Genomic DNA, 124,587 nt, shown 5'->3' with positions numbered 1-124,587 from the left:
TTTATCCACGGTGTGGCGATTTACCCCCCAATGTACCAAAATTGCTACATGACCCCCCCGAACTTGCCAACGTGTGGCAAAATCAACCTTCCGTCCAATCGACCGTTCGTTTGGCATAATTTCCAGGAAATTATTCCGATACAATTGGCATTTGTCCTTTTACTGAAATGGTTGGCTTCTTATAGAAGACAACATTTCATTCTATTCTTATTTTACCCTAACATTTCAGTCTATTTCATTTTTTTTTTCTTCATATTTAAATGTTAGGGGTAAGATGGGAATAGATTGAAATGTTGGCTTCTTTGGGGCATACTTTATCCCCAACCTTTTAGTCTATTCCCATTTTTTTTTTTCGTATTAAAAGGTTGCAGACTTTTATACTTTTCCGTACTGACACCGTAAAATGGGAAAGGTTAAAATGTTGAAGTCTTTTCAGACTTTTATACTTTTCCTTACTGACACCAACAGGAAAGAAAAAAAAAAAAAAAAAAAAAAAAAAAAAAAAAAAAAAAAGAGAGAGAGGAGGGTAGGGGAGGGAATTACTAAACAGGGATTTGACTTCTATGCGGTAGTTTAAGGGATAATTACACTTAACCCCCATGATTTATCCACGGTGTGGCGATTTACCCCCCAATGTACCAAAATTGCTACATGACCCCCTCGAACTTGCAAACTGGTGGCAAAATCAACCTTCTGTCCAATCGACCGTTCGTTTGGACGGAAAGTCGGTCACGTGCAAGTCACGTGACTTGGGGAGGGTCTCTGTCTTAAACGGTCACGTGACTTGCACGTGACTGATTTTTCGTCCAAACGAACGGTCGATTGGACGGAAGGTTGATTTTGCCACACGTTGGCAAGTTCGGAGGGGTCATGTACTGTACATTGGGGGGTAAATCGCCACACCGTGGATAAATCATGGGGGTTAAGTGTAATTATCCCTTAAACTACCGTATAGAAGTCAAATCCCTGTTTAGTAAGGCCCCCCCCAACCCGCCTCTGTCGCTCTTTTTTTTTTTGTTTTTTTTTTTTCTTTTTTTTTTTTTTTTTTTCTGTTGGTGTCAGTAAGGAAAAGTATAAAAGTCTAAAAAGACTTCAACATTTTAACCTTTCCCATTTTACGGTGTCAGTACGGAAAAGTATAAAAGTCTGCAACCTTTTAATACGAAAAAAAAAAAAAAATGGGAATAGACTAAAAGGTTGGGGATAAAGTATGCCCCAAAGAAGCCAACATTTCAGTCTATTCCCATCTTACCCCTAACATTTCAATATGAAGAAAAAATAAATGAAATAGACTGAAATGTTAGGGTAAAATAAGAATAGAATGAAATGTTGTCAATGAAATTTCAGCACACCTCTCGTCCAACCAGAAAACCTTCCCCCATCTTGCAGAAAGCTTCCCCCTTCGAAGTCAGTGTTGCCGGGGGGAGAGAACCTCTCTCTCCCCCCCGACATAGTTTTTTGGTACCCTTGGTCTTCCTGGACTAAGGGATCTTTTGGTCCTCCTTGGGTTTTCTCAATGGAGGTTTGAGGTTCCCAGTCTCTATGACTAGGGAGTTTTTGTTCCACCCGGATTAGTTCCGGCGATGGGTTTTCGTTCCCCCGGTCTCAGATCTGGTGGTGGCTGTTTTGGTCCTCCAAGTCCTAGCGGACTTGGGAGGTTTGTGCAGTGGTTTTTCCGTTTCTTATTTGTTGGATGACAAGAAATCATTTGAAAGAAGGCCCCAGGGGATGCTTCCGCCGCTCGTGTCTTCGGCGGCAAGGTTTTGGTTCCAGATCTACAAAGTTCTGCCGTTCTCAGGTCGACACGCGCCTTCCAGCCTCGCTCGCCGCCGCCTTCTGGTCTTGCCGCCGCGTCGTAACGGTCGAAATGATCGCCGGAACCCGGCGCGTGGTTCTCACGTGCCCGGGTGCTTTCTCTCCTCAGCTTCGCATGAGAGCTACGCTCCGTCTCGTTTGGCGTGTTTGGTGGTTCCGGTGTGCTGGGGTGTTACGGGTCTTAGGAGGGTGAGGCTCGACGGTGGCGCGTGTGCCACACGCGCCGACGCCGACGGCAGCTCCTCCGACGGGTGCTTCTGTTTGGGTGGTTTTGTTGTTTTTTCAGATTGTACTTAACTTTTGCTCTGTGTCAATCTTTCCTAGTCATTGCTTTGTGCACAGATTGTTTTGACCGACTCCATAGCGCAAGTAGCAGTTTCTATGTTATCGCAGAGGCACCTTTCTGTTGGCTAGGCTTTTTCGTAGCAATTGTTGGTATAATCTGTATTTTTAGGGTAACTGTAACTGTAACGGGGTACTTATAATGTGAGTCCCTGTGTTGTTCTGAGCTTTGTCTCAATTTGATTGTAATCTGTTACCCTCTGGAGTGATTAATGAGATTTCCTCTTTTCCCTCAAAAAAAAAAAAAAAAATAAAAAAAAAAAAATGAAATGTCGTCTTCTATAAGAAGCCAACCATTTCAGTAAAAGGACAAATGCCAATTGTATCGGAATAATTTCCTGGAAATTATGGTTAGACCAATTGTGTTATTTGGGTCATTGTTGAGGCCTGAACTTGGAGCTCAAGTACTCTCGCGTGGTCTCTCGCCTGGGCGGACGTCACCGCAAACGTAAGCGAGTTTTTTCCTGCTCTATCTCTCTGTCTCTGTGTATCCACTGTATGCGCCTTTAAACCAATCAGATTCATGAGACGCGGAAAGAGTCTACGAAAAGCAAATTCTGGGATCTGAGCGACCGAGTCAGAGTTGTGGCACATCAATGAAGTCCGTTCGATCAAACAGAAGCCCTGGGCCCTGGCTCGGCGTCTTGGGGGCGTACTTTCCACGTTCTTATGCCGCGTACACAGAGTATCATTTCTCACCTTACACCACCTTCTGTTTCTTTTTTCTTTCCGAAAAGTCCAAGCCCTTCTGGCGCGTTCCGCCACCAGAGAGTCAGAGACGGAACCCAACAAGCACAACCTTTTGCGTCGCGCGCGCTAGCTAGCCGACGTTATATATATATATATATATATATATATATATAGAAAGTTGTAGCAAAAGCAGAAAATCCAATATCCATATGAGTTTGGCTCGCATTCGGTGGTCAAAACGAATGACGGAGGAGATCAGGAACGCCGAGATGGGATCGTCTGCTGCGGCCACCGTGACATCAGCAAAATCAAGGTCGTTGTGGCCCACTGTCCTCCGATGGATTCCCACCTCCACCGATCGCATCATCGCCTCCGAGAAGCGTCTTCTCTCTCTTGTCAAGTAATTCTCTCTCTCGAAACCCTAACGCCCCGGTTGATTGCGAATTCTTGAAACTATAAAACAACCCTAATTGCCCTTTCTGTGTACTATTCTCTAATCCGTTGACTCAGGCTCATAATATCTGTGAAATGAGTTGTTCAGAGAAATAACTCACTTCATTCGATGAAAAACTCTAATTTATTTTGCTCAAAGAGAATCTCGGTTGGTTGTTGAAATAACCGGTATTTTAATTTTGAGAAATGCTACTCCCGACGTGGCAGTTAAAATCACCATTAGATGTTAGATTTTGGATGGATCCGGTGATTTTTAGAGTCACGAGTAAGCATTTGAGAGCGTAAACTTAGAGTTTGCGTAGCATTAACTTTCAGTGAGGTTGAGTTTTGAATTATACGTTGATAACAATAATTTTTATGTTTGTCTCATTTGGGATGGTGGGTATAAATTTGGCTGAATTTCAGGACTCCCTATGTTCAAGAGAGCGTCAATATTGGTTCTGGTCCACCTGGGTCGAAAGTCAGGTGGTTTGGTTCTAAAAGCAATGATCAAAGGTTTATCAACACGGTTACCTTTGATTCCAAGGAGGGTTCTCCCACTCTTGTGATGGTTCATGGTTATGGTGCTTCTCAAGGTTTCTTCTTCAGGAATTTTGATGCTCTTGCCAATCGTTTTAGGGTCATCGCTATTGATCAGCTTGGGTGAGCCCTTTTGGTCTTGAATCTACATTGTTGTTGAATATCTAGAATTTTCGTAAATTGCTCTTTCCTACCCTAAATTTTGATAGTTGGTGCACCCCATAACTCCACCTTTCCACTAATGCGTGAATTTTGTCACTGATTTGGCGCCTGAAAGTTGAAATGGGTATTACGAATTAATCTTGAATTAATGATGTGTTGATTGTAAAAATGTTTAGTTCAGGTGAGACATTGCGAATGACTCCATAATTTTAGACTGGAATTTGCAATTAACCTTAATTCTAAACGCATGCTTATCACGTGATCATAAAAAATAAAATAAAAAATAAAGAACGTAATCATATGACAATGTAATAAGTATGTGACTTTAAGAACAAGAAGGTGGCAGAAAATTTGTGCTTTTTCAGTGTATTATTTGGAAGCTTTGTTTAAAATAATAATAATAATAGTAATAAATAAACTACATTATCCTGCTTGAGTTTTGTATTTTTTTTTTCTCCCTTTTTCTTCTAATTTTGATTTTTTAATCCTTCCTTACATCTGATTCTGAAAGCTGCACGTATTTTTCTCATTTATCCCAATCGGGGGGAAGTTCTGATTTCAACGAGACACATATGTTTGTACCTGGTGTCTTAGCTTAATCTTATTTGTACCTGAGCCCCTTGATAAATTCTATTTGCAGCTGGGGTGGATCAAGCAGGCCCGACTTTAAATGCAAAAACACTGAAGGTAGTTTTATCTCATGACTTTCTATCAATTTTTACACAACCCTCAGGTTTATTTTACATTGAAAGTAGAATCCACTATGTACTGCTTATTTGTAAAGATGAGATAAGATAGTACAGAAAAAAAAAACAATGCAATATATATATTGATTTTGTTGTAAACTTGCAATTGGTAATGCAGAAACTGAGGCATGGTTCATTGATTCCTTTGAGGAATGGCGAAAAGCCAAAAACCTCAGCAACTTTATATTACTTGGACATTCATTTGGAGGGTATGTTGCAGCTAAATATGCTCTTAAGGTGATAATTTCTTCACTAAGCATTTGAATTCCAGGATTAGTATAATGGTACCATTTCTGATGTTAGTTTTGTTCATATGTATAGCATCCAGAGCACATTCAACACTTGATTTTAGTTGGACCTGCTGGATTTCAATCAGAGTCAACCATGCCCGAGTCGCTTGTCCAGTTCAGAGCAACATGGAAAGGAGCAATTCTGAACCATTTGTGGGAGTCTAATTTTACTCCTCAGAAAATCATTAGGTGAAATATGGTTTATCTTTTTTCATGAATACGTTCTTTGGAACTATACTATAAACAATAGCCATGTCCATTAATTTTTCTTCTTACCCAATGCATTGTACATGAGGTGCTTAAAATCCTGTCCCACGGCCTTGCCTTTCTGAGGCATTAGTAGTGGGTTGTAGCATTAATCTAGTCTATCTGCTGGAAAACTTGCAATGGAATGAGTTTAATTTATGCTACTGCCAGTTTATACATATGGTTGTGTAATTTTATCCATTCCCCCGCCGCCCCCCAGTTTTTGTTGAGCCATTCTTATCCATCCCTTGATGGTAGCATAATTTGACTTATTACCTCTAATATTTCTCTACAAGGTGTAATGAACAGATTCCAAGTGTGATTTTTGGTTATTGAGGTCATGTCATTTTCCCATTAAGATTTTAATTGAGCATATTATCTACATAAAATGTTCAACCTGCATTGATTTTGAGAGCCAATATCATCACCTCGAACTATTTTTACTCTTATCCGTAGAATAATGATCTACTGTTTGGGCTCAAAGCAGTTGTTCTTGGGTTTCAAAAGCCCATTCTTTATCTACTTGAGCAATCCTTTTTACTGAATCCCAAAAATCTACGTACTTAAGTTTTCCTTTTCAATTTATGTCTATTCCAAACAAATGAATTCCACTGCATAGTAATTCAATGAATTTTATTGATGATTTGAATTGTGAATTTCAATTTCAATTGATTTTATCTGGGTTGAATACAATCATGAATTGGTTCCAAAAAGAGAGTTAATCTTTTTACTCGTCATTCAGAAGCTTCTCTCTGATAACTCACTGAAGATTTAATTATACAATTTTTTTTTGCAGAGGATTAGGCCCTTGGGGTCCAAATGCTGTTCGCAGGTATACGAGTGCTAGGTTTGGTACATATTCAACTGGGAATGTACTGATGGAAGAGGAGTCCAGTTTGCTGACAGGTAGTTTATGATGAACATGTTGGTGAATTATATATACTACACAGAATCATTAGATTGCTAATGGTTTCCTTTTCAATTGAAGATTATGTGTACCATACTTTAGCGGCCAAAGCTAGTGGAGAACTGTGCTTAAAATATATTTTTTCCTTTGGAGCATTTGCTCGGATGCCCCTCCTACACAGGTCTGGTGATCCTAGTCATTTCAAAGTTGCTTTTTAAATTTGTAGAAGAATTCATTTGTGTCACTATCAAACTCCTTGCTTTGATTTTGGTTCTTTCGATTAGTATGTTTAATTTTAACTGCATCCATCTTTAATATTTGGTAGACAATGATAAAGCTTATGATTCTTACTTAAGTCTTTGATGCCTAAATGTGTGAAACATGGCTTTCCATATAATGATTTAGTGCATAAGTTGCATCTGACTAGTGCTTATTTCTACAAGGCCTGTTCTACACCAACAGAGGGTTGTTTCTTCCCGCCTCTGTTGTTGGCTGTATCCCGGGGTCAATGCAATGTGTCTACTACTTTGGCCTGAATGAGGTTTTTGTCCTGCTCTTCCGCCAAGCATTGGTGAAAGTTTGTCACACTTGCTTGGCTTGAAGCGTCAAATGTCTAGGTTTTTTCCTTCTTTCACACAGAGGTCTGTTTTGCTCCCCCAACCCCCCACCAAAAAAAAAAAAAAAAACTCAGGTCTTATGTTTCTCTCTGTGTCTCCCTTCCTGTCAGTGGGGCTGTGGTTTCCACTCATTCCAGGAGACTGCCAAAATTTGGCACAATATCTGGACTTACTGTTATGTCAGATGTGTATGATTCTATTTTAGTCATTTGAAGTTGAACTTGTCAAGAACTCCTGGAGATTCAAAATTCTGTATAAACTGTGAAACCGTGGATCTCTCTTCTTGTATTAAAGGGATACATGAAATGCATGCACACTTATATACCCGAAGAGTGGTTCTGCTAATGGTAATACTTTTTGCCAACACACTTCCCTCTTCATATGCTTGATAATGGACGCCCACCTGAATCATTGTCAAATTTTGGATCTATCTAAACTGTACTGTATGTGCTATTACATACAGTGTTCATCAAGTTATGGTTTTTGGTCACTTCTTAAATTAGATACATACTGCCTACTTTTGGGAAGATGGAGATTGGAGTAATTCTTTGAGGGGGGAGGGCAGAGGGGGATCTTGGATGAAACAAGAGTAGGATTTATTGAAACCTCTGTGGATCCTAGCCTACTTGCAACTTGATGGGGTTCCACTTTAAAATTTCTTTCAAACACCAGTGGGACAGGAGTAGATTAACCGGTTATTTAATTGTTCCAGCCTTCCATGGGTCTTTATGTTTTGTTACTCTCTACACAGAAGAGTTGCAGGGTATTGAAACGTTTACACTTTACATAATCCTCTCATTTATTGCGTGCAGTGCCGCGGAGTGGAAAGTGCCAACCACTTTTATATATGGCCATCAAGATTGGATGAATTATGAAGGAGCTATAGAAGCTCGCAAGCAAATGAAGGTCCCTTGTGAAATCATTAGGGTTCCTCAGGTCCGGCACTCTCCAGTTCTATTTACATTTGTGTGCATTTGGGTGTGCGTGAGCGAGCGAGTGCATTCCATCCTTCTCGCGCTCCCTCATGTGAGTGTTGGTTTAAAACCATTGATCAGAAGATTGATAGAAATTTCATTGATAATATAAATGCAGGGCGGGCACTTTGTGTTCATAGACAACCCAAATGGTTTCCATTCAGCTGTTCTTTATGCTTGCCGCAGATTTCTCTCACTTGACCCAGATGCTGAATCGTTGCCTGAAGGTTTGTCATCTGCCTAGAGAAAGAGAATGTCGTAATTATTGTTCCGTGTACAAATATAAACTGTCTTATTGTAATTACACATAGAACATTCATATTTCATTGATTAAATCTTTTCAAGTGTATCTTTATGATTATCTTGTTCTTGTGTACGTATCTGCTTACAGGTAGTGTATGGGTTTACATGAAAAATAATGAAAAGATATAGCAGATTTACTTTACCATGGTTAATTCACTTGTCATTAACACTTTGCTACCTATAAGCTTCTGCGCCATTAAAGGAGAGGCAGAGTTTTAATTAATTGGATTGAGATCCGAGTATTGCACAGGAAGCCATACCTTTTATTTGTACCGTTCATTTAAAATAAATGGATCAGATCGTGACAGCAAATAAAATATGAAAGAAGGGGTGGTTTAGTTGTATGTGATCATAAATGATGAGATACACCAAAGCTACCATATTTGGTCATAATGATGAGAATAAGCAGTGATTAGTCACTAACAACAATAAATATAAAGACATGTTATATATGGGACAAGTATCTGCATTTTATTTATCAAAGCTAACGTGGCGAGGTTCTTTCATGCTTTAACTAAAGAAATTATTTCCATCCACTGAATGTAATGGGGAGGCTAGGTCACATTAACTTTGGTACATGGAATGCAAATATTTGTTCATTATGTAGCATCTCTAAATAAAATGAATTTTGTAGACAAATATCTCATTCACTCAATTTTTACCATAGTATCTACTATCTAGTAGAGAGATAGTAGAGCAAATTTGGACCAAGTTTTTTTTCAGTTTGGGTCGAGAAGATTCTTTTAATTCAATCTGTTAAATTAATATATATTTCTAGAGTAAGTCAGTAAGGTGTGTTTGGCAACAGGGTTGAATCGCGATTCTTCTCTATTTTTCTTTACTTTTTTAAAAAACAAATCATATTTTATTCAACTTTTTTTTTTAAAAAAAAATTTATCTCACGCAGTCAAACTTCAAAATTCGCGCAATGAAATATAATTAAATTCGGATTTCAGAAAATTCAATTTCCAAACGTTTTAAAGAATCGCATGTTTTATTAATATGTTTGAAAAAAAAAATGTATGCAAGAATCATATCCCAAATTAATATAAATACATAATAGAATCAATATTAAACTAAAAGAAATTCATCCAAACTCTATGTTTCAACTTTATTTGTTGGAAAACTTTGTCAAGCAAATTTTGGGTAGATAATCATGTTGTCTTTCCTCAACGGATTCATGAAAAGGAGAAATGGGTTTCAATTTTTATTTTTTATTTTTATTCTTTTTCTTTTTGAACAAAGCTCCAGAACTCCATTGATGAATAAAACCCCAGAAGGGGATTCAATAAGGCAAAAGCCTCGTAATAAAACATGAACAAAACAGCAAAGGAGCTTCCACCCGAGGTTACAACAGAGCCCGTAGGCGATGGCAGTGAATGAAATTGAAGAAATTCCATCCACAAAGACAGGAAAAACCTGTCTTGAAGCAGCTACCAAAGTGGTAGACTGTGAGCAAAGAACAAGAATTTACAAATACAAACAGAAAAAACCAAACAACCAACACCATGAGAATCGCGACCGAATCACAGGGCATGTCGAAACACACACCGAAACCGGGAACCCTTCCCGCCATCAAACGACCTCTAGAAGACCAGATCGGCACGAAAACGAAGCCGGAGAAGTAAGCTGTGACCCTCACGCGCTAACCCAGGGAGGACACTCCCAGGCGCGTGCTGGCCACGCGCCGCACAGGAGAGAACCACACGGATCCGTCGAGTGACGACCGAAACTAGAAGAGGCCGGCGACCACGAAAGAGAAGTTCCTGTCGACAAACACCCAGCCAAGGCTTACAGATCTGGCAAAAAGCACAACTTCACCGAGTACCTGCCGACATCCGCCATACCCACAGGCAAGAGTTTGGGACTCTTTCTGTTTGCTCCAACAACAACAAAACAACAAAGAAAAGAAAAAACACCAGCCTCACCGGATCTAAATCTGGGAGGGAGCACAGCTCCACAGCCCAAGGGCTAGGAGAAACAAAACATCCACCACTGGAAACCAGTGGGATGACAAAAACCGCCCTAGCCCGAGAAGGCTAGGGGAAGACCAGCGCCAGGGGGGGGAGACGTGAAGCCTCCCCCCACCGGCGAAAACAAGCTGCTAAGTCTCTCTCTCTGAGAAAAGTTCTAGAGACAGGGGGAGAGAGAATAATGATTCTATTAAGCTCAATCATTTTTTTTTTTTTATTCTTTTTCTAAGCAATAAAAGAGGTAAGGATTAGGGATTGGGAAGGGAGGATAGGATTCAATTTGGAGCTAGGTAAAAATCAGATGGGTAGCAAAGAAGAATATTGAACTATAATAATGTCTCTAAAAACTTTAAAAATGACATGTCTTGTAGTAGAATACTGTAGTTTTGACAATTGCCATGACAGTATTAAATGTGGTAACTCACTCACAATAACAGGTAAAACAATTACAATGATAAAAAAATTAATGAAAATTGACTTTTTTTTTTTTTTTTTCGAAAAAAAGAGAGATGATCGACCACCGCTAATTGGTGAGGCGAGTTGCCCCTCACCAAATGACGACCACTCTTCTATGAGCGACAACATCTCCTCACATAGGGGTGTTTGTTACACTCTATGAGGGTGAGTTGGAGCCGATGTACTATAGACAACCTAGTGGTGTGTCACGACTGTGATTGGGAGGTCGGCCATCCTTTTTATTTTAAATATATTTTTAAGGGTATATTTGAAATTTAAAATTTAAAGTAAACATGCCACGTCGTACATATAATTAGCACATGACATATCAAACGAGAGTCACACATTATTAATTGATTGGTCTATCGTGACATATCATTAACAAGTTGGACGGTAAGTTGACGAAAGAACTTATTTGAAAGTGGAGAAAAATTTAAGAATCTAATTATTGAAATTGAAAATCTAGGACTAAACTATATATATATATATATTTATTTATTTTGCCTACTTTGGGTTATTGAATTTAAGGATATAGCATTAGATATTTGACTACAAATTTGAAGGCTCACCCAACGTCCTTATGACTTATTTGATAAAAATTAAGTATATATAGCATTTAGTACTCATTCTCTTCTCTGAACGAACTCAGTTACTGTATAGAAAAGAGTCAAGAGATCCAAGGGAAAGAAAACAAACGAAAGAGAGAAGTACAAAAATTCCGTTGCCGGGACTCGAACCCGGGTCTTTCGGGTGAGAGCCGAATATCCTGACCAACTAGACTACAACGGATTTGTTGCGTAACCATCAACCTTTTGATAAAACTCTATTACGTACAACTCGAACATTTAAAGCATTTTCGAAAATTAGAACTCTGCGTCGTGCAGAGACAGAAAAGAAAGAAAGAGGGTTTAAGCTTAAGCACAGCAGAGTCTCTGACTGTCTGGTGGTTCAATGGAAGCCTTGAGACCCCTAGGCGTTGGCCTCTGTACTGCTCCAAGACTCCTACTCTCACTGCCCCATCCTCGAAAATCCCACAAGCTCAGCCCCTCCTCCGGCGCTGGCGGTGGTTGTAGTGGTCGTAGTAGTAGACTCTCCACCACCTGCTCCGCCAGCAAATGGGCCGACCGCCTCATCGCCGACTTCCAATTCCTAGCTGAACCCTCCTCCGATCACTCTCTCTCCTCATCCACCACCACTCTCCCTCCTCATCCACCACCGCTCGCTCCTCCTGAAGACCGCCACGTGTCCATCCCCCTCGACTTCTACCGCGTCCTCGGCGCTGAGTCGCATTTCCTCGCCGATGGCATTAGGAGAGCCTACGAAGCTAGGGTTTCGAAGCCCCCGCCGTACAGGTTCAACGACGACGCTCTGATCAGCAGGAGGCAAATCCTCCAAGCCGCTTGCGAAACTTTAACTGTTAGGAAAAATATTAGTTTATCAAAAGCCCATCAAAATTATTTGGGCCCAACCGGTTCAATCGACCCGACCACCCGACTCGGGCAATCGACCCGGATACCTTGTAACACCCGAGTACGGGAGATACCTTCCCAAGCCAAGGGTGCATTCCGATCCGATGATCCATCCGGGTCGAGGATCTCATTCGAGCCATAGATCATCGCGAGCTGAGGGTCCATCCGAGCCGAGGATCCCACCCGACTCGGGTAGTTGACCCGGATACCTTGTAACACCCGAGTCCTCGAGATTTAAGGGACACGACGCACGATACATAATTAGATCGTGCGCTCAAAGTTTCTCCAACAACATGTCACCCATAAAGGATCGTGCACCCGAAATAAGCGGTCATGAAACCCGAAATGTCCGTGCGCCCGAGGCCACGTCTTTCTCAACTACCGATCCCCTCACAAACCGGGAACAATCCTAACTGCTCTTCACTCTCTATAAATACCATAATCACTTCAGATATTGAGGTACATACTATTCTATGCTTCTAAAAATTACTCTGCTCATATGCAAACTATCATCTTACTTAAGCATCGGAGGGGGATCGTCGGCACCCCCCAACGCAGTGTTTATTATTTTGCAGATCATAAAGAACAAGGCGAATCATCATCCGACACGTCACCATGCTGAAAACTGTATCAACGAACCCTAGCTCACGACGAGATTACAATCAAGGCCTCGTGGATGACGAGCTCGGAACCATTTTCACACAAGTCCCATGGGACAAGGTACTCGCGTTTCCAATTTCTCTTGTGCTCTGTTTGGTTGTTTAGAATATGTGCAAGATTAATCGAAATTGATAAATTATCAGTTACCAAAAAGCCTAAGCCGGTGGAAAATGGTGAATCATTGCTTTGACAGAAATTGAGCCTATTATGAGTGTGGAATTGATGGATTTGTAGGTTCCTCTGAGCGTGTTGCTAGAGGCCGGAGAGACCGAGCTAGTTATTCAAATTGGGGAGGGTTTGCTCAGAGAGAGGCTGCCCAAATGGTTCAAGCAAGATGTCGTCTTGGTGTTGGCACTGGCTTATGTCGACATGTCGAGGGATGCAATGGCATTGGCTCCGCCGGATTTCATTCGGGGTTGCGAGGTGCTAGGGAGGGCTTTGAAGCTCTTGCAGGTATATCTCTGAATCACTTGTTTTATTGGCTTGCGATTTAGTTTTTTTTGCTGTTTCATTTTTCTTTAAACTTTGATTATGTGCCTTTTTATTCGTCTATTTGAAAATTTCTTACCCTCTAGAGGTTTATTAATTGCTTGAATATTCACTATTGGTTTGGCAATGCATTACATGCTGATAATTGATAAGGAGTTTTCCTTTTAAAATTATTTCAATATAAAACCATGTAAGAGCGCACTAGACAGATTTTCGATCATAATGGGTTGCCTTTAGGGGATGCAATTAATAAATGCTGCAATTTTTGTACCTGAAATGCATATAAGGGATCAAAAGCAGTAGGGGAAAAAAAAAAGAGTTAGAAAAACAATAAAAAAGAAGAGAAATCTTGCAAATATCAGGTCTCAGTATGATGACATAAAGGAACAGAAATTCAGAATTCAATCTTCTGAATTCAGAAATTCAGAAATACATAATGATTTTCTTCCTCTTCTTAGCGGCAGTTCTTGTATACTCCCTGTGTATTTGATCACATTTTGCGTTTTTAATAATATTTTACTTATCAAAAAAAAAAAAAAAAAAAAAAAGAATTCAATCTTCACTAACTGCTTAGAATTGTATTTTTGATAGAAAAGTGATGTATTTATCTTGACTGCTGTATAGGAGGAAGGGGCCAGTAGTCTTGCACCAGATTTACAAGCACAGATTGATGAGACATTGGAAGAGATCACCCCACGTTGTGTTCTGGAACTGCTAGCTTTATCTCTTGGTGATGAGTACCGGTCGAGAAGGGAAGAGGGACTCCGTGGTGTACGTAACATTTTGTGGGCTGTTGGAGGAGGGGGAGCTGCTGTTATTGCTGGGGGATTCACGCGTGAAGATTTCCTGACTGAGGCATTCTTGCGAATGACAACATCTGAGCAGGTAGAGCCATAGATTATTTTTTCAATTCCTGCTGGTTAAATTTATTGCTTGCCATTCAATTGTCTTAATCTCAATTTGATTTTTTTTTTTTTTTTTTTAAATCTTTTTTCCTTGAAAGGTCGATTTATATGCAGCCACACCACCTACTGTGCCAGCAGAATGTTTTGAAGTTTATGGAGTGGCACTTGCACTTGTTGCACAAGCCTTTGTTGGTAAAAAACCTCATCTCATAAAAGATGCTGATAACCTGTTCCAGAAACTTCAGCAGGCTCAGGTAACAGCTCTTGATAATGCTGTCCTTGCCTATTCTCCCAGAGGAAACCCTGAGGTAGACTTTGCGTTGGAGAGGGGCCTTTGTTCACTACTTGTAGATGAACGCTTGAGGGAGAGAGACTCTCAGACGACTCTGTGTTTGAGGAAGAAGGAAGCGTAGGCTTTAGAAGGAGTTGACTAATTAAGTAGGAAAAATTACAATTTAACCTCTCAAACTTTCAGTCGTTTTGTAAATAGTTCCACGAACTACCAACGCTTAGACTCTGACTCCCCAAACTATAAAAATATTTCAAAAAAGTTCATTTTGTTGAAATATGCCTATTATACCCTGTCACGTGTCATTTTTAATTACAAAGTAATAAAATTTAAATTTAAAAATAAATAAAAAAACTAAAAAACCAAACTAAAAAAAACTAAACCTAGGGAGTGGCTGCGAGCCATCCCCAAACACCTATATTTTTTTTTTCTTCTTCTTTTTTAAAATAAATAAATAAATTATAGTTTTTTTCTGTTAATTTTTTTAATATAAAAAATAAACGTGACAAAAATATTATAGACATATTTTGACAAAAAAGACATTTTTAAAATGTTTTAATAATTTAAAAAGTCAGAATTCAAACATTAATAATTAATAAGACTAGTTATAACAATATGAGAGGCTAAACTAATTTTCCCAATTAAAGTACGAATATTAGAAAAGCACGTTTCAGTAAAAGGCCAAATGCCAATTTATTAAATTGTACCGGGATAATTTCCTGGAAATTCTTGTCCCTAGTTTGAGTTCATACTGGTTGACCAATTGGGTTACTGTTGAGGCCTGAACTTGGAGCTCAAGTACTCTCACGTGGTCTCTCGCCTGGGCGGACGTCACCGCAAACGTAAGCGAGTTTTTTCCTGCTCTATCTCTCTATCTCTGGGTATCAACTGTAAGCGCCTTTAAAGCAATCAGATTTCATGAGACGTGGAAAGAATCTACAAAAAGCAAATGCCTGGGATCTGAGTGACGGAGTCAGAGTTGCGGCACATCAATGAAGTCCATTCGATCAAACAGAAGCCCTGGGCCCTGGCTCGGCGTCTCGAGGGCGTACTTTCCACGTTCTTATGCCGCGTACACAGAGTATCATTTCTCACCTTACACCACCTTCTTTTTCTTTTTGCTTTCTAAAAGTCCAAGCCCTTCTGGCGCGTTCCGCCGCCGGAGAGTCAGAGACGGACCCAAAAAGCACACAACCTTTTATGTCGCGCGCCCTAGCTAGCCAACTATATATATATAGATAGAAAGTTGTAAGAAAAGCTGAAAATCCAATATCCATATGAGTTTGGCTCGCATTCGGTGGTCAAAAAGAATGACGGAGGAGATCAGGAACGCCGAGATGGGATCGTCTGCTGCGGCCACCGTGACATCAGCAAAATCAAGGTCGTTGTGGCCCACTGTCCTCCGCTGGATTCTCACCTCCACCGATCGCATCATCGCCTCCGAGAAGCGTCTTCTCTCTCTTGTCAAGTAATTCTCTCTCTCGAAAACCTAACGCCCCGGTTGACTGCGAATTCTTGAAACTATAAAACAACCCTAATTGCCCTTTCCGTGTACTATTCTCTAATCCGTTGGCTCAGGCTCACAATATCTGTGAAATGAATTCAGAAAATAACTCACTTTCATTCGATGAAAAACTCTAATTTATTTTGCTCAAAGAGAATCTCGGTTGGTTGTTGAAATAACTGGTATTTTAATTTTGAGAAATGCTACTCCCGACGTGGCATTTGAGAGCGTAAACTTAGAGTTTGCGTAGCATTAACTTTCAGTGAAGTTGAGTTTTGAATTATACGTTGATAACAATAATTTTTATGTTTGTCTCATTTGGGATGGTGGGTGTAATTTTGCTTGAATTTCAGGACTCCCTATGTTCAAGAGAACGTCAATATTGGTTCTGGTCCACCTGGGTCGAAAGTCAGGTGGTTTGGTTCTAAAAGCAATGATCAAAGGTTTATCAACACGTTTACCTTTGATTCCAAGGAGGGTTCTCCCACTCTTGTGATGGTTCATGGTTATGGTGCTTCTCAAGGTTTCTTCTTCAGGAATTTTGATGCTCTTGCCAATCGTTTTAGGGTCATCGCTATTGATCAGCTTGGGTGAGCCCTTTTGGTCTTGAATCTACATTGTTGTTGAATATCTGGAATTTTCGTAAATTGCTCTTTCCTACCCTAAATTTTGATAGTTGGTGCACCCCATAAGGCCACCTTTCCACTAATGTGTGAATTTTGACACTGATTTTGCGCCTGAAATGGGTGTTACGAATTAATCTTGAATTTATGTGTGGATTGTAAAAATGTGTAGTTCAGGTGAGACATTGCGAGTGACTCCATAATTTTAGACTGGAATTTGCAATTAACCTTAATTCTAAACGCATGCCTATCACGTGATCATAAAAAATAAAAAATAAAAAATAAAGAACGTAATCATATGACAATGTAATAAGTTTGTGGACTTTAAGAACAAGAAGGTGGCAGAAATTTTTTGCTTTTTTAGTGTATTATTTGGAAGCTTTGTTAATAATAATAATAATAATAATAAAAAAAAATAAACTACATTATCCTGCTTGAGTTCTGTATTTTTTTTTTCTCCCTTTTTCTTCTAATTTTGATTTTTTTAATCATTCCTTGCATCTGATTCTGAAAGCTGCACGTATTTTTCTCATTTATCTCAATTGGGGGGAAGAGGAAGTTCTGATTTCAACGAGACACTTATGTTTGTACTTGGTGTCTTAGCTTAATCTTATTTGTACCTAACCCCCTTGATAAATTCTATTTGCAGCTGGGGTGGATCAAGCAGGCCTGACTTTAAATGCAAAAACACTGAAGGTAGTTTTATGTCATGACTTTGTATCAATTTTTATACAACCCTCAGGTTTATTTTAGATTGAAAGTAGAATCCACTATGTACTGCTTATTTGTAAAGATGAGATAAGATAGTACAGAAAAAAAAAATGCAATATATATTGATTTTGTTGTAAACTTGCAATTGGTATTGCAGAAACTGAGGCATGGTTCATTGATTCCTTTGAGGAATGGCGAAAAGCCAAAAACCTCAGCAACTTTATATTACTTGGACATTCATTTGGAGGGTATGTTGCAGCTAAATATGCTCTTAAGGTGATAATTTCTTCACTAAGCGTTTGAATTCCAGGATTAGTGTAATAGTACCATTTCTGATGTCAGTTTTGTTCATATGTATAGCATCCAGAGCACGTTCAACACTTGATTTTAGTTGGACCTGCTGGAGTTCAATCAGAGTCAACCATGCCCGAGTCGCTTGTCCAGTTCAGAGCAACATGGAAAGGAGCAATTCTGAACCATTTGTGGGAGTCTAATTTTACTCCTCAGAAAATCATTAGGTGAAATATGGTTTATCTTTTTTCATGAATACGTTCTTTGGAACTATACCAAAAACAATAGCCGTGTCCATTAATTTTTCTTCTTACCCAATGCATTGTGCATGAGGAGCTTAAAATCCTGTCCCACGGCTTTGCCTTTCTGAGGCATTAGTAGTGGCTTGTGGCATTAATCTAGTCTATCTGCTGGAAAACTTGCAATGGAATGAGTTTAATTTATGCTGATGCCAGTTTATACATATGGTTGTGGATATTTATCCATCCCCCCCCCCCCAGTTTTTGTTGAGCCATTCTTATCCATCCCTTGATGGTAGCATAATTTGACTTATTACCTCTAATAATTCTCTTCAAGGTGTAATGAACAGATTCCAAGTGTGATTTTTGATTAATGAGGTCGTGTCATTTTCCCATTAAGATTTTAATTGAGCATATTATCTACATAAAATGTTCAACCTGCATTGATTTTGAGAGCCAATATCATCACCTCGAACTATTTTTACTCTTATCCGTCGAATAATGATCTACTGTTTGGGCTCAAAGCAGTTGTTCTTGGATTTCAAGAGCCCATACCTTATCTACTTGAGCAATCCTTTTTACTGAATCCCAAAAATCTACGTACTTTATTTTTCCTTTTCAATTTATGTCTATTCCAAACAAATGAATTCCACTGCATAGTAATTCTATGAATTTTATTGATGATTTGAATTTGAATTTGAATTTGAATTGATTTTATCTGGTGGGTTGAATTCAATCATGAATTGGTTCCAAAAAGAGAGTTAATCTTTTTACTCGTCATTCAGAAGCTTCTCTCTGATAACGCACTGAAGATTTAATTATACAATTTTCTTTTTTGCAGGGGTTTAGGCCCTTGCGGTCCAAATGCTGTTCGCAGGTATACGAGTACTAGGTTTGGTACATATTCAGTTGGGAATGTACTGACGGAAGAGGAGTCCAGTTTGCTGACAGGTAGTTTGTGATGAACATGTTGGTGAATTATATATACTACACAGAATCATTAGATTGCTAATGGTTTCCTTTTCAATTGAAGATTATGTGTACCATACTTTTGTGGCCAAAGCTAGTGGAGAACTGTGCTTAAAATATATATTTTCCTTAGGAGCATTTGCTCGGATGCCCCTCCTACACAGGTCTGGTGATCCTAATCATTTCAAAGTTGCTTCTTAAATTTGTTGAAGAATTAATTTGTGTCACTATCAAACTCCTTGCTTTGTTTTTGGTTCTTTCAATTAGTATGTTTAGTTTTAACTGCATCCATCTTTAATATTTGGTAGACAATGATAAAGCTTATGAATCTTACTCAAGTCTTTTATGCTTAAATGTGTGAAACAACTCATTGCTACTCTTTCTATTGTTTTGGTTGATAAGTTTTTTACGCCTATGACCTAAAATTATGAAGATCAGAAACTCCCAGAAAGATGGTGAAACAGAACATCCTATGGCCCATCCAATTGAAAGCGAACTGAGAAATAGACTTCAATTTCATCACTTCACTTTGAGCTCATTTCCCTCATTGGCGAGTGTTCCACTCTCTCCAAATATACCACTTGAGACATAGTAGAATGGCTTTCCATATAATGATTTAGTGCATAAGTTGCATCTGACTAGTGCTTATTTCTACAAGGCCTGTTCTACACCAAGAGAGGGTTGTTTCTTTCCGTCTCTGTTGTTGGCTGTATCCCGGGGTCAATGCAATGTGTCTATTACTTTGGCCTGAATGAGGTTTTTGTCCTGCTCTTCCGCCAAGCACTGGTGAAAGTTTGTCACACTTGCTTGGCTTGAAGCGTCAAATGTCTAGGTTTTATCCTTCTTTCATACAGAGGTCTGTTTTGCCCCCCCCCCCCCCCCCAAAAAAAAAAATCTCAGGTCTTATGTATCTCTCTGTGTGTCTCCCTTCCTGTCAGTGGGGCTGTGGTTTCCACTCATTCCAGGAGACTGCCAAAATTTGGCACAATATCTGGCCGTACTGTTATGTCAGATGTATGATTCTATTTTAGTCATTTGAAGTCGAACTTGTCAAGAACTCCTGGAGATTTTCAAAATTCTGTATAAACTGTGAAACCATGGATCTCTCTTCTTGTATTAAAGGGATACATGAAACGCATGCACACTTATATACCTGAAGAGTGGTTCTGCTAATGGTAATGCTTTTTGCCAACACACTTCCCTCTTCGTACGCTTGATAGTGGACGCCCACCTGAATCATTGTCAAATTTTGTATCTATCTAAACTGTACTGTATGTGCTATTACTTACAGTGTTCATCAAGTTATGGTTTTTGGTCACTTCTTAAATTAGATAAATGCTGCCTACTTTTGGGAAGATGGAGATGGGAGTAATTCTTTGAGGGGGGAAGAGCAGAGGGGGGGTCTTGGATGAAACAAGAGTGGATTTATAGAAACCTTTGTGGATCCTAGCCTACTTGCAATCCACTATAAAGTTTCTTTCAAACACCGGTGGGACAAGATTAGATTAAGTGGTTGTTTAATTGTGCCAGCCTTCCATGGATCTTTATGTTTTGTTACTCTCTACACAGAAGAGTTGCAGGGTATTGAAACGTTTACATGATCCTCTCATTTATTGCGTGCAGTGCCGCGGAGTGGAAAGTGCCAACCACTTTTATATATGGCTATCAAGATTGGATGAATTATGAAGGAGCTATAGAAGCTCGCAAGCAAATGAAGGTTCCTTGTGAAATCATTAGGGTTCCTCAGGTCCTGCTCTCTCCACTTCTATCTACATTTGTGTGCGTGTGAGCGAGCGCATTCCATCCTCCTTACTCGCTCATGTGTTGTTTTAAAACCATCAGAAGATTGATAGAATTTCATTGATAATATAAATGCAGGGCGGGCACTATGTGTTCATAGACAACCCAAATGGTTTCCATTCAGCTGTTCTTTATGCTTGCCGCAGATTTCTCTCACTTGACCCTGATGCTGAATCGTTGCCCGAAGGTTTGTCATCTGCCTAGAGAAAGAGAATGTTGTAATTATTGTTCTATGTACAAATATAAACTATCTTATTGTAATTACACATAGAACATTCATATTTCATTGATTAAATCTTTTCAAGTGTATCTTTATGATTATCTTGTTCTTTTGTACGTATCTGCTTACAGGTAGTGTATGGGTTTACATGAAAAATAATGAAAAGATATAGCAGATTTACTTTACCATTGTTAATTCACTTGTCATTAACACTTTGCTACCTATAAGCTTCTGCGCCATTAAAGGAGAGGGAGAGTTTTAATTAATTGGATTGAGATCCGAGTATTGCACAGGAAGCCATACCTTTTATCTGTACCGTTCATTTAAAATAAATGGATCAGATCGTGACAGCAAATAAAATATGAAAGAAGGGGTGGCTTAGTTGTATGTGATCATAAATGATGAGATACACCAAAGCTACCATATTTGGTCATAATGATGAGAATAAGCAGTGATTAGTCACTAACAACAATAAATATAAAGACATGTTATATACGGGACAAGTATCTGTGTTTTATTTACCAAAGCTAATGTGGCGTGGTTCTTTCATGCTTTAACTAAAAAATTAATTTCCATCCGTTAAAGGTCCGTCTGGGTTTGCGATTTCAAAAAGTGCGATTTAAAAAAGTGATTTTTAAAAACGCAGTTAAGTATTTGGCAACATTGTAGTTTGATCTTTAAAATTGCAGTTTAGCCTTTTAAAATACTGCGTTTTTAAAAAAGTACCCTATTGCCTACGATTTGAATAAGTATTTTTCTGCGTTTTTAAATCGCAGTTTTTAAACGGTTCATTTTTTGCGATTTGGTTTAAAATCGCACTTTTTCTCTACGAAATCGCAATTCTAAACGCACCCTAAATGTAATGGAGAGGCTACGTCACATTAGCTTTGGTAGATGGAATGCAAATATTTGTTCAGTATGTAACATTTTTAAATAAAATGAATTTTGTAGACATATATCTCATTCACTCAATTTTTACCGAAGTATCTACTATCTAGTAGAAAGATAGTAGAGCAAATATGGACAAAGTTTTTCTTCAATTGGGGTTGAGAAGATTCTTTTAATTCAATTTATTAAATTAATATATATTTTTAGAGTAAGCCAATAAGTGATTCTCACGTACATTTTAAAGAATCACTTGCTCTATTTAATGTTTGAAAAAAAAAATATTAAAAATGTATGTGAGGATTAGGGATTGGGAAGGGAGGATAGGATTCAATTTGGAGCTAGGTAAAAATCAAATGGGTAGCAGAGAGGAGAATTGAACTATAATAATGTTTATGAAAACTTTGAAAATGACATGTCTTGTAGTAAAATATGAATTAAGATCCCCTCAAATTCTTTACCCGAATTTGATAGAATTCGGGCAGGTTGTGTGAGTAAGCATTTATGAGACCCACCTGACCAAATAAAAGTTGGGCTGCCCAACTGCTTATCCGGTTAGGTGAATCTCATAAATGCTTACTCACAACAACCTGTCCGAATTGTATCAAATTCGGGTAAAGAATTTGAGGGGATCCTGATCCGTAGAATATTGTAGCTTTGACGATTGCGAGGACAGTATTAAATGTGGTAACTCACTCACAATAACAGGTAAAACAGTTACCATGACAAAAAAAAATTATTGAAAATTAAAAAATCTTTTTTTTTTTTAGAAGAAAGAGAGATGATTGATCACCGCTAATTGGTGAGGGGAGTCGCCCTCACCGAATGACGACCACTTTTCTATGAGCGACAACATCTCCTCACATAGGAGTATTTGTCACTCTCTATGAGGGACTCAGCAAAGTTGTGCATGTTGGTCACAAAACATGCACTTGGCCAACCTGTTATCCTAGAAGCATGTGTGTTGTTGATTTGTGATGACGGTAAGTTGGAGCCGATGTACCATGGACAACCTAATGGTGTATCATGATTGTGATTGGGAAGTTAGCCATCCTTTTTATTTTAAATATTTTTTTTAAGGGTAAATGTAAAATTTAAAGTAAATATGTCACGTGATAGATACAATTGGCACGTGACATATCAAATTTAAGAATTTAATTATTGAAATTGAAAATCTAGGACTAAATTTTATATATATATATATTTTGCCTACTTTCGGTTATTGAATTTAAGGCTATAGCATTAGATATTTGACTACAAATTTGAAGGCTCACCCAACGTCCTTAACGACTTATTTGATAAAAATTAAGGGTGCGTTTGGGACTGCGATTTCGTAGACAATAAGTGCGATTTTAAACCAAATCGCAGAACATAGATCGTTTGGGAACTGCGTTTTTAAAAATTGCGATTTGAAAACGCAGAAAATCTGCTTTTTCAAATCGCAGATAAGATAGTGCTTTTTTAAAAACGCAGAATTTTAAAGGTAAATTCGCGATTTTAAAAGCCAAACTGCGATTTTGCCAAACGCTTAACTGCGTTTTTAAAAATCACTTTTTTCAAATCGCACATTTTTAAATCGTTATTTTAAATTGCACTTTTTGAAATCGCAAACCCAAACGGACCCTAAGTATTTATAGCATTTACTCATTCTCTTCTCTGAACGAACCAAGTTACTAGTCAAGAAATCCAAGGGAAAGAAAAGAAACGAAAGAGCGAAGTGCAAAAATTCCGTTGCCGGGACTTGAACCCGGGTCTTTCGGGTGAGAGCCGAATATCCTGACCAACTAGACTACAACGGATTTGTTGCGTAACAATCAGCCTTTTGATTAAAATCTAGTACGTACAACTCGAACATTTAAAGCATTTTCGAAAATTAGAACTCTGCGTCGTGCAGAGACAGAAAAGAAAGAAAGAAAGAGAGAAAGAGGGTGTAAGTTTAAGCACAGCAGAGTCTGTGAGACTGTGACTGTCTGGTGGTTCAATGGAAGCCTTGAGACCCCTAGGCGTTGGCCTCTGTACTGCTCCAAGACTCCTACTCTCACTGCCCCATCCTCGAAAATCCCACAAGCTCAGCCCCTCCTCCGGCGCCGGCGGTGGTTGTAGTAGTCGTAGTAGTAGACTCTCCACCACCTGCTCCGCCAGCAAATGGGCCGACCGCCTCATCGCCGACTTCCAATTCCTAGCTGAACCCTCCTCCGATCACTCTCTCTCCTCATCCACTGCCACTCTCCCTCCTGCTCCACCACCGCTCGCTCCTCCTGAAGACCGCCACGTGTCCATCCCCCTCGACTTCTACCGCGTCCTCGGCGCTGAGTCGCATTTCCTCGCCGATGGCATTAGGAGAGCCTACGAAGCTAGGGTTTCGAAGCCCCCGCCGTACGGGTTCAGCGACGACGCTCTGATCAGCAGGAGGCAAATCCTCCAAGCCGCTTGCGAAACTTTAACGAACCCTAGCTCACGACGAGATTACAATCGAGGCCTCGTGGATGACGAGCTCGGAACCATTTTCACACAAGTCCCATGGGACAAGGTACTCGCGTTTTCAATTTCTCTTGTGCTCTGTTTGGTTGTTTAGAATATGTGCAAGATTAATGGAAATTGATAAATTATCAGTTACCAAAAAGCCTTAGCCGGTGGAAAATGGTGAATTGAATCACTTAACCATTGCTTTGACAGAAATTGAGCCTATTATGAGTGTGGAATTGATGGATTTGTAGGTTCCTGGAGCTCTGAGCGTGTTGCTAGAGGCCGGAGAGACCGAGCTAGTTATTCAAATTGGGGAGGGTTTGCTCAGAGAGAGGCTGCCCAAATGGTTCAAGCAAGATGTCGTCTTGGTGTTGGCACTGGCTTATGTCGACATGTCGAGGGATGCAATGGCATTGGCTCCGCCGGATTTCATTCGGGGTTGCGAGGTGCTAGGGAGGGCTTTGAAGCTCTTGCAGGTATATCTCTAAATCACTTGTTTTATTGGCTTGCGATTTAGTATTTTTTGCCGTTTCATTTTTCTTTAAACTTTGATTATGTGCCTTTTTATTCTTCTATTTGAAAATTTCTTACCCTCTAGAGGTTTATTAATTGCTTGAATATTCACTATTGGTTTGGCAATGCATTGCATGCTGATAATTGATAAGGAGTTTTCCTTTTAAAATTATTTCAATATAAAACTATGTAAGAGCGCACTAGACAGATTTTCGATCATAATGGGCCGCCTTTAGAGGATGCAATTAATAAATGCTGCAATTTTTGTACCTGAAATGCATATAAGGGATCAAAAGCAGTAGGGGAAAAAAAAAAGAGTTAGAAAAACAACAAAAAAGAAGAGAAATCTTGCAAATATCAGGTCTCAGTATGATGACATAAAGGAACAGAAATTCAGAATTCAATCTTCACTAACTGCTAAGAATTGTTTTTTTGATAGAAAAGTGATGTATTTATCTTGACTGCTGTATAGGAGGAAGGGGCCAGTAGTCTTGCACCAGATTTACAAGCACAGATTGATGAGACATTGGAAGAGATCACCCCACGTTGTGTTCTGGAACTGCTAGCTTTACCTCTTGGTGATGAGTACCGGTCGAGAAGGGAAGAGGGACTCCGTGGTGTACGTAACATTTTGTGGGCTGTTGGAGGAGGGGGAGCTGCTGTTATTGCTGGGGGATTCACGCGTGAAGATTTCCTGACTGAGGCATTCTTGCGAATGACAACATCTGAGCAAGTAGAGCCATATATTATTTTTTCAATTCGTGCCGGTTAAATTTATTGCTTGCCATTCAATTGTCTTAATCTCAATTTGATTTTTTTTTTTTAAAAAAATCTTTTTTCCTTGAAAGGTCGATTTATATGCAGCCACACCACCTACTGTGCCAGCAGAATGTTTTGAAGTTTATGGAGTGGCACTTGCACTTGTTGCACAAGCCTTTGTTGGTAAAAAACCTCATCTCATAAAAGATGCTGATAACCTGTTCCAGAAACTTCAGCAGGCTCAGGTTACAGCTCTTGACAATGCTGTCCTTGCCTATTCTCCCAGAGGAAACCCTGAGGTAGACTTTGCGTTGGAGAGGGGCCTTTGTTCACTACTTGTAGGGGAGCTTGATGAGTGTCGCTCATGGTTGGGCTTGGACAGTGATAATTCACCTTACAGGAATCCATCTGTTGTAGACTTTATCTTGGAGAATTCAAAAGATGATTATGACCAGGATCTTCCTGGGCTTTGTAAACTGTTGGAGACATGGTTGATGGAGGTGGTTTTTCCCAGATTTAGAGACACTAAAGCTATACAGTTCAAGCTTGGTGATTACTATGATGATCCTAAAGTCCTTAGATATTTAGAAAGGCTGGAGGGAGTTGGTGGTTCCCCCTTAGCTGCAGCAGCAGCCATAGTGAGGATTGGTGCTGAGGCTACTGCAGTTCTTGATCATGTTAAGGTTAGTGCGATTCAGGCATTGCAGAAGGTGTTTCCTCTAGGTCACAGGGAACATGATACTGGATATCAAGAAGATGGTGACTTTAATTACTCTGTTCCTGCTATAGAAAGTGAAGAGCCTCATGGAGATCCTGATCGAGGCGATCCTGCCAATATAGCTGAGATTTCTGGAAGTAATAGCTCTGGTGAAATACTCGAAGAAGAATTGATGACTGACAAAATTAAAGATGCAAGTGTGAAGATTATGTGTGCTGGTGTGGTCATTGGGCTAATGACTTTGGTTGGCTTGAGGTATATACCGGCTAGGAACAGCTCATCCATTCTACGTAAAGAAGTTGGTTCAACAATGGCATTGGACGTCAGTGCAGGTATGATATAATGATACATTGACAGTGTATCTCAATCTAACAAAGCCTTTAACAGTCAACTACATGAAACTTTTAGGCAATTTCACTCTATCTAGAGAATATCTCTAACAATATATGCCACTTTCACTTGCAGATTATGGGAGTTAACCATTGCGTGTTGCACATATAAAAGAATTTTGTGCTTGAATTTTTTGTGCTACTTTTTCATTTAACCATTTTTTGGAGATAGTCTTTCTGATGGAACCTTTTTAGTTTTCAAATAAATCCCAAATTTGTTTGTGGGGATACTCAGAAAGTCATTTTTGGTTCCCCAAATAGAACTAATTTTAATTACTCCAGAGGATTGATGGCAGCAAAATAGATGGCATCTTTGTTTATGTTTCTTAGATGTGTGGTATATTATCCCTGGAATTTTTAATTTTCTTGTCTTCTTTCTCTCTCTCTCTCCCTCCCCCCTATGAAACTATGGCTTACATTTTGTTTCTTACCTATCTGTGTGGTTTAACCCAATTAATTGTTAGAATTTTGCTATTTATCAAAAAAAAAATGTTAGAATTTTGCTGTTATTTATGAACAACACTCTCTGATCCACTTGTTAACTGTTAGGATTAGCTATTGACAAATTTTGCATTCAATTTTTATGCATGTAGGGGACTTCTGGTTAATCAAATATTGTTATTCTTAATTAGCTCTAGTTCAAGTGATACTTCCTCCTCCCATAAAAGTAGGATGGAGGGTAGGTTGTGGGTTGAAAAACCAATGGATGCATGTGTAACTTACCCAACAAAAGTAGAAAATCACATATTCTTGTCTTTAAGAAGCAATTTCCTTCTTGTAGTGTCCTTAATTTGCCCATCACGGAACCATGGTGGTATATCTTACAGCTATCCAGTCTCCTCTTTCTTGTCGTATAATGATGTACTAGGAAAATTTGAAATTCCAGGATCTGATTGTGCCCTCTTATTCTGAACCAAAATCTCACTTAAAATGGCTTCACTTCTTGACTACCATTTGCCTCAACTTATGAGACTTACCCAAATTGGACAACTTCCTTAGAAATTGTTTTTCTTATTGAAATGTGTATCAAATTGACCCCCAAAGTCCAAGACACCTATTGGTTTTGCATCTTTAGATTCGATGTGTAACCTCTAATATAACGAAATATTTGATATCACAAGATGCACAGAGATGTACTCAGGCATTCACATTGCATCATACTCTAAACTTCACATTCAATTATGCAGGGTTCTCAGGAGATGAAAAGGCTAGGGAGGAATTACCCAAAATGGATGCAAGGATTGCAGAAGGTCTGGTTCGCAATTGGCAGAACATTAAATCTCAGGCCTTTGGACCTGATCATTGCCTAGAAATATTGCCAGAGGTAACACAATGTCCTTGGTTTCTGTGTTAATTAGCAGGAATCATTTCCATGAGATAGCCACCAGATGTTGACACTGTATATAAATTAAAAATTATTTTCCACGTAGAGAAGGCCTACAAGAAGGGGTTTAAAAAAAAAAAAAAAAAAAAAAACCCACCCATCCAGTGCCTTAGAAATTGGCAACCATGGTTTCATTGCCCGCCCCCTTGCGCCGTGGGGTGGGGGTGTCCTGGGCATGGCAGAAATCCTTTCTTCTTTTCTTGTCCTTTTTATAATGCTACAGAACAAAAAATTAATGCTGGGAATAATTCTGCACCAACGGTTTTAAATGTACCAAAGCATCATGTGTTAAAATGCATACGTGTGCACACACACAGACTGCTGTTTTTATTAGTTTCAGCTTCTTTGTCTGGGCTAGTGTTAACCCAGTTTTTAGTAGGGTATATTCTCGACATGTTCTGTTGTTATGGGTGTTTTTTGTTGTTTGAATGCCATGCGTATATTGCATCAAGGTGCCTACTAGATTGTTTATGCTATGCTTAAAGTAGAGTTCATCAGAAGATTTTTGTCAGCCTGGCAGGATTGCAGATTATGCATTTTTCTTTGAGGAATTCTAATTAGTCACCAATGTAATGGTTAATACCTTTCTTAACCATCCAATGATATTGCGGACTGCCAGGTTTTGGATGGTGAGATGTTGAAGATATGGACAGATCGTGCCGCTGAAATTGCCCAACTGGGTTGGTTCTATGACTATGGTCTGTTGAACCTCACTATTGACAGTGTCACTGTGTCACTAGACGGGCGGCGTGCTGTCGTTGAAGCAACTCTCAAAGAGTCAGCCTACCTAACTGTTGTGGACCGTCCGGAGCAGAATGCCGCCAACACCAGAACTTACACAACGAGGTACGGAATGTCTTGTTCCAATTCGGGATGGAAAATTACTGAAGGAGCCGTGCTCGAATCATAATGAGGTTCAGTGTATATACCATCACTGTTTTTGTTGATCTGATTCTTAAAATTGTTATTTGTCGTATTGTTTAGGGTTTTTTCTTTACCAATTACATATTTAGTAAGAATTAATCCCCCCACCCAAAAAAAAAAAAAGGAAAAAAAAGGAAAAATCTTTGTTCATAATGCAGATATCCTGTCTACTGTTCTGACTGAAGGGGGTAAAACAACACCGCGTGCACCGAGCCAAGGCCGCGATTATGAATGGTTAGTCTGTGTGTCCTGCAGTTAAAAAGGAATTTATCCAGTTAATTTAGTGTTCTCTTTAAGAAAGCAAAACATGGGCTCTTCTGTTCAGTGAGACAAAATATCTATTTCAACTTAAGTCAAATTCCGTTAATACACTAGGGCTCGTTTGGTACACGAAACAGACTCTTAGAATAAAATGATTGTTCTTATTGCTTTGTTTGGTAGAGGTCTATTCCTTGAAATAACTATTCTCTTATGAAGAGGAATAAGTATTCCTCTGAAAAATGAGATGAACAGTTATTTCTTTAGGAAGAGATTACAATTTCTAGAAAAAAAAATACTCATTTAATATTTGCTCTTTTTTTTTTAAAAAAAAAAAAAAGAGGAGGAGAATAATGTAGGGTCTTTTTTAGTAATTTTGATTTGATTCCAATTAAAATATATGAGTTGTTACTAAACTAAAGAGTAGGAATAGTCATTTTATTCTACCCTATTTTATTCATAGTAATAGCTATTCAATTTTCAATGAAATATTCATTTCACAAACCAAACGAGGCCTAGATGTTGCTTTTTGAACTACTTTCTTGGCTCCGCTGACATCAACTCCAAACAAGAAAAGAGAACAAAGAAAAAACGTTAAGGGGAGAGAAAAAGATTAAAGAATAGGGCCAAGGGGGATAGACAAATATCACACATTGGAAACTAGAATAATAGACGGAAGAGAAGAGGAGAGACGAAATGGAAAATGCTTCCATTTTAATAAGTTGAGGTGGGCTATCTGGTAAGAAGCAGGAGATATTTGAACATAGCTGGTACCTTCCTAGTTCCAAAAAGCTTACGAGGGAGGAGACAAACTTTGTTTCCATCTAACGTTCTCCGGTTTAGCGGCCCGGTTAAGAAGCTGAGTCCAAATATCTCCTTGGGGGCTTGACATGTTTCTACAAATCCCACCAACTTCGCAACAAGGGCAGCACTCTCCTGCACATGGTTCATGTCCTTTGGCACCTTCCATAAGTGGTGTGCCAATTGAAGGCTCCTTCGCTTGGTTTTCAACCCAATACCCCACTTCTGATAAAGGCGTTTTCGTTCCTTTTTTGACAACTTCCCCACTCTCTTGCTCAACATTTTCCTCTCGCGATTGAGAGCCTTCGCACTGTTCCCCAACCAAAAACAATGATGTTAGATGATTAGACATTTCTTGTCGGCACATAAAAAAACAAATCGCATAAACCTTTGCTTATACTTTCTAACAAACAAGGAAGCTATTATTACAACAACAATTTATAAAGCTACCCATAAAGAGTTTCCCCTGCCCAAAGAGTGGGCAGCTCCTACTCGGGAAGGGGAGCCCCCTCTCACAGACCTCTGCCTAAAGAGGGGGCAAGGGTAATAACAATATGGATCCCTAGTTGTAGGAGATCCCGGTCCATTCATATATATGACTACTTCATCTCGAAGCTATATCTTGGGCCTACCAGGAAATAGTTCCGAAACAGTATAAGCATTACTTTTATTTATTATTTTTTTTTTTTAAAAAAAAAAAAATAGTCCCAAAATATAACAAAGTTTTGTTAATTTCATCATTGTTGATGTTGAGCTCATGATATCAAAATCAACAACTTTATGATAGTATACTTGTAATAAGCTATACTTGGAGTCCTTGGGTCTGTAACAAGGGAGATTTGGTACTTCGAGTGCATGTGTATGTTTGTGCTTGTGTCTAAGATGAGTCCCCTCACATGGAAGAGAAAGACTATACCTTGAAGCTGGTGTAAGAGTTCGCCTCTCTTTCATTATGCTACTTCCACGTGAAAATGTGACCTTAAGAAAGGACAACCGTCTGAGCTCTACTTCCATGTATACAGCGTCCGATGGTTCGCCTTTGAAGAGAAGAAAGAAATAGGTTCTGTGAACCAATGGTACATTGCAAGCATCCCAGAGTTCAATTATTTCTCTCCGCTTCCTCTCAAAATCGAAGGGCCAATTAGAACCAGGCTGCAGAGCACCCAGAACTTTATCCACGCCAGCATCTTTTATGCTGCTCCTGTGCTCATAGGTCCTTATTGCGGCATCTCGTTCCTATCACACATAACAATCCCATGATAAAACTTGGAGCACTATATATGAAATGCTGAAACTGGATATCGCGATATCGCGGCCCATGATTTCTTTGTTATATGTTCTCGAATTATTAATACCAATGATGATGTTTAAGTGAGATGTGGAAAGGATAATGCCAAGAGATGACATGCATGAAAACCAAGAGAATCACAAGAGACCTAAACGTAATGTGTTTGTGTGTGTGTGTGTGAGAGAGAGAGAGAGAGAGAGAGGGGGGGGGGGGGGGGGGGGTGGGGGTCTGGCTTCGCACCAAATCATCAAATAGTCTCTTGGACTGAGGTTTGGCTGCTTCACTCTGTCCTGCAGTAAAATTGAGGGTGCTTTTCAGCGTTTTCGCATTCTCTGAATCAGATTTGCTCCTCTTCTGTGCTTCTGTGAAAGTCCTCTTCACAGAATTTTGAGAAGCTTTTCTCAAAAAATTTCCAGTGCTGGCACTAAACTTCAATGCAGGAAGACTTCGCTGAGGGCCTTCTTGAATGCTGGGGAAGTCCTTCTCAGACCCTGCAGGTGGCGAGTTTTCATTCCGGTCTGCCTTCTCAAACCAATGAGAAGATTGAGTAGTCATGAGAATTGCCCTGCAACTTTTGCTTCTAGCAAATTTCAAGCTTCTAGTGCTAGACAAAAAATATGCTTCAGAGGATGGAGATTGCTCTGAAGGACAGAAACTGATAAGACGGTTGATGGCCTTTTGCATGCTCTGAATTCTTTGCTTCAGATCACTGTAAGTGTTGTCATCATCGACATCATTCATATCCTTAGCTACCTTCTCTGGGGATGATACTGCATCTTCATTCATAACCTCCTCAGGTCGCTTCTGTGGAGATGACACTACATTTTCATCCATAGCCTCCTTAGATCCCTTCTGCGAGGTTGTTGCATCTTTATTTGTCGCCTCCTTAGGTCCCTTCTGTGGAGATGTTACAGCATCTTCATTTGTTGCCTCCTTAGGTCCCTTCTGTGGGGATGTTACAGCATCTTCATTCATGGCCTGTCTCAAGGGGAATTGTCCAACTTGTTCTTCAGGACCAGGTAAGGGAAGAGAGGCTTCTATATTTTGATCTCCTGGAGATTCCTCCAGTACTTCAATACATTGAACTTCCTTGCAACTATCTTCAGATTCTGCATCAGCTCTTTCAGCAATCTCCTCCCAGGTCAGATATGGATCAGGGTCAAAAAATTCAGGAGTACTGACATCCAGCAGGGAGTTGCCTTCAGAATTCTCAGAACAATGTAGGTAGTCCTTGTTGGAATTATGCACACTGGCTCTGTGTCCAAGATCGAGATCTGATGACTCTAATGTAGAATATTCATCAATTCTTAAAAACTGATCTCCAAATGACTGCCGCCTATTCTTAATGCGATACCGAGTAAGCTGACATTGCTGAGTCAATTCTTTAATCTCTTGACCCATCTGCATGGAAAAGCAGCGTACGCCTCAGTTGAACATGTGAGCAAACACTATATAACGGACATCACCTGAGATATTTGAAGAGACTGGGTTCTAGATATTGATTACATCATACCTTTTCAATTAGAAGATCTTTCTCCTTCAGTAAGGCAGCAAAATCGTACGTGATGGAATTCGACACCAAGCTCTTCAACTCATTCTCCAGTCTAGTCAACTCTCTTTGCAGTTGCTTTACCATTGCTTTATCGGACATCAACACATTGACCTGTGCATTAGTAGTCACCTCCTTAGCACAACTTGCAAACAAGAGTGTGTTTCTTGATTGCTCAACGTGACAGTGTGCAGGGCTCATGGTGCAAATAATCGCTGTTCTGGCATTGCCTCCCAGAGAGTTTTGCAGAATGCGTGTTAGCTTGGAGTTCCTATAAGGAACATGCCCATTTCTTCCCTTGCTGCATCCACTCGTGACAGTAGATTGACAAGGAACTATTAAGCTAAGTTTACAATAAATAAAGTAATAAGGTCAATTAAAAAGGGAAAAAAAAAAAAAAAAAAAAAAAAAAAAAAAAAAAAAAAAAAAAACAGGAGTTTTCAAGAAGAAAATATACAAATTTTTAAAATTTCCAGCCCCAGGCCCCGAATGAGAGACAAGGTATAAGTCAGCAATTGACATAAAAGGCAGCATATCCTACGGAATAAATACTGCTGTGGAAACCCTCCAATTAGTTGAACATAATTACATCAATCTCAAGATGCTACTATAGAACATGATCTAGATTGTTGCTCAAGGCTTAAGCAGGATTAAACAAAGATATTTACTGGAGCGATCAATAAAAAGCTGCAGTCTGCACAACGTAACAAGGGAATGAAAGCGAAGACAGCCAAGCTAGCCATTAAGACAACTTTATGTTGCATATAAAATGACTTTTAGATACTCGAGTCCTAGGACTTGCTACTTTTGAAGCCAATAAGGTTAAAAAAGAAGAAAAAAAAAAGAAAAAAGATATCTGCATACACTAACCAACGACCTAATGTAATTTACCTTTAAGTGCAGTTCCATGTGTTAGTTTATAAGGACAGAATTTTAGGAATCCTGATTGATAGAAGGATTTCAATAACAAAAGTAGTAGTGAGAATGAAAATTATATAGTAGAGTTTAGAATCTGTAGACATGCTTTTATGAGGGTTCTGTGAAGAAAACTCAGTCTGGCAAGCCGTTAATGAACATGGTTCTTCTATGAATACAGGGGAGGTAAGATTAGTTGAATTCTAGGTTTTTTCAGGACTTTGGCCTCTTAGGTTGCTTGTATTACAGGTTGCAAAATAATACACCTTATTTCCTCCACATACGAGCTCTAGCTGTCATCAAGGATGGAATTTGTAAGCAAAAGTTATATACTGTACTGGCCTGAAGGCATCATTTCGATCTCTTTTCATACTTTTTAAGGCAAGAAGAGAATAAAGCCGACTTAAATTTGAAGGTCATATTTAAAATAAATAAATAAATCAAAGCATTATAGCCATATTTGAGATCACGCAGTCATCCTCATTTTGCATATTCTAGCTGATGGTTGACAAATGAATTGAAAAGAATTGTTAAAAGACAGATTATAAGACCTTAATTTTCGGATTACAGTTCCAAGTGTCAGTAAACTGCGATTTATATGGGAACCTTCTTTCAATCTTGCACCAGCTGATGATGTCTGAGAAGCACGCTCACTACCGGCAAGATCAACAAAATCCTGCCCAGATAAACAAACTTAAGTTCTCATTATCCTTTGAAATGAAATTATTCCAACAGAACCTTATGAAGAAATTTATTGTTAATCACTCAAGGACAATAGCTATTTCATACCACTGTAGCCACAAGAGTGCTTGGAGCGCCTATATATTCATGAGCAGAACTTTCAATTGTCTGTGGAATACACGCGGGATCCAACAATTTAGAAGAAGAGTAACAATATAATAAAATAATTACTTTGTAATTTGATGTTTCATACCAGTCGCAAAATTTGATGAGATCTGGAGCTAGTTTCATTCAGAGAGGTCTCTCCTATCTTCCTTTCAGCTGCAAGCATGCAACACCCAGATAACAACATAAACATCAATACAGTGAAAACAAATATGAGATAGATATAATGTCATTTTGTGAAGCAAAAGCTAACACAAGGTTCTTTACCTTGGCAGATGGAAAGGAGCTTTTGCAGATGGTCCCAGTCCCTCAGAGTCACCTCCGTAAGTCTCTCAACAACAGTACCTTTCTGTAGAAGTGAAATAGCACTATTGAAGATGTTCATGATCATTCAATCACAACTATCTTTAAAGAACACAGACAAAAAGAACAAAAAAAAGAAAAAAGAAAAAAAAAAAAAGCACACTATTAACCTCTGGGTCATCTAGAAGTCTAAGTGGAACATTGTCTGAGCTGAGGAGGTCTCTGACAGCTTCGTTATAAATCTCCATGGCAGAGAACTTCAAGATAAATTCCCTTTCTTTATGCTAAAAGATGAAATAAAACATGTCAAACTTATGTTTTTGTTCAAGGAACAACATAGAATAAGTTGTAAATATGAGATGTTTAAGTTTGTACATACCATATCTATGTATTCACATATATCTGCTACTGCATATTCTGTAATTCCACTCATGGTGTATGTCTTTCCACTGCTGGTTTGCCCATATGCAAAAATGCTTGCTGTGAACATATTTTTCACCTTCAGTCGTCTACCATCGTACTCGAATATCAGGAAACAGAAAATGAGGTCAAGAAAATTACTCACCGTTAATACCGCTGACTGCTGAAAGGGCAACGTCCCTTGCTCCTTCTTCATATACCCGCTTTGTGGGGCAGTTGCTCCCAAATACTCTATCTATACCCAGTTCATTGAAAACTTGATGTTAATATAGAAGCGTAAAGTTTTAGGAAAAATGCGAGAAAAGAAAAAAGAACAAGAAAGCAAGTAATAACAACAGGTTCTATAAACTCAAATAAAAAGTTGATTTTATTATAAAAGTGTAAGTTTTGTTGGGATCGGTACCATAGACATGGATTCAAGTTCATACATGAAAAAGAAAAACAGAAGTGATGGAAATGAAGTTTTATTTAAATTTATATTCCAACATCGTCATCGTATATGGAAATGATATCATGATTCATTTAGAGGAACCTTGGGAGTTTGACATTTTAAGACATTGGACACGACAAACTTGAAGACACTACAACCATTAATCAAAAGAAATGGTAATCAAATGAACAGACAAAGCAAGAACGTGCTTGGTTACCATATGTATAGGAGGAGGGAAGCATGGCACGGTCCGGCAGGTTGTGCTTGAACGTGATGGTGTTTCCATTGATGCATTCCCAATAGGACACATCGTTCCTCAAAATCTCTTTCTCATTCAAAGGTCTCACCCTAACTGAGACGAAAATCCTCTCTTCTTGGCCATTCGATCCCGGTGTGTCCCCTTGCATCATCAGCTCCTCTCCCCTCATTGTTTCTTTATTCAAAAATCCCAAATTTCTTCACAAACACACTTAAAAGCCCTCGAATTCATATGCCGCTTTTTGGAAAGAAAATCCGCATTGTGAAAGCATTCACCGCCAAATTTCCTCTTCAAGATCAGAATTAAATAATTTGAAAACATACAAAACAAAAAAAAAATAATAATAAAACAGAGAAAAATTACTCAGCCAAACAATTTAGCTCACCTTCTGTACCCTCCAAACCAAGAAGAAAAATCAAATGGCATTGGAACTACATACTTCAATGAGCAAATACAAACCAATTTACGCAAGGTAAAGAAAGAAAATAGAAATTGGTGAAACCTGTAAAGAAAGAGAAATTTGGGCAAAAGGCCCTAAAACCACAAAGACAGAGAGGGAAGTAGAACCGACCGTTGAAATGAAACCGCCAATTGATGTATTTATCGTTTTAACCTCCACTTGCTGTGTATTAACGCGGTAACCACCCATTGTTTTTCTCTCTCTTTTTTTAAGTAGTCTTCACAGCCTCTGTGTTAACGGCAAACCAACTTTTGGACACCTCGATTTTTTATTTATTTTTAATTAGTTAAGTGAAAAATCAAATTCAGCCCCTTTGTTTCAGGCTATTTTAATTTAGTTTTTATGTCTTCAATCTCGATTTATTAGGTTTTAAATTTTTCTCTGGTTTTAAGTACGAGTACTTTATTTCTCTGTATTCTCTCAAATGTCACGTGACTTTTAAAATTACCATTGAATTTTAAAAAGATCATTATTGAATTTTGATCCAATGATGATTTTAAAAGCCACGTGACATTTGAGAAAACACAAAAAAAAACTCTAGTTCTCTTTATAACATTACTCTTTAATACATCTATTAGACCAGATATATCTTTATCTTCTGATAAAGATAAATCTGTCAAGAATTAGTTCTCTTATGCTACAAGTTATATAGCTTTAGGTCTCTACATTATCTTATGTTTCTACTACTATAAGTTGTATAGTTTTAGGTCTCTTATCTATTGGTTGTACAATCCTTATCTACTGGTTGTACAGTCCTACTAAAGGACTTCTCTATGGTTTCACGATAACTTTGTACAGTCCTATCCAAAGACTAACTCTCTTCTTATAAATACAATCTCTGCCCTACGGTTAAAGTAGGCATAATTATCCAATAAATCTCTAAATTCTACAACATCTATCTTTAATTTATTATATAATTAATTAATGATATGTTATATCGGACTACTTAATTAATGTTTCGTGACTCTCATTTAATTAGTCATGTGCTAACTATAAGTGGTACATGGCATATAAGTGGTACATGGCACATTTACTTTTATTTAGTTAATTCAATTTATTAAGTTTTAATCAGTCCAACAGCAAATCGTGGCATCCTTCTTTTTTTTCTTTTTTTCTTTTTTTTTTCTTTTTTTTTTTTTTTTTTTTTTGAGTCTTCTTAAAACAGAATTGAATTTCTAACAAGTAGTTGGGTACCATTACCATTTGCTCCAATATTAACTAAAAGAAAGTATTGAAGGATTTCATCCCTCCTTTTGAAAATGATTGGATCCATCTCAGCCTCTTCCTCTTAGAAAGCTACAAAAATTTCAAGAAATACAAATTTCTGTACCCATTATGTGGCACATTGAGCCGCAACCAGATCCTTTTCTAGTAGCATTCCCACTTATCCTTCTCCTTTACCTTCAATTCCTATTGTAAATGGCAAAGACCTCCCTCTCTTTCTTGAGAGGGGTGGTAGGCTTTTTTCCACCCAGTTCTAGTTTTTTTTTCCTGTTGCTTGTTTCTTTCAAAGTATTTATAAAAAATAAAAAAAAAATAAATAAATAAAAGAAAGTATTTGACTTCTTTTTTTAGACTTAAAACTAAAGCCGCGGATCCCCTCCAATTGAGAATTCTCTTTTCTTAACCCTTCCAATATGTTTGGTATACATAATAATTATTCTCCTTGTAATTCTAAAATAAAATGATCATTCATATTCTTTAGTTTGGTAGCAACACATAGTTTTCTTATCGTAATTGAATTAAAATTCTTAAAATACCAAAAATTTATAAATAATTATAATTTTTTTTTTTAAAAAATAAATTATATAGGTAACTGACAACCCATTTAGAGTTTCGAAATTTTTTAGTTTATTTTTTATTTTATTTTTTAAAAAAAGTAGGTTTGCAAAAAAAAAAAAATTACTCGGTTTTATTTTTATTTTTTTGGGAAAACTCATTTTGTTTTTCAACGACGAGAGGAATAGCTATTTCTTAATTTAAGGAATAACCATTCCAAGAGCATAGTGTGCAACCAAACAAATGGAATGAGTATTCCATAAGAATGAGTCTATTCGCGAGTAATTCTAAATGTCATACCCATGTCCCTCTTGTGTCCCTCTAAAAATGAGGTGGCTTTCAAAATCACCATGTGATCAAAATTCAATTTTAATCAATCACAAGTCCAATGGTGATTTTAAAAGCCACCTCATTTCTAGAGGGACACAAGAGGGACATGGGTGTGACATGTAGCATTACTCGTCTATTCGCATACCAAATTTCCTCCTCATCTTTGCCCACTCCTCTTTGGGTAGATACGTGAGAGAGGCTCTCCTGCCCGAGCAAAGAGCCCACCTGCCTCTTTGTGCGGATATAAGAGTCCTCTCACAATTCCCCCGAGCATGTCCATTGGCTTAGTCATCTTGCCTTTCTAGCTAAAATGGCTAACCATTTCTCAAAAAACTATCTTCATCCAATTATGCAAAAAAACAAATTAAAAAATGAGTCTAACCACGGCAATATCAACAAATTTCATATTTCGAAGTAGTGGCTTAACCGGCAGTCATACACATTTGGATCTAACCCCCAAAAAATAGTATATCAACCTTTTTGGCAAATATCACTATTTTACAGCTTGTTGACCGGTGTTAACACTACAAAAATAAATAAATAAAAAGTAAAAAATTAGTGGCTAACGTGGCTCCAATTGCATGCCAACATGTGTCAACAAGTCATAAAAAAGTTGTAAGTGTAACATTACTCATCCGCAATATTAGAGATTATAAAGAATATTCTTTGTTGAGCTTCAATACCTTCTGTAGAAAAAATCCAGAGAAAAGTGAAAAACTCATGCATGCACCTTTGGCAAGACTTTCGGAAGTCGCTTGAGAATAACTGTTTGTTTCGGTAGTTGAATCCATAATTAGCGGGGCTCTGCAGTTTACAAATTCCCACACTTGTGGGCAACAAATAGGAAAATGAGATGGGGTTTTCTACCTTTGACTTTAACCTTCTCCAATAGATAATCGGCTGACAAATATTCTGCCTACCAATAATTGCCACAAGAGCATTCACCATTCCTAAAATGATGAAACCTCTTCCCATCTCTCACAACTATCTCTCTCCCCACCACTTTTGACATGAACTTGAATGCATTATGGCAATCCCCACAGATCCTAAGGTTCTTGAAAACCCTAATTGTGGCTCCTAGAGGAAGCTTCATAAGCCCAAAAACAACTGCAAGCTTCTCGCTATGAGTAGACAAGACAGACTCCTTATGCTCAGACTCCATATCATGCAACACATATTTTGTGTCAGGGACATACCCAAGTTTTCTCAATTCAAGTATCAATTGCTCTAGATAATTGTACACCGCTTGCACCTCGGGGTGCCGTGTGTCATCAACCAAGAACACATGAACCTTGTTTTCAACCTCAACCCAACTACATGCAGGCTCTTTCTTAATCCCCCGGTCCCTCATTAATTTCCGCACCTTAGCCACATCATTCCACCTGCCTGCAGCGGCATACATGTTTGACAAAAGCACATAGGTCCCATCATGTTGTGGCCTTAGTTCAAAGAGTCGATCAGCAGCTTGAATCCCTAAATCCATGTTCTCATGGAGCCGGCAACCAGCAAGAAGAGCCTCCCAAATTGCTGTACCTGGCTCAGAAGGCATTGATTCGATTACATCCTTTGCCTCTGAGAACTTCCCAGCTCGACACAACAAATCAATCAATCGAGCATAATGATCTTCACCAGGGTTTATTCCGTAAAAGCCAGACATTGAGTCAAAATATTGACGCCCTTCTTTGACTAAACCAGCATGGCTACAAGCAGAGAGAACTGTGAGAAAAGTTATCCTATCAGGTACTATATCTTCCTTCAACATCTGCTCAAAAAGTTCTATTGTTTGAAGACCTTGTCCATGTTGCCCTAAAGCTGCAATCATAGCATTCCAAGATACTGAATCCAAATAAGGCATTGTAAGGAACACACGATTTGCGGCCTCAACAATGCCACATCTTGCATACATTGTAATAAGTGCATTTCCAGCTGAGAGGCTTGAATCATGTCCCAACTTAAGTAGCTGAGCATGGAGCTGGCGTCCATGCTCCAATGCTCCTAGCACTGCACTAGATGTAATTGCTCCTGCAAATGCATAATCGCACGGCTCAAAACCCTCCGTTCTCATTTGGTTGAACAGCTTCAAACCTTCTTCTCCAAGCCCATTCTGTGCAAAACCAGATATCATCATCGTCCATGTTAGAAGGCTCCTCTCAGGCATCTTATTAAAGAATAACTTAGCTTCCTCAATGCGCCCTGCATTCACGTATGCAGACAAGATTGCATTCCATGAAACAAGATCTCTTACAGGCATCTTATTAAAAATCCCCCGAGCCTCATCAACTCTACCACATTTCCAGTACAGTGTAACCAATGCATTATTCACAGAGAGTGAAAACTCAGGTTCAGGTTTCCCTTCTGTTCTCAAAATATTAGCATGCACTTGCTTTCCATGTTTGAACAATCCAACATTAGCACAAGCACTGATTACACTAGTATATGTAAACTCATCTCGCTGAATCCCCATTAAATGCATCTTCCTAAACATTTCCAATGCCTCATGAATAAAACCATGGCGTACATAACCTGAAATCATTGCATTCCATGCAAACGCCAACTTTCCAGTCATCCCATCAAGCATTTCACGGGCTGCATCAAGATCATCATTCCTCACATACCCTGTAATCATCGTTGTCCACGTTAACTCATCCTTCTCAGGCATCTCGTCAAACAACTTTTTAGCTGCACCCATCAGCGACGACGATGATGCTAATGGGGAGGATGCACACTTTATATAAGCAGATATAAGCGCATTCAACACTGACGTAACAGAACCTGTTCCTGATTTTAGCATAGCACAATGCATTTGCTGGCACTGTTTTTCCTCATCAGCTATGAGCGCCAAAGCTCCAAGTACACTGGTGAGCGTAAAATTATCTGGCCTAAACTCGTGTCGCCTCATGTTGCGAAAGAGTTCAATTGCAGCGTGGCCATCATTATTATGGGAATAGCACGTGATCATCGCGTTGTAGAAAATGGTGTCTCTGATACTCAAGGGGGTACCACAAAATACTTCCTGAGCCAGCTTCAGATTTCCTGCGGCAGAGTATGCAGCAATCAGCGTCGTTCTTGCAACTATATCTTGATCGGGAATACTGTCGAACAGGTGGCGGGCATAGCCAATATTGGATGATTTGCAGTAAACATCGATGAGACGGTTGAGGATGTGACCACGTGGCATGAACCCAAAAGTCATCATATGGGCATGGATAGTTCGAGCTAGGGAATACGAACGGGGGCTTCGAGAGCAGCATAGTTGCAGTAGGGCAGCATAACGGTTGGCAACTGCACGGAAGTCCAATGTCTTCCTCATATTGGAAATGCTGGGAAGTCATTGTTTTGTCTAATAGTAGCTTTTTCTGTCACTACATTAACATATGCATTAGCATAAAAATACACATTAACATAAACATACGGCCCTAGTCAAAATAAATCCTACTAGCTTTTTCTGTCACTACATTAGCATACGCATAGAACTAATAGTAACTAATATTGTCTTCTTTAGATACCATAGGAAAATCCACGCAAGCATACATTTCTTAATGGCTCATTTGAATAAAATTGTAAGTTAATAATGAGATAAAGGAAGAAAACATACCTGCAATGCTGACTTGCTGACCCAAAGATCACACAAATATTCAACATAACCACGTGGAAGCCTCAAGCAGATGACAACTATTGATCAGTATTGAAACACTTGAAGATAGGACTCCACTTGATCCTGATAAGGATCAGCGTCGTATCTGTAACAAGAGAAACAAGAATGAAACTGAAGATAAATCATCCGCAGCCCAAGATTCAAATGACAGTAGTTTGAATTCAAGTATTGTAGATAAGATGACAATTCATAAAACTTACTAAGCATTTCAAGAATTTATGGGAAATTTTGATTGTTAATTGAATATATAAACTACAAAGATGAACTGGATGGGTAAAAAATCTATATTAGACCGACAGTAAAATTTTTTACCAAGTGACAACAAATCATTTTCATTATTGTTGATATTGCTTTGCTGTTATAATATTCATACCACATTTGTTTTTCGTATATACAAATTTCTTTTGATATCTTTTTTTTTCTCCCGTCAATTTTTCTTTTTCCACTGCATTGGACAAGTGATCCAATATATCACTCTAAAAAAAACAAACCCACAAACTTAAAACGTCCCTTTCCTCAAGCAGCAATCTAGACAACACTACAGCAAGAACTAAAAACCAAACTACAAACAAAAGCCACCGATGGATTCCTCCTCTGGGAAAGCCCAAAAATACAAAACGGCAAAAAACCCATAAAATACAAACGCAAAAGCCAATCAACCAGCCATGGCCCATCATCAAATCTCCAACAATTAAGCACCACGATTCTTGACTCAAAACAGAGAAGAGAGAAACCAGATTTAAGCGGGAAAAAAAAAAAAAAAAAACGAGAGTGAGAAGGTTACCTTGAGCTACTGAGAGAAACAGAGAGGCAGACTTCGTTGGAGGCGGAGAGACAGACTTCCTCGTTTGAGAGAGAGAGAGAGAGAGAGAGAGAGAATCGGAGAGGCAGGAATGGGCGGATTAGCTACTGAGGGAGAGAGAGGCGAGAGAAGCGGGAGAGGCAGATTTCGTTGGAGGGAAGTGTAAGAGAAAACATGCGAAGAAAGGTGTTGAAGAAACAAGGTGGGAGATAAATAATAGGGTTAAATGCCTTGGTCCATTAGTTTTAACAATTTTATTTTTTCTTACTCAGGGTTCATTTTCTTTAACAGGATTATAATTCTCTCCATTTTTATTTTTATTTTTATTTTTATTTTTATTTTTTTTTCGAGTTTAAGATAATTTAAGTAGGTAATTATGAGATACTACTTATAAAATCCTGATCCCGTAAGTAAATGATACTTCATTTATGGCTTAAATACTCCGTTCATAAAACTAACGAAATATCACGTCAAACCAATTAAAACATGTCACGTGTCATATGCCTAGTCAAAAAAATTTAAAAAAAATAAAATGAGAAAAATAAAAAATAATTTCTATTTTTTCTGATTTTTAAAATTTGTATTTTTTTAAAAAAAATTGGCAATACATATGACGCATGGCAAGTTTTGATTGGTTTGACGTATAATTCTGTTAGTTTAATAGACGGATATTCCCATCTCTATATTTAACCTAAATCGAGGTACCATTTACGATATTAAATAAAACTTAGGTGAAAAAAAAAAGTCTTTAAAACTCAATGAGTGATAAAGCATTTAACCCTAAATAATAAACAAACGATGAGTCACAAATGTATAAAAATGCAAAATACATTTTGTTTACATAAAAGTTTTTAATTATTAAAAATAATATGACAACACATTAACCGTAGAGTAGTGAGCGCTCTCAATGTGGCTTATATATATTTTTGACTAACTAAAGTTCAATTTATATATAATAGTAAATAAGTTTTAAAAGACATTATACATTCGATTATCTATTATTTTTCTATATCATTTAAATAATTTATTTTTTTATTCTTTGTCCAAGGATGCTTTTTTCACCTGTCATTTTTTTTTAAATGATCAATTTTTTAAAGGTTATTTTTCAATGATATTTTTTATTTTCTTCCAAATGGTCATTTTTCTAAGAGTAATGATTCACTACCACCTAAATATACAACTTTTTACCACCTTGCCTATGTGGCAAGGTGGTCCCCTATCTTAATTTATTTTTAAAAAATAAAAAAATTTAAAAAGTAGTGGGGGACCACCTTACCTCATAGGCAAAGTGGTAAAAAATTGTATATTTAAATGACAATGAATCATTACTTTTTTTCTAATATGCCTCCAGGAAGGTACGGCAAATTAAGTCTCCACCTCGAACTTCTATTTAAAATTTTGACGAAACTGTCAAATTGTCACATTAATACACATTATAACATGATACATGTCCCAATATGATACATGCTTGGTTGTGACACGTGGGGCCTGAACTTTAAATGGCTAAAATTAAGGGCTTGCTTGGTTTTTCTTAAGCAGAGAACCCCTTTGAGAATGATGGTTGAGTCCTTGAACAACATAAAGAGTGGCTCTAGTCCGCTTTCACTCTCTCTCCATTTATTATGAGTTTTTTTTTTTTTTTTTTAAAAAAAGATTTTGAATTCTTATCTATTACAATTATTTTTGAAGTAAATAACTGAGATTGCATTATATCAATATTTAGTAATTTTTAAACATACTAAATAATCAAATAATAAATATTAGACTAACTCTTTGCCTTATTTGTGAGAGCTTTTTCTTGTTCTAAATTTCTAATGAGATTTTTTCATGCCTCCTTTGTGAGTGTTCGGAAAGGAGGGAAGAGCTCTGCCTCTTCTCTCCTCCCCAACCCTCTCTTGTTGTTGCTTCGCTCATAACTTTTGATCACACGCCCTTCCTCCACCCAAGTCAATTTGTTCTTCGTCTAGTCACACACGCCACACGTCTCATGCTCACCAATTGCAGACCACCTCCTACCAGACATAGAAGTGGACAAGTGGTTACTGACTTTCAACCACTCTAGCTCAGTTGATCTCAATGCGTTCTTCTTATAATGGCAACCAAAACCCCTTGTTGTCCCTGAACGTCTGTCTACCAACAACCGAATTTTTTTCTTAGACAAAGCCAGATTTTTTGGTGGTCCTTTAGGTCAGGGGCCACAATAAGCAATTAGACCAGTTTTTTTTTTTAAAAAAAAAAAAAAAAAAAAAAAAAAATTGGGATGGTATCAATCTAGTCAATGAAACTTAATAATATATTTTTATTTTTAAAAAAGTAAAATCATGTAGGTGGACGGAACCCATTGCTGTGGCGTTGAAATAGGCTAAAAAATACTTAGATTACAAGTAAACTAACGGTCCAGCTATTATATATCCGGCAGTTGAAATGGAATCGTAATAATAATTTCTTTAAAGCAAGTCGACGTTTGGTACGGTAATTAGCACGACCCAAGTTCGAAAGCCCCACCCTATGTAGCCTAAAAGCCAGCTGGCCAAAAGTCTCTACTATTTTCCTTTTTCAAATACAAGCCAAGCCATTGCCAATTTGCCAACCAGTAACCAAAGCCTCGCACAGCCAACTCATCAGTAGAAATAAAAAATAATAAAATGGAAAACGACATAGCTTTATCGTGGGGCTGCCACCACACCCATCATCACAGCCAACGAAGTGAGAGAGAGAGAGAGAAAAAGAGAGAGGACTCTCTTTCTCTCTCTCTCTCTCTCTAATATTTCTTTCTTTCTTTCTTTCTTTCGTTCTTTCCCTCTCTCTCTCTCTCTCTCCCTCCTCTTTTCTTCTTTACCTTTCCTTCTAGATCCAATGAGAGGAAGAGAACACTCCCCCCACGAACCCATAATTTCACTTAGCCCTTAGCCCTTAGCCCTTATCTATTATTATATCATCTTTGTGGGTTGTCTTTGAGAGACCCTCTCAGTGTCAGAGCCAGAGAAATGGCGACGAGAGGTAGCAGATCGGAGAAGGTGAAGAGGATTTTCCAGCAATTCGATGGGAACCGCGACGGAGGGCTCAACAGAGACGAAATGTCGGCGCTTGTGGTGGCGGTGAACCCGAGGGTCAAGTTCAGCGACGAGCAAATCAACGCCATTCTCGACGAGGTTTTCCGGACCTATGGCGAGTTCATCGACGGGGAGAAGGGCCTGACCTACGAGGGGCTGTTGCGGACCTATGACGACGGCGCCGGCGACGTGGACCGTGACTTCGACGCGCTGGAGCTCGAGCTCGGTCTGGACGAGAACATCAAGGGAATCTCCGAAGCGTCGTCGTCTTCGATTGTCGACGAGCGCGCAATCGACGCCCAGAAGAAGCAGAGGACCGCTGCGTGGGCGGTGTCACCCAACCACGGGATCGTCTTCGACGACACGTGGAAGATCGTCGACGACTTGGAGATTCTCATCAAGAGGCTCAAGGCAAAGCAAGCGAAGGATGGGAAATTGAAAGGGGACAATTTCGACGCGTACTCGGACGCTGGGTGGTCTAGGGAATTGGGACCGTCAACGGAGATTTCTGACAAAAGGGTGTTCTGGGAAGAGTCCGGACACGACTACGCGGCGTTCGTGAAGGAATTGGGGGTTCTGAGGAGCCGAGCCGACGGGGCGAGGTCGAGAGAGGAGGCCTTTGATGGGCACATGGCGATCGGTAGGGTCTTGTACGAGCACCAGTTGTTTAAGGAGGCTTTGGTGAGCTTCAAGAGGGCTTGTGAGTTGCAACCCGTGGATGTGAGGCCGCATTTCAGAGCTGGAAATTGCCACTATGTGCTTGGGAAGTACAAGGAGGCCAAGGAGGAGTTTTTGTTGGCTCTGGAGGCGGCCGAGGCTGGTGGGAACCAGTGGGGCTACTTGCTGCCACAGATATATGTCAATCTTGGGATTGCGCTGGAAGGTGAAGGTATGGTTCTTAGTGCTTGTGAGTACTATAGAGAGGCTGCAATTCTTTGTCCTACACATTTTAGAGCTTTGAAGCTTTTGGGTAGTGCTCTGTTTGGGGTGGGGGAATATAGGGCGGCCGTGAAGGCCTTAGAAGAGGCTATATTCATGAAACCGGATTATGCTGACGCACATTGCGATTTGGCGTCGGCTTTGCATGCCATGAGTGAGGATGAGAGGGCGATTGAGGTGTTTCAGAAGGCTATTGATTTGAAACCCGGTCATGTTGACGCTTTGTACAATTTGGGTGGGCTGTATATGGACTTGGGTAGGTTTCAGAGAGCCTCAGAGATGTATACTAGGGTTTTAGCTGTGTGGCCGAATCATTGGCGGGCACAGCTCAACAAGGCTGTGTCCTTGTTGGGGGCTGGGGAAACTGAGGAGGCTAAGAAAGCTTTGAAGGAAGCGTTGAAGATGACAAACAGGGTTGAATTGCATGATGCGATATCACATTTGAAGCAGTTACAGAAGAAGAAGGTGAAATCTAATGGGGGTGCCAATGGGGAAGGGGCATTTGTCACTGTGGAATTCTCGAGATTTAAGACTGTGGGGGACAAGACTACCTTGAGACCGGACTTGGCCAATGCTCTTCAAATTAGAGCTTTCCAGAGGATTACCAGGTTGAGTCGTTGCGATGTAGATCTTCTGAAGAGGGAAATGATTGATCGTGATGTGCCTGTGTCCTATTCCGGTGCTGGCGCTCCCCAGAAAACCATACGTAAGCCTAACTTGGAAGAAATTCTCCGCCGTCTACTCAACTTCCTAAAGCCTGAAACATTCCAAGGAGCTGTCAAAGCCATAAACGAGAGGATACTCTCTGTCCTGGACGAAACAGGCTCAGGCAGGGTGGATTTGGGCATGTTCTATGCTGTCCTTGCCCCCATTTGCAGCGGCCCTCTAGATAAGCGTAAGCGTGTGGCTTTTGATGCGCTTCTGTGGCGTCCTGTGAATGAAGGCATTTCGCAGATTAGAAAGGTCGATGCTGTTACATACATCAAACTGTTGAGGGCTATCTATGTCCCTTCTGATGGGGTTAGTGAGATGCTGGAACTCCATGGAGACGTGGATGCTTCACTGGTGTCTTACTCTGAGTTTCTTGTCATGTTTGACGATCGCGATTGGGGTTTTGGTATCATGTCCACTCTGTTGAAGCTTGAAACTGGGGATAGGAACCGCCATGGCCGCTATGTTTGTGCAGTTTGCCGCTATCCGGTTATTGGATCCCGCTTCAAGGAGATAAAATCTCATTTTAGTCTGTGTAATCAATGTTACAGTGAGGGAAAGGTGCCTTCTACCTACAAGCAGGAAGAGTACAGATTCAGAGAGTATGGAAGTGAAGCTGAAGCGATGAAAGACAAGTGCATGTGCTTTAATGTGCAATCCCATAATGATCCGTAGCTAGAAGACTTAGAAGTTTTTCCTTTTTTCTTCCATCATGTTATTCTAGTTGTTAAGTGTGAGATATATAGTTCATCGATGTGTTTAGCGAGCTTCATGCCCTTGTATAATAAAATTTGTCAAGTTGTTGCTCTGAAACTGTTGTTTTTCTAGCTGTAGAATTGCCATGCTGTATATTTCCTTTATAATTTCTGATTCTTTATGTAGAGTTTTTTATTTAATTGATGAGTCCAGATATGCAGAAAGGGTCAGTGGCTTTCTTTTTGGAGTACTGTTTTATGAGTTTAAGCTCTACTTAAGGTGCTAAACGTCAAAATAAATGTCTGTTTTTCAGTGATAACCTTTTGCAATTGAAAATAACTTGACATGATAGGAGTGCCAATTTTTATCTGTAGATATAATAGGAATCAAATTTGAGTTTTGAACTCTGAAGTATTGATGAGAGCTCAAGAATTGGCAGTTCGTGGATTGATGATCGTGCCCTGTAGTAGGGAACTTGGGAATGTGAGCTGAAGGTTGTAAATCCTGACCCATTGCCTTCTTGCTGCAGCAGTTTTCCTGGGAAATTCTGCCATAGTTGACCCGTTCCAGAAACCAGCCAGAAAAAACAAAAGAAAAAAGTTACAGAGATTGGTTTGTTGGAAACTATTTCCTGCTAACTATCGGGCCATCGGCATGTGAGAGAGCAACAATGTCATGATTCAAAAGTTGGAAAAACACCGACGATAATGATGCTTGAGTTGAAAAGCTAGAAGTCTTTCTGTTATAAGGCAATCGAATGCTGTCTTAAAGCCGTAATTTACAATTTTATGTCTCTAGCGACTGGGGCTGTCAATAGGGACCAACTAGAGTATGGTGCCAAATAACCCCCAATAAGTGCTTTTAACTTTTATTTGGCTCATTTGCTGGTTTGCTGGTTGGTAAAAGACTTTGGGTATAGGGAGGACAGGCATAATCATAGCATAAACACAACCAATTTGCCTGTCAGTCTCTAAATAGAGAAATGATACGTGTATTTTTAAGTGTATACTTTTTGACATGACAGTAAAAATTATCATTAAAATTTGAATCTGATAGTGATTCATTCAAGATTCAATTATAATTTTCATCGCTGATATATGCACTTGAAAGTGCATGTACTAGCATTTCTCTATAAAATACCAGTGCTCTCGTTTACTAGGTTTTCTTGTAATTTGAATATGAGAAAGATTCTTTAACTCAGTCTATTAAATTGCCATATGTCTTTAGATCTTATAATTTTCTTATGCATTTTTAATAATATTAAAAAAGCATGTGATTTTCACATGCAAATGTACGTGTTACAAGGACAAGTTTTGACTAAATAGACTACTTGGAATCTTTAGAAAAACTTTGTCCATGTAATAATGACGTCCATAAGCTATGATTGTGGCAAGACTTATCACTCCCGGATAAATAGCAAATGATTTTGGCAATCCAAATCTTCCACCAGTTGGAGGACAGGAAGGTCTGCTCTTCCACACCTGCCTCCTTCCACACCTGCCTCCTATAAACTCTAATGTCATTGCTTCTTCACTGATAAATGATAATCTCGTTGAATATATACTGCCAAATTGATATTGTTGTATTTATTTTTTATTTTTGGGTGACTAGTATAATTATTTTATTATTGAGTCCATAATGAGTCGGGCTAAAAGTAAACATTCGAGGAAGCATATACTCATCTTAAATATAAATAGAGTTGACCCATTAGACTCTATTAAGTCATGAGTGAAATTTTAAGGTTGAGGTACTAGTCTTTTCCACAGATGAAATAATATTGTCTTTCTGCACTTAAGGCGTCTACTGGAGAGACATTAGAGCAGAAATGAAAAACTTATCAATCGAACAATCTAACAATGGAAGTACATTAATTTCTTATAGTTGATCTCCATGTGCTATATATGGAGAAAGAGCAAAAATAAATCAACAAAGTCAAGTTTATCATAGCTTTTGCAACAAATATTCTTAATCTACCATTTTTTTTAGAGGCTTTTGTTTGGATATCTTAATCTACCATTTTTACGTCCCCAATATGTTAGATTTATGGAAAAAAAATATTCTCAATTTGTTCACAACATGTGTAGAACAGTGTTAAGAAAAGCATATATTTTCGCAAACACAAAATCACCCACTAATTATTATTATTATTATTTTTTTTAAGAAAAATCACCCACTAAATTTAGTCATTGCTTATCGACTTTACCCACCAGCAATTATATGATAATACAAAGAGTTAAATCCATTAAAGCACTAATTTTTTCTAGCTTATTTTTGAAGGACAAATTATAAGAAAATATATACGTTACTTTCAAATCTCACGTAATTCTGTATCAATTTCAAATTACGTCTTTCCTACTTTGGGCCTCCACTGTCAATGTCTTGATTTCTTTGAACAAATAGTTATAGGAAAACGAGGTAATCAACATCTCCGTTGTAGTCTAGTTGGTCAGGATACTCGGCTCTCACCCGAGAGACCCGGGTTCAAGTCCCGGCAACGGAAATTCCTTTTTATGTTGAGCTTTTGCTTGGTCGGTGCACAAATCAGATTTCCATTTGAAAATTGAAACCAACTTCATGATTCATATGACTAATTTTGATTGGTTGGAATAAAATGAATTTTCATAATTCAATTTATACATGAAAAAAATCGAGTTGACTTTGAAATCTAATTTATTTGTGTGAAATAATTATCAATTGAAATAGAATTCAATTACACTTGATATTTGAAAGAAAAAAAGATGAATTGCGTTTTCCATGCTACCCCCACTACATGTTGATCTAATATTCAAAATTATAAAAATCAAATCAAAGTCAAAGAAAAGTTGAATCAATCATATATATATATATATATATATATATATATATATATATATAATTTTTTTGGTAAAAATCCAATTGAGAAAAGAAGGGAATACTTGTTGTTAAGTGGTGCTGTGTTTTATATATTGGGATGAAAAAAAAGGAAGAGAAAATAAGGGTTAAAAATTAAACCTATTCACATGAATTCTAGTTCAATTCAATTCATGTATGCAAGTTGAGATTCCAAACATATGTTGGATTCAAAATCAAATCATTTTGGTTCCTAACATTTGGATTGTACTAAACGAATTCAGATTCAATTTATTGACCAATTCATGGATGTCCAAACAAAGGGCTAGTTTCTCCGTGAATAACATTCATTGACCAATAATATTGTTAAAGTAAAATGGTTGCGATATTACAATTTTTATTATAATTTCATTACAAATTTAAGTGGCAGTCCACGTGAATGCCACATTGCACAAGATGAGTGAAAAAATTAATCAATAATAGTTTACAAGTAAATTTAATTGTTTAGAAGCTAATGTATTAAGTGTCGCATGAACTGTCACGACAATTTATAAAGCACTTGTAAAAGTCGACTCGATGACAGATACATTCATACACTCATTTTAAGATGTTCAAACGAGGGCTTAGGTCATCGACCTAGGTGCTAATTTATCATCATTTGAATTAAGATGGTCCATAAGACTAATAACTAATAAGTGAAAAATGATAATTGCAAATTATTTTCGCTCAAACCAGCCTCTTCACAACGGCGAACTCTTTAATTCAATAATGCAATTAAGTCAACTATTTTCGAAGAGAAAACAAAAAACACGACTAAAACACTACAATTTCTTCCAGGACAGTTTGGTGTTCAAAGTTTTGTAATTCTTCCCTTCCAAATCTTTTGGTTAAAATAAATGGATATGCTGAAGAGAGAGAAAGTCTGAGACTTTTCTAGAGAGCGAGGGGTAAGAGTGATCTTGTCTTCCGGGGGGGAGGCCTCTCGCCTCCTCCTCCCGGCCTTGTTTTTTGGTTTTGGTTCCCTTGGCCGTTAGGGCCAGGGTTTAGTTCACCCTGGGTTGTCTTCCCCAGTGGTGGATGTTTGTCTCTGAGCCTTTAGGGCTGTCGGAGTGTTTTCCTCTCAGTGTAGCATTGGTGCAGGTTGTTTGGTTTGCTTGTTATTTCTTTTGTTTTGTTTTGTCTTTGTTAGTGCAAGCAGAGGCTTTTGGCTGCTGGTTCATGGAGATAGACGGGTGTTAGAGAATGGCCGGTGGAGATGTCGTTCAAAGCTAGATTTATTAACCTCGATTGGCTCTTTTTCGACAAGAATCTTCCTGTGGCGGTCTTCAGCTTTCTCCGGTCTCGATGGTCACTTGGCGGGACCGCGTTGCGCTCTCCTGGTCGGCGCGTGATCAGCACACACTGAGGGTCTTCTTTCCGGCCCTCGCGCGTGCGGGTTACGACCTCTTTTTCCAGCTTCGCTAGGTGCAGATCTGGACCTCTGAAGGTCGTCCGTTGATGGGGGGGCTCCCGGAGAAGTCGTGTGCTCTGTACGAGCGGGTTTTTCCGACTGTCTGTTTCCTGGCTTGTCTTCCTGAGCTTCTTCTTGTTGTGGTTGTAAATTCTTTTCCTGTTTCACAGTCTACCGGTTTTCGGTAGCTGCTTTAAGCTAGAGTTTCCCCTGGCTTTGTGGTTAGAGGTTCTTTACCTATAGCCGCATCTCTTGGCCTTCGGCCTTGGTTTATCTTCGCCTTTGGGCGGCTGTAATTGTCTTCTTTCTGTGTATTTGTTCTGTTATTATAACCATTTGGATGTTTTCCGGGCGCTTGTTCCGGCAATGAAGAAGGCTTTTACGTTCAAAAAAATAAATAAATAAATAAATGTATATGATCACAAGGAACTATTAATAGCTTTCCATTTTATTATTATTTTTTTAAAAAAATAATTTATATTTTTTTACTTTAAAAAAATGGTTAAAGACATTTTTAATATACGTGGTTTGAAAACTTAATTTTTTAGTACTTTAGTTTCAATTCGCATCGCAAATGGTACCTGTGTTTTTTAAAAAGACGGATATGGTACATCCGTTCATTTTTTCGTCCAAAATTTAACGGATTGCCGCGTGTCTACTCTTAGGTGTTAACACGTGGGCCATGTGACACAATGTAAAAAAAGAAAAAAATAGAAGAAAAAAAAAAGAAACTAAAAGTCTTTAAAAATTAATAAAACTTATATATATTAAAAACTTGCAAAAAAAAAAATTGAAAAAAAAAAAGAGGTGGAGCTGAACCACCCCCCTTGGTCAGTTTGGGGGTGGCCGAACTACCCCCGTGGCCAAACCCTCTATTTTTATTTATTATTATTATTAGAGGGTTTGGCTATGGGAGTGGCCAATTTTTTTTTTTTTTCCCCTTCTTTTTTCTCTTTCGCCATGGGGGTGGTTCAGCAACCCCTATGATCCCACCCCCAAGGGCCAAAACCCTCACAATTTTTATTTTTCATTTTTTTCAAGTTTTTAATATATATATATATAAGATTTATTATTTTTAAATTTTTTTAAATTTTTAAAGATTTTTATTTTCTGTTTTTGACTTTTTTACATTGTGCCACATGTCAACACCGGAGAGTAGACACGTGACAATCTGTTAAATTTTGAACGGAAAAATGGACGGAGGTATCATATCTTTTTTTTTTTTTTTCAAAACCTAGGTACTATCTACGATGCGAATTGAAACTGAGGTACTAAAAAATAAAATTTCCAAACTATAGGTATCAAAAAGATCTTTATCCCTTTTTTTAAAGTAAAAAAATATAGAAAAATTAATTATGAGATCAAAGTTTTCTTTTAAATTGGGCTGGAAGTTCTCTAACCGAGCCTATTAAACTAACATGTGTCTAAAATATATATGAGAACACACGTCAACTTAGAGGGTTGCATATGCCATATGGTAAGCTACCGCCTCTTAAATACATGCAAGGCACATGCTGTATCATTCACTAAGTGTGAAAAGAAAGATAATTTAATTAAAACACTGCTTTTAGTTTATACACCACCAGTGGAACTCAAATTATCATAAATAAGCTATAAATCAGGATAAGTAGTCGAATTAGTTGCTAAATGCCTTTCAAGTGGTTAAAGAAAGCTGAACGAAGTCATGCCAACCGGAACTCTAAGGTTGGTATGTGCATGTTATGCATGATAATGGTTGTTATGATGCCCATGGTAGTAGTAACAGCATCATCGTCATTGTTGCCATTATCACCAGCACCATCAGCAACATCTACTCTGTTTGACCCCCTAGAGGATCAGGTGCAAAGAGGCGAGGAACAGTACCAGGTTCAACCAGAAATTCTGCATGAAGACTATGGCATTTGGTATCCGGCACCCGACTTTGGTGGTGGCGGCACCGCTCCCATTCCACACTGAGATGAGAAGAAGAATTTTGCTGTGATTCTAGCATCCAGATTTCATTTTCTAACCCAAGAAGATCCCGAGTATCACGATCTGCTCTCTAGAATAAGGATGTTGTACTTGTATACTTTATGTTCATGTATTCCTAGTCAGTTGCATATTCCTGGTATGAGTTTCTGTTAGTCTTAACACTACGTAACATATTGTTCTTAAGCTGACCATATATCATCTTACAAAGACACAAATGAATGGTTTTATCTTAGGAAAATCCCAATAAGTTTCTCCATGCTGTTATTAACCTTGTCTCGACGCCAATCTAGGACTGATACAGATAAAAACGAGTTTGGCTTGGGTTCAATTTCAGGGACACGATCCAATACAAACAGGCCCAGTTCTAATTGGAAATGGACCCAAGCCAAACCCCAGATAGAGCACGGCATGAAGAAGTCTGTCTCATTCGGTTCCTAGTTCGAATCTTTTCTTGATGTCAATTACTTCTTCTTTTTTTTTATTCTTTGAGAAAAAAAAAAAAAAAAACATAATATTCGTTAGCCTAAACATAAGGGGGGAAAGTCTACCATAATTGCATCCCAGTCTATAGCAGAGATTCTCATGTTTCTTTGTTTTGCATGCAAAGACAACAACTAATGAAATATAAATTTGACTTTACTGCGTCAGAACCAAAAACAGGCGTCAGAACCAAAAACCCTACCCCATCCCTAGAAGAACAAGAAACAGACCACAATAAATAGTGAACTCTGATAACCTAACCAAATCACGGCAATCAAGAACTAGCTGAGCATACGCCCCTTCTCTGTTGAAGATTGACAGTAGATAACAGAAATTACTTAGTAGTTCCTTGTACTTCAGAACTGCAGAATTACCCCAATGGAAGGCCTCAGAGTCTTAGGCAACAATCTGGTATTATCTTACCTATTTGACAAAAGAAAAATCAGAGTTATTAGACCACAAGGTTAAGGAAAACTTGGAAGGGTACCTGCATGCACCATGGCATTTGAAGGACTACATTAAAATTTTAACAAGATCTGAGATGAGAACATAAGCTATTTATGGTTTGGCGTATAAGTTTGAAGATAAAACAAAAGCAAATTTGGGGAAAATATGGGAGAGTTTACCATTTGGACCAACAAAATTTCTCTCCACAACAACTAAGATTTAGAAAACTGGGTTTGAGGAAGAAGAAAGGTATCAAAACTTACTTTTAATATCTTTCAACTCTTTCTACATACCAATAATGATATAGCTTCATCTTCTATTCTTTTCTCATATTTCCACTAACTTTATCCTCTCTTCTATGAAGGGACTAAATACTCAACAAGTATGAGCATGTTGCTTCAACTTCAGAAATAATACCTATGCCATGTACCTTGGTTGGAGTTAGTATGCCAGTCTAATGTGTTTTCTTGAAGGGGAGAATTACATATTGAGTTGAAAACAGAGGATTGTCATTGCCTATACTAAATGGTCGAATGAAGATTTCTAGGGCCATCTAGTTGTTCATTATCTATTTTCTATCTTCTAGAGATTCTTCCTTAACTTCTGCATCTCTTCTCTTTGTATGAAGATAATGTATAAAAGTTCAAAGAATCCAAAATTGCATACATCTAAATTCCTAAAAATTACACAGCAATTCCAACTAACTGAAACATAATTCAATGCTTACCACACTTACATAAGATGTATAGAAGATGGGCCACAAATGGAAGCAACTTTCTGAGCACGCTGTGCTTCACCCCTGTAAAGCTCCTTCATTTCTTTTTTTGCACGCCGTGCTTCACGCCTTTCCTCCTTTAAAGCAGCCTGCAAGCAGAAACCTTCAACATCAATATCGAAGACAAAAGTAGAGCAGACCAACAAAGCAATAACTGCTCAAATCAGTTACTTATCAGATAACTAACTGCAACTTATTTCCTTTGGCATCACGCTTAGTAATGGCAGTTAGAAAACAGGCAAAGGACTGTATTCTGATCTTCTACGAGTAAAAGATGACAGATAATTCTATGGTTGAAGACAATGTTCAAGAAATGTAAAAAGCTGAAACAGGCAGCAAGGAGATACCTTCCGTTCTTTCTTCTCCTCTTTTGACTCCTGACCATGCTGTTTCCTCTTCTGCTGCTCAGCCTTTTTACTATCCACATCCTTGACCTTTTCTGCACCAGGTTTTATACTATGAGGTAGAAAGTCCACAGGTAGCTTCTCTTTTCCTCGTAGGGATATTACATGACTCATGGCACTCGAGGCTCCATATAAAGTTTCAGTCAACTTCTTTTTCCTAGTTTCTGGAGCCCCAATCTTACCAGGGTGGTTATCAAGATTTGAATACGTAGAAACAATGGTCTCACAATCCCAAACTTCTGATTCATCGCTGCTTTCTTCTACAAGAACCACGTGTTTGTCTTCATTTTCATTTTCCTTTTCATACTTCTCAGCATATTCCACACAGCGACGAATCACTTCAGCCGCAGATTCCAATAGCTCCTTACTTTTTGGCATCTCATTATCATGCAATAAATCTGCAGGAACCTTATATTTGTCACCGAGTTCCAAAATCGCACGGTCACCTAGGGCATGCTTTAGCTTTTCTGCCAGAGGTTCAGCTTCTTCAGCTACATTACCATAATCATCATCATCAGTGCCATATTCTTGACGCTCAAGCTGCAAAAGATAAACAACTGTTGGACAGAGGAAACTTAATGTGACAAGAAAAGGGCCATCGAACAAAGCAAGATAGTGGTCCAACTGTATGATATAAGTTACAAGGGTAGAAAGTTATCCTTTACTTTTGGAATCAAAAGATATAGCAAGCAATTCAATCAAACAATACACCGGCTGCTCAGCAAGCACAACAAAAAACTGCGGTAGACTGGTCTCAATTGAAACAAAAATTCTATGATACTTGTGGTAAAAGATCAAGTAGAAATTGGATTCCATTGACCCAATGACAGCAAATGTTTTTGCAGCCAATGTAGAACAATAAGGGAAATCAAAAGAATTCATGAAAATGAAATACATAGGTAGTTGAAACTCAAGCTTGTGATATATTAAAGGCTTAAAGCTTAAAACCTAAAGTAAGCAAATTGACAGCATGTATGTCATCTTGAATAATAATCTAGGTGTCATTACACTTAATGTAACGCATATCCTCTACAATCAAGGATAAAACAGCAACAAAGGAAGTGCATGATTTCTATTAACCAAGAAGTATTGATAAGTCAATTTTCAAAATAATGCACTAGATTAGCACACACCAAAAAGGCTTTAAAATATACAATAAGAAACGTGGTGGTCCTATTAATATAAGCATAGTCACATATTATATGCCCACCACCTCAGTCAATCAGAATCAGGCATCAAGCCAAAAAGAAGTCCTATACATAGATTTATAACAATATGCATGTGCTTAGAGGCAATTTTTTAAAAAATGAACAATTAAGGGAGGAAAGAACAGGAGTTAAAAGAGCATAGCACGTAGGAATTAATTCCAAAAAAAATTCACCCAATTGGCATCGAAAAATCAAATCTAAAAACTACCTTAGGGTTGGGAAACTTAGGTTAGTAGACTCTTTTGTACCAGGGCTACACAAAAGAGGTTCTTAATTGTAGTCTAGGCTCTATACCATATATTGATCCAGTTCTTGAAGCATATTCTGGAAAAAGAAAGAATAGTGAAAAAGGAATTGAAATTACAATGAGAAAACAGGAAAAGAAACTCACTAAATCAAATTGCTCATCCAGAAAACGCCGAACCCGCGGCTTCTCACCAACACATTCATCTCCTCCTACTACAAGATGATTTCCAATTCCATTCTGAAAGACAAGGCCATCCACATTTTGTTGTTGGTCAGATTTATCCACCTCTGTTTTGGTTACCCCAAACTCCTCAACCCTGTTCAACCTCTTATCCACCTCCACCTCCACATCCTCCTCTTCTTCGGGAATGTTTGCCTGAAGAACGAAATCCTCTTCCAAGTCCTCAACATCGGAACCAAACCGCGAAAGATCGCTATCATCAAGCAGTGCAGCCACATCAGGATCAACCGCTTTCTGAACCCTCACACCAAAACTCTTAGATGCAACACTAAAAATCGAATTCCCATTGGGATCACCATCCCCTATCTGTACTCTCGAAGCATCATATGCCTAAAGAAAACCATCAATACAACAATTTCAGTCCCATATAGATAACCAAAAGCCGAATTCTATCACATTGGCTCATCGTAATTGAATAGAAATCATTATTTTTTTTTAAAAAAATTACATTTTCATTATCCTCGTCTATATTCCAAGATATTTTCTCAGCAACCAAACAAAGAACAGAAATCAAGAGCTAACCAACGAACCTTGACGTCACGCGGAAGCTGATCAAGCCTCGCCTTCGGATTATCATAAAATGCGGAGCCACCTCCAGCGTTCTTGATCTTCCTCAAGTGAAGCAAATAGTTGTAACCGTCGTCCGGAAACCCTAGCTCCAAAATCTCCTTCCTCACATGCTCCGGCAAAGCCTTCGTCCCCGGCTCCAAGTTCCCGAAAACCCGATCATCGTCTCCCTCGTCGTTGTCCTCGGGAGCATCGGCGAATATCGAATCGGGTTCTTCGTCTTCTTCGTAGCGGCCGGAGCCGGAGACTCCGGCGGGTACTCCATCTGCGAAGACGGATACGGAGTTGTTGTCGACGCGGACGAAGACTCGGTCGCCACCCGGTGAGTCGTCGTAGTTGGGATCGGACGAGTCGCGGGCAAGTAATTGGAACGTCGCCGATTTCTTCTTGTCGATGAACTGCTTCTTCTTTCCCATTCTGTAGAAATTCTAGGGAGCTGCAATAAGTTGATTGATAGCTACGGGTTAGGATTTCCACATAAACCCTAAACTAAGCAGAAATGTTTCTCTGTAGAGCGAGTATAAACCCTAGCAGAGCTGGTCCAGCTAAAGAAAAAAACCCTAGGCTGGTCAACACGTGGCATTTTAGATCGCAAAAGTATAAAAATTAAAATTCTTTTCCGTTGCCGGGACTTGAACCCGGGTCTCTCGGGTGAGAGCCGAGTATCCTAACCAACTAGACTACAACGGATTTGGGATGAGTAGTGAAAATATATTAATTTGGTGTCTATGTTTTTTGACAAAATCTTTTTTTTTTTTTTTTTCGGAAAACGCAGAAAAATGTTTTCTGCTTAAAACAATTTTTGGTGTTTAACTTATACAAAATATAGCCACCTCAATGGTGGCAATGGTCCGTGACGACAAGAAACAACTAGCGACTTTGGGCAGTGGGTCCAGTGAACTTCGGTGACAGTGGCGGTGACTTCCAGCGACTTTGGTGACGGTTTTCGGCAACCTTCGGTAGCAGCTGCTAGTGACTTCTAGCAAAGGCAGTGAATGAATTGCGATAAGAAGAAGCTTAAATTTAAAAAAGAGTTTACTCTTTTAATAAAAAAAAATCATTTTATGGGGATTAAAGAATGTTTTTTAGTTAATTGAAAAATATTTTCTTAGTCACCTGAAAAATGTTTTCAGTTTAAAAATGATTTTTCATTGTCGCAAACATCGAAAAATAGGAAAAAAAATTCATAAAATATTTTATGTCGAAACAAACTGAACCTTTGTCAAACTTTAAGAAAAATTGCTAAAGCCTAAAGTAATTTAAGGTTGTGGCAAATAGCTCATTGAGGTTTAAAAAGTGACTAAATACTTTTTGGGGTAAGTTAAAAAAAGAAAAGAAAAGGGTCACTATAGCTAAAAAAGTTGACATAATTCGTTAATGTGCTACATCAACACCAATTATATTGTAACATGTACCGCATAATAAAAAAAATATTTAAAAACCAAATATATATATATAAAGAAAAAATGAAGGTAGTGGTTGGTAGTCAATGGATGTAGCTTGACTACTTCCTTTAATGTTTTAATATTTGATTTTTAAATTTTATGTTTTTATTATATATAACACATGTCACAATATAATTAATGCCGAGTACATGTCATTATCGAATTTTATTAACTTTTATAGCTACATGAACTTTTTTATTTTCTTACTTTTAGTTACATTTTGAATAGCTTTTTGTCACAACTTTAAACGAGACGGACCAATTTAACAATTTTCACAAAAATTTATTGCCGTGAAAATCAGAGATCACGTGTCTATTGTACGTTAAAGAGTTAAAGCCACGCTTTGCGTTTCCCGCGTAATCGCGGAGAAATAGCCGTTTCGTGCTTGCAATCATTCGGCGAAGTCGGTGCGATTTTGAAAAGGTAAACCAATGCTTCTCATTTCACCATCAAGAAACTGAACCGGAAATGAATAATTCGATAGATAGGGTTCCGATATTTTTTAGCCCTAGAAATTATTGATTCATGGAATTGGAGACCTCGATATTGACGCCCACGCAGCGGTACGCGGCGGCCGCATTGTTTGCGCTCGCTCTTCACCAGTCTCAGGTCCACCAAACAAAGCCTTTGAATAGTTCAGTCCCTCTAGAAGAGGAGCCGATTGGCGAAGGTGTCAGCGATGGAAAGAGAGCTTCGGTCTCCGAAGATCCTCTGCTTTGGGTCCACGAAAAATCTGGCTTGCTTCGGCATGTTTTCGGGTACTTCTTTTGTGTGAAAAGAGATTACGCTTTCTTCGCACAATTGAAGCCGATTTTCCAAATCTTGCTAATTTTTGTGATTTTGTTTTAGAAAGTGGTCCTGGAATGGAAGTTCATTTTTGAAGATTGTTATGTCAATGTGATTTTTGTGGTTTATTGATCGAATATTAATTTGATTGTAGTTGTTGGCAATTAATTGGGTTAATTTTAATTTTTATATAAATTCGATGATAAGGACAGGTTTCTTGGGGTGGATAGCCAAGCATGGGATGGTTTGAAGGAAACTGCCGGAAATTCCTCACAAATCCGGCATCACGTTGGAGCGGTTAGTATCTTGTGTTAGAATATTTGATTAAATGCGGTTAGTATCTTTTCTTAGAATATTTGATTAAATGATTATAATTCAACCTTTCTCGTATAAGCTAGATTGTGGGGACAAGTGGTAATTCACAAGGTATAAAAGCATATGATTGTAAATTGAGGAGTATTATAATATTTAATTAAATGGTTAAGATTCATATTTTTCTATAACTTAAGTTCTTGGAGTAAGTGGTAATGATTGATTTTATCCTAAGATACCCTCTAAAATAAATCTATGAGTAAATGCGCCATTTATGATTATACCCTAAGTTTTTAAAATTTGAATTTGACTGCTTAGCTTTTTCACATATTCCAAATGGGTCATTTTGTCTGTTTTCCGTCCAATAAAAGTGACGCCCATTAAGCCATGTCAGCATTTTTGTCACGTCAGATTAAAATAATAATTGTTTATTTTATTAAAAATAAATACTAAAGAGCTAAAATTTTTAAAAACTGAAAAAAGGGGAGGGTTTGGTGGCTGAGGGTGGCTCAGCCACCATCCCTGCATCCCTACGGGGGGAAGGGGGGGGGAGCCACCGTACCCTACTTGATGTCCAGAAGGCCTTTCTTCATGGCTACCTACTGAGGCTGTTTATTGACAATTTACGCTCTCACCTTAAGTCAGAATTTGCCTTCAATGACCTGGGTCCTCTTCACTATTTCCTTTGTGTTGAAGCTATACCTACGCATGATGGTCTATTTCTCTCACAAGAGTAGTCTGTTCTCAAGCTACTTCAATGGAACAGTATGCACCATGCCAAATGAGTTTCTTTCCCAATGAGCTCCTCGTACAAACTCACCTGCTTTGCTAGTGATTTGGTTGCTGACCCTACTCTCTATCAAAGCACTATTGGCTCGCTTCAGTACCTCTCTCCATTACTCGTCTGGATATGGCTTTCGTAGTTAATAGAGTCTACCAATGCATGGCTCGTCCCGCGAGCTTCATTGGATTGTCGTGAAGTGCATTCCGCGCTATCTCTTCACCGAAGCAAATCCATACATTGCATGCCTATTCAGATAACCTTTTTTTTTGGTAATGGTGTCTAACGTTTTTTCCTGAAGCTCTCGAAAGCAACCAATGGTATCCCCTTTCCAGCACGAAGGCTGAATACCATGCCCTCGCCAATGCTGCTGCTGAATTACTTGGCTTCAATCCCTCCTGAAGGATCTTAGCATCTTCCTCTCTACTCCACCTGTGCTTCAGTGTGTCAACATTGGTATCACCTATCTTACTATCAATCTTGCATTTCATGCACGCACAAAGCATATTGAAATAGACTATCACTTTGTGCGAGATAAGGTGGCCTCTAAAGCCTTGGAAGTCCGTTTTCTCTCCAGTAAAGATCATATGGCCGACATCCTTACCAAGCCTCTTATGTCCACCCGATTTCGGACTCTAAGCTTCAACTTAAACATTTGTTCCCTCCTGTTGAGTTTGAGGAGGCGTATCTGTTAGAGAATATATTCTCCATATAATTGTAATTGAATTTGGTAGGAAAATATATGAGATTGATTTGATTGTAATCAGATTTGATGGTGATTTGATTACCATACTTATCTAACACAATTCTTATATGAAAAGGAGTTTCATGCATTGTAAATATATTAAGAGAAATAAGATCATAATGTAGCCCTTTGAGCTTTATAATACTGTGGATGTAGGTCATAGACCGAATCACGTAAAATCTCTTGTCTCCATTTTATTATTCTGCTTTAATTTTCTTTATATTATCTTATCTTTGGGAAATGATTGTTGGGGGACGGTTACCGTCCCCCAACCGGCTTTTTTATAAAAAAAAATCCCCTTTTAATGAAAAGGGGCGGGCAGGGGACGGTCCAATCACTGCTCCTTATCTTTTCTTTCAGTATCAGGACACCATCACCTAATATTACACACACCAGCAATTCGCCAAAATCTCTTAACTTTGTTAATCAGAAGAGAGCAAGACGGGCTTGGTATACTTTCTTAGATCCTCTTTTAAAGAAAATTTATGTTTTATAACATACAAATAAAACTTTTTGCTAATTTATTGTTTCCATCGCATTTTTTTCTTCACTTTTGCTGATGGTTCATCTCTTTTTTGTTGAATATTATATTCATTTTATTTCAGTTCTTGACTTTGCTCTCAGAGGATGGGCCTTCTTCAGAAAAAATTGACAAGGAACTTGCTTTGACAAAGGCTGTTGATGCGATGGTGCTTAGTATGGAAAGCCTTCCTCTTTCCTCTGAAGACAACAATGAGAGTTGTGAATATGGAATCAGATGCCGTGAGAAATATTCAAATTCTGAGACAGAATCAATCTCTGATGTGGCTGAAGAGCCTTATGGAAGCACACAGAAGACAAGTTTGAAGATATCCTTAGAAGAAGAAGCTTCTAATGGGTCCAGAGGCAAAACTTGCGAGAAACCTGTGGAAGGAGCACTGCTCAGTTATCAGAGGAAAGTGACAGTTCTTTACTTGCTTCTTTCAGCTTGTGTTGCAAAAAATACTGAAGATGACAAGAGGTGTTCTCAATTAGCAAAGGGCTATGATGCTCGACATCGTGTGGCTTTACGGTTGCTAGCAACATGGCTTGGTGTCAAATGGACAAAAATGGTTAGTCCACTCGAACTATTTATTCACTGTAAGCTCCCTTGACATGTTAGGCTTAGCTGGTTTTTTCTCTTTCCTGAAGAGCCCCCTCATACTTCAAAATAATGTGTATGCTTGCATGTCTGCATGTGCGTGTGCATGAATCATGTTTTATAGTGCTTGTGAGCTGATACCTAGCAATTGTCATCTGATTTTGTAAGGTTTATGAAAAATGTTGTCTTTAACAGGAAGCCATGGAGATTATGGTTGCTTTCTCTCTAATGGCTTCAGAAAAAGAGAAAGTTGCAGAGGAAGAAAAATCTGAAACTCCAGAAAGTTCTTGGGATACATGGAAGCGGGGAGGTATCATTGGTGCAGCTGCTTTAACTGGAGGCGCTGTGATGGCCATCACTGGTGGTATGGGAATTGTTGATCTTAGTAGATAAGAATAAGATTTCTCTTCTTCAACACAAATTTATCATAGCATAAGGAATTGTAATTTTTCATTGAAATAATTTTATTTTTTAACAGGCCTAGCTGCCCCAGCAATTGCACAGGGTATGGGTGCTCTGGCTCCTACATTTGGCAGTATTGTCCCTGCAATTGGAGCTAGTGGATTTGCTGCAGCAGCAAGCGCCACAGGATCTGTTGCTGGTTCTGCTGCTGTTGCTGCATCATTTGGTGGTATGGAAAAGTGGCTTGTTTCCAAGATTCTGTGATTAACTATCAAGTGTTAGTAGAATAAGAGGGAACAATCTATATTTTAGCTCATGTTTGCTATTGGCCTTTTCATCTAAACAGAAAATGCATTTTGACCAGAAATTTAATGACTCATCTATATACGGCGCCATTGTTATTAATTTGCTTGTAAAATGTATAACTACTGTTGTAAACACACTAAAATATGAAGTGCCAAATTAACCTTTCCAAGTGCTTTTTAAGACTGTTAGTTTATGGGAAAATTGCCACTGAATGCATGTGTGTGCATGTAAGAGAGCGACAGAGACAGAGGACTTAATTTGATTCGGGAGAAGTTTGTGTCCAGCCTGGTCAGGGTCATAGTCCTTAACAAAAGTAATAAACAGAGTGGTAGTGGTAATCTATGCAATGACTTAATTTGGACTTTTGAAGTTTGCATACAGTCTCGCAGATTCGTAATCCTATACAAAACCAGTCTGTGAGCAGGGGTACTTAAGGACAGAAACTTCAGAGGACCACTGCTGTGTCTAGAGTATAAGGTGTAAACCACTTTTGAAAAGCAATTTTAGGAACACCATCCTTGCTTTGCTTGTATATCTTAAATTAAAATAGGAAAAACAGTATAAAAGGGCTTACAGTTATTCTTTTTGCGTCGCAGCTGCGGGAGCTGGCCTTTCAGGGTTTAAAATGGCTAGAAGAATTGGAAAGCTTGAAGAATTTGAGTTCAAAGCAGTTGGAGGAAATTGTAACCAAGGCGTGAGTCCATTTACAATTTTATTGGTCTTAAGACATATTTCGAGTAGGTTGCTCATCAGAATGATGATACAGCCAAGAACTTTTTTGAGTATGGTCTCTCTTATAGCATTGTATAAATATATGCTTACCAATATTAACAAACCTCTTTTTTTATTTTCCAGCGGCTAGCAGTTGGGATTTCGGTTTCTGGACTGGTATTTGAGGAAGAAGATTTTATAAAGCCTTGGGAGGGTCACAATGATAACTTGGAAAGGTATGAAAGAAATTATTATCACGTTATCTGGAAAATAGAACCAACATCCTTTACTAAGGTTGAAACTTATAATTCCAGAATATTCTTCACATGAAAGTGGCTTTTTCCCTAGAAGCTACACCTTCATGTCTTTCTACCAAATAATTCATAGTAATGAAGTGCAATATATAGGTATGCACTCTGGTGGGAGTCCAAGAATTTGATTGCATTGAGCACTGCAATTCAGGACTGGCTAACCTCAAGTACTTTATTGAACCCTATAACTCTCACTACTTGTTACTGACTACAGTCGGCATTTCAATGACTCACAATATTGTCTCCTGTCACAGGAATTGCCTTGCAATTAATGAAAGAAGGTGCCATGATGACTGTACTAAGCACACTTGTAGCATCATTTGCTTTGCCAGCTACATTAGTCACAGCATCCGATCTTATAGACAGCAAATGGGCAATTGCTGTGGACAGGTTAGTTTTCATTTTGTTGGAGGGAAGACCCACTTATCCAGACAGAAGAGAAGAAAGTTATGCACATGCAGAAGTTGTAAAATGCTCCTGGTAGTTCTGGGATGATTAGATGTGCTTGCCTTTAGCGGTGCACATTATATGACAGTTTTTTTCCAATTAGTTTCCAAATGTAGAAATGTTATTCATATTCTTTTGTACCTTTTTTTTTTATTGAAATATTCTATTGAAGTTTAAGCGTTCTTGACATAAATTTGATATATTAGTATTTAGGTGATGAGTGATTCATCAGAATCGTAGTTTTCCTCTCAGTTTAAGTCTAGCCCCTCCTTCTATTTGTTCAGGTCAGATAAAGCTGGGAAGCTGCTTGCTGAAGTGTTGTTGGCGGGATTGCAAGGAAACAGGTAAGACAATCTCATGTGATATGAAAATATATTGGTGACATCATCGATATCCTTCCGATCTTCTCCATGCATGGTTCAGGCCTGTAACACTCATTGGTTTCTCATTGGGGGCTCGAGTAATTTTTAAATGTCTCCAGTGTTTGGCTGGTACAGAAGGAGAAAATGGTAATGATCACTGTTTCATTCGTATTTCTTGATGGATAGGATTGTTGTTTGAGTGAACTTCTTTGCTTGTTATGTGTCCGCAGCAGGACTTGTAGAAAGGGTTGTAATTCTTGGAGCACCAATTTCAATTCAAGATGAAAGTTGGGAGGTTGCTAGAAAGGTAGTTGGATGGCTTTTATAGTCTCTTGATTGGTTTCTTGTGCAAGCTGTCTGTACTGATTCTGTTTTTCAAGAGGTATGACTAGGACTTGGTCGTGGTTTGCAGATAGTTGCTGGCAGATTTGTGAATGCTTATTCCACAAATGATTGGATGCTCGGCATTATTTTCCGTGGAAGGTATATAGGTCATTTACTTGTAAATTTGGATCATGTTTTGCCAAGGTGACATAAAATATTGTGCTCATTTAGGATGCTTATATATGCAGCCTATTATTTAGGCTTTAGGTTAAAATCAGTTTTAAAGTGTGGTTCAAGATTTGGTTGAAATTGAAGAACACAAGTTGTTGATTGCAATCTCGATCGAAGCTCAATTGAGTCGAGATAGTGTTTCAAGTTTCAATAAGAAAACTAGAATGTCTTGATCGAATGGGGTTCAAACGAGGTCAAAATGACATAGTTCAAGTTCTAGAAAGGCTTGATCGCAAGGACGATCAAACTTCAGTTGAACGCAGCTGAATCTTAGTGTTTTACAAATTTCATAGAAGGGCTCGATCGCAATCACAATCGAAGCTTGTTCGATCGATGCTGAGCCATTTTGTTTCACGGAATGCCTCGATTGCAGTCTTGATTGAACCTCTTTCAATCGAGATGATTGTAAAGTTAGAATCGAGACCCTCGATCGAACCTTGTTCGATCATCGTTATCCGATCTTTGTGAAATTGTAATTCTCAATTGATCGAGACTAATTCCCGTTTGATCGAGACAACCTTAGTCAGTTTTAATTCTTAACCAACTTACTCTTTAAACATCTGTTTTTTCCCCATCTATATAAGATCATTGATCCACGAACTTCATAAGGTGTGGAGGCATTTCTTGTTTATGGAGAGATACCACACCTTCCCATTCCTATATTGAAACTCAAATCTCTCCTTGATCTTCATTAAACCACACAAAAACCTTTAGTCGCTAGAGTTTCAAGTTGCAGAAGAAATTCTATAATAGAAGAAAGGCTAGAGTTCTAGAAATACTGTGATAGAAGACAAACAAGTCGTCTATTGGTTACAAGTCAGGTTCTTTACCGCAAAGGTTTTGTAAGTATAAGACTGATTGTAATTGTTTCTTCTATAGTTGATAAGTTTTATGGGGTTGGCTGTCCCCAAAGTGGTTTTATTTTTAAAGAGTTCTTGAAACTTTTTTGTCACCAAAATTCTTGTATCCAATAACACCTATTCACCCTTCATAGGTGTTATTTGGTGTCATATTACGTTTTTCATTAGAAAAGGAATTCCCACCATCTATAATGGCAATTTATTACTGATATTATCATCTTTATCAGATGTCTGGAGTAAATGCTGCATCCGATCAACTGCTAATTAATTGTCTCCTCTACCTTTTTAAATAGCACAAGCTTTGAATTCAGTACTTCTATAGAACTAAAGGTTTCACGTGTACAGCTTACTTTGTCAAGGATTAGCTGGTATTCAGCCCGTTGACGTACCCGGGATTGAAAATGTAAGCTCTCTGTTTCCCATCTTTTTTGTACTGTATTGTGTTTCATGCTTGCATTACTTTATCCATTACTAATGAGTCGTCCATTGTCTTTGCAGGTTGATGTAACACAAACCATAGAAGGCCACTCTTCTTATCTCTGGAAGACAAAACAAATCTTGGAGCAGCTTGAACTAGATTATTTCTACCCTGTTTTCAGCAGCACACATTCCAAATCCCAGGAAGAAAAAGCTCGTTAGTCTATAGCTTTCACTTCTGTGGTTTGATCTTACACTTCTACCCCTTTTCCCTTTCTCTGTTTTCTTCCTTCGATGAACTTAACCCTTCTGACTTCTCTCTTTTCCTTCCTTGATATATAATTTATTCTCTCTGTAATTAGCTTCTAAGTTGTCTGCACCAATTATCACCGATATATCAAATTATGCCTCTCAATTTGCAATTATTTGAGGATGCTGAGAGAAGTGCAGTAGTAAAGCAAATATTGGTGAAATATATATATATATATATATATATATATATATATATATATATATGGTGGTAAGCAATGAGGTGATTAGAAGGATGGGGAAGGATATTTTGATTATAATCCTTGGTAGATAATTCTCCTCTTAATGCATATTTTTGGCCAAAGAGCCAAAGAAGGTTCTGGTTTCAACACATCATTCATGATCCTTTTTGTCTCTCCACATAGCTAGCTCGAATTAATTAATAACATGAGTGGATAACCATACCTAAATGTGTGGTAAATAACTACTTATTCTAAAAATTTAAGCTAATAAAAAGTTTAATGTAACATCTCAGTCCCATATTGGGAAGAGATGAATAACTCATATAGAGTGAGTGGTTTATAAAGATACTCATGACTGTTAAGTCCCACATTGTCTAATTACTAGGTAAAACTGAAATTTATAAGAAATTTTAGGAAAACTTCAAATTAACTAGTCTTTTTGAGGTGATAGCGCAAATGTGGCTAGCGTTTTTTCCTGAATCCTTACATTTAAGGTGGCCATTATATATCCTGTCCTTTATTTATATATTTTCACAAGATTCGATCGATACTCACACTATACAATTCAAGTGCAGCACTTGAAACAACCCAAGCAGCCCTATACGGGTAAAAGCACTGATGGCAAGTATATTATTGCTTGCAGCATAATCTCCGTCCGTATGTAGAAATGTTCATTATTGAATCCACATGGAGTCCTAGTCGGGACCATGATGGGCTGGTTGTTATGTATTGTAACGAAAAGTAATTCATGTGCCATCTGGAATGAATGCATATCGCACCACACTGCCCCCACCATCTTTATCCAGTACTGCCGCCTGCTTGCTGTAAGCCTGTGACATACCTTCCCAAATTCCCAGACTTCAAGGCTAAGCAAAAGACATTCATTCAATCGTAGTAGTACTCAACTGATCATATACATTAATTATACATATAGAGTGGGGCATCCCTAGGTATTTAGGTTATACTGGTACTTTTTGTCCCTTTCTAATAATTTTTTTTTTTTTTTAATTATTTTGTAGATGAGTAAAAACAAACAACACAGTTACAAAAACAGAAAAATACAAAATCCAAAATACAAAGACCAAAAAGAAAATTCAATCTTTACAACGATTCAGTCACACCTCCAGAGGGGATCCTTGAAGTGCGGAGAAAGCAATAGAGAATATTACTGCAAGTGAAGCTGGTTGTAACGGCTTATGATAAACGTTGTGGGTATCAACAAATGAAACTCATTTTAACTTAGCTCTTATGAGATTAAGATGTAGTTGTACAGTAGTGGATGAGACATCATTTGGGGCGGTGAGACAAAGAACCACCCACCTCTGGCTCTCATTTGTAGAGCTAGCCTTTTTGGTCCATCAGAAATTTCAAATCGATAAAGGAGATACGCTGTAGGAGAACAAAAGGAGCAGCGACATGTATAACCCATGTGAGCCACAATGGCGCATGGGGTACATGCGCAAGGGAGGGAGGCGGTGGAAGGTTGAGTGGCGCTCGACAATGGAGGAGGAGAAGCGCGTGGGAGGTGGAACTTGTGGGTTTTCAGTAGATCTAACCTCTAGTAACTCAAACAAAAGACTAGAAAAACTATAGAAGAAGAAGAAAAAGAAAAGAATAAAAAAAGGGTGCAACAAAGAGAGGATAGTGAAGAAGAAAACACTAGGGTTGTGGTGGGGGGAGGAGGGAAGAGCTTCCTACTGAGATGTGGAGGTTTTTTGTTTCATAGAGCTTTTACCGAAGGGAGAGAGAGAGAGAGTCAAGATCTGAGATAGTTTATTTCTAAACTTAACATCGTATCAGAATAGATGTCATGAATTTGAATTCTAATTTTACAGTTTATCCAATTTCAGTTAAGTATTTTAGGTTTATTGAGAAATAATTTGAGCTTATAAGTGAGTGAAAATGTTAAAATATTTATTAAATGATTAAATTTATAATTGTGAGAACTTTACTTATAATACTTAAATTTTCACCCATTTTGAAAGAAGGTATCTAAATTTTAAAACGTTTCAAATCAGGGAATCCATTTTTTAGAAAGTTCTAATCTCAGTCCTTCGTTAGAATTTTTCGTTAAATCCTATTAAATTTTTCAAAATACCACTGTGTTTATCTTTTTTTTAAAAAAATTATAAATTTTTTCAAAGATTTATGTATGAGTATTTTTGCAAATTCTATTAAATTATAACCAACACCTAAATCCTTACAATTTTTTTCTTTTTTATTAAAAAAAGGAAGAGGCATTTTAAGAATTTTGATAGGATTTAATGAAAAATTCTAATGAAGGACTGAGATTAAAACTTTCTGAAAAATGGATACCCTAAATTGAGATGTTTTAAAGTTTAGGTACTTTCTTTCAAAAGGGGGTGAAAGTCAGGGGTTATAAATGAAGTTCTTCCTTTATAATTTTTTTTTTTCAGCTTAAACTTTTGAAATAAATGATAATTTAACTTATAATAAATACGGGTATGATTTGTTACATTGTTGTTTAAAGTTGATATGTACGTATAGAGCATGGGATTTTTTAAAGGGTCAAGGCTAATGGTCACCATGTTATTGGGAAGCATTATTCTATTGCCAGTTAATTGGTGATAAACTGTTGGTTCTCTGCGAGATACGAGGGCTTTTCTCACTACTGGGCACATGGTGCCTTCAATTTTTAGGACATTAACTACCACAGTGAGTTTCACATGAGAGACAACTTAAGTCTTGAGACACTTAATTAACAATAGAACTTTTATTCTCGCTTCCATGCACAACACTTTATTCAAAGATGAATTTACTCTTTATATTTATTTTATATTGGCTAATGTAAACTGAATGTAATAATTGGGTGTGGAGGAGAGTAATCTTCTAATTAATGATTTACTTCTTTAACAAATATTCTAAGCCAAGCCCAAGATAGAACAACACTAGGTGGTCCCTTAAGAGGCTTAAACCATGGGAATTAGAAGGTGTAGAGTAGCTGAGACAAAGCGAAGAGGATGCGTGCGCATGTGATGTTAGTGGGCGAGGATGGGTGCGCCCAAGGAGTTTCAGAATGGACAAAATAAGCGTGCGTTAATCACTGCAATTGCAGGTGGGGACAAAGTGCGACGTAAGGCTTCTCATTCTCTTGGAGATCTGGATCGAGTGGGCGGACGTTAGCTGGCAATGCCACTAAACCTTCACATGTATATATATATAAGCAGTAACGTCCCAAAAGCTGCATCTTTGGACGTCCAAATTAAAGTATCTATAATATGGAGACAGTAAGATTTTCTTGGGTTGTCTTGTTTATTGCCATTGGCATTGTTGGGCTGAAAGGTGATGAATTAGGAAACGCCACAGACTATTCTCAAAGCAATGCTACTAATTCTTCTTTAGCTCCTCCTTCTAAGCCTCTTCAGAGAAATAATATTGAAGATACAGAAGGGAGCAATAAAACGTACAGTAGTACTACTGAAGTTGTGATCAACAACAGCAAGAGTAGATATAATGGTCCATATGATAGAGGAGGAGGGGGTGGTGGTGGTGGTGGAGGTGGGAGAGGTGGAGGAGGCGGCGGAGGTGGTGGTGGAGGCGGGTATGGATGGGGTTGGGGTGGAGGAGGAGGTGGAGGCGGCGGAGGAGGCAGCGGAGGTGGCCGTGGTGGAGGAGGAGGATGGGGATGGGGAGGTGGAGGGGGTGGATGGTACAAATGGGGATGTGGGGGACATTCAAAACATGGGAAAGGAAAGGGAAGAGAAGGAGGGCCAGGGGAGGGAGGCATGAACAAGAAGCATGCATACAGGAAGAGGGTTTTCAACAAGGAAGATTATAAGGTGGGAGAGTTTGCACAATGCATGCGTAGAGGCAGCCGGTGTAGAGGCATGAGATTGGATTGCCCTCTTCACTGCGGTGGACCTTGCTTTTATGACTGCCAGCATATGTGCAAGGCTCACTGTCGGCGTTCCTGATCATTTCCAACTTGTCCATCTCGATCCCAACTATTTCTCGCACTTGCGTTCTTCAAGATTGCAAAGAATCATGAATGTGTTTTTCTATTTATTCATAAGAAAAAAAAAAAAAAAATTTAAGAATGTGTTTTCTATTCCAAGATTGCTGGGTCGGGATGATTTGGATTGTAGATTTCAGTAGCATGTTAAAACTTGGTTGGAATGTGTGTTTGTACCCTTTATTTTTATTTATTTTATCATTTTTATTTTATATAAAAAAAATGATAGCATTACCACACCTAAGAGCATGTTTAGCGGGCTAGTCAAATGTGTCAAATTAAAATAGTTAAATTTGACTATTATTAAACTAATTTTCGTCTTCAACATAATAGAGAGAATATATTTTTTCCTTTATAGAAACTCTTATTAATATTGCTTGTTGTTCCCTTGCTAGAATAGAGCAGAGGCTGTTTGTATATATGGAGAAGTAATTACATTTGAGTAAAACACTACGTCTGCATGTAATGCTAACAGATTGTAGTTGTTTAGATGCTAACAAACCTGCGACGATAAGTATAAGCTAAAACAGATTACAATGAGATTTGAACTCTTATCTAAAGTGTTTGAGTTCTGTTAAGATAAAAGTTGTATATTGAATCACACGTAATGCTATACATGATAGGCCTATATATATAAGCTAGCAATCATAGAAATACACGTCAATAACTCACGTGGGACAATACATACGTACACATAATATAACATAATATAATCTAACAAGTTCAAATATGTTTCTTATCATTCAATTGATAAGTCTTGGGGACGATTATCCTTTACATCATTTTACTGTGAATAGTGAATATTTTCTTTATCCCTTTCCTTTTTTCACTCTCTCTCTCTCTCTCAAACACACTTTTTCTCTCACAAAATAATATTTAAAGAAAATATAGAGTAAAATAGAAAATTCGTTAGAGCATCTCTAGCAATGATAGTCAAATTACCTCTTCATCCAACCCTAATCCCTCATCAACGCTGGTTAAGGCTTTCATAACCCTAATATAATCACTTTAATTAATTCACTACTTCTTTATCTTTGAGTACCCAATATAATCATATGTTTATTCTCGTACTTGTGAAATTTCATTTCACTTTGTACATAAATATTTCAATAACTCTTACCGAAATACCTTAGCCAAGGATTGAGCATAATTGATCTATTAAATCTATCTCAACAGCAATTTTCTTATCCTTTAAACAAATTAAGGACTTTGATTCGATCTTAAGAAATGTGTTTTGACAATGCTACATATGATCATCCAACGCACCAAGAATTTTAACTGTAGTAAAGATCTCACTCATAAATGCATCAAAGTGATCTCTACTTTAGATGTGAGTTCACAAATCTTTTTAGGATTTAGAATTAATATCATAAGAAGTCTTGAGAGTTACAATTATTCCTTTCGATAATGTTCTAAAGGAATGGCAACTCCCATGGTCCATTTAGTGCATTACCTCCATGTACTTCTGAACTAACACGTCAATTCGAAGTCACTACTTCGCATGATTAAGATAGATCATCATGATTGATATGTTACAATCTTCTCAAATGAATTGTCCAATTATATTACCGACTGCAAACAATATATTATGAATTAGCAAGGTTTATGGTTTAATAAATTAGTGAATAATAACTTTATTCAATAAAAACTAAAATGTTTTAAAAAAAGAGAAAAAAAAAAAAGAAAAAAAAAGAAAAGAAGAAAAAAACATTGAAATTTAGGGCATTTTTCCCAACATGGTAATGGCATGAATCATTAGCAACTACAAAAAGCTTTTTGTCCTTTCTTCGTTTCTAATCGTTAGTAGCTACAAAATTATGTAATGAATGATAGCACTTTCTTCATTTCTTTAAAGTTGGCTCTTTTTTATGTGATTAATTTTGTAAATAATCTTGTGAAACCTTTTGTATGTAGCCAAAACATGTCACTTGAACCAACTGTTGGTTAACTATATATATATATATATATATATATATATATTGCAAAAGCCATAATCTTTAAACAACTCTTTTTTAAGAAGATTTGTTGAAATAAATAAGTTTTTCTTAAATAAAATGTCAACATCCAAACTAAATTACTTTTTTTCAAATGGTGTCAATTAGCTGCACTCAATTATGATAACGGTACAGGGTCCAATCCTTATATATATATATATATATATTGGTTCTCTATTTAACTTCCAAATAAAAAAAATAAAAATTAAAGTGGTATTAGAAAACAATGGCAAAAAAATCAATGCAAAAAACTATAATTTTGGTGATGGAGTTGATTATCTTTACAATATTTGAAGCTGATCAGGTTAATGCCCTTACCCCTCCCGGCGGCCTCTCTTTCTCTCCCACTAATTCAGTACTCCTCCCTATCCGTCTTCTTCAATCCTCTGAAAAGGGCAATGCTCAAAGACGTCATTGTGTTGCAAGCACAGTAAAAAAATGTAAACATATATCAAGAGCAATTCAAATGGTTCCCTGCGTTGGTTATAATTTTATCATTTGCATTGATCCGATTGAAAGACGTAAAGGTCTTCTTTCAAGAATAAGATACGATGCCAAAGCTCTACGTGCCACGGTGAAATGCGGAACGTTTTGCTTCAACAGTCAGATAGTTTCCAGTACCCCAGATCATGCATTTCGTTTGGTAGATTGTCTTCAAAAGCTCATTTGATATGTACGTCGTCGATCTCTACGTGGAACCTCGTCGATCCTTCATGAGCGACATCTTCCATGTAATACATGATTATTCAATTTTCTTTTCTTTTAATAAGCACGTACGTGGGTAAGTTATCTTCAAAAGTTTCTTTTAATATGCATGTTTCTTTTAATAAGCACGTGTGCAAGATTTTTATTTATTTTTTCTTTTCTTTTGATAGGCACGTGTGGTGTATAGCGTTATGTGACAGGTAATTAACCTTGTCTACAATAGTTGTAAGCGAATAATTAAATAATTGAGAGAAAGTTTTGCAAATTTGACTTCGATCTCTTGTATGGTGGGTGTAAAAGAATCACTCCTCGATTAATATGGATCTTTATGTGTTAAATAAGACACATGTTTATGTTGGAAAAAACTCCTTAATTAAGCTTCGTGATATAGCCAAGAGATTTATCAGATTTAAAGTTGGCAGGCAATGGCATTAGGGTGTTTTTATGGTTTGATCACTGACACCCTGCAGGTCAGGTATCTTTTGAAAAAGTTTGAACACCGTATTGTACATGATTCTGGGTTCCCTTTACAGTCTAAACTTGAAGTTGCTATCAAGAATGGAGAGTGGATTTGGCCTCCTGCTCGATCTGAAGCTTTGGTAGAAGTTTAAAGTAAACTCTTTGAGGTTGAGCTTGGTGATACTAATTTAGTTGTTTGAAATGCTAAGAATGGGTAGTACAAATGTGATGATGCTTGGGACAAATTAAGAGAGGTGTGCCCTGTAACGACCCACTGATCGGGTCCTCCATCTCCGCGTCTCACTGTCTCTCTTTCCCTCTCAGTATCTCAATCTCTCTCTCATTCACTCACTGTGGGTTGCGGGTTCTAAGGGTTTCGGGTTCTCTCTCGATCTCATCTCTCTATTTCTCTCCTCCCTCAGTCTCTCCGACTCTCTCTCTCTGTTGCTGTCTCTGTGGGTCTGGCGAGAAGGACAACAGAAGAGAAAGAAGAAAGAAGAAAAAGAAAGAAGAAGAAAGGAAGAAGAATTAGAGAGGGGGGGGAGGTGCTGATGCGTGATTGAGGGGAGAAATATCTCCCCATTAATCCATAGCCTCACACGTGGCTATGGATAAGGCCAAACTTTGGTCTTATTTAATACTAACCCCTATCATTTCTAAATTGCACTATTACCCTATCTTATTTTATTATTTTATCCTAAACTCATTTTATTTTAGATAACACAAATATTATCACTTAAAACCTAATTATTAATCTCATCTTATTTAAAAATATAAATCATTAAATGCTAAATACCTTATTATTTTTCTTGGTCTTTACATTGTAACGACCCACCCTCAAAGACACAATATTGTCCGCTTTTGGCTCCCCAAACCAGACTTCCCAGGAGGTCACCCATCCTGGTACTGCTCTCGCAAAAGCACGCTTAACTGCGGAGTTCTGATAGGTTCATGGCCATCACGGCTTTAAAACGCGTTGTTGTGGTATTAGAGCACGCCGTAGCCATGGTGACCCCACCCACAATATTGTCCTCTTTGGTATCTTGGGACTACTCGAACCCTCAACCTCAAGGCTTTGTTCCTTACACCCAACCATTTGGGCTCTAGACGCGTTGTGTCATAAAGGGTGCATTTATACATATAAGCACATCCTCATTCCCAGGCGATGTGGGACGTCACAATCACCCCCTCTTTGGACCCAGCGTCCCCGCTGGCGTCCCTCATTGGGCTTGTGCACGCTCCCACCATCTCAGGCTGGGCAATGGCTCTGATACCATTTCAACGCGTTTTAAAGCCGTGATGGCCATGAACCTATCAGAACTCCGCAGTTAAGCGTGCTTTTGCGAGAGCAGTACCAGGATGGGTGACCTCCTGGGAAGTCTGGTTTGGGGAGCCAAAAGCAGACAATATTGTGTCATTGGGGGTGGGTCGTTACAAATGGTATCACTTTTGGCTCCCCAAACCAGACTTCCCAGGAAGTCACCCATCCTGGTACTGCTCTCGCAAGAGCACGCTTAACTGCGGAGTTCTGATAGGTTCATGGCCATCACGGCTTTAAAACGCGTTGTTGTGGTATCAGAGCACGCAGTTAAGCGTGCTTTTGCGAGAGCAGTACCAGGATGGGTGACCTCCTGGGAAGTCTGGTTTGGGGAGCCAAAAGCAAACAATATTGTGTCATTGGGGGTGGGTCGTTACAAATTGTATCACTTTTGGCTCCCCAAACCAGACTTCCCAGGAAGTCACCCATCCTGGTACTGCTCTCGCAAGAGCACGCTTAACTGCGGAGTTCTGTTAGGTTCATGGCCATCACGGCTTTAAAACGCGTTGTTGTGGTATCAGAGCACGCCGTAGCCATGGTGACCCCACCCACAATATTGTCCTCTTTGGTATTTTGGGACTACTCGAACCCTCAACCTCAAGGCTTTGTTCCTTACACCCAACCATTTGGGCTCTAGACGCGTTGTGTCATAAAGGGTGCATTTATACATATAAGCACATCCTCATTCTCAGGCGATGTGGGATGTCACATGCCCGGCTGTAGGATGGTTGAAATTGGTATGGTTTCCAATTTTATCCCTAAGCATTCTTTTTTTTATATGGCTTGTCTTCCATAATGCATTGGTCACTAAGGAAAAAATGTGTGGGTTGGGTTACATTGGATGCACATTGTGCTTATTCTGCTGTGGTGCCCAAGAGAACTGAGACCATCTCTTCCTTAGGTGTAGCTTCAGTAGTCGAATTTGGTCTAATATCATGGCTGAGTGTTCCATTTCTAATGCTCCTTTGGATTGGGATGCTATTGAAGATTGGGGCTTGAAGGAATTAAATGGCAAAGGTATTAGAGCACGATTGGGGAGGTTGTGTTTGGGGTATACTGTTTATAATTTTTGAAAACAGAGGAATGCCATAATTCCTCTCCTAAAACAAAAGAATCTATTATGGATTGTATTAGATGGGAAGCTCGATCAAGGCTAGTGGCTAATGGGGAATTCAAGCATCTCAATCATAGCTTAGTGTTTCGGTGGAACCTACACACCTCTGTTGGTTTGGTTTGAGGATGCAGGAACTGGCTTTTTTGGCGGTTGTTTTTTGCTATATGTTGTCTCTGTGCCAATTTGATGTTGCTCTGTTTTGTGCTTTTTCAGGCTGCTTTTGCTGTTGATCTTGTGGCTTTGGTCTTGTTGACCTCTGCTACTTGTCTCTTGAGGTTACAGCTTGTGTTTTTTGTTTTTCATGCTTGTATTTTTGGCTTCTGAGATGGCTTTTTTTGTTTTGAGATTGTGTTCTAGTTTGTTTTCTTTGTAGAGTGTATGTTGAGTGTTGTTTGTTGTTGAATGAAAAATTTTATTCATTTGGAAAAAAAAAAAAAATACGACACATGTGATGATGTGACACATGATATACATTAACTTTAACTGTTGAGTAACAGAATATCAGACAAATATTTCTCGTTTAAAATCTGGCAAAAAAATTAAAGATCTTATTATTAAAATTGGGAATTTAAAGACAAAATTCAAATAAAATGAAAACCTAATGGTTAAATGTGATTTTTTTTCCCTTTATATTATGTACATATCATCGACGACTTATTGGTCATCGCTGATATAAATAAGTCGTCGATGATATGTTTATATCAACAATGACCATAGTAATTGCTAATACATTTATAATTGATAATATTTGTATTATATATAATACTAACAGACTAGTATTTGTGACAATAATATTCAACGTGAATAGGGTAAATGTCTTCACTCATATATTCCCACGACATGCTGCGGGGGAAGAACATTTTGCCTAGATATAAATTAGTGATTGTCGTCACTATCAAATTCTTTTGTGGCATCGACGACGACCACAAAATGTCATCTGTGATATATTGTTATTAGTGATGACATTTTGGTTGTTGATAATTTGGTTAATTTGTAAAAACCAAATTTCTTGTAATGAAAAAAACAAAAAAAAAAAAATCCAAAGAAATGTCTTGTTTCGCCTAAGAAACCATAAAATTTTGAAAGGTTATAACATTGAACTCGATTGTCTGAACAGGTGAAAAATTGTCAAATTTTAATTTGCCAAGAATTTATATTTTTAGATCAATAAATTATACCTATTCAGTCGCTTAAACAAAAACCAATTGAAATATTCGGAGAATACACGAGTTTACTATCAAGAATTACTTCTTAATTACCTATATATAGCTTTTATGGAAGCCTCTGAGATAGCTTGAGAGACACACACACACACAAAAAGAAAAGAAAAAAAACTGTCAAATTGAATTTTATAAAAGGTCTACACTAACTTATATTTGCTTATAAATTGTTTAAACAAATACCAATTGAAATCTTAGGAGAATTTTCAAGTTTGCTTTAAACAATTATGTTGGTACAGTTTCCGGTATGGTGACGTGTCGCCTAGTGATTCGCTGCTGGGTTCTGATCTACAACCTCGATCCTGCAAAAGAACAAACAACTCCTCGGGGGTGCCGACTACGCCCACTCCGATGCCTAAGTCAATTCAAATCAATTTTTTTGAAGAGTGTTTTTAATCTCAAGAGCTCAGAGAATTCGTGTCTTCATACTTCAGCTAACCTCCGAGGTGATAATATCCGAGATGTATTCGCTCCGACTTGGAGATCTTGGGATATTGCCGCACCATAACAGGGTTGTTGAAGGTCCGAGATGTTGTTACACCGAGACGTTTATTACTCCGAGGTGTTGTCACACCGGCTTGATATCACCCCAAGGCGCCATCACACCGGCTTGATATCACCTCGAGGCGTTATCACTCCGAGGCACAAATATCCGAGATATGTTCGCTCCGATCAGACTAGGAGATCTTAGGATATTTCATACCGTCACCAGGTTTGATAAGACCGAGACGTCATTATACCTAAACGATCTTCATTTGCTGGGTCGTAACGAATGTCCAAGACGTAACTCCGAGATGTTTCAGAATCCACGTGTGTTTGGGGTTAATTTTACCCCCAACAAATTAATTGCTTCTTAATTGCTTATAGCTTCTATCGAGGATGTAACCCTAGTTCAAGAGACATTATTTTTTCTAAATAAAAATGTAAAAGAAAAAGGAAAATGTTTACCAATAAATTATGAGTAATTAATGCTTGGAATCAATTTTTTTATACTTTCAAATTAGTTGATGTGGCTTTTAAAATTACCATTGGTTTATAATTAAATAGTGGTTCATCCAATAGTCAATGATGATTTTAAAAGTTACGTCAACTTTAATAGGATAAAAAGATGACAAAAAAAAAAAAAAAAAAAAAAAGGTTCCTAATATTACTCGTAAATTAATAAATTATACCTCTTCACTTGTTTAAGAGATACCAAATGAAATTTTTGAAGAATACACAAGTTCTCTACTAAAATTTACTTTTTCAATTACTTAAAAAGTTAAAAATTTTTATGGAAGCCTGGGTTTTGCTTTTTTAAAAGGGTTAAATACATTTTTGTCCCCAATGGTTTGAAATTTTTATTTTTTACCCCTTGGGTTTCAATTTTTATTACAGATGGTACCTAATTTATATGAAAAGACGGAGATGGTACATCCGTCCAAAAACTAATTGTAGTCTATTTTTCTACTCTCATGTGTTGACACGTGCCATATGCATTAAAAAAAATAAAAAATAAAAAACTGAAAATAAAAAGCTTTAAAAAATAAAAAAATAAAAACAAAAATAAGAAAATTAACCTTTTTTTTTTTTGAAAATAATAAAAATTGAAAAAAAAAAAGTATTAAAAACGAAAAATAAAAATAAAAATTAACTACCTAAATAATCTTGTGAAACCTTTTGTTTATCACCCAAACATATTACTTGAACCAACAGTTAACCAATTGGAATATTATATATTTCAAAAGCCATAATCCTTAAACAACTAGTTAGCTCTTTTCGAATAAGAAAAGAGACATTTTCATAAAACAATCTCTCAAGTGAAAAAGAAAAGAAAAGAAAAATACTTTCAAATTGAATTTTATAAAAGGCCTACACTAAATTATAATTGTTTCTTAATTGCTTATAGCTTGTTTAAACAAATACTAATTGAAATCTTTGGACAATATTCAAGTTTACTGCAAATAATATATATAGCGTCTATGGAAGGATAGGATCTAGTTCAAGAGACATAACTTTGTTTTTTTTTTTTTTTTTTTTTTTTTTTTTTAAAAAAAAAAAAAATCTAATGAAATAAAAACAAAAATAAATGTACCAATAAATTATACATCTTCACTTGTTTAGGAGATACTAACTGAAATTTTCGAAGAATACACAAGTTTAGTACTAAAATGTATTTTTCAATTACTTAAAAAGCTTTTATGGAGGCCTGTGACCTAAATCAAGAGATATTGCTTCTTCTGTTTTTTTGAAAAAAAAAAAAAAAAAGTCCCATCAGTAAAAAATTGTCAAATTTTAATTTGCCAAAAATTAGTATTCTTAGATTAATGAATTGTAGCTCTCCACTTGTTTAAATAAATACCAATTGAGATATTTAAAGAATACACAAGTTAGCTCCCCATAATTACTTCGTAATTGCTTACAGCTTTTATGGAATCATGTTACCTCTAGTCAAGAGACATCACTTCTTTTTTTGTCTTTAAAGTACAAAACTGTTAAATATTTTTGATTTGTCAAAAATTAGTATTCTTAGATCAATGAAATTATACCTCTTCACATGTTTAAATAAATACTCTAGTATTATATGCTTTTTACTCTTTTCAGACCAATAGTTTCTTTCAAATTAGGATTTAAATAAAGGCTTTGATATGATATATATGTAATGGGTGTTCCTTCTTCACCTCTATGAAATTGCTCTTTTCTATGAGTGTACTTGACTTTTATGGAGAATCACAAATTAACTACATAAATAATCTTGTTAAACCTTTTGTTTATCACCCAAACATATATATAATATATCAGTTGAACCAACAGTTGGTTAACTGTAAAATTATATATTTTAAAAGCCATAATCCTTAAACAACTATTTAGTTCTTTTTGAATAAGCAAATTTGTAGGAATAAAGAAGTTTTTCTTAGAGAAAATGTCGATACCCAATCTAAAATACATTTTTTTTTTCAAATAGTGTCAAGCCATTCAATTGTGATAATGCTATATATATGGTCTAATCCTTATATATTGTTTCTCCATTTAACTTTCAAACAAGAAATTTTTTTTACATAGTCGTACTATATATGAAACTGATGGCAAAGAAATTTATGCGAAAAGCTATGATTTTGGTGATGGAGTTGATTATTCTTGCAATATTTCAAGCTCGGGTCAATGTCCTTAGCCCTCCCACTCTTTGTCCCACTTCTCTCCCCATTCGTCTTCTTCAATCCTCTCAAAATGGCAATGCTCGTAGACATCAATGCGTTGAAAGCACAATTGAAAAATGTAAAGATATACCAAGAGCTGGACAAATGGATCGCTGTGTTTGTTTTATTTTTATCATTTGCATTGATCCGATTGAAATACATAAAGGTCGAGAGCATTTATACAATGCCAAAGTTGAAGTTGTCTCGATGATATGCATGATGCTTTGCTTCAATGGTGATCGTACGAGTGTTGCCCACCCCCATCATGCAACTTGTTTGGTACATTGTTTTGAAAAGTTTATTAATTGAGATCTCATCTCTCCATGTGTAATCTCGGCCTTCATGGATACGAACGTGCACACCCATAAGAAAGAAAGATATCTTTTGTAAGGAAAATGATTTGTGGGGAATGGCAGCCCAAAATAGACTGCTGTTTCCGTCTCCTGTATATCAGGCCTCCTTTTGTAATACATACTCCAATTTTCTCCCATGCAGAGTTATATGCATGCTTCTTTTAATTAGCACGTGTGTACGTGCAACTTGTGTCTTTTTTTTTTTTTTTTTTTTTCTTTTAATAGGCATGTGTGGTGCAAAAATAGGTGATGTCATGTGAGGGCTAGTTAACCTAGTCAATAGAAGTTGACAGTTCAGAATAAAGAATAGAGAGAAGGTTTTACAAATTTGAATTTTCTTGTGTGGTTAGACTCCATGACAACCTTCTTTCTTTTTGGCGGTTGTTGTTGTTGTGCGACTCAGCCTTTTTCTTCTTCTTCTTCCTCCCACAGATCGATGCTTGTCTCTATTATGTTTTTATATGTTTGTTTCGTGAAACTTGCAGGTTGCCGTGTGCTACGTTATAATAATAATAATAATAAAAAAAATGCTTCTAAGAAAGTTTTCTGGTCGGCTGCACCAATAATATATTCTCATTTTTATATGTTTCCAAAGTATCAATAGAAGGTTCTCTATTAGTTATTTAATTTTACTCTCCACAACACCACCAACTTTTTCCTTTTGATCTAATTTATATACATACGTTATGGTTTTCTTTTAATTACACTCTTGTTTAAGTAATCAATCTACTCTATTTTCTTGATTGAGCATTGAAAGCTATAAATATTTACTTTAAAATAAAAAATAATTGGCTTTTTTTGATTCAGCAAGTGTGAGAGATTGAGTCTTGACAACAAGATTAAATTTATTAGATTCTTATTGTTATGGTGATTTTTTAATGGCTCTGCATAGTGCATAATGATCACATTAAGTATGAAACATTTTTTTTTGTTCTTTTTTCTCAGCTTCTTTTAATTTTAAGAATTGGTAAGATCAATGAGAATTGTGTATTTTTTTTTAACCAAACATTTGACTATATTTGCTCATTATGCAAACTAAGATCAGAATACTCTTGTAGTGGAATAAGAGCTATATATTGTTTCATTGTTATTTATTTGATATATAATAAATAAAATCTCTCGTTCTTTGTGGATAATTAAACGGGAGAAATTCACCTAAGGACTGAGAGTCAAGTTTCATTGAAAGTGTATTGGTAAAATCCAGAACAATATATATATATATATATATATATATATATATATATTCCCTTTCGCATGACCCCAGCTGGTTCAGTTTTCGTCTTGCTTGTCTCTCTTCCGGTCTTCCACCTTTTTTTTTTTTTTTTTTTTTAATTTTTTTGACATGTTCACACAAAAGAGGGGATTCGAACTAGTGACCTCTGCTTCATGAAGCGTAGTCCACAGCTGATTGAGCTACCTTTTTGAAACTCTGGTCTTTCTCCTTGTGCTTGCAAATGTGTGCATCATTATAGATATCAATGCAATCTACGGAGCCTGCATGAGGCAACCACATTGAATTTCACCTTGAATTTGGCTTTGAAATATGATTGAATTAATCCTGCTACTGATTATGTCCTTACAATTTCAAAAAGAAGAGATCAATTACTAAAATAATAAAATGTAAGCAAACACTTTGGCACATAATTAATAAAAACATATTTTTTACGTGGCATTAATATTAGGTGCCAATAAATAGTGATGTTGATGACACATTATAAACCATTAACTTTAACGGTAAAATAACCAAGCGTACGTAACAAACAAACAATATTTCTCATTTAAAATCTGACCAAAACTTAAAGACTTTATTATAAAAATTAGAAATTCAAAAATTCAACTCAAATGAAAAACTTAAGAATTAAATATGATTTTTTTCCTTTATATTATGTACATATTAGCGACAACTTACTGATCATCACTGGTACCTTTATATTAGAAATGACCATAGTCATCACTAATACATAATTGATAATATTTGTATGGGAAAAATACAATTTAGTCTCCAAAATTATCACTCTTTCTTCGGATGGCTTTTCAAACTACTAAAACTTGCACTCTGACTCCTCAAACTATCAAAACCTTTGAAAAATACCCCTCTTAACAAAATATTCCCATAATATCTCTACCACGTGTCATTTTTCAATTAAAAAATAAAATAAAATATTCAAAATATTTAAAAAAAATAAAAAAATTTTAAAAAATTAAAAACTAAAAAAAACTAAAATTTTATTTTATTTTAAAAAATATTGCGATCAACCAGAAGATGTATTATATATTTCCATCATCGTCGTTGGGCACGATGCATACCTGCAGCTCGGCGAACTCGTCCCTGCCTCTCCAAACGCGGACATGGCTAATTTCTTATCCTTCGATGTTTATGATGATCTTTCGAACGTTATAAATGATTCTAATCTGAATTTTGTTTTATTACAAACGACGAGCAAGTATATTATCGTTATGGAGAACCTCGATTGGTTTCTGACGGATAAATCAATGGCCGTGAGCTTATTCATTGATGTTCATATCCATTTTTTTCTCTGTGATTTTTTAGCATTCAAAACGTTGGCCAATAGCTACTTGAGGCTTAAGGATCACAAGTTTTCTCTTAGGTGGAGGATATTTTTCAGAGTGGGGTGAGCTTGAGCTCGGCCGAGATCAAAGAGCTAATGATTGCGAATTGAAATTCGCCGAGTCGGGCTATAAAATCGGTTATCACAGCATTGCAAACGGACGGTGACCGAAGGGGTGTCGGAAAGATCGGGTCGTGGTTAAGAAATAACACCACCCCAAACACCCATCTGTTTTTTTAAACAATAAGAAATAAAATTTTAGTTTATTTTTATTTTGGATTTTTTGATTTTTATTTTATTTTTTTTAATTGAAAAATGACACATGGCAGGGGTATTACGAAAATATTTCGCCAAAAGGGACATTTTTCAAAGGTTTTGATAGTTTGGGGGGCCATCCGGAAAACAGATGATAATTTAGAGGACTAAATTGTATTTTTTTTTTCTATTTGTATTACTTATAATATTCATTAGCGACGACAACTTCTATCATCATGTATAGCCTAGTATTTGTGACAAGAACATTCATCACAGATAGGGTAAATGCTGTTGCTAATATATTTCAAGGACATCCTACGGGTGAAAAAAAAAATTCCCTAGATATTAGCAACCACAAGATGGTTGTCATTAATATCAAATTCTTTTGTAGCATCAGTGACGACCACGTACAAAATGTCATCCATGATATATATTGTTATTAGTGATGACATTTGGGTCGTTGTTGATAATTTGGTTGCTAAGTACCAAATTTATTGTATTTTTTTTAAAAAAAAAAAATTCCAAAGACACGCCTTGTTTCGCCTAAAAAACTTTAAAATTTTGAAAGGTTATATAACATTGAAGTCGACTATCTGATTGGGGCAGTTTTTTTTTTTTTTTGTTAAATCGTAAAACTTTTCGAGATACATCAATGGAAAAAAAATTCGCCAGAAAAAATTTAAAGAGAACTTTCAAATTTAATTTGCAAAAAATTAGCATTATTAGAAGACCAATGAACTATACATCTTCACTTGTATGAAGATATACTAATTAAAATCTTCGGAGTACTAGTAGTATACACAAGTTTGCTGTCACAAATTACTTCTTAATTGCTTATAAGTTTTATTGAAGCCTTTGGCCTAGTTCATGAGGCATTACTTTAAAAATACGTCTCTAAAATAAAAAAACTGTCAAATTTTAATTTGCCAAAAAATTATATTTAATTTTTGACCAATAAATTATACCTCTTCAGTTGCTTAAACAAAAACCAATTGAAATATTCGAAGAATAGACAAGTTTACTGTCCAGAATTACTACTTAAGTACCTATACCTTTTATGGAAGCCTTTGAGATAGCTTGAGAGACACAAAACAATCTCTCAAGTAAACAAACAAACAAAAAAAAACTGTCGAATTGAATTTTATAAAAGGTCTACACTAACTTATCATTGCTTATAAGTTGTTTAAACAAATACCAATTAAAATCTTAGGAGAATATTCAAGTTTACTGCAAATAATTGCTAGCTTCTTAGTTGCTTAATTATAGTTTCTATGGAAGGATGTAACCCAGTTCTATATATATATATATATTGTACCAATAAATTATACCTCTTCACTTGTTTAAGAGATATATACCAATTAATTGAAATTTTCGAAGAATACACAAGTTCACAACCAAAATTTACTTTTCAATTACTTAAAAGCTTTTATGGAAGCCTGTGACCTAAATCAAGAGATACGGTTTTTTTTTTTTTTATTAAAGAAAAAAAAATTCTTTAAAGTAAAAAACTGTTAAATTTTGAATTGTCAAAAATTAGTATTCTTAGATCAATGAAATTATACTTCTTCACATGTTTAAATAAATACTCTAGTATTATATGCTTTTCACTATTTTCAGACCCAAAGTTTCTTTCAAATTACGATTTAAATAAAGGCTTTGATCTAATATATTGCATGCAATAGATGTTCAATTCCTTCTTCACTTCTACGAAATTGCTCTTTTCTATGGGTCTATTTTGACTTTTGTTAAGAATCACAAATTAACTACGTAAATAATCTTGTGAAACCTTTTGTTTATCACCCAAACATATCACTTGAACCAGCAGTTAAGGTAACTGGAATATTATATATTTCAAAAGCCATGCATAATCCTTAAACATCTCGTTAGCTCTTTTTGAATAAGAAAATTTGTAGGTATAAAAAAGTTTTTCTTAAAATGTCGATAGCCAAAGTAAAATACATTTTTATATTTTTCATATATATAGTGTCAAGCCATTCAATTGTGATAATGCTATATGGTCTAATCCTTATATATTGTTTCTCTATTTAACTTTCAAACAAGAAATTTTTTGTAGTAGTACTATGAAACTGATGACAAAGAAATTTCTACGAAAAACTATGATTTTGGGGATGGAGTTGATTATCCTAGCAATATTCCAAGCTCAGGCCAATGTCCTTACCCCTTCCTTTCTTTGTCCCACTTCTCTCCGGCCCCATTCGTCTTCTTCAATCGTCTCAAAATGGCAATGTTCGTAGACATCTCTGCGTTGAAAGCACAATTGAAAAATGTAAACATATACCAAGAGCCAGACAAATGGCTCGCTGTGTTCGTTCTAATTTTATCGTTTGCATTGATCAGATTGAAATACATATAGGTCGTTTTTCAATAGAGCAATTATACAATGCCAAAGCTCCAATTGTCTCGAAGATATGCAGAGTGATTTGCTTCTTAAGAGAGTTGCCCACCCCCATCATGCAACTTGTTTGGTACGTTGTTTTGAAATGTTCATTTGAGATGTGGTCTCCATATATGCATGTGTAATCTCGGCCTTCATGGGTACGAATGTGCACACCCATGATCGAGCAAGATATCTTAGGTAATACATATTTCTTCAAATTTCTCCCGTGCAAAGTTATATGGATGTTTCTTTACGTGAGGGCTTGTTAACCTAGTCAATATATAGAAGCTGTAAGTGTTCAGAATAAAGAATAGAGAGAAAGTTTTACAAATTTGCCATTTTCGTATTCTTCTTCCTCCCATAGACGCTTTTCTCTATTATGTTTTTATGTGTTTGTTTCGTGAAACTTGCAGGTTGCCATGTGCTATACGTTATATGACAAAAAAAAAAAAAAATGCTTCTAAGAAAATTTTCTGGTGCACCAATAATATATTCTCATTTTATATGTTTCCAAAGTACCAATAGAAGTTTCGCTATTAGTTATTTAATTTTAATTTACTCTCCACAATATTACCAACTTTTTCCTTTTGATCTAATTTATATACGTTATGGTTTAATTTTCTTACTGCTTGTAATTACACATACTTTTGTTTGAGTACTTTGCTCTATTTTCTTGCTTGAGCATTGAAAGCTATAAATATTTACTTAAAAAATAATAATTGGCTTTATTGATTCAGCAAGTGTAAGAGCTTGAGTCTTGACAACAAGATGAATTAAATTTATTAGATTCTTATTGTTATCGTGATTTTTTTTAATCGTTCTGCATAGTGCATAATAATCACATTAAGTATGAAACAAATTTTTGTTCTTTTTTCTCAGCTTCTTTTAATTTTAATAATTGGTAAGATCAACGAGAATTGTACGTGTATTTTTTTGAACCAAACATTGGACTATATTTGCTCATTATGCAAACTAAGATCGGAATACTTGTAGTGGAATAAGTGCTATATATTGTTTTATTGTTATTTCTTTTATATATATATATATATATATATATATATATATATATATATATATATATAATTGCTCGAATAAAAATAAGGATACTGAGTTGTTATCGTGCACCACAATGATAAATAATATGGAATTGAAAGAGTGAAAAAAGACAGATTTAACGTGGTTCAACAATTTGCTTACGTCCACTGGAATGCGGCTTTATTCAATAATATGCGTTAGGGTTACATCATTACATATTTATAACAAACCCTAATGTACGGATAGATATAAAAAACTCCAAAATATCATTGTATGAGCCACTTGTTCAAACATATTGGTAAAATCCAGTGCATTTTTTTTTAAAAATATATATATATATATATATACCATGAGGCAACCACGTTGAATTTCACCTTGAATTTGGCTTTGACATATGATTGAATTAATCTTGGTACCAATTATGTCCTTAAAATTTCAAAGAAAAGACCAGTTACTAAAATAATAAAATGTAAGCAAACACTTTGGCATGTACATAATTAATAAAAACATTTTTTGCAAATGAGTTGGCACCTAATAATGTGACATTGATATTGGATGCTAATTAATATTGATGTTGATGACACATGATAAATCATTAACATTAACGGTAAAATAACATAGCGTAACAAACAAACATTTCTCATTTAAAATCTTACCAAAACTTAATGATCTTATTATTGAAATTGAAAATTCAAAGACAAAATTCAACTCAAATGAAAACCTAAGGGCTAAAACAATTCTGCAGAATGGTTTGGAATAGAGGGTTGGTAATGGGAATAATATCAGAATATGGGAGGATGCTTGGCTGAGCTCCCCTCAGAGTCGATTAACTCTTCCAAACAATTTAGGATGGCCCTCTGACACGCGGGTTAGTAGACTAATTGATACCACTACTGGATGGTGGGATTTAGAACTCATACAGAGGATCTTTGATCATGGGGAAGTGGCACAAATTGATCGTGTTCTACCGAGTCCTCTAAAACAGCCTGATAAGCTCATTTGGAGAGGTACCCCTTCGAGTATTTTTACAGCAAAAAGTGCTTACAACCTGGAAGTACGGAGAAGATCCCAGGAACAAGGAGAAAGCTCAATGGCTGACAGTTCAAAGGAAGTATGGAAAACCATTTGGAGTCTACTAGCACCCCCTGCCCTCCGATCCTTCTGTTGGAAAGTCTGGAACGATCTCCTTGCCACTAAGAGTAACCTGTTCTCCAAGAAGATTGTTGATGATCCAATTTGTCCATTATGCCAAAGTGAACTAGAAACAATTTTTCATTGTCTCTAGGGATGTCCGGCAGCTGTCGGGGTATGGCAGGAAGGAAGTAGGAAGATTCAAAAGTTGTCTTGCAACAGCACGGATGGCAGGGGTCTGTTGCTGTTTTTCTTGGATAGACTAGAAATTGAGGAGATGCTAGAAGCTTTGACGATGACCAGAATGATATGGCATTGGCAAAATACCTTTGTTTTTCAAGGGGTGTTTAGGTCTCCAACACAGGTCATGGCAGCAGTGCACATGTCTCTGGTTGGTTTCTCTCAAGCTATAAAGAAGGCAGCTAAACCCTCCAATATCGAGACCGTGCCCGTACCACAATGGAGCAAACCCCCACACGGCTACTGGAAAATAAATTGGGATGCTGCAATCTCAAAGGAAAAAGGAAAAATGAGGGTCGACGTGGTAATACGGGATGAAGATGGTAGAGTGGTGGCAGCTCGGGCGAAGGTGGTTTCCTTTATTACCGAACCTGATGCAGCAAAATCAGTAGCAGCTTGGTTTGCAGTAGAATTTGGAAGAAAAATGGGATGTAGACGGCTTATCTTGGAAGGTGATTCTATGGTGGTGGTTTTGGCGTTGTGTGCGAAGGCCTCTTGTTCCCGAGCCTATGGACAAGTGCTGGAAGACACCATAACCAGATTCTCCCACTTCTCTTCGGTGGACGTATTGTTTGCTTGTAGAGATGCGAATCAGGCAGCTAATGTTTTGGCAAAGTGTGCTCTATCTCAATGGTTGGACAACACTTGGATCTCTGAGTGCCCCTTTGTTATCCAACATGTTGTAGCAACAGATTTGTAATTGTCTTATGTTTGAGCAATAATGACAATAATCTTTTTTCTCAACCAAAAAAAAAAAAAAAACAAGTAACTTGTCATTGCTGATATGTTTATATTAGCAATGATCGTAGTCATCGCTAATACATAATTGATAATATTTGTATTACGTATAATATTCATTAGAGACGACAACTTCTTTTTCTTTTTTTTTGAATAAAATATCTGAGTATTTAATTGATCAAAAATTACAAACATAAAGCTCTTACATCACAAAGCATAAAGTTCTGCAAAATCATAGCCACATGTTATCAGGTTATATAGTCATAGATACAAACAAAATTCTTACAATAAAGTGGTATCTATGACTTTCATCTTCCGCTAACCCATGTACAAAAATAGTTAAAGAGCATATCTGCTCCGAGTAGATAAGACAGGGGTAGCCAAATATTCTAAAAAAAATGTAAACCGGCCATGGGCCTGTGAAAAATAACTCATCACACCAAACTATCTAGACCATGAGAGATAAGCCTCACACCTGACTAACCTTCATCTTATAGATCGCTCATGAAGGCAGATCTAAAGAGAAGAAAACTCTTATTCAAAGCAAAAACACAACAAAAAATATAATCACCAAACAGCAGCAACGACCAGGGAGAAGATGAACGGCACAGTACGAAGGTAGAATGACAACTTCTACATCACTAATAGCCTAGTATTTGTGATAATAACATTCATCACGAATAGGGTAAAAGTTGTTGCGAATATATTCCCAGGACATCCTGAGGCGAAAAAAAAATTCGCCTAGATATTAGTGACGGCAAAATAGTTGTCGTTAATATCAAATTCTTTTGTAGCATCAGACCACAAAATGTAATCCTTGATATATTGTTATTAGCGATGACATTATGGTCGTTGTTGATAATTTGGCTGCTAAGGACAAGATTTCTTGTAATGAAAAAAAAAAAAAAAATCAAAGAAATGCCTTGTTTCGCCTAAAAAACCTTAAAATTTTGAAAGGTTATATAACATTGAACTCGATTGTCTGATTTGGGCGATTTTTATTTTTTTTAAAAAAAAATCATAAAACTTTTTGAGATACATAAATGAAAAAAAATTGCCAAAAATTAAAGAGAAATTACTTTATGAAAAAGGTGTCTAAATTAAAAAAACTTCCAAATTTAATTTGCAAAAAATTAGCATTATTAGAAGACCAATGAACTATACATATATACATCTTCACTTGTATGAAGAAATACTAATTGAAATCTTCGGAGCATACACAAGTTTGCTGTCACAAATTACTTTTTAATTAATTGCTTATAAGTTTTATGGAAGCCTTTGGCCTAGTTCATGAGGCATTACTTTAAAAATACGTCTCTAAAGTAAAAAACTGTCAAATTTTAATTTGCCAAAAAAAATATATTTTTAGACCATTAAACTATACCTCTTCAGTTGCTTAAACAAAAACCAATTGAATATTCGAAGAATAGCCAAGTTTACTGCATGTCCATAATTACTTCTTATGTACCTATCGCTAGTTTTTATGGAAGCCTTTGAGATAGCTTGAGAGACACAAAACAATCTCTCAAGTAATTAAACAAAAAAAAAAAAATCTGTCGAATTGAATTTTATAAAAGGTCTACACTAATTAACTTATAATTGCTTGTAAGTTGTTTAAACAAATACCAATTAAAATCTTAGGAGAATATTCAAGTTTACTGCAAATAATTGCTTCTTAGTTGCTTGTACTTTCTATGGAAAGACGTAACCTAGGTCAAGAGACATTACTTCTTCTTTTTTTTAAAAATCTCTCTCTCTCTCTCTCTCTCTCTCTCTCTCTCTCTCGTTAAATCCTGATTTGTCAAAAATTAGTATTCTTAGATCAATGAAATTAAATTATACCTCTTCACATGTTTAAATAAATACTCTAGTATTATATGTTTATCCCTATTTTCAGACCAATAGTTTTTTTCAAATTACGATTTAAATAAAGCCTTTGATATGATATATTGCATGTAATAGATGTTCCTCTTCACTTCTATGAAATTGCTCTTTCCTATGGGTCTACTTGACTTTTGTTAAGAATCACAAATTAACTACGTAAATAATCTTGTGAAACCTTTTGTTTCTTACCCAACCATTTCACTTGAACCAACAGTTAAGGTTAGCCGGAATATTATATATTTCAAAAGCCATAATCCTTAAACAACTAGTTAGCTCTTTTTGAATAAGAAAATTTGTAGGAAAAAAGAAGTTTTTCTTAGAGAAAATGTCTATAGCTAAAATACATTTTATTTTTTTCGAATAGTACTGTCAAGCCATTCAATTGTGATAATGCTATATGGTCTAATCCTTATATATTGTTTTTTCTATTTAACGTACTTTCAAACAAGAAATTTTTTGCAGTAGTACTATGAAACCGATGGCAAAGAAATTTCTGCGAAAAACTATAATTTTGGTGATGGAGTTGATTATTCTTGCAATATTTCAAGCTCAGGCCAATGTCCTTACCCCTCCCTCTCTTTGTCCCACTTCTCTCCCCATTCGTCTTCTTCAATCCTCTCAAAATGGCAATGCTCGTAGACATCGTTGCGTTGAAAGCACAACTGAAAAATGTAAAGATATACCAAGAGCCATGCCAATGTTTCGCTGTGTTCATTCTAATTTTATCGTTTGCATTGATCCGATTGAAACACGTAAAGGTCTTTTTTCAAGAGAGCAATACACTGCCAAAACTCTATTAGGCTCGTGGAAATGCTTTGTGCTTTGCTTCAAGGGTAAGACAGTTGCCCACCCCCATGATGCAACTCGTTTGGTACGTTGTCTTGAAATGTTCATTTGAGATGTTGGAGCTTTGGGGATGAAATTGAAAGATAGAAGCTTGGAACTGAAGTGGTGAAGTCGTGGAAGCTTGGAGAAGATGGAGATGAGGCTTTGAGGCTTAGAGGCTAAGGGGTATTCGGTAGCAAACAGGTGGTGTCTTGGAGATAATGCGAGTCAGCTGGGTTCAACTCCTCTAGTGTTAAACGGCTGCGTTTGGGAGCAATATATGCTTTAGTGCGTTTTATGGGTTTTGCTTAGTCGTTTTTGTCTTTCTTATAGCCAAGTCGTTTTAAGGCTTTTTTTTATGCGTTTTTGTAACACCTGGAAAGGGCAGTATATAAGTCCAGAGGGTAATAGCCTAAAACCAACTTTTGAATCGTGATTTGATTGTCCTCGGAGGTTTTGGCATTCTCGAAATTGCCAATTATCAGTAATATTCAGTATTTCTCAGATCTATTTCGTCCATTTTCCCTTTCAATTATCACTATTTCTTACCTAAAATTCTAAACACCTAAAAACCTTTGGCACATAATTCATAAAAACATTTGTTACGAATGAGTTGGCACCTAATACCGTGGCATTAATATTGGGTGCTAATTAATATTGATGTTGATAACACATGATAAATCATTAACGTTAAAGGTAAAATAACAAAGCATAACAAACAAACATTTCTCATTTAAAATTTAAAATTTGACCAAAATTTAATGACCTTATTATTGAAATTAAAAATTCAAAAACAAAATTCAACTCAAATGAAAATCGAAGGGTTAAATATGATTTCTTTTTCTTTATATTATGTACATATCAACGATGACTTACTGTTCATTGCTAATACATAATTGATAATATTTGTATTACGTATAATATTCATTAGCGACGACAATTTCTATCATCGCTAATAGCCTATTATTTGTGACAATAACATTCATAGTGAATAGAGTAAAGTTGTTGCTAATGTATTCCCAGGACTTCCTGCATACGAAAAAAATTCGCCTAGATATTAGCAATGGCAAGATGGTTCTCGTTAATATCAAATTCTTTTGTAGCATCGGCTATGATCACAAAATGTCATCCTTGATATATTGTTATTAGCGATGACATTTTGGTCGTTGTTGACTTGTTGATAATTTGGTTACTAAGTTAAAGAAAACTTCAACCTAAAAGAAATTAAAAACAAAGTGCTGAATAATAAAATAGAAATAAGAGATTTTACATGATTCGGTCTATGACTTACTTCCACATGATAAAGCCCAAAGTGCTACATTATAATCTTATTCACCTGATGAGTTTACATTAATACAAAATGCTCTATTTATAGAACCTACAAATGAAATATAATACTAATCAAATCATTTAATTTAGGGTAATTCAATATCATCAAATCCATAAATTTAAGGTTATATAATCTTTATCAAAAACAATACAATTCTCATCAAATACCACACTTCAGGGTAATCCATATATACTCTAACATCCCTCTTCAAACTCAAGGTGCAAAGATTTTGGAAGCTTGAGTTTGCAATAAATTCTTCTTCATTTTTTTTTTTTTTTTGTTGTTGTTGTTGTCGGAGATGACAACAATTGACGACTGTCGTCGGCGATGGCTGGAGGTGATCGATGATGGTGATTGGAGATGCTCCTTAAATTTCAATAGGCTAACTATGGACTAAAATAAGCATGGGTTTTAAACAATACCACAAATGCCAAAAATATTGGCTAACTATAGATTAAAATAAGAGTTAACTATGGGCTGAAATGGACTTGAATTTTAAACAATACCACAAAGGTCAAGAAAAATGGGCTAACTGTAGACCAAAATAAGAGAGTCCACAAATGGCTAAATGGACATAGGTTTTAGGTAACAACTCAAAGGCTGAAAGATGGGTCTTGGTCAATAACTGAACCAACAAGACCAAACAACTAGGCTAACAAAAGGCCGAAACAAAATGGCCACTTGGCCTCTTTTTTCTTTTTTCTTTTTTCTTTTTTGTTTCCTTTCTTTTCTTTTGGTCTAGTTCATGAGACATTGCTTTAAAAATACGTCTCTAACGTAAAAAACTGTCAAATTTTAATTTGCCAAAAAAATTATATTTTTTAGACCAATAAATTATACCTCTTCAGTTGCTTAAACAAAAATCAATTGAAGTATTGGACGAATAGACAAGTTTACTGTCTAGAATTACTTCTTAAGTACCTATACCTTTTATGGAAGCCTTTGAGATAGCTTGAGAGACACAAAACAATCTCCCAAGTAAAAAAAAATAAACAACTGTGGAATTGAATTTTATAAAAGGTCGTCTAAAACTAACTTATCATTGCTTATAGGTGGTTTAAACAAATACAAATTAAAATTTTAGGAGAATATTCAAGTTTATTGCAAATAATTGCTTCTTATGTTCTGTTTGTTTCGGTGTAAAATGGTTTCCGCCGTAAAATGTTTTTAAGGAAGTCTTTTTTTTCAAAAAATATTTTTCGTCGAAATCATTTTTCAGTGTTTAGCACGTACGGAAAATTACAAATATCTTTTTTATATTTTTATTCAATCATATTTATTTATAAAAATCAAATTTTATTCACAATATAAAAAATATTAATGTGAAATAAAATATATATTTTAGAATAGGCGCATACGAATTCCAGCAAAAGAGGTTGGAATCTGGCAATTTGTGCATGAATCCAATGATCTTCACCGATATTTGCCAAAAAAAGGCCGGATCTCGACCAATTGGCTGGAAGTGAGGCGTCTTGGATAGATCCCGGACAATTAGCCGAGATCCTGCTGTTCTGGGAGGATCCCGGCCAGATGGCTGGGGATTCCGCTGTTCTTGTCAGCTCCTGGCCAGATCGGCCGGATCCAGCCAAAATGGTCGAATCCGTCCAGGATCCTGGCCAATGGCCGGGAGACTGGCCAAAATCTGGCACAATACAGCCGGAATCCAACGACGCTAGCCGGATGTTGCCGGATTCCGGCATAATTTTTTAGATTCTGGCACTAACTAGTGCCAGAATCTGGCTTGTCAGAATCCAGCGATAGTCGATTGCGTCATTTAAAAGAGGGTCGACTGCATTTGTCATCTACGGAAAATGATTTCCAAAATTTACTATGCATTTTTTGTCAAACGGAAATCATTTTTCTGTTGACCATTATTTTCGTCCTTACCAAATATAAAAAAATGTCGAAATCATTTTTCAAAAACCGTTGTATGCCGAAACAAATGGAGCTTGCTTATAGCTTATATGGAAGGATGTAACCTAGTTCAAGAGACATTACTTCTTCCTTTTTTTTAAAAAAGAAAAGAAAAGAAAAAGTCTGTAATCATGTTATATATATATATATTATATTGTACCGATAAATTATCCCTCTTCACTTGTTTAAGAGATACCAACTTATGAAATTTTTGAAGAATACACAAGTTCTAGACCAAAATTTACTTTTTTTCAATTACTTAAAAAAGCTTTTATGGAAGCTGTGACCTAGATTTTTTTTTTTTTTTTTTTAAGTAAAAAACTGTTAAATTTTGATTTGTCAAAAATTAGTATTCTTAGATCAATGAAATTATACCTCTTCACATGTTTAAATAAATACTCTAGTATTATATGCTTTTCACTATTTTCAGACGAATAGTTAATTTCTTTCAAATTATGATTTAAATAAAGGCTTTGATCTAATATATTGCATGTAATAGATGTTCCTTCTTCACTTCTATGAAATTGCTCTTTTCTATGGGTCTACTTGACTTTTGTTAAAATCACAAATTAACTGCGTGGATAATCTTGTGATCAAACCTTTAGTTTATTACCCAAACATATCACTTAGCTTGAACCAACAGTTAAGGTTAACTGGAATATTATATATTTCAAAAGCCATAATCCTTAAACAAGAAGTTAATTAGCTCTTTTTGAATAAAAATTTTTGTAGGAATAAAGAAGTGTTTATTAGAGAAAATGTCGATAGCCAATCTAAAACACTTTTTATTTTTTTCAAATAGTGTCAAGCTGGCCATTCATTTGTGATAATGCTATATATATGGTCTAATCCTTATATGTTGTTTCGATCTCTATTTAACTTTCAAACAAGAAATTTTTTTGTAGTAGTACTATATATGAAACAGACAGCAAAGAAATTTCAGCGAAAAACTATGATTTTGGTGATGGAGTTGATTATTCTTGCAATATTTCAAGCTCAGGCCAATGTCCTTACCCCTCCCTCTCTTTGTCCCACTTCTCTCCCCATTCGTCTTCTTCAATCCTCTCAAAATGGCAATGCTCGTAGACATCGTTGCGTTGAAAGCACAATTGAAAAATGTAAAGATATACCAACAGCCATGCAAATGTTTCGCTGTGTTCATTCTAATTTTATCGATTGCATTGATCCGATTGAATTACGTAAAGGCCTTTTTTCAAGAGATGAATACACTGTCAAGGCTGCAATTGCCTCGGCGACATGCGGGGCATTTTGCTTCAAGGGTAAGACAGTACTACTTGTCAACCCCCATCATGCAACTTGTTTGGCAGAATGTCTTGATCGATCTAATGTTGATTTGAGATGTCGATCATCTCCATGTACGTGTAATTTCGGCCTTCATGGATACGAAAGTGCACACCCATGAGCAAGATATCTTATGTAATACATATTTCTTCAATTTTCACCTGTGCAAAGTTATATGGATGTTTCTTTTAATCAGCACGTGTGTCCAACTATTTTTTTTTTCTTTTAATAGGCATGTGTGTGGTGCGAGAATAGGTGATGGCACATGAAGGCTAGTTAACCTTGTCAATAGAAGTTGTAAGCATTCAAAATAAAGAATAGACAAAAGGTTTTACAAATATGACTTTTCTTGTGTGGTGAGATTCTATCGACAACTTTTTTATATCTTTTTTGGTTTTGTGATGTTAAAGCTCATGAGTTCAATTCACTCTCAAAAGACGTATTGAGAGAAGATGGGACATCATGACTTATAAAGAGGTTAGGTGAATGTAAACTAACCAATGTTGGACACTTTAAAACGCTCCATCACATGTGACATTATTGGCCAAACACACAAGGACAAAACAGGGGGAAAGCCCAACTGGGGAAAGGGAGAAAGCCTAACAATTGGAAGGAATTGGCTCTGATACTATGTTAAAGTCTATGGACTCAACTCACTCTCAAAAGATGCATTGAAAAAGTAGGGGACACCATACCTTATAAAGAGGTCAAGTGAATGTAAACTAACTAAGGAGGGGACACCATTTTCTTCTTCTTCTTCTTCTTCTTCCTATAGACGCTTAATTGTCTTTATTATGTTTTTATGTGTTTGTTTTGTGAAACTTGCAAGTTGCCATAGGCCTTGTTGACTCTGGATCAGTCATTTTGTCTCATACCCCTTGCAAATATGATCTAGAACATAAAAAGATTGCTTTCTCCAAATGCATAATTAAAAATGTTCTTTCTCCTGCTCAATGGAGCCATAACCCTTGGCAAAGAAGAAGATTTACTCAACCTTTTGTTCCTCAAACTTACAATTATTTTGATTATCAAAAAGCTTGGTATAACACATTTTTCTTTCAGAATAATCGCTATCAACATTCTTGGTTTTTTAACTTTGATAAGATTCATGAAATCAAAAATTTGCATTTATGGTTTAATGAATGGTGGAAGCTTTTCGGAGCTGAAACTAGTATTCTGTCTCCTCTCCTTTGCAACAAATTATTAGAATATTCAAAGAATTTTCCTTCGCCTTCTCCATTTAATCTCTTTCCCCCAGAATTATATTTCTTCCTTCATTTTAATATCCCTTGGATCCTGTCCTGGGATTACAACTTTGTCTCTCCAAATGAAAATATTTATAATCTCCAGTATCCTGATCATAGCATTAAATATATTGTTCGTACCATCTCAATCAAGTGGTGGGACAAGTATGATTATGATGATATTATTACAAAAATTATAAGATTATCTACGAATCAATCTTCAGTATTAAATCAAAATCAGTTTCTTTTAAAGAAAAGTATCAAACAGGCAAAATTGGCATCCTCCAGTTCGAAGCAAGAATCCAGAAAAACATTTGTTAGAAATTTTATCTCAATTATCAGATGATGAAGATGTAGATGAACCAGTACTAGCAAGATATTCCCAAGATCCTTATGCAGATTTAGAATTATGAAGAATTATGGCATGAAGATTCTTTTTGAAAGAATTATGAAGAATTATGACATAAAGAAGATGCATTATGACAGACTTAATGATGACATGAAGACTTTTGAAGAAGCATTAATGAAGATATGAAGACTTTGTGAATCATTATCAGTTTTACTGTATCAGCCGACGCAAAAGACAAAATGAAGACTTTAATGAAAGAAGACTTTATGAATCATTATCAGCTATACTATATCAGCTGACGCGCAAAAGACAAATGCTACTCAAAAGACTCAAGAATTGTTGCTGCCTTTACTATTCAAAAGACATGTGGAATATTGAATTATTACTACTTTTACTGTTTAAAAATATACGCGGAATATTTACTACTATTCATATTTGTAGTTTTCCTTTTTCTTTTAGCCTATAAAAGGCGCATGTATGATTGATAAGTCTTGAATTATTCTTTTTGTTGTAGTTTAGTGTTTTGTCTTATTTTCAGGTCTTAATTGAAATATAGTTCAAAACACCCGAATTAGATCCGAAAATACATCAAGGACGATTTGGTCATTTCCAGAGTTCAAAGTTGCTCCTGCGAAGTGAAGAATCGGCTAAGGCAAATCGATTGATCGACTTTATAATCGATCGATCGAATCACCAGTCGAAGAAAAATCGATCGTGCGAGATGCGATCGATTGAGACAGGGCAACCACGAATGCGATCAAGTGAAATGCGATCGATCGACTTTATAATCGATCGATCGAATTTGGATATTTTCAGAACAATCTGGAACAATGTTGACATGTCACTCTTCCTTGATATTTTAAATATTTTAGATATTTTTTAGATATTTTTTAGATATTTTTAGATATTTGTTAGATATTTTCTAGATATTTTTAGATATTTGTTAGATATTTTCTAGATATTTCTAGATATTTGTTAGATATTTCTAGATATTTGTTAAATATTTCTAGATATTTGTTAGATATTTTCTAGATATTTTTAGATATTTTCAGATATTTCCAAAATATCTTAGATATTTCAGAAATATCTCTTATCTTATCTCTTTCTTAGATATTTGTAAATCTCTTCCTCTATATATATGAGGCATGGGTGAGAGAGATAGATATGCTTTCCTGACTTTATTTTCCAGAGCATCAGTAGTTTATCATGCATCTTTTGGGAGCTTCAATTGTCTCAGGTGTATCTTAGTTAATTTTAATGCTTTTCATTTCCTTTTGTAATCCGAACTTTAGAAGTTAAATATAGTTGTTGTTCTTCATTTTTTTTCTTGTTTTTTTACTGTTTTCCTTTAAATTCATGCTTAGATTAGATTCAATTCATGTCTAGCTAAATTCTATCTTAGGGTTTGATAAAAATTCGATCCAAAAATCATGAAGTGTTTTTGAAGTTCTTAGGATTTTCTTTAGATGTTTGATGATTGTTAAAGGCTAGAGGATCTCAAAACCCATGCTAAAAGGTTTTGTTTTCAAGATTCCAATCTAATTATTCACGAAAAAGAGTTAAACTTGTCTATGAGTTTTTTTAGATTTTTTGAGTAAAACCAACGTTCTTGGAAACAAGAATAATGTCTTTTGGAATGATGTTATTTGACATGATGTGTGATTTCTCATTAGAGTCACCTTATAGGGTATGCTAGGGAATACCGGTTGTTTCACACCTTTAGTAGTTTAAACTGTTTTTCAATTATAATGTAACTTTTACGTGATGCGATTGGTGTGAAACTAGATACTTTATCATTGTGGCCTAGTTAGAGTTTTTGTATATCTTGTATGCTTATTGGGATGTGTTTTATAGTAGTAAGCTAGGGATCATTAGTCACTCCACACCTTTCGTAGTGTAAACGTTTTTCAATTATAGACTAATCTTTACGTGGAGTAGATTAATGTAAAACTAGGTGCTTTATAACTACGTCTTAACGAAAGTGTTTTCACGTCGAGGTCGTCGTAGTGGTTGACACCCATTACGCGTTCATATCATGCATGTTAGGAAGAACCATATAAACTTTAAACATTTCATTGGTTGAGGATTGGATAAGATCAACACCCTAAGTTTTCTTTAAGTTGTTTTCAATTTCCGCTTTCATTCCTTCACTTTATTGTTGTAGCTTCAATTCTACAACCCTTGCTTTTATTTTTTTATTTAAGTTAAGTTAAATACGCTCTTTAATATTTCATTACGCAAAACAACCAATAATCTCTGTGGTTCGATCACCCTTACTATAGTACAATTGATTCGTACTATTGCGAGTGGTAAACTTATAAATTTAAAATTCACATAACCGTTTGGCGAGCTACACAATGATATGCTAGAAGGAAGAAGCCATTTGAGAGGAAACTTGTAAGCCATCTTGAGTGCTTATCTCACCTAGCATTTCTATCCTTTGTATCTAGTATTACTTTTCATTTTCCTTATCTTGTATCTTCAAGCCTCCGCATCAAGGCTTTGTATCAATCTCCTCTTTGAATCAATATCAAATAAGAATGTTTATTACTTCATATCAATCTTTACTATATGATTCTCCTTTGTATTATGTTCATGTTTTTGAATTATTTTATTGAACTATTTTAAATCATTTTCATAAGTTTATATTTTCTTTACTCTTCACTTTCTTCATTATTATACTGTCATTCTCTTATACTATCACCTGGGTCAGTTTATGGTATCAGAGCCAAGGGTGAATAGAGAGAGGGTTCAGAGTTTGCGATAATATTCCGAATTCTAGGTGGTCAGTCCGAACTACTAGCGTTAGTTTAGCGTAAGGCCGTTGGTTTAGCCCGTTTGCCAGGAGAGCGTTGAGGGTGGTCCAGGCAGTGGTCCAGTTAGTAGTTTGAAGCTGATTATTGAAAACTTAGAGTTTTAAAGCAAATTATGGATTCGTTCTTTAAGAGCTCTTCCTCTAGATCTCATATACTTTCTTCTTCTGATAGTAGTGATAATGTCGTTAATAATGAAGAAAGTAGAAAAATGAAAAATCTTTCTAATAATCATGTAACCAGTATTAGTGAGATAAATAATTCAAAAAAATTTCAAATCATAATGATAACTAGAGATTATGAAATAAATAGATATTATGAGATAAATAAAGAAAAATTAAGAAAAGATTTTATGTCTCCTGAATATGATCATAAGAGAACATGGTTTTTTAATAGATTTTCAAAAATAGAACAAAACCACATAAGAACTAAATGGTATAATCAGATGAATGAATTAAGAACAGATATGTATTTCTTCCCTTGGTTTGAACATAATTATGCAAAAATTAACATTAGAGAAGACAATACTACCAGTAGAATTAAAAATAGTCAAACTAATAAAAATATGAATAATATTATACAACAAAATAATTTTGATAAAAAATCTTTACCTAATGAAACAATTCATAAAGAATATCCTTCTAATGAATCATTAAGTCTTATACATAAAGAATCACAATTAGTTATTTCTTCTTTTAAAAAAGCAAGTCTTAGTAATTATAATAATATCATACAGCAGAATAATTTTACAAATACTTGTATAAAAGCTCTTAATGAAAAAAGAAGTGAAAATCAGATAAATCCATTAACAGTCAAAAATCAAGAAAAAGAAACCTAAAGACCTTTATTTATATCATATGAAACCCTCCAAATTTACAATTTTCTTTAAAAAAGGATAATACATAATTATTAGAAGAAATTTCTAAAAGACTAGATACCTTAAAAATAAAGAATCATGCATTAACCTAAAATCATAATAAAGATATTTTAACCATAAAAAAATCACATAAAGAAACAAAAAATACTGATACTGAATCTTACATAGATGAATTACAATCTCAATTCAAAAATTTGGATCTAAATAGAATGACTTCAGGATATTATAATGGTCCAGGAAGAACGTTTAGGAATAATTACAAAGGAAAATACGCAACGCATACTTCTGTAACTCGTAATTGGTATCCTAAACCTACACCCCCAGATATACAATTTGAAGAAAGAGAATTAGGAATAAGAGCTACATATACAGCTGATGTTTTATATGAATAGAATATAGATGGTTTATCAGAATATGAAATTTTGAATATTTTACATGAAATGATGATGGTACCAAATGTTTATAAAGGTGCTAATAAATCAGATCATCAAGTAGCAAGTAGTTTAATAACAGGATTTACAGGTCAATTAAAAGGATGGTGGGATAATACATTGACAGAAGAACAAAGATCATATTTAAAAACAACTTATAAAACTGATGTTGCTGGAAATATTATAATGAATAAGCATAATCAACCTATAGAAGATGCTGTTAATACTTTAATATTTGCAATTACAAAACATTTTGTAGGAGATCCATCAGTATATAGAGAAAATATTTATGATAGTTTAGAACATTTAAAATGCCCTACTTTAACAGATTTTAGATGGTATAAGGATGTTTTTCTTTCAAGAGTATTAATCAGAACGGATAATATAGCCCTATATTAGAAAGAAAAATTCATAGGAGGATTACCCAAATATTTTGCTCATAAGGTTAGAGAAAAATTAAATAATGATGATCACAATGATTATTCAAGTCTTACATATAGAGAAATTATTAATGCAATAAAACATATAGGATTAAATTTGTGTAATGATTTAAGACTAACAAATCAATTAAAAAAGAATATGAAATATGCCAAACAAGAATTATGATCTTTTTGTGAACAATATGATTTTCCCCCGTTGATAGCACCATCCACTAAACATAAGCATAAAAAATATAATAATAAGAAATGAAATCATATAAACCCTATAAGAGATATTATGAATCAAAAAACTCTAAAAGTTTTCAACCAAATAAATTTAAGCATAATAAATGTAGACAAACTGGTCATTATAAAAATAATTGCAAAATAAAAGATAAAATTAAAGAACTTAATATTGATGATAAATTAAAATCTCAACTCTTAAATATATTATCTGAATTTAATACAGAATCTGAAGAATTATTACAAATTGATGATAACAATACTACATCCCAAGATGAATATTCTGATTCGAGTGAAGAAAATAAAATAGGATTTTGTTTCTATAAAAATAAGAATATGTGTACCTGTAAAAAAGAAATAAATACTTTAACAAGAGAAGAAAGAATAATTTTAGAACTAATAGATCAAATTGAAGATCCTGAAACAAAATAAAATATTTATCACAAATTAGTCAAAAAGAGAAAATTATTAATGGTGGCATAAATTATAATTTTACTGATATTTCTAATAAATTTAAAAAATCGAAAAGTCATATTAAAGTTCAAAATTTAAAATTTGAAATAAATAATATAAAACAAGAGATAAAAGAATTAAAATATAATTTTAAAATTTCTAATGAACAATTAATACAAGAAATTATAACATTACAAACAGAAAAACAACAAACTAATATAATCTTACAAGATAATAATAAAATTAAAATCAAAGAGATTCAAGATAATGATAAAACCAAACAAAATTCAGTAGATAATGATTTATTCATTAATCTTATAGATAGAATAATCTTTCAAAAATGGTATGTTGAAGTTACTTTAATAATTAATGCTAAATTTCAAATTATAACTGTAGCATTATTAGATTCAGGTGCAGATATAAATTGTATCCAAGAAGGAATTATACCTACAAAATATTATGAAAAGACAACTGAAAACTTGCATCAAGCTAGTGGAACAAAATTAAATATAGAATATAAAATACCTAATGCTCATATTTGCAATGATAGAGTATGTTTTAAAACTACATTTATTTTAGTAAAAAATATTACTTCTAGAATAATATTAGGAAATCCGTTTTTGGCGTTACTTGATCCTTTTATAAAAACAGAAGAAGGAATTAGTACTGAAATTATGGGAAAGAAAATCTTATTCAGATTTATTTTACCACCAATGACTAAAGATATTAATATACTAAAAGATACTTTCATATTTCAAGATATTAATGTTATTTCCTAACAAATAAAAAATAGAAAAGAAAAACAAATAATGTTCTTAAAACACAAAAGAATAGAAGAACAATTAAAGGATCTATTATTACAACAAAAAATTAAAAATTTTCAAGAAAAAATAGAATCAGAAATTTGTGCTAACATTCTAAATGCTTTTTGGCATAGAAAGATTCATGTTGTCCAGTTACCTTATGAATCAAATTTTAATGAAAAACAATACCAACGAAAGCTAGACCGATTCAAATGAATCAAGCATTATTAGAATATTGCAAAAAAGAAATCCAAGATTTATTACAAAAGGGTTTAATAAGAAAAAGCAAATCACCTTGGAGTTATTCAGCCTTTCATGTTCAGAAGAATGCTGAATTAGAAAGAGGAGCCCCTAGACTAGTTATAAATTATAAACCACTAAATGAAGCTTTAAAATGGATAAGATATCCAATTCCTAATAAAAAAGATTTACTTTCAAGATTATATGATGTTACTATATTTTCAAAGTTTGATATGAAAAGTGGATATATATTCTGCAAATTCAAATAGATGAAAAAGACAGATATAAAACTGCTTTTATAGTTCCTTTTGGACACTACGAATGGAATGTCATGCCATTTGGATTAAAAAATGCTCCCAGTGAATTTCAAAATATTACGAATGATATTTTTACTCCTTTTACTAACTTTTCCATTGTCTACATAGATGGTGTTTTAATCTTTTCTAAGTCAATCGAACAACATTGGAAACATTTACATATTTTTGTCCAAATCATAAAAAATAATGGATTAGTAGTTTCACCAACTAAAATTAGCTTATTCCATAATAATATTCGTTTCCTTGGTCATAATATTGTTCAAAATATCATTACTCCCATAAACAGGTCATTACAATTTGCGGATAAATTTTCTGATGAAATAAAAGACAAAAATCAGTTACAAAGATTTCTAGTAAGCCTAAATTATATTTCTGATTATTATGAAAATCTTAGAATCATTTGTAAACCTCTTTATCAGCGATTACAAAAGGATCCCCCTCCTTGGTCTACTCAACATACAAAAATTGTTAGGCAAGTTAAAAAACATGTCAAATTCCTTCCATGCTTAGGTTTTCCTTCTCCCAATACTTTCAAAATTGTTGAAACTGATGCTTCAGAAATAGGATATGGAGGTATCCTTAAGCAAATAATTTCTAATTCAAAAGAACAATTAGTTCGTTATCATTCTGGCATATGGAATACTGCACAACAAAATTATAGTACTATCAAAAAAGAAATCTTAGCTATTATATTGTGCATTCATAAATTTCAAGATGATCTTTTAAATCAAGAATTTCTTGTTCGTGTTGATTGTAAAAGTGCAAAAGATGTTTTACAAAAAGATGTTAAAAATAATGCTTCCAAGCAAATATTTGCCAGATAGCAAGCAATTTTAAGTTCTTTTGATTTCAAAATTGAATATATAAAAGGAGAATCAAATAGTGTTCCTGATTTTTTAACCCGTGAATTTTTACAGGGAAAATGAATAAGCTAGATAGATTAAAAATTTAAAACCCCGGTGATTATGCCATGAATAAGGAATCATCTTCGACTAATCCTTCCTTCACTTCTCCTTCCATGAATAATATTCCTACTCAGAATAAGTTTACTATTCTAGGAAGTTTTCCTCCCTTACCTACTAAATTAACCGCCTTATATATATATATAAAAGCTTCTAAGTACGTTTTTAGAGCTTGCATGAGTCTTGACAATAGGATTAAATTTATTAGATTCTTATTGTTATTGTGATTTTTTTTAATGGTTATGCATAATGATCACATTAAGTATGAAAGTTTTAGTTGTTTTTTTTTTTTTCACCACTTCTTTTAATTTTAAGAATTGGTAAGATCAATGAGAGTTGTGTATTTTTTTAAGGTTAAATACGTTTTGACCCCATATGGTTTAATGCCTGTATATTTTACTTTCGTGGTTCATTTTGTAGTGCAGATGGTACCTCTTGTTTATGACTAAAGATGAAAATGATATATTCGTCCAAACTTTCATCTAAAAATTGACGGAAGTTCACGTGAACACCTCTCAAAAGTTGACAGGCGTCCTATGCATTAAAAAAAAAAAAATTAAAAAATATAAAAATAATGAAACTTTTTTTAAAAGAATAAAGCATTAAATTTTTTTAAAAAAAAAAAAATAGAGAAGGGTGGCTCGGTCACCCCCTCGGCCAAAATGAGCCACCCCCTTGGCTCAAATTAGACCTTCACGACCACTCTTCTTATCTCGCCTCCTGGAATGAAGATTACGACTTCCCCTGCTCTTGGAAATACATTCACTGCAATCCCGTCTCCGGCCGAGTTTCTGAGGTTTCGCTTGACGGTTTGGGCTTAACGGGAAAAATTGGAAGAGGGCTCGAGAAGTTGCAACACTTGAAGGTGGGCCTGTGCCGGAAGGGATATCGGCCGTACATAACTTGGAGGAGCTCCTGTTACAGCTGGGAAATCACTTCTCAGGAACCCTACTGGCCGCTGATGCAGGACTATTCCCGCAGTTGCGTAGGTTGGATTTCGGAGATAATTATTTCGCAGGAGCTCTGCCTGCAGTTTCACTGCAAAGGCTTAATTCTTTGACCCTTTTTAGAGTATCAAATAACATGTTAACTGGTGATTTCCCTGCGTGGATTGGTAACATGAGCAGCCTGGAATACATAGACTTCTCAAGCAATTCTTTCACAAGAAGCCTCCCATCATCAATCGGTGACCTGAAATCACTCAACCATTTGAATTTCTCTAATAACAAATTCAGTGGAAACATCCCAATGTCACTGGTTTATTGCACAGAGTTATCCGTTATTCAGTTGAGAGGTAACAGCTTTGATGGAAGCATACTGGAGAGTTCGTTCGATCTGGGATTGGAGGAAGTAGATTTTTCATAACACGGATTGGCCGGGCGGCTCGATCCCACACAGTTCATATAGGCTCTTCCAATCTCTCCACATAATGGATCTGTCGATCGATGAACAATCTTATAGGAGGTATTGGGGGTGGACATCCAAACCGGCCATGGGTTGGCTTAGTCACTCTTCTATTTTTTTTTAATACTTTATTTTTTTAAAAAAAAATTTATTGCACATGACACGTGTCAGCTTCTGAGAGGTGTTGATGTGGACTTCCGTCAATTTTTGAACGAAAGTTTGACGGAAGTATCATCTTTGTCTTTAGCCATAAATAAAATACTCACATAATTAAGTAAAAAAATAAAGGCGTTAAACTACGTAGGTCAAAGGTATTTAACCCATTTTTTTAACCAAACATTTGACTTATTTGCTCAAACCGGGTTTGAATCCCAGCCTGCAGCTGAAAATAAACTTTTGTCCCTTTCGGCTTTCGCATAACATGTCAACCCAAATTCAGTTTTCGTCCTGTTTGTTTCTCTCCCAGTCTTCCTCCTTTTGCTTGCGAATGCGTGCATCATTGTAGATATCAATGCAATCTACGGAGCCTGCATGAGGCAACCGCATTGAGTTTCGATCACCTTGAATTTGGCATTGAAATATGATTGAATTAATCTTGCTACCAATTATGTCCTTACAATTTTACTAAACTAATAAAATGTAAGCAAACACTTTGGCACATAATTAATAAAAACATTTTTTACGAATGAGTCGGCACCTAATAAGGTGGCATTGAAATTGGGTGCTAATTAATATGTTGATGACACATGATAAATCATTAACTTTAAAGTCTCTCTTAGGCATGAAATTGCATATAGTCTTTAAAGTCTCTCTTTTTATATTTCTATGTGTCATTTATGGGGCTTGTGTTCCCCCTTTGTTTGTCTGCATCCGTAATGATAGTGATATTCCCCTATTTTTATATCTCTCGGCTATGGTGCATATGAATTTGGGTGTCAAAGTATTAACTATGCACATGTGTGGTCCATGTGCTAAAGTTATTTGTTTATTCATTAAAAAAAAAAAAAAAAAGGCTTCATTCTAAGGAGTAATGATAGACTGGAGACCATTAGCCGTCCCATGTCTGGCACTTTCCACAAGGAAAGTATATTTTATTAAAAAAAAAAAATGAAATACACTTTCATTGTGGAAAGTGTCGGATAGGGGACGGCTAATGGTCTATTGGACTCCTGATTATCGTTACTCTAATTCTAAGATATCTAAGATAGACAAACTTCAGAAAACAAATGTTATGGGTATAGCACAAATTTGAGAAGATAGTCTCATATCAAGATAGACAAGATGATGGTATTTTGTTGATGTATGGTAGTATTTTGTCAGGAACAATATGATGGTATTTTGAAAACTGGTCTCTGATGAGAACAATTGATTTCTTGACATATTTGGTTCTAGAATTTTGGATGTTATTCTTAGAATTTAGAGAATATATATAGGTGTAAATTGGTTTGTATGAATTTGAAAGCACAATGGTATTGATAATTGTTGAATGCTGTAGACAGCACATAGTATTTTCATTTGCAAATATTATTTTGGTTACAGCATAGACGATGAACCAACAGTAATTACAGAGGCAATATATATAGCTTTCGTCATTGCTTAATACGTTAATAGTTGTAATTCAAATTTTTTAACTTAAGCTTTTATTATTCATCCAAAAGAAAAACCAGCTTTCACTGTATTGCTTTAGAGTTTTGAATGTAACAATATTGATCTTATCTTGATCTCAAAACAGATAGGAGGATAGTTTCATATATTGGCTTTAGTTGCTCTGAAATACCGTACCCTCAATAATTGGTGTTTTTCCATAGGTTGAGCTGCTTGATAGGGCATTTGTAGTGGCAACAAGGAATCTTAATTGGTCGTCACAATGGAGAGATTTTACTGAAATCAATTGAACTAGAACAATTGAGAAGGAACTCCACTCCGATATCCAGTAAAAGAGGTGTCCAGTGATTGGCATGCATGCAGAGGATTTAATCTTTTGCAGTCGATCTTTATAGGTAAAAAGGAGATTATTTTCCTTGATTTTTTACATTGCCATCAAAATAAATGCACACTTTTGGGAGGCCAGGAATTGCACCCCATGAGATAAGCTCCCTTTGTGATAAAAGTGATTTCTCCATTCTATGACTGATTTCCAACTCAGTAACCTGCATTGCTGAAAATCCGACCACCTCAAAACTATGGCTGCTCATTTTTGACAAGGGAGTGCTCAAGTTCAGTAACTAAATTTGTAACCCACCAATTTACAACCACATTTTTTTGGCAACGGCAAGGAAGAAAAAAGAAAAGCACAAATTAATGGGAAAAGCCTCCATCTATGCAAACATTTCTCATTTAAAATCTCCCCAAAACTTAATGATCTTATTTTTGAAATTGGAAATTCAAAGACAAAATTCAACTCAAATGAAAATTTAAGAGTTAAATATGATTTCTTTTTCTTTATATTATGTATATATCAACGACGATTTACTGGTCGTCGCAGATATGTTTATATTAGCAATGACCATAGTCATCACTAATACATAATTGATAATATTTGTGTTACATATAATATTCATTAGCGACAACAACTTCTATCATCACTAATAGCCTATTATTTGTGACAATAACATTCATCGCGAATGGGGTAAATGTTGTTGCTAATATATTCCCAGGACATCCTGCGGGGGGAAATTTTTGCCTAGATATTAGCGACGGAAAGATGGTTGTCGTTAATATCAAATTCTTTTGTAGCATCGGCGACGACCACAAAATGTCATCCCTGATATATTGTTATTAGCAATGACATTTTGGTTGTTGATAATTTGGTTGCTAGTAAAAGAAAACATCAACCTAAAAGAAATTAAAAACAAAGTGTGGAATAATAAAATAAAGACGAGATTTTACATAGTTCAGTCTATGATCTACGTCCACATGATAAAGCTCAAATGACTACATTATACTTTTATTCACTTCATAAGTTTACAATACAAAATGTTCTATTTATAAAGCTTACAGATGAAATATATCTTAATCAAATCATTTAATTTAGGGTGATTCAATATTATCAAATCCATAAATTCAAGGTTATATAATCTTTATCAAAAGTAATACAATTCTCATCAAATACCTAACTTTATCAAAGATTTTGGAAGCTTGAGTTTGCAATAAATTCTTCTTCCTCTTCGTTTTTTTTTTTTGGTCGGAAATGACAACAATCGACAATGGTCGATGGCGATGACTGGAGGCGATCGACGGCGGTGATTGGAGATGCACCTTAAATTTCAATAGGCCAACTATGGTCCAAAATCAAAGCTAACTATGGGCTAAAATGAACATGGGTTTTAAACAATACCACAAATGTCAAAAAGATTGGCCAATTATGGACCAAAATAAAAAGCTATTTAACTATGAGCTGAAATTAACCTGATTTTAAACAATACCACAAAGGTCAAGAAAGATGGGCCAACTATGGGCCAAAATAAGAGAGTCAACAAATGGCTAAATGGGCATAGGTTTTTAGATAATAACTCAATGGTCAAAAGATGGATCTTGGTCAATAAATGAACCAACAAAACCAAACAACTAGGCCAACAAAAGGCCGAAACAATAAGGCCACTTGGCCTCCTTTTTTTTGGTTTCCTTTCTTTTCTTTGGGCCTAGTACATGAGGCAGTGCTTTAAAAATACGTCTCTAAAGTAAAAAACTGTCAAATTTTAATTTGCCAAAAAAATTATATTTTTAGACCAAAAAATTATACCTCTTCAGTTGCTTAAACAAAAACTAATTGAAATATTGGACGAATAGACAAGTTTGCTGTCCAGAATTACTTCTTAAGTACCTATTCCTTTTATGGAAGCCTTTGAGATAGCTTGAGAGACACAAAACAATCTCCCAAGTTAAAAAAAAATAAAAAATGAAATAAAATAAAATGTCGATTTGAATTTTATAAAAGGTCTAACACTAACTTATCATTGCTTATAGGTGGTTTAAACAAATACCAGTTAAATTAAATATTCTTAGGAGATTAATATTCAAGTTTACTGCAAATAATTGCTCCTTAGTTGCTTATAGCTTCTATGGAAGGATGTAACCTAGTTCAAGAGACATTACTTCTTCTTTTTTCTTTTTTCTTTTTTCTTTCTTTCTTTTTTTTTTTTTAAAAAAAAAAATCTCTAATGTTAAAATATATATATTGTACCAATAAATTATACCTCTTCACTTGTTTAAGAGATACAAACTGAAATTTTTGAAGAAAACACAAGTTCACTACCAAAATTTACTTTTCAATTACTTAAAAGCTTTTATGGAAGCCTGTGACCTAAATCAAGAGATATTGCAAGTCTTTAGAGTAAAAAACTGTTCAATTTTGATTTGTCAAAAATTAGTATTAATTCTTAAATCAATGAATTATACCTCTTCACATATATGTTTAAATGAAAACTCTAGTATTATATATGTGCTTTTAACTCTTTTTAGACCAATAGTTTCTTTCAAATTACGATTTGAAAAAAGGTTTTGATTTGATATATTGCATGTACGTAATGGATGTTCCTTCTTCACCTCTATGAAATTGCTCTTTTCTAGGAGTGCACTTGACTTTTATTAAGAATCACAAATTAACTGCGTAAATAATCTTGTGAAACCTTTTGTTTATTACCCAACCATATGACGTCCGGCCTGAACCAACAGTTGGTTAACTGTAATATAATAGATTTCAAAAGCCATAATCCTTAAACAACTAGCTAGTTAGCTCTTTTTGAATAAGAAAATTTGTAAGAATAAAAGAAGTTTTTCTTAGAGAAAATGTCGATAGCAAATCTAAAATACATTTTTTTTTCAAATAGCGTCAAGCCATTCAATTGTGATAATGTTATATGGTCTATTCTTTATATATTGTTTCTCTATTTAACTTTCAAACAAGATATTTTTTGTAGTAATATATGAAACCGATATTGGCAAAGAAATTTCTGCGAAAAACTATGATTTTGGTGATGGAGTTGATTATCCTTGCAATATTTCATGTTCAGACCAATGTTCTTACCCCTCCCTCTCTTTGTCCCACTTCTCTCCCTCTTCGTCTTCTTCATTCCTCTCAAAATGGCAATGCTCGCAGACATCTTTGCGTTGAAAGCACAATTGAAAAATGTAAAGATATACCAAGAGTCGGACCAATGTTTCGTTGTGTTCGTTCTAATTTTATCATTTGCATTGATCCGATTGAAATACGTAAAGGTCTTTTTTCAAGAGAGCAATACAATGTCAAAACTCTATTTGGCTCGGCGAAATGCTTAGTGGTTTGCCTCAAGGGTAAGAGAGTTGCCCACCCCCATCATGCAACTTGTTTGGTAGATTGTCTTGAAATGTTCATTTGAGATGTCATCTCCATGTGTAGTCCCGGCCTTCAAGGATACGAATGTACACACCCATGAGCAAGATATCTTATGTAATACATATTTCTTCCATTTTCTCCTGTGCAAAGTTATATGCATGTTTCTTTTAATCAGCACTTGTGTGTAAAATTTGTTTGAAAGCAATAAATATTTACTCAAAAAAAAAAAATTGACAACAAGTGAAGCCTTTAATAGTGTTATATAACCTTTCAGACAATCGAGTTCAATGTTATATAACCTTTCAAGGCGTTTCTTTGGAATTATTTTTTTCATTACAAGAAATTTGGTCCTTAGCAACCAAATTATCAACAACGACCAAAATGTCATCGCTAATAAAATATATATATCAGGGATGACATTTTGCGGTCATCGCCAATGCTACAAAAGAATTTGATATTAACAACAACCATCTTGCCGTCGCTAATATATATCTAGGCAATTTTTTTTTTTCGCCCGCAGGATGTCCTAAGAATATATTAGCGACATCATTTACCCTATACGCGATGAATGTTATTGTCACAAATACTAGGCTATTAGGGATGATAGAAGTTGTCGCTAATGAGGTCATTGCTAATATAAACATATTAGCAAGTATTATAGCTTGAGTCTTAACAACAAGTGATTACACCCTCTTAAAGAAAGCGTGTAAAAACTCGAAAACAGGATAACAACTCCCAATCCTCAACCGGATTAGAGACTAAGACCTTCACCTCCTGGTTTCAATGGTTAAGCCAAACCGAGAGAGAAAAAAAAAATGCTTAATATGTTATCTATCGCACCAAGTTCAAAACACTATTAAAGGTTTTCAGAAGCTTAACGTGAACAAAGCATCAATTTTCTTCGGCTGGAATACAAGTGAAGCCAAGAGACAAAAAATCACACTTCTTTCGGGGCTACAAGATACTCAACACTTTGATACATATCTCAGCCCTCCGGCACTGGTTGGGAGGTCTCGAACTCAATCTTTCAAGAGCATAAAGGACAAGGTGTGGAATAGACTGAATAGTTGGAGAGTGAAGTCTTATCTCAAGCTGGAAAGGAAATTCTATTAAAAGCGGTGGTTTAAGCAATCCGTACATATAGCATGAGTGTTTTTAAGCTTCCCCAGAATCTTTGTAAAGAATTGAATGGATTGAAGCAGAATTTTTGGTAGGGGCACAAAACAAATACGAAAAAGATCAAATGGATGAGTTGGGAACGTATGAGTTTTTCGAAGAATCAAGGTGGTTTGGGATTTAGAGACTTAGCATCTTTAATCAAGCTCTCCTAGCAAAACAATATTGGCAACTTTTAAAGGAGCCAAACTCTATGGCAGCCCGTATACTCTTGGCCAAATACTATCCAACTACTTCTATTTTGGAAGCCTCAGTGGGGCGATGTTCTTCACTTGCAGGGAGAAGCATAATGTCTACAAAAGGGGCTAGTGCGGCGAGTGGGAAATGGTAGAGATATTCGAATATGAGGTGATCAATGGTTATCGACCCCTATCTCTTTTGCTATCCAGTGATCACCAAAGCGCCTTCTTCCAGCAGAAAAAACTGCTGATACAGGAGATCTTCTAGGAGACTGAAGCACAAACAATTCTTAATATTCCATTAAGCCCTTTACAACCTCAAGACCTCCAGATTTGGTGGTGTACTACAAATGGTATGTGTTGGAAATTAGTTTGCAAAAACAATATTGCGCAGCGGATTGAAAATAAAATTCTCAAATCCAAAAACGAACTTTATGAAGAACAGGTAAAGAACAATGTTATTTTAAAATAAACTGCAAATCATAAACACTTACTTGAACGTGTTTAAAAATAAACGGCCACTCATTGGCTATATGGGCAAGATTAAGCTCCTTACTCCTTGATGAAGAACGTGTGATGAACATTTAGATCTTCTCACCAATGAATGATGATAACCAAGAGAGTGGGCTCTCAACTTGCTCTTAAGCTACATGCATATCTATTTATAAGCTCTGAATACTATGAGAGTGGGAGATATAAGCAATGTGGGACAAACTGTAGTAAGTGATTAATACATCGGCCCATGTGTCATCTGCTATTCCTTTGAGCTTGGATTTTATCCCAATGCCTAATCTCCCATCTTGCATCCCATGCATAGTTTATCTCTAGCCCATGCTTTTAATTAAATAAAAACAACTAGCCCAATAAATAAAAAGCGTGATCTGGTTAAATTAAATCAGCTTAGTGAGGGACATAAAGGAAAAATTAAAACTAGCCAAAATAATTCTGACTCTCTTGGTCACAACTTAATTACAATTGATTCCATTAAACAATTGTAATTGTACTCTAGTTTATATATTTTTTTTTATTAAAACAATTAATCCTTTAAATTTACTTAATTTTGACTTTTGATTCCTTCATGAAATCTTCTGTAGCAAAATTAAAGCCGAGATACTGCAATTTAATTCTCTACCTCTTTTTCCTTAAGTCCCCTGATTTTATATATATTATTCTCGTACATACTTATGAAAAACTTATCACATGTACTTTGTATTCTAGTATATCATACCAAAATGCTTTGGCCAAAGACTTAGAATAATCTAATCCATAAAATCAATCTCAATGGGAAATTTCTTATCCTTTTAATAAAGAACTTGGATTCTGTCAATTTATTTTAATTGTCTACATTCTAATTGACAAAAACGCTTCCATATCAAGGACTTCCATAACAGAGAAACTGTAATTCTTGAAGAATTGTTGCAGAATATTAATTCCAATATGGAAAGAGCTAAACAAGAAAGTATCTGCACAAAATATCCCTAAGAAGACAATTTCCTATTGAATGAAATATTCTAGAGACTTTACAGCTCAGAAAGTCAGTTTTTCCTACAGCCCGTCCTGACGCCCAGATGCTAGAGTCTGAACGCCTAACTCAGAATCTCAGAGTCCTATAAAGGTCCGAATGGCGCAGCAGACATGAGCCACAAAGAACATGTGTCTACAAGAAGTCCAAACGACCCAACAGACGCGAGCCACAGAGAGTACCTGCCTACAAGAAGTCCAGACGACCCAGCGGACGCTAAAGTCCGAGAGCACCCGTCTGCAAGAAGGTTCGGATGCTGATGCGATGACTTGGGACAGTGGAAGTATTTTAGGCAACCGCCCAGACTCTAGGGTTGCAGGTCCGAACGCGCTTTAGTGTTTTCATGAAGTTTTAGTTGCAGGTCCAGACGCCGCCTATGCAAATCCGAGTTTGAGTAGAATTAGGATTTTTGAAGCCTATTGATGAGTGCCAAAAAGAGTATATTTGGACCCCTTAATTTACATTAGTTGAACATTTAGCTTTGTTATTTTCTGATGTTTTGGTTAGTTTTGGTATTTTTGCGTTTTTGCAGGACATTAAGAGAAAAATGGTAATTTTCAAGTGAAAATACATAAAAAGCTGGAAATTCAGAATTGCTGGGAAGTCGATCGATCGAAAATTGCCCGAAGTCGATCGATCGATTATAAAATCAATCGATCAAATTTATGCGGAGCTGGAATTTCAGAAACCCTAGCTAACTTTATAAATACCATTCTTTTCTCATTTTTAGGAAAGAGGCCGTTTGGGAGCCCCTAGGGGCCGATTTTGCTCTAGTTTAAGGTTTTTGGTTTGATTTTGACCTAGAACTTCAATCATTTGTAAGTTTCTTTGATTTTAATGCATTCTTGTTGTTTATTTATGCTTTCTTTAGTTATGTGTAGCTGAAATTTCGTCTAGAGTTGAGGATGAAACCTCACCATTGAATAGAAACTGAGTTTCATTGCTTGTTTATGCTATTTGAGTTTATGGGCTTTGATTTCTCATTGTTCTACTCCAATTTTTGAGATTATTATTGGATATCTCTTGTGATTTCTGGATACAAGTGATGATTTGATATGGTTTCATTAAATTGATGGCTTGGGTTTTCATTTATGTTGGATATTCATTTTGTTTCATTCTATGGATACATTTGATGATTTAGTTGAAACTAGATATATTTTGTGATTTGTGGAAGAATGAATTCATTGATTGATTTAAACAATTTTTGAAGCAAAAGTAAAACAAACATAAGATTTGTATGATGAGAACTTCAAATGGTGTAGATGAGCATGAGATTATGTTGCTATGATTTGGTGGGTGTGAATTCCAAAACCTTAGAACCTTTTAGTTTCATTAATTTTGTTTATGTTTTCTTTCATCAAAAACTCCTAAATTTGGAACTAGGTTAAAATAGAGATTAGTTTAAATAGAGATTAATTTTCGCAACTCAATTCCCTATGGGATCGACCTCGCACTTGCAAAACGCTATATTGCAAACGATTCGTGCACTTGCGAGTACTTTAAAATTTGCACAACACCTATTTAAAGGGACTCATATGCTGTGTAATTTTAAGGATTCTATAGTAGAATTCTCATTGTGCTAAAAGATAGTGTTTAGGCAGAAATTGTTAGATGTGCTAACTCTCTTAGAGTTTTATTTGGTTTGTATTGTTCAACTGTTTGAAGCATAACTTAGAGAAAAGCTCTAAATTAAAGGAATCTATTGAAGAACTCTTCAGACATAAGATATGGTTGAGAGGCGCTCACGTATAGGTACGTGTTAAAGTTCAAGGTACGACTACTGCAAAAGGGTTTGTGAGTACTATTATCTTGTAACTAGCTATTTCTTCTTAATGGTAGATTTCTTGGGTTTGGCTGCCCCAGAGTGGTTTTTTTCTTTGATGCAAAGAGTTTCCACTTCGCAACCAAAATATTTGTGTCTATCTCTTTATAATTTTACATATTTTGGTTGCATGTTTATTTTATGGTTGATAATTTAGGAGTCATTATTTTTCAGATTCCATCTTGAGAAAAGCTTTCTAACAATGTTAATTGCGATCACTCAACGCACCGAGTATGTTGACCATCATATTGATCTCACCTATTAATGCATCAAAGTGATCTATTCTTCACATTTGAGTACACAATCCTCTCAGGATTTAGAATCAATGTCATAAGTAATATTGTGAATATGAGTTTTTCCCTTTGACAGTATTTTAATGGAAAAACAACTCCCAAGGCTCGTTTAGTACATAACACCTATACATCAACCCGAAGCCTACAACTTCGCCTAATCAAGATAAATCACAAAAATTCAATGTGTAATAGTCTTCGCAAATGGAATGCCCAATTCCATTATCGACTGCGAACTATCCATAAGTTTAAGACTATAAGGATTATGGACTAAAATCTTGTGTGATAACTCTTTACGCACACTATAGATCATATTCAATGTAATCCAATAGCATTTCATATGCAAAATATACATAAAACAATATTAATTATGTAAAATAACATACGCCACACTCAAAAATATATTAGTGATAACAACTTTATTCATAATAAACTTATATGTCAATAGTACATTGGGATTTATGGCATAAACTCCAACAATATGTTCTCAGTCCGAAGTGCGTATCATACGAAAAAGGAGTTCCAAGCCCTTAACAAAAGTGGGGGTCCCAATCCAGAATGAGTGAGAATATATGGAGGTCAATTTGGAACCTCAAGGTCCCGAATGCTGTCAAGATGTTTATGTGGAAGGTTTGCCATAACATTCTTCCCACAAAAGTAAATCTGGCCAAGCGAGGTGTGAATTGTAATAGTATGTGCCCAATCTACAAAAGAGAAGAAGAAACGATAGTTCACGTGTTATGGAGCTGCCCAGTTGCTAGAGATGTGTGGGGATGTGGACCAATTAAAGTGCAAAAAAGTGGGATTATAAGTGATGATTTTTTTGAAGTATTTCGGCTGATGGTCGAGCAATATGATAATGACAAGCTGGATCTCATAGCAGTTATAGCAAGGAAAATCTGGTTTCGGAGGAATGTTGTTATACATGGGGGACTTTTCAGCCATCCTCTCCAAGTGATGAGGGATGCTATACAGACTCAATCAGCTTTTTCAAAAGAATCACTAATGTAACTACTGAGGGCCCTGAATTGGTCCACATGTAGCAACCAATTGCATGGTAGGCTTCACCCCCAAGGTACTATATGGCTAATTGGGATGCTGCAGTGGATAAAAAGTGGAACCAAATGGATTTGGGGCTATAATTCGAGACTTTAGTGGATTTGTTGTGGCGGCATGTAGTACCACTCAAAATAGTATTACTGATCCACTAGTAGCAGAAGCTTGGGCAAGTATGGCGGCATGTAGTACCACTCAAAATAGTATTACTGATCCACTAGTAGCAAAAGCTTGGGCAAGTATGATTGTTGTAAACTTGTGTAAGGATGTTGGCGTATTTGATATAATCCTTGAAGGCGACTCCTAGCAAGTTGTGAAAGAGATTAATAAAGTGTCCCCAAATGTGAGTAGGCATGGTATAAAAAAAAAAAACTGTCGAATTGAATTTTATAAAAGGTCTACACTAACTTTTCATTGCTTATAGGTTGCTTAAACAAATACCAATTAAAATATTAGGAGAATATTCAAGTTTACTGCAAATAATTGCTTCTTAGTTGCTTATAGTTTCTATGGAAGGATGAAACCTAGTTCAAGAGACATTACTTCATCTTTTTTTTCCTTTTCCTTTTAAAAAAAAACCTTTCACTTGTTTAAGAGATACCAATTGAAATTTTTGAAGAATACACAAGTTCACTACAAAAATTACCTTTTCAATTACTTAAAAGCTTTTATGGAAACTTGTGACCTAAATCAAGAGGGGAAAAAAAAAAGTCTTTAAAGTAAAAATACTATTAAATTTTGATTTGTCAAAAATTAAGTATTCTTAGGCCAATGAAATTATACCTCTTCACATGTTTACATAAATACTCTAGTATTATATGCCTTTCACAATTTTCAAACCAATAGTTTCTTTCAAATTATGGTTTAAATAAAGGCTTTGATCTAATATATTGCATGTAATAGATGTTCCTTCTTCACTTCTATGAAGTTGCTCTTTTCTATGGTCTACTTGACTTTTGTTAAGAATCACAAATTAACTACGTAAATAATCTTGTGAAACCTTTTGTTTATCACGCAAACATATCACTTGAACCAATAATTAAGGTTAACTGGAATATTATATATTTCAAAAGCCATAATCCTCAAACAACTAGTTAGCTCTTTTTGAATAAGAAAATTTGTAGGAATAAAGAAGTCTCTTAGAGAAAATGTCGATAGAAATCTAAAATACATTTTTATTTTTTTCAAATAGTGTCAAACCATTCAATTGTGACAATGCTATATGGTCGAATCCTTATATATTGTTTCTTTATTTAACTTTCAAACAAGAAATTTTTGTAGTACGTAGTACTACATATATATGAAACCGATGGCAAAGAAATTTTTGCGAAAAACTAAGATTTTGGTCATGGAGTTGATTATCCTTGCAATATTTCAAGCTCAGGCCAATGTTCTTACCCCTCCCTCTCTTTGTCCCACTTCTCTCCCCATTCGTCTTCTTCAATCTTCTCAAAATGGCAATGCTCGCAGACATTTTTGCATTCAAAGCACAATTGAAAAATGTAAAGATATACCAAGAGCCGGACAAATGGCTCGCTGTGTTCGTTATAATTTTATCAATTGCATTGATCCAATTGAAATACGTAAAGGTCATTACAATGCCAAAGTTCTATTTGGCTTGGCGAAATGCGGAGTGGTTTGCTTCAAGGGTAAGAGAGTTGCCCATCCCCATCATGCAGCTTGTTTGGTAGATTGTCTTGAAATGTTCATTTGAGATTTCATCTCCACGTGTAATCTCGGCCTTCAAGGATACGTACGAATGTGCATACCCATGAGCAAGATATCTTATGTAATACATATTTCTTCAATTTTCTCCTATGCAAAGTTATATGCATGTTTCTTTTAATCAGCACTTGTGTGTGCAATTTGTTTTTTCTTTTTTCTTTAATAGGCATGTGTGGTGCAAGAATAGGTGATGTCATGTGAGGGCTAGTTAACCTAGTCAATAGAAGTTGTAAGCGTTCAGAATAAAGAATAGATAGAAGGTTTTACAAATTTGACTTTTCTTGTGTGGTGAGACTTTATCGACAACTTTTTTTTTTTTACGACGAAACCATTTTCTTCTTCTTCTTCCTCCCATAGACACTTGTCTCTATTACATTTTTATGTGTTTGTTTCATGAAACTTGCAAGTTGCCATGTTCATAACAATTTTTTTGTAAAATCTAGAACAATTCTTATATATATAGTCCCTTTCCCATAACATGTCAATCCAGGTTCAATTTTTGTCCTGTTTGTCTCTCTTTCAGTCTTCTAATAAAGTTCATTGAGCCTTACTCTTCTACAAAAGACACCTTAAGGGAAGAGATTTGCTCAAGACTTATAAAGCCCACAACCCAGACATACCTTAACAATGTGAGACTCTTAACATACCTCCTCACGTGTGGCACTATTGTCCAAACATGTGTATAATGGGAGGGAAGGTCCAACATTGTCCAAGGCCCTGAAGCTTTGATGTTATGATAATGTACATTGAATCTTACTCTTCTATAAAAGGCACCTTAAGAGAAGAGGTTTGCTCAAGGCTTATATAGCTCATAACCCAGACATACATTGGCAATGTGGAACTCTTAACATCTTCTTCCTTGTGCTTGCGAATGCATGCATCATTGTAGATATCAATGCAATCTATGGAGCTTGCATAAGGCAATCGCATTGAATATCACCTTGAATTTGGCTTTGAAATATGATTGAATTAGTCTTGCTACCAATTATGTCCTTACAATTTCAAAGAAAAGACCGGTTAAAAAAATAATAAAATGTAAGCAAACACTTTGGCACAGAACTAATAAAAACATTTTTTTACGAATGAGTTGGCACGTTATTATTGTGGTAGGGGTTTTATAGACATATTTTCACGTGTCATTTTTCAATTAAAAAATAATAAAAATGACACGTGGCAAGGGTATTATAGGCATATTTCGACAAAATATGCATTTTTAAAACTTTTTGGTAATATGGAGGGGCAGAGTCCAAGCGTTAGCAGTTCGTGAGGCTACTTGCAAAACGATTGGCAGTTTAAGAGGCTAAATTGTAATTTTTATTTATTTATTTTTTTTTTTGAAATAGGTCCCTTCTCATTATAAAAAACATCAAAGAGTATAAAAGCTCTACATCATGAGAAAGAACCTTCCCTACAAACAATATCATAGATTATTGGGGAATATCTTCCAACCAAATTGAATTTATAATATAGGTAACAACCTCCTTGGCTAGGACGTGACCTGCTCCGGCCATTTGCAGTCCTTTTCACATGTATCACCTTGAAAGAACGCAAAGAAGACAACACGTTCTTGATATCATCCACTAGATGCCCATTTCTTCTTAATTGCGAAGACTCCGAATTGATCTCTCGAACTATTTGTATAGCATCTCCTTCAAGCATGATTTGAGTAAAACCTATCTCCTTGGAAAAAATTACTGCATGAAGAGCAGCCAATGCTTCAGCAAAAAAAGGTTCAACAATGAATTGTCGAGTAGTGCTTTGGGCTACTAGAACCTGCCCTTCCCAATCACGTGCAATAATGCCAAGGGCAATTTGACCCTGCTTGATATCCACTGCAGCATCCCAGTTGACTTTAATAAAATCGGAAGGCAGCATCTGCTAGGTTGTTGGGGGAGGCTCTGAGGTAGATGCAAGGGCTTCCCTATCTGGTTCATTGTATCTTCTGAACTCACTTATCTGATTTTCCACCTCCTAAAAAACCTTCTTGGGATGTGAAAATTCATCACCATGTACCACCGAATTCCCCAGCAACCACATCCTATGAGCAAGAACAGCTACCAGCTCCAATTCTTCCTTGTTGCATCGTATATATCCTCATATCATTGAAAATTTGGACAAAGTTCTCCCCCGTAGAACTGCTTTTTTGGAGCT

The 124,587-nt window shown here is 36.1% G+C and overlaps 11 protein-coding genes and 4 non-coding genes across 19 annotated transcripts; 9 read left to right on the top strand and 6 right to left on the bottom strand.

The window, feature by feature from the left end:
- Positions 1-2,899: 2,899 nt before the first annotated feature.
- Positions 2,900-8,206, top strand: LOC133870795 (1-acylglycerol-3-phosphate O-acyltransferase-like). Its single transcript, XM_062308016.1, has 9 exons — positions 2,900-3,247; positions 3,706-3,942; positions 4,622-4,668; positions 4,846-4,964; positions 5,049-5,206; positions 6,060-6,169; positions 6,252-6,351; positions 7,600-7,723; positions 7,880-8,206. The coding sequence occupies exons 1-9, from the start codon at positions 3,057-3,059 to the stop codon at positions 8,003-8,005; spliced, it is 1,212 nt and encodes a 403-aa protein (XP_062164000.1). The 5' UTR covers positions 2,900-3,056; the 3' UTR covers positions 8,006-8,206.
- A 3,003-nt stretch (positions 8,207-11,209) lies between these two features.
- On the bottom strand, positions 11,210-11,282 carry TRNAE-CUC (transfer RNA glutamic acid (anticodon CUC)). Its single transcript has one exon. It is a non-coding gene; the product is annotated as a tRNA-Glu (tRNA).
- A 75-nt stretch (positions 11,283-11,357) lies between these two features.
- LOC133871135 (protein ACCUMULATION AND REPLICATION OF CHLOROPLASTS 6, chloroplastic-like) lies at positions 11,358-14,444 on the top strand. The gene is made up of 5 exons (XM_062308511.1): positions 11,358-11,905; positions 12,595-12,682; positions 12,857-13,075; positions 13,736-13,996; positions 14,115-14,444. Exons 1-5 carry the CDS (start codon positions 11,445-11,447, stop codon positions 14,427-14,429), a joined length of 1,344 nt encoding a protein of 447 aa, XP_062164495.1. The 5' UTR covers positions 11,358-11,444; the 3' UTR covers positions 14,430-14,444.
- A 773-nt stretch (positions 14,445-15,217) lies between these two features.
- LOC133870909 (1-acylglycerol-3-phosphate O-acyltransferase-like) lies at positions 15,218-20,847 on the top strand. Of its 2 annotated transcripts, none has more exons than XM_062308184.1 (9): positions 15,218-15,386; positions 16,163-16,399; positions 17,082-17,128; positions 17,301-17,419; positions 17,504-17,661; positions 18,515-18,624; positions 18,707-18,806; positions 20,266-20,389; positions 20,521-20,847. In XM_062308184.1, the coding sequence occupies exons 1-9, from the start codon at positions 15,298-15,300 to the stop codon at positions 20,644-20,646; spliced, it is 1,110 nt and encodes a 369-aa protein (XP_062164168.1). In that variant the 5' UTR covers positions 15,218-15,297; the 3' UTR covers positions 20,647-20,847. The 2 variants fall into 2 exon arrangements, with proteins under 2 accessions (XP_062164168.1, XP_062164166.1); XM_062308182.1 differs by lacking the exon at positions 15,218-15,386 and adding an exon at positions 15,415-15,773.
- Positions 20,848-23,273: 2,426 nt separating this feature from the next.
- TRNAE-CUC (transfer RNA glutamic acid (anticodon CUC)) lies at positions 23,274-23,346 on the bottom strand. Its single transcript has one exon. It is a non-coding gene; the product is annotated as a tRNA-Glu (tRNA).
- An 87-nt stretch (positions 23,347-23,433) lies between these two features.
- Positions 23,434-28,777, top strand: LOC133870718 (protein ACCUMULATION AND REPLICATION OF CHLOROPLASTS 6, chloroplastic). Its single transcript, XM_062307918.1, has 6 exons — positions 23,434-24,077; positions 24,265-24,489; positions 24,999-25,259; positions 25,375-26,335; positions 27,580-27,716; positions 28,396-28,777. The coding sequence occupies exons 1-6, from the start codon at positions 23,529-23,531 to the stop codon at positions 28,684-28,686; spliced, it is 2,424 nt and encodes an 807-aa protein (XP_062163902.1). The 5' UTR covers positions 23,434-23,528; the 3' UTR covers positions 28,687-28,777.
- Positions 28,778-29,676: 899 nt separating this feature from the next.
- Positions 29,677-36,050, bottom strand: LOC133871082 (kinesin-like protein KIN-7F). The gene is made up of 12 exons (XM_062308439.1): positions 35,728-36,050; positions 35,226-35,315; positions 35,040-35,140; positions 34,831-34,944; positions 34,625-34,706; positions 34,446-34,513; positions 34,301-34,360; positions 34,063-34,187; positions 32,561-32,897; positions 31,288-32,448; positions 30,676-30,995; positions 29,677-30,069 (listed from the first exon to the last, which is right to left on the bottom strand). Exons 1-12 carry the CDS (start codon positions 35,936-35,938, stop codon positions 29,691-29,693), a joined length of 3,048 nt encoding a protein of 1,015 aa, XP_062164423.1. The 5' UTR covers positions 35,939-36,050; the 3' UTR covers positions 29,677-29,690.
- A 2,730-nt stretch (positions 36,051-38,780) lies between these two features.
- On the bottom strand, positions 38,781-42,991 carry LOC133871906 (pentatricopeptide repeat-containing protein At1g25360). The gene is made up of 3 exons (XM_062309367.1): positions 42,778-42,991; positions 41,934-42,078; positions 38,781-41,700 (listed from the first exon to the last, which is right to left on the bottom strand). Exon 3 carries the CDS (start codon positions 41,646-41,648, stop codon positions 39,255-39,257), a length of 2,394 nt encoding a protein of 797 aa, XP_062165351.1. The 5' UTR covers positions 41,649-41,700; positions 41,934-42,078; positions 42,778-42,991; the 3' UTR covers positions 38,781-39,254.
- Positions 42,992-45,541: 2,550 nt separating this feature from the next.
- On the top strand, positions 45,542-48,311 carry LOC133870414 (uncharacterized TPR repeat-containing protein At1g05150-like). The gene has a single exon (XM_062307536.1). It carries the CDS (start codon positions 45,783-45,785, stop codon positions 48,171-48,173), a length of 2,391 nt encoding a protein of 796 aa, XP_062163520.1. The 5' UTR covers positions 45,542-45,782; the 3' UTR covers positions 48,174-48,311.
- A 2,310-nt stretch (positions 48,312-50,621) lies between these two features.
- TRNAE-CUC (transfer RNA glutamic acid (anticodon CUC)) lies at positions 50,622-50,694 on the top strand. The gene has a single exon. It is a non-coding gene; the product is annotated as a tRNA-Glu (tRNA).
- A 4,280-nt stretch (positions 50,695-54,974) lies between these two features.
- On the bottom strand, positions 54,975-59,383 carry LOC133871088 (uncharacterized). Of its 2 annotated transcripts, none has more exons than XM_062308449.1 (5): positions 58,776-59,383; positions 58,150-58,575; positions 56,494-57,090; positions 56,099-56,235; positions 54,975-55,347 (listed from the first exon to the last, which is right to left on the bottom strand). In XM_062308449.1, exons 1-4 carry the CDS (start codon positions 59,226-59,228, stop codon positions 56,104-56,106), a joined length of 1,608 nt encoding a protein of 535 aa, XP_062164433.1. In that variant the 5' UTR covers positions 59,229-59,383; the 3' UTR covers positions 54,975-55,347; positions 56,099-56,103. The 2 variants fall into 2 exon arrangements, with proteins under 2 accessions (XP_062164433.1, XP_062164434.1); XM_062308450.1 differs by having other exon boundaries at positions 56,108-56,235; positions 58,776-59,382.
- A 46-nt stretch (positions 59,384-59,429) lies between these two features.
- On the bottom strand, positions 59,430-59,502 carry TRNAE-CUC (transfer RNA glutamic acid (anticodon CUC)). Its single transcript has one exon. It is a non-coding gene; the product is annotated as a tRNA-Glu (tRNA).
- A 1,042-nt stretch (positions 59,503-60,544) lies between these two features.
- On the top strand, positions 60,545-68,797 carry LOC133871004 (uncharacterized). 3 transcript variants are annotated; one of them, XM_062308334.1, is made up of 15 exons: positions 60,545-60,680; positions 61,256-61,340; positions 63,506-63,972; positions 64,197-64,365; positions 64,480-64,632; positions 65,306-65,403; positions 65,565-65,656; positions 65,828-65,898; positions 65,986-66,121; positions 66,463-66,522; positions 66,602-66,687; positions 66,771-66,847; positions 66,953-67,023; positions 68,301-68,358; positions 68,454-68,797. In XM_062308334.1, the coding sequence occupies exons 2-15, from the start codon at positions 61,280-61,282 to the stop codon at positions 68,592-68,594; spliced, it is 1,740 nt and encodes a 579-aa protein (XP_062164318.1). In that variant the 5' UTR covers positions 60,545-60,680; positions 61,256-61,279; the 3' UTR covers positions 68,595-68,797. The 3 variants fall into 3 exon arrangements, with proteins under 3 accessions (XP_062164318.1, XP_062164316.1, XP_062164317.1); XM_062308332.1 differs by lacking the exon at positions 60,545-60,680 and adding an exon at positions 60,690-61,015 and having other exon boundaries at positions 63,487-63,972; XM_062308333.1 differs by lacking the exon at positions 60,545-60,680 and adding an exon at positions 60,880-61,015.
- A 3,305-nt stretch (positions 68,798-72,102) lies between these two features.
- Positions 72,103-72,932, top strand: LOC133871677 (uncharacterized). Its single transcript, XM_062309102.1, has 2 exons — positions 72,103-72,607; positions 72,656-72,932. The coding sequence occupies exons 1-2, from the start codon at positions 72,103-72,105 to the stop codon at positions 72,796-72,798; spliced, it is 648 nt and encodes a 215-aa protein (XP_062165086.1). The 3' UTR covers positions 72,799-72,932.
- Positions 72,933-78,247: 5,315 nt separating this feature from the next.
- LOC133871676 (uncharacterized) lies at positions 78,248-91,504 on the top strand. The gene is made up of 5 exons (XM_062309101.1): positions 78,248-78,329; positions 78,392-78,543; positions 78,640-78,701; positions 90,220-90,544; positions 90,719-91,504. Exons 1-5 carry the CDS (start codon positions 78,248-78,250, stop codon positions 91,502-91,504), a joined length of 1,407 nt encoding a protein of 468 aa, XP_062165085.1.
- The last annotated feature ends 33,083 nt before the right edge of the window (positions 91,505-124,587 follow it).

Source organism: Alnus glutinosa, chromosome 6 (assembly GCF_958979055.1).
Source record: "Alnus glutinosa chromosome 6, dhAlnGlut1.1, whole genome shotgun sequence".
Classification (NCBI taxonomy): Eukaryota; Viridiplantae; Streptophyta; class Magnoliopsida; order Fagales; family Betulaceae; genus Alnus; species Alnus glutinosa.
The sequence above is the reverse complement of the archived record's forward strand: the minus strand, read 5'-3'. Positions and strand labels throughout refer to the sequence as shown.

Excerpts from the sequence above, each read along its gene's own strand:
- LOC133870414 (XM_062307536.1), top strand. The coding sequence starts at position 45,783 with ATGGCGACGAGAGGTAGCAGATCGGAGAAGGTGAAGAGGATTTTCCAG.
- LOC133871677 (XM_062309102.1), top strand. The coding sequence starts at position 72,103 with ATGGAGACAGTAAGATTTTCTTGGGTTGTCTTGTTTATTGCCATTGGC. Across the intron at positions 72,608-72,655 it reads AGGAGGGCCAGGGGAGGGAG|ATTATAAGGTGGGAGAGTTT; the intron begins GCATGAACAAGA and ends TCAACAAGGAAG.
- LOC133871906 (XM_062309367.1), bottom strand. The coding sequence starts at position 41,648 with ATGAGGAAGACATTGGACTTCCGTGCAGTTGCCAACCGTTATGCTGCC.
- LOC133870718 (XM_062307918.1), top strand. The coding sequence starts at position 23,529 with ATGGAAGCCTTGAGACCCCTAGGCGTTGGCCTCTGTACTGCTCCAAGA. Across the intron at positions 24,490-24,998 it reads GGGCTTTGAAGCTCTTGCAG|GAGGAAGGGGCCAGTAGTCT; the intron begins GTATATCTCTAA and ends ACTGCTGTATAG. Across the intron at positions 25,260-25,374 it reads GAATGACAACATCTGAGCAA|GTCGATTTATATGCAGCCAC; the intron begins GTAGAGCCATAT and ends TTTCCTTGAAAG.
- LOC133871676 (XM_062309101.1), top strand. The coding sequence starts at position 78,248 with ATGGCTGAGTGTTCCATTTCTAATGCTCCTTTGGATTGGGATGCTATT. Across the intron at positions 78,330-78,391 it reads GAAGGAATTAAATGGCAAAG|AGGAATGCCATAATTCCTCT; the intron begins GTATTAGAGCAC and ends TTTTGAAAACAG. Across the intron at positions 78,702-90,219 it reads TCTGCTACTTGTCTCTTGAG|AATATGGGAGGATGCTTGGC; the intron begins GTTACAGCTTGT and ends GAATAATATCAG.
- LOC133870909 (XM_062308182.1), top strand. The coding sequence starts at position 15,583 with ATGAGTTTGGCTCGCATTCGGTGGTCAAAAAGAATGACGGAGGAGATC. Across the intron at positions 15,774-16,162 it reads CGTCTTCTCTCTCTTGTCAA|GACTCCCTATGTTCAAGAGA; the intron begins GTAATTCTCTCT and ends CTTGAATTTCAG. Across the intron at positions 17,129-17,300 it reads TAAATGCAAAAACACTGAAG|AAACTGAGGCATGGTTCATT; the intron begins GTAGTTTTATGT and ends TTGGTATTGCAG.
- LOC133871082 (XM_062308439.1), bottom strand. The coding sequence starts at position 35,938 with ATGAGGGGAGAGGAGCTGATGATGCAAGGGGACACACCGGGATCGAAT. Across the intron at positions 35,316-35,727 it reads TCCCTCCTCCTATACATATG|ATAGAGTATTTGGGAGCAAC; the intron begins GTAACCAAGCAC and ends AACTGGGTATAG. Across the intron at positions 32,898-34,062 it reads ACTGTAATCCGAAAATTAAG|CAAGGGAAGAAATGGGCATG; the intron begins GTCTTATAATCT and ends GAGTGGATGCAG.
- LOC133871135 (XM_062308511.1), top strand. The coding sequence starts at position 11,445 with ATGGAAGCCTTGAGACCCCTAGGCGTTGGCCTCTGTACTGCTCCAAGA. Across the intron at positions 11,906-12,594 it reads CAAGCCGCTTGCGAAACTTT|AACGAACCCTAGCTCACGAC; the intron begins AACTGTTAGGAA and ends GAAAACTGTATC. Across the intron at positions 12,683-12,856 it reads CACAAGTCCCATGGGACAAG|GTTCCTCTGAGCGTGTTGCT; the intron begins GTACTCGCGTTT and ends ATGGATTTGTAG.
- LOC133871004 (XM_062308332.1), top strand. The coding sequence starts at position 60,783 with ATGGAATTGGAGACCTCGATATTGACGCCCACGCAGCGGTACGCGGCG. Across the intron at positions 63,973-64,196 it reads GTGTCAAATGGACAAAAATG|GAAGCCATGGAGATTATGGT; the intron begins GTTAGTCCACTC and ends TGTCTTTAACAG. Across the intron at positions 66,688-66,770 it reads TGGTACAGAAGGAGAAAATG|CAGGACTTGTAGAAAGGGTT; the intron begins GTAATGATCACT and ends ATGTGTCCGCAG.
- LOC133871088 (XM_062308449.1), bottom strand. The coding sequence starts at position 59,228 with ATGGGAAAGAAGAAGCAGTTCATCGACAAGAAGAAATCGGCGACGTTC. Across the intron at positions 57,091-58,149 it reads TGGATGAGCAATTTGATTTA|CTTGAGCGTCAAGAATATGG; the intron begins GTGAGTTTCTTT and ends TATCTTTTGCAG. Across the intron at positions 56,236-56,493 it reads AGGAGAAGAAAGAACGGAAG|GCTGCTTTAAAGGAGGAAAG; the intron begins GTATCTCCTTGC and ends TTCTGCTTGCAG.
- LOC133870795 (XM_062308016.1), top strand. The coding sequence starts at position 3,057 with ATGAGTTTGGCTCGCATTCGGTGGTCAAAACGAATGACGGAGGAGATC. Across the intron at positions 3,248-3,705 it reads CGTCTTCTCTCTCTTGTCAA|GACTCCCTATGTTCAAGAGA; the intron begins GTAATTCTCTCT and ends GCTGAATTTCAG. Across the intron at positions 3,943-4,621 it reads ATCGCTATTGATCAGCTTGG|CTGGGGTGGATCAAGCAGGC; the intron begins GTGAGCCCTTTT and ends TTCTATTTGCAG.